Source organism: Gorilla gorilla, chromosome 4, assembly GCF_029281585.2.
Source record: "Gorilla gorilla gorilla isolate KB3781 chromosome 4, NHGRI_mGorGor1-v2.1_pri, whole genome shotgun sequence".
NCBI lineage: Eukaryota > Metazoa > Chordata > Mammalia > Primates > Hominidae > Gorilla > Gorilla gorilla.
Genome location: NC_073228.2, coordinates 125,791,875 through 125,936,053, shown reverse-complemented (window position 1 = coordinate 125,936,053; position 144,179 = coordinate 125,791,875). Strand labels below are relative to the sequence as shown.

Genomic DNA, 144,179 nt, shown 5'->3' with positions numbered 1-144,179 from the left:
CAGACCAAAGGCAGAAAACGGTATGCAGTCTGATTTTATTTTTTTAAATAATGGAAGGCAAAGGAGAATGTACTAAGGTTTTTAGTTTTCAGGAGAAGCTTAGTTTTCAGAAGAAGACATAAACAGACCACAGTGTTTACCCAGAAGGCATTTGTGAAGGCCCAATATATCAAATTGCTCAATATGTAGAGTGGGTGAGCTTGTAGAAGCCCCAGTAGTTGCTTCTTGGCCCCTTCCTCGCAGCCCCTGAAAGAATTGCTAGGGTTCTTCAAAGTACATTTTGAAAACCACTGCCATAAAGTAAGCAACTGAAGAGTTCAGCCCCCTCTGGTCTGTACAAATCAAGATGTCATATATTTGAGTTCTAGAACCATTGATACTAGGAAAATACTCTGCAAAAGATTGAGGTGTGTGGAGGTTTCTTCATAATATTCCTACTCCTGAGACTCTTCTTTGAATGAAATACTGGAAGATATCTATTCACAGGGAGGTGCTCTGATGAAAATAATGAAAGAAAGTTGGGTAGGTTTGACTGCATGCCTGTCTGTCCTGCCCCATCTCCTTAAGCACTACCTCCCCAAGTGTTGCTGGGTGCTAGATTATAATTACATATGCCACTTGAGTTATGCCTTCCCAACAATGAGAATACTATTTCCATTGGAATGATATTCAACACTCATCAGCTTTGCTTTGTCACTGGAGAACCACCAGTGCCACTGGATCATACAGAGAGGTATAGCAGAGCTATACTAGAAACTCATAATTAATAGAAATTTCTGCCTGATACAAAAACCCAGGACTTTATACATAAAGAAGCAGAGACTGTGCTTTACAAGTGTTGTCACAACATTAGAGATAGATGAAGCCTGTGATAGCAAAAGGATAGCACTGAAAAAATAGAGTCACATACATTCTTCTGAACATGCCCACAGCACAGAAAACCTGGCAGGTTTTATGGCCCATATTGTGTGGAGTTGGTTATAGTAGAACCAACCCCCGACCCCCACCGCCAGGACACCATTATAATTTAAGCTAAAATAATTTGCACTTAAATAAACAGATTAGTTAATTTTTTCTTAATTTTTATAATTCCTTAATTTATTCATCCATTCTCCATTTATTCATTTGCACTCTCATTTTTGTACTGTTTGTTGATGCCCTGAGCTAGATATTACTGAATAATGCAAACATAAATAGGACTACTAATCTCTATACTGCTGTAGCCTTATTACATTATTTTCAGTTAATTACTTACAAATTTCTTTGTTTAATGTCTGTCTCCTGCTCTACTCAGTGATGGCTGGATTTAGTCTCTTGTCCACTGTTGTATACCCATTGTCAGGTACGGGTCTGCCACCTTGCAGCCTCTCACTCACTGCTTAATGAATTTCTTTCTCAAATAATTTGAGTAAAGGCATTTTGAGTAGGGGAAGTGAGAGAATTACACATATAACTGTAATAGAGATACACTATGAGAAGTTTCATGAGGGGTAAAATAAAATGTGGTGAGATCAGAAGGACCTTTGCTATAAGTTTGGTAACTCCCAACTATGTCTTACTGACTTCCCACTAGAAATAGGTCTGGAGAGGTCTGTTGCATAGAATATCTCTTGCTTTTAATCAGTAGAATCCATTGAATTGGGTATTGCTAGATACTTAGAAGAAATAAAAATTGTTGTATTGCTCCAGCAATATGACTGTACAAGAGGGATTCCTGATGTGGTCACTCATATAGAGTTGAATTTTTTTTTTTTTTTAACTAGTTATTACTGACTGTAACAAACTTCAAGAGTGGTTGAAGCTGGAATGTTTATAACTAATATAAATCAGATGAAAATATGGAAAAGTGAAATTACTCATAATTAGTGATCATAATAAAATATCATACTTATTCTGAGTGGAAATATTTGGGAAAGTATAGAATATTTGAGAAAAAAACTCCACACCTTCAGGATAGTAATACTTGCTTCTTATATTTTGACTTTCACATCAGGCCTTCCTTCCTAGGAATCAGAGTTCAGAGAGAGGAGAGTTCTCTTTGGGTTGAGTTTCAGGAGTGACTTTAGGATACATTTGAATTGAGCCTTGAAGTCTGGGGAATGCACCGGGGAGCATTAAGGAAAGGAAGCCCAGGGCAAGTCAACGTCACAGGCAACTTGCATGGCAGGAGGAAACTGCAGGGCATGTTTGGAAAAACAAGTCTTCTAGTTTGGCTAAAGCATAAATTTTGTGGAGTTACGAGTTGGACAAAAAGGATGGAAAAGTAAGTTGGGGCCAGATGGAAGACAGCCCTGAAGAGCAGGCTAAAATTTATTCTGGAGGCAGTGGGAGGCTGAAGCTTTTTGAGCAGGAAGTGTAACTTGCCTAAGGCCATCAGGTCAGTCTGGTGGCTGTGTAAGCAGCAGTGAGTGTGACTCTGAAGACATATCATTTATCAGTTCACTGATTGCTTTTCCTGCCAGATATTTAAGAGCATTCTGTTGATGTGTAAAAGCCACCCAGTAAATAGGTGAATAGGTGTGTGCTGTTAATGTACCCTCTCTCCTTCATTTTCCTCATTGAAACAAAATGTACGGACCAGGTGACTCTGAGGCTCCTTTCAGTTATAAGATACTATGTAAGTTTTTTTTTTTTCTCCTCACAGAATTTACTGTTTGGAAATTGGTAGTTTATGATTTGAATAAGTGAATTTTTACTTCCTTACATGAAGATCTGTGGTCACATTTAAAGACAGTAATATTTGATTGATTAGCTTTGGTCCAGTTTCTGCCTATTAATGTATTATTCTACATCCAAAGCCATGCTGGAGAAGGACTAATTCAAGATGGAGCAGAGGCCTTGACTCTACTTCTTGGTGGACATGCCACCCTTGTTCCATGGAATGAATTCCCGTGGTCAGGGATGCTGGTCCCAGAAGTCCTGTTGTACTCTTGAGTGTTTCATAAGTGGTTTCTTTGCCTCTAAATGTGAAGAGTGTAGGCATCAGGCATCTCTGCTGTTGACATAGTCACTTTCTTCAAACCATTATTAAAATGACATACTACTGCATAATTTCACAACATGATTGCTGCTTAGGTGGAGGGAAACTGTTGCATAAAGTTTTTAAAAGGGTGACTTTAAATTTGTCTGTTGTACTCATTCATTATATTATCAGGTTAATAATTTGTCTTATTTTGTCTTCTTAATCTAGGTATTAGAAGGCAAAGCAAAACTCCCAATGGATAAATCAGTGCCTGGTGTTCTGAAGTGGGAAAAAATAGACTAACTTCAGTAGGATTTATGTATTTTGAAAAAGAGAACAGAAAACAACAAAAGAATTTTTGTTTGGACTGTTTTCAATAACAAAGCACATAACTGGATTTTGAACGCTTAAGTCATCATTACTTGGGAAATTTTTAATGTTTATTATTTACATCACTTTGTGAATTACCGCAGTGTTTCAATTCTGTAATTACATATTTGACTCTTTCAAAGAAATCCAAATTTCTCATGTTCCTTTTGAAATTATAGTGCAAAATGGTCAGTATTATCTAAATGAATGAGCCAAAATGACTTTGAACTGAAACTTTTCTAAAGTGCTGGAACTTTAGTGAAACATAATAATAATGGGTTTATATATGTCATAGCATAGATGAATTTAGAAACAATGCTCCTACTGTTTAAATACATATGGACACATCTGGTGCTGAGAAAGAAACAAATACATTACCATTGGTGTCAAGAAATATTACTATATAGCAGAGAAATGGCAATACATGTACTCAGATAGTTACATCCCTATATAAAAAGTATGTTTACATTTAAAAAATTAGTAGATAACTTTCTTTCTTTCAAGTGCACAATTTCATTTTGACTTGAGTCAACTTTTGTTTTGGAACAAATTAAGTAAGGGAGCTGCCCAATCCTGTCTGATATTTCTTGAGGCTGCCCTCTATCATTTTATCTTTCCCATGGGCAGAGATGTTGTAAGTGGGATTCTTAATATCACCATTCTTGGGACTGGTATACGTAAGGCAGCCGTGAAACTGGGAAGTCATTTTGATGACTGATGTGATACATCCAGAGGTAAAATGCATTTAAACATATTAAAGTATTTGCCAAAGATACAATTTTCTTGCTGACATAAAAATCATACAAACAAGTCCCCCACAAACCACAACTGTCTCTCAAATAACTTAAAAAAATTGAAAAACATTTTAGGATTTTTCAAGTTTTCTAGATTTTAAAAAGATGTTCAGCTATTAGAGGAATGTTAAAAATTTTATATTATCTAGAACACAGGAACATCTGGGTTATTCAGGAATCAGTCACACATGTGTGTGTGTCTGAGATATAGTCTAAATTAGCAAAGCACATAGTATTACATACTTGAGGGGTTGGTGAACAAAGGAAAAATATACTTTCTGCAAAACCAAGGACTGTGCTGCGTAATGAGACAGCTGTGATTTCATTTGAAACTGTGAAACCATGTGCCATAATAGAATTTTGAGAATTTTGCTTTTACCTAAATTCAAGAAAATGAAATTACACTTTTAAGTTAGTGGTGCTTAAGCAGAATTTTTCCTACATTAACCAGTATTAAAATCTCAAGTAAGATTTTCCAGTGCCAGAACATGTTAGGTGGAATTTTAAAAGTGCCTCGGCATCCTGTATTACATGTCATAGAATTGTAAAGTCAACATCAATTACTAGTAATCATTCTGCACTCACTGGGTGCACAGCATGGTTAGAGGGGCTAGAGATGGACAGTCATCAACTGGCGGATATAGCGGTACATATGATCCTTAGCTACCAGGGCACAAGCTTACCAGTAGACAATACAGACAGAGCTTTTGTTGAGCTGTAACTGAGCTATGGAATAGCTTCTTTGATGTACCTCTTTGCCTTAAATTTCTTTTTAGTTCTAAGATTGTAGAATGATCCTTTCAAATTGTAATCTTTTCTAACAGAGATATTTTAATATACTTGCTTTCTTAAAAAACAAAAAAACTACTGTCAGTATTAATACTGAGCCAGACTGGCATCTACAGATTTCAGATCTATCATTTTATTGATTCTTAAGCTTGTATTAAAAACTAGGCAATATCATCATGGATACATAGGAGAAGACACATTCACAATCATTCATTGGGCCTTTTATCTGTCTATCCATCCATCATCATTTGAAGGCCTAATATATGCCAAGTACTCACACGATATGCATTGAGACATAAAAAAGACTGTCTATAACCTCAATAAGTATTAAAAATCCCATTATTACCCATAAGGTTCATCTTATTTCATTTTTAGGGAATAAAATTACATGTCTATGAAATTTCAATTTTAAGCACTATTGTTTTTCATGACCATAATTTATTTTTAAAAATAAATTAAAGGTTAATTATATGCATGTATGTATTTCTAATAATTAAAAATGTGTTCAATCCCTGAAATGTCTGCCTTTTAAATATAACACCTACTATTTGGTTAATTTTGACGATTTTTTTTTTCAATTAGGAAGCTAAAAATACTACTTTATTCCTTATATGAACATTCATCCCCCTCCTGGCACCTCTAAACACACCCAAATAACTCACAAGTACTGATTTAACACTCAGTATTACTGAACTTCTTTGAACTATTTTGAACTTTGAATCTCTTCTCTGAATAACTGCCAAAACTCAAAGATAATAATTAGTTGATGAAGGTTATCAATTAATAAAATAACACAGACCAGTCTTACCAAACTCTAAATACATTTTAAAAAATAGGAACTGGCAATGATAAAAAGAATGTTGAGTACTGACAGGAGATTGGCTTTTACACTAAAAAAGACAGAAAATGGACTAAATAGGAACATAATTTCGGAGTTTATGAGTCAGTTCACAATATGCCATATTAGTGATCTCATAATGATTCAGACCACAGTCTGGGTTAAAGATGTCTTGACCTCTGAGGCTAGCATAACATATATGAGTATACAACTTGCCTATTTCCAGAAAATCTGTATATTTTTATAGAATAACTTTATTTACAATTTCTATCATCCAATTACTCACTAGGCATTATTTGTAGTACTTTTTTTCTCTTTGAAATCTCATAGGATAGTCACACTTATAAACATTCCCAATATTTGGATTCTAGAAGAAATGCAATTCACTAAAATTTTCCTGGCACTGAGAGTTAATCTTTAGCAGATTGCATGAAAATACTGAATTCCTGGTAAGGAGATATTTTAAAAATAATGTGTTTTGATACTAATCAGTGTATTAACTGATAACTAAAAAGTACTCTTTTTTCTATATATATTTTTTCTTTTGAACTCATATTCACAATCAACATATTCAATCAGTGAGTTAAGTCTCATTCATAGCTACCAAAATTCCTGGGCCACTTTCAAACACTAAACATTTCATTTATCCTCTAAGCTAAAATGGTGCTGAGTTATTTAAATCTGAATGTAAAATGCATTAAATCTTAGCTTGTGGTATATAAACATTTAATTAATATAAAACTGCTTGCTATAAACTAAGTAACATGTCATTTGGTGTTAGGTTTTTAATGAAGTTTTAGCTTCTCCCAAATTTTTCAGGAATGTTATTTGTAAGATGTGTAACTTTTTTGAAGAACTCTTATTTTAAATGCTCAGACATTGGCTTTATATTCTTCTTTGCATTCTCATATTCTTTTATTATACATTTATACTATGATTGCAAGATTATATAAAAATGCCTTGAATAAATGATTTCAAGTGTCTATAGTAGTCATTTGTTGTTATATAAATAAATCATCTGATTTTCATTTTAGTTGAAATGTTATAAGCCATGGATATGGTTGGTAGTTTCTCTTAATTGCCTTTTGTACTAACAAATTGTTTAATTAGGTCACACTGGAAATTTGTCTATGATGGATAAAAATCTAGCTGATGTTTTAAGTAGACACTGTCATACATAAACTTTTATCACCAGTACCAGCTACTTATAAGGACACAGAGCAGGCATTGCAAGAATAATCACACTGCTTTAATTAAGGTTTACAAGAAATATATCTGACTATAGATATAAACACACACATATACACACACACATCTAATTCTAGCTACAAATTATTTATATAAAGAGACACATTGCTATCATAGTAATCCTTATTTAAATATGCACCAGATTAGCCTGAAATCTGGTAACATGAGAGGGCAAACAGGCCCAAACTTTGGGCAAGTGTTTTGGGGGAACAACTCACAAAATTAACCCACAAAAACAATTCATCCTTAAGGAGTCTTGCAGGTAAAACAGATGTAGACTTGTGGCTGGCAATTTGCAGATTTGAGTTGTAGAATATCAGTGATACTTGAAACCACAAATGTCCTGCTTCTATCTCCTGCTCAAGGCAAAGCATCTGAATATGCTTTTGTTAATTCAAAGATGATTTCCTTTGTCTCATCAGCGTACAGTGTTTCAAGCACTGTTCATTAATTAGCTCAGTAACCAAAGAAAGGGGTGTGTAGATCTTTCCTTTTTGTCTGAAAACTTGTCTACCTTTATGTGACTCATTTGTTAATACTTCTACTCCTTACCACAGATATTAGTAGAGGATTAACACACAGGTTGAATAAATCACTTTCATCATAGTAATTTGTAGCTTAAAATCAGAGACCTTTCCCCATACTCCTTTTTAATTTGGAGAGCAAATAATATTTATATAGAATTAGGACAATATTGATTTCCTAAAGCATGTACTAAAGAGTTCCAGTTTCACAAGATACTCAAAAAGAATCCAATATTAAGTAAGTATGGGAAATGTTATCTTTCCCATACTTTGGGAGATTCACAATACTTTTTAGCATATATAAGTGTCTGAGAAATCCTGCAGTAAAGAAACCACTTTGTTATCTAGTGTTTCTTAAATTTGTTTTGTCACGAGTCTTTTTTTAAATAGCACTTATTATCCTAGTATACAATTTTTGCTTGGAAAACTCTGGGATACACCATCTTAAGTAATTTTAAATTTGTAGAAATGAGATCATTTGGAATGTATTTAAAATAAATGTGGCAGCATTTGAGCTATAGGACATAAGGATACTGGATATCCAAAACTCACTAATTTACTGCCTGCTTCACTTTCTAAAAAACTACAGAACATGGTGAAATAGGACCTTTTCGGTGGAAAGGATTATTTAACTCTCTAAACCATGTTCTACTTTAGAAAAAAATATGTCTTTCCTATTTGTTAGATAACTTGAATGCTTTTAGGTACCGCTTATTAAAATCTCTTCCCTCACAAATCTTAGTTGTTTATAACACTAGGGTGAAACAATCATTTTCTTCATGGTTCATTCATTTTGTATACTTAAAATTATGTTATGCATAATTGCATAACTTAAGTAATTTTCAGTTAAAGTTTTGTACTTCCCATTGTGGGCAGAGAAAAATGAGAGTGGAAATAAATGACTTGGAAGGATGTATTCATATATTTACAATTTGCTACAAATAATTTGTTTGTTTCTTAATTATGGGAAGTAGGCACAAAATTTGGAGAAAAAAATAGAGCTATATAACCAAAAAGAGAACCATTAAAACAATTACCAAGAATATGCCTGTGTCACTGTTAGAAACAACATTGCCAGTTCTCAATTTACATACCAAGTCGAACCAGAGCTCCTAACACAATTGTATAAGTAGGGGCTAAAGACAAATTTAAAGATAGAGTCTGATAAGAGATCGTTTGTTTGAAAAAAAATGAATCAAATAATGTTGGGTCTTCATATATATGTCTTTAGTGAATTAATGCATGAATCTTGAGTCTGACAATTTGGAGCCAATATTACCAGCTAGTCATCTGCAAACTGATGAGCTAAACCATTGCCATACAGCTAATATTGGAGGCAAGAATTTTCAATTATTTTTGACATTATTTTTTAGAATGATGATATTAGAAAAAACCCTTTTAAACTGATTTATAGTTGGGTTGGTGCTGGGGCTAAGATTCGTGAATGAAAAACAACCTGGTAGCTGTGATCACTTCACGTTTGTTTTAGGATTCTGGTTTCTGCCGACAGGCATATATCTTAAGCTTGCCTGGTCAAAAGAGCAATTTTGGGTTCATGTAACCAAATGACAAGGGTGGAGTTTGCTGCAGGAGCAGATGGAACCAGGAAATCAAACACCAGCAAGATCACATTCTTGCTGTCTATTCTCTGTTTCTTTGTGAATCAACTTTATTTTCTTGGTTTCATTGAGGTTTCATGAAGATGCAACCCTGGTTGCCTGCAGACCAGGTTACATATGTACACAGCTTATTGACCAGAAAAAAGCGGCATTAACCTGTGCTCCAATTTGAAAAGCTCAGGGGAAGGTATTTCATAAGCTCAGTTTGTGTCATATACCAATCCTTGACCCAGTCGTTGTAGATACTACAGCTGATACAAATCGAGTCAATTGCTCTTATTAATCACTGAAGTAAAAAAGGTAAGGTCAAGTAAGAGAATGCTTCAATCCAAACCACATGACTCATTTTGGCTTATGTGTGGGTGTGATGGGAAAGTGGAGGAAAGGAAAATGATTCCCCAGATGAGGGTGAGTTATTATGGATATTGCCAATGAGAAAATTACCAGGACCATCAAGCCACCATGTTTATGTCCAGCAAAAAGATTAATAAAATCAACATCTACACAATCCAACTCAAAATATTTCCTTCCAGGCTGCTCACCTACCTGATTTCTGTTAAGAACCCCCTTATTCATAGTATCTAAGGCCTGACTTTCTCTCCAGAAAGAACTAATGCCACCATCTTCTCTACTTCCATATTACTTTCCTCCCCGTTTGCAGATCTAACTAGTCTGCTCGTTCCCACCTTGTCTTCTGTGTTTCATGAAGTCTTAGTAGGGCATTTTAGGAGGAAAGCCCATTCTTAACAAGTGAGAGAAGATCCAAGTTCCTTCTTATTCAACATGTCACACTGGAGTTCCAAAAAGGAGGGTCAAGGCAAACAGAAAAAGAATAAGAGCAAGAGAGAACCATTCTTTCAAGCTTTTGCTTCTACAATTGCTACTCTTTCCCACTGACCACCTTCACCATCCCTCTATCCTGTTCTTGGTCTTTGACCATTAGTGCGAGTCTCCCTCTGGAAGGAGCACATTAGGGTACATTGCACTCTTTACTTCTGTTAGTTATAGTGTACTTTTAACACAGTTACAGACACTATAGAATGAGTACAGTCCAAAGACCAGGTAGAGGGGAAGGGAAAACTTCAGAGAATAGTGCAGCAAAATACCCATGTTCTTAAAGAACTGCAGAGAAGTTGAATGAGAGTAACATGGGAAGCTTGAATGAGAGTAACGAGTAGTCAGCTATATCCATCCCTCTCCCAATATTACCTCTTGCTACTCTCACCATTCCTTTTAATTAGGGGTATAGAAAAATTTACACATAGATTTTGCTGGGGTAAGGTGGGAGATGTGTGCAGGAGTGACAGCTCATCCCAGGGGTTCCTAAACCTGAGTCCAAGAATGTCTGTGACTACATTAAATTTGCATTGCAGATCAGAGATGTAAGGGGATGAGGTCAGAGGGATGGGATAAAAAACACATACATGGTACAGTTTCCTCACTAATTTAGGCAACCTGCTCTCTGGGAAATAACAGACCTCCAACCTCAAGAAACTAACTTTCCCCAAGGTCTAGACTGACCAGAGATGCCTTTTAGTCCACAGGGAGTTACCCTGTTATTCTTTCAGAGTTTGAGAAGGCTTGTCAGGAGTGAGTCTCACAAAGCCTTGTTGCCCCATCTCCTACCATTTTCTCTGGGGGAATACTTCTGAGTAAAAGAGACTTGGAAAAAAACGACATACTCTTCTTTTCTCTGTCCTCATGTTTAGCGTTTCACAATTTAACTACAGGGGATCCTCTGGCATTCTTTCTCTTTCAATGACCTGACAACATGAGGCCAGTGGGAACGCTTTAACCTCAATGTTGGTCTATTTGAATTTTCTAGAAAAATCTAAGAATTGGATTTTCCCCATCAGAATATTTCAGATCTTCATCCTGGTTTCACTGAAATAATTTTGGTTGGTTGGCATAAATAAATAATGCTCATTTCACTGAGGTACCATGCTACCAGTGCTTCACAAACACAGTCAGTTCACAGAATCACAAATTTACCACTGTTTTGGGGCTTATCTACAAAATATTAAATCAAATGCCCCAACAACATGAGAGGCCAAATTTCTACATTGCAGTCCCATATAAAATAACAATGACAACATTTTTAGAAGCTAGTTAAGGGGAAGTGTGTTAGCTTTTGTGAGAAAGCCCAGATACATAACGATAGGTATTAAATATTTAATGAGTTGTTGCTATGTTCTAGACATAGGGCTTTATACACACACACACACACACACACACACACACACACACACACACTATCTCATTGTCTTCTCACAGCTATGAAGTAGGATCTATTATTTTCTTCATTCTACAGATGACTAGGAGGCTTCAAGAAGCTAAGCCATTGCCCAAGTTATGACAATTCCAAAGAAAACCCAAGGAAATCAATCAAATATCTTAGAATGAATATAAATCCAAAAAACTAATTATGTAAAAGATACAAACATTTTCTTAAGCCAGTAATAACCAATTAAAAACTGTACTTTTCAAAAGATTTTGTTTATAACTAGAAATAATCTTGACATGGTGCTCATGTGAAGAAAACCCCAAATATTTGTTGAATAGAGAAGTGTACTATGTCATTCTATAGGAAGACTGAACATTGCAAATAAATCATGATTTAAATAATATTACCCTATAATGCTATCAAGAAAGTGAGAGAATAACACTTTAATAAACTGCTTGAGGTTAAATGGACATCATTTTTTATGTAAATAATTTGACAATATATATCAAGAACCTTAAATAATTCCTCTTGGGCAATAGTTACACTTTGAGGAACTTCTCTTAAGAATATAATCAAGGCCAGCAGACATGGTGGTTCATACTTGTAATCTTAGCACTTGGGGGAGGCTGAGGAGAGAGAATTGCTTGAGTTGAGGAGTTAGAGACCAGCATGGGCAACTCTGAAAAGACTCTGTCTCTACAAAAATTTAAAAATTAGTCAGGAGTAGTGGTGCATGCCTGTAGTCCCAGCTGCTCAGGAGGCTGAGGTGGGAGGATTGCTTGAGTCCAGGAGTTGGAGGCTGCAGTGAACTGTGATTGTGCCACTGCACTCCAGCCTGGGTGACAGAGCAAGATCTTGTCTCAAAAAATTTTTTATATGTATACATATAACATTTTATAATATAATCAAATATACAGATAATCTTTATTTCTATACAGATAAAGATTTATGAAGCATAATCAAACCAGTTTAATCATTAGAAACAACCCATGTAAATAATTGTTAATTTTCAATCCTATCATAAGAATTACGGTGCAGCCTCTAAAAACTCTGTTTTAAATTTGGTGTTATGAGAAAATGCTCTGCTGTAATATAAAAATAGTATTGGCTTACATTTTTCTACATGTGTGTTTTGAATGCATTCATATCAAAAAAGAGACTCACAGACAATGCAACAAAAGTTTAGTAGTGTTTAAGTTTGAAGCCTTGGATAATGAAAGATTTTATTTTCTCCTTCATATTTTTTCTGCATATTATGAATTTTCTCTGGATAGCATGCATTATTTTCTAATGGAAATTTTCAAACATATAAACATTATAATAATCTGTTGAAACTTCATGTACATATCACTCAGCATCAGCAGTTAATCATCAGTAGTTATCAGCTGATTATTCCTTATCCACTACTTCTCAAGCCCCATGCTCATTCTGTTATTTTAAAGCAAATCCAAGATATCATGTAATTTTATCTAAATTCCTTGGTCAGTATCTCTAAAAGAGGAGGAATCTTTGTAACAGAAACCCCATATCCTTATCTCACCTAAAAAAAGTCATAATTCCTTGATATCATCAAATTTCTGGTTAGTATTTAAATTTCACTAATTGTTTCAAAATCATTTTCTTTTTAAAAAAAGGTGGTTTGCTTGAATCAGGCTCAAACAAGTTCTACACATTGAATTTGGTTATTATGTATATTAAGACTCTTTAAAACATATAAACAGATGTTTTCCTTTTATGATTTTTTTCCTTCCTATTAATGTGTGGGGAAAAAATAGGCATTATATCTTATAGAATTCTCCACATTCTGGATTTTGCTGTTATATCCTGTGATGTCATTTAACACATTCTTCTATTCTCTGTGTTTACTAGTTTAAAAAGTCATATTTAGAGGCTTGACCAGATGTAGATTAGGTTTGATTTTAGGAAGCAATGAGACTTGGTGGTGTGGTGTTGTGCCCTCATAATTATATCACATGAGGAAGCCCATGATGTCTCTGGCTATCTTTTTGTGACGTTAAGAATGACCAGTAGGTTCAATGTTGTCAGTCCGATCCATCTACTATAAAATTCTCCATCAGAGTTTCACTTAATCATTTTAGCAGCCATTAACGAACATTGCTAGATTCATTATCAAAATCAGTATTTTTTTTTTTTTAAAGAACTGAGAGCAGTCCAGGAGTGGTGGCACACACCAGCAATCTCAACACTTTGGGAGACTGAGGAGAGAGGATCACTTGAGGACAGGAGTTTGAGACCAGCCTGGGCAAAATAGCGAGACCCTCATTTGTACACACACACACACACACACACACACACACACAGAACTGAGAACAATCCAAATGGCATATATGTTTTTTCATTTGAGCTGGACTATTTGTTTCTCTCATTAATGAGCTTCATTAAACAATAACCTGAAAACTTGATAATAAACCTTTCCTTTTCTTCTGATAGTAATTCGAGATAGTTTTGGAATCTCATGAAAGATATTCAAGGTGCTGTGCTCTTTCATGAGAAAAGCCAAAACATTGTTTTTGGAGCTGTTTTTGTCATGTGCATGTGTATTTTTCTCCCATTATGGTCAAGTGTAATTTTAACCTTATACAAATGATCTGTTGACTTGAAATATCATGGGAAAACTTTGACCTAGAACATTTTCAAAGAGGTTACTGGAAAGACAAGAAAGCTAAGGACACTTGGCAAGGTGGTTATATTACATGCTTTACATAACATTCTTCTTCCTCAGATTTTTCAATTTTAAATTTGGTTTCTCAATTTCCTGTAACTAAATTTCAAGCACCCTAACTGACATTTAAGGCCTTCCTTTATCTGGTCCCAATTGTCCTCTTCACTGGTTTCATATCCCATCGATTTTCATGTATTCTTTCCTCTGGCTATTCTAGACAACTGACTATTTCCCTTAGACCTCTTATTTCCCCAGGAGTAAAGTACATGCCCTGTGGACACAGAGGGACTTTACCTTTCTATCTCTGAAGGTGCTTGATTCCTTTTTATAGATTCACATTGATGCATCTTCTCTTATTTGACTTGTAAGGGACAGCTACAAGTCTAACAAGACGAAGTGTTACTTGGCTAACACCTTGTCTTCTTACTTTTTAAACAAAATTAGGACCTTAATTTCCTTTTGGGAAGACATATCCCACACATGGAATTGTTAATCATGATGTTCCACACCAAGCAATAAATAGCTCCAGGTTCAAAACTAGAAAAATTGAATAGTGCTTTCTCCCTAAACTTTTAATTCTATGTAAGTGACTAAAAGATTGATAATGGTTAGGAATGTTTATTGGCAGCCAGATGCGTTTCTCAAGAATTAGTGGCTGATATTTACTGAGTGCTTGTCAAATTGCTCTAACCATAAAATTCTACTTGCAAATGTATCAGGGCTACATTTTAGTATTTATTTGATTGTTTTCTAGCTGTTTCCCATCCTCTCTTCTTCCTTATTTATATTCAGCTGGTCATTCTTCTACCCTAAGTAAGTTCACAACCACTCAAGAACAAAGATTCAAAAAAGATCAGCCCCAAATTGCCAGACAAGTTCTTATGACATACTTGTAGGGCTGTTTTTTCTGTCTCTAAAACTAAAACTGGGAAAAAGAGAGAGAAGATAGAACGGGCAGTCAAATGAGAGAGGGAGAATGGACAGAAAGAAAACGGACAAGAACGTTCAGAGGTTTGGGGACCGGAGTGAAAGGTTCTCTAATTTTTTCACCTATGAGAAACCTGTTATTCAACACTCTTGGGCAGTTTGAGTCCTGAAGAAAGTGGTTAGGGAATTTGGATACCTTAAATAAAGATGAAGGCATAAACAAAACAAAACTCTTACTCCTTGACCAAACAGGAAACAAATAAAATTAGTGGGAAGTTCCCCTACAAATAAAGAGAGGTAACTTCAATGTTAATTTTATTTCTTCCTTTCACTGGTTTCAACTTTCACAACACCATTAAGTGAAAATGGTAATAGCAACCATCCTCATTGTGTTTTTAATTTCCAACATGTCGCCATTAAATACAATATTTGCTATTTGTCTAAGACATCCATTTTCATGTTGAGAAATCATCCTTCTTTCCCTAGATTTTTAATGCTTTTCTTAGAAATAAAAACAGATTTTACTAAATATGTCTTGTTTTTTTATTGGGATGAAAAAATATCTTTTATCAGTTTTACTGGAATGATATATTTAATCAAATTTACTTTCTAAAATGTAACTAACATGACAATGCTGGACAACTTTTAAAATTGTATAGAATTTGGTTTGCTGTATTATTTACATCTACATTTACAAATGATTGGGCTCCTCCCACCCCCACAATCTTTGTTAGGTTTTAGTATTGGGATTATCCTAGCTTCAGAAAAGTGTAGTTGCTATGGTCTGAATGTGTTTCTCTCCTCAAGCTTATATGCTGAAATCCTCACTCCCAAGGTGATGATATTAAGAGATCGTTGGGAGGTGATTAGATGACAAGGGTGGAGTGCTCATGAGTGGGATAAGTGCCTTTATAAATGAGGTCCAAGGGAGCCTGTTTGCCCCTTCCACCATGTGAGGACTCAGCAAGAAGGCATCATGAGTGAGGACTGGGCCCTTACCAGACACTAAATCTGCCAGAAACTTGGTCTTGTACTTCCCAGCCTCCAGAACTGTGAAAAAGAAATGTATGTCATTTACAAGCCACTCAGTCTATGGTATTTTGATACAGCAGCCTGAACAGGCTAAGACAATAACAATCGTCAACAGCAAAGTTTATTCAAGTTTATATCCTAGCTTCATCACTTACTGGCTGTGTGATCTTCAATAAGTCACCTGACCCACAACGATTTGGGTGGTATTACAGAATGTAAATGTCATAAGCCTTCATAAGGTAGAAATGACATAACTAACAAATTTGAGGGGAAAAAATGAAAAGGTGTGTTCTATTTCTTCATATTTTTGTAGCTGGGGTCAAAATATGCAATTTAAAGCAAATAAATATATCCATTTGCCTATTCTTACAATTATGAATATAAAAATAAAATCTAAGAAACATAATGCTGCCAACTAATAGTAGTGGAGGAAAGGAAGCTGAGAGAAAGATAAATATATTAATTTAATCATTACTCAGAAAAGGCAGTAAAAGGTACTATCTACAGCAGGCATCAATAAATATGAACCATGAGCCAAATCAGGCTTACCACCTGATTTTGTAGATAAAGTTCATTGAAACACAGTTACAGTGTCTTTCAAGCCAAGATGGCAAACTACAAACAGCTCATGTATGCCACACTCATGGACAGGAAACAAAAGAGCTAGTGAACACGGACCCTGCAAGCTGATGATCTGAGAAACCACAATGGGGACCCAGCAAGTCAGCAGGGGAACACAAACAGCAGAGAAGAGCGAAGCTGGGCACCAGCCTGTCTGGGCTTAGCTCGGAGCCAGGAGAACCTCTCCAATACAGGAAAGGTGAGAGAATGAGAGCCCCTAGGGGGATTCATGCTCTCCACAGGAACTGTGCAAGATGGATCAGGAGAATCCCCCTGGACCTCCCAGAAACCCCTACCACACTTCCAGACTGAGGCAGGGAGCCACTCAGATGTTTTGTGGGGGCAACAGTCAAGTCCAAAGGGACCTCTACAAACTTTGGGCCCTGGAGCAGATCAGTATCAGCTTAATAGCCCCAACAGAGGCTGCAGTTGTGGTGTCTGGAAGCAGTAAGATTGCTCCATCTCACACTGCTGGATGGGGCTTGCTGCCAGCTTCTGGCCCAGCAGTTCTGATACAGCCTGAACTTGGCTGGCCACTCCAACTACCCCGCCACTTGAAGTCAAGTGGGCAATGCTTGCTAGAGCTTCCAGCCCAGTGGTCCTGTTTTTGTGTGAACTCAGCTGGAGGATACAGCTTCCTGATGTACCAGGAAACACTTGGGTGGCAGGGCATGTGACTCCACCTACCCCCACCACTGATAGCCAGGAGGACAATGCTTGCTAGAGTTTCTGGCCCAGGGGTCCTGCTTCTGTGTGAACTCAACTGGAGGATACAGCTTCCTGTTGTTCTGGAAACACTTGGACAGCAGGGTGCATGACACTCCACCCATCCTCACCACTGGTAGTCAGGTGGGCAACACCTGCTAGAGCTTCCAGCCCAGCGGCCCCACTTCTGTGTGAACTCAGCTGGTGGGTGCAGCCTCCTATTGCCCCAGGAAGCACCCACATGTCAGGGCAGGCCAGCCCACCCACCCCTGCCACTGATAGCCAGGTAGGCAATGCCTGCTAGAGCTTCTGGCCCAGTGGACCCACTTCTGCATGAACTCAGTTGGAAGGTGCAGCTTCCTGTTGTCCTGGGAAACACCCCAATGGCAGAGCACAGGAACCCACTCACTTCCACCACTGGCAGCCAGGCAGGCAACACCTGCTAAAGCTTCCGGCTCAGAAGTCCTACTTCTGCATGAGTTTACCAAGGGGTGAAGCTTCTTCTTACCCTGGAAACATCCAGAGGGCAAGGCAGGCAACTCCATCCAGCCCTGCCTCCTATAGCCAGACAGGACACACCTGCTAAAGCTTCCAACTCAATGGTCCTGCTTCCACCTGAACTCTGTGACCAGGCGCAACCTTGTGTTTTCCCAGGAAGCACAGGAACAACATATGAGGGCTGACTGGGCAAGGACATAGCTTGTCTGCCAACTGTGGGCCCTGCCTAAGCAGCCCCATGGAGCAGGATACCCAACAAAAGAAACATGGGCATGGAGACAGCAATTGGAGGGGGCTCCTCCAAGGCCCAGGAGCTGACTAGAATCAAAGCAAGCCAGCCAAACCCACCTTATACCACAATCAAATCCCCAAGGGAATCAAAGAAAAAAAAAAGCAAAAAATCCATCGAAAGGACAGCAGCTTCAAAGACTAAAGGAACATCAGCCCATACAAATGAGAAATAACCAGCACAAGACCTCTGAGCACTCAAAAAGCCCCTTTTCTCCAAATGACTGCACTGTTTGCCCAGCAAGGTTCTTAACCGAGTCGAAATTACTGAAATGGCAGAAATTGAATTAAGAATATGGATAGTAATGAAGATCATTGAGGTTAAGGAGAATGTTGAAACTCAATCCAAGGAAGCTAAGAATCACTGTAAAATGATACAGGAGCTGACAGATGAAATCGCCATTATAAAAAAGAACTAAACTGACCTGATAGAGCTGAAAAACACACTGCAAGAATTGCATAATGCAAACACAGTGTTAACAGCAGAATAGACCAAGCTGAGGGAGGAATCTCAGGGCTTGAAGACTGGCACTCTGCAATAATTCAGTCAGACAAAAATAAAGAAAAAAGAATAAAAAAGTAAAAAGCAAAACCTCCAAGAAATATAGGATTTTGTGAAGACACATAATCTACAACTCATTGGCATCCCTGAAAGAGATGGGGAGAATGCAAACAACTTGAAAAACATATTTCAGAATATCATGCATGAAAACTTCCCCCACCTCTCTAGAGAGGTAAACATTCAAATCCAGGAAATGCAGAGAACCTCTGTGAGAGATTACACAAGACCATCTCCAAAACACCATTATAATCAGATTCTACAAGGTCCAAATGAAAGAAAAAATGTTAAAGCCAACTAGAGAGAAGAGGCAGGTCATCTACAAAGGGAATCCCATCAAGCTAACAGTGGACCTTTCAGCAGAAACCCTACAACTCAGAAGAGACTGGTAGTCTAATTCGGCATTCTTAAAGAAAAAAATTTCCAACCAAAAATTTGATATGTGGCCAAACTAGGTTTCATGAGTGGAAGAGTAAGATCCTTTTCAGACAACCAAATGCTGAAGGAATTCATTATCATCAGACCTGCCTTACAAGAGCTTATAAAAGGAGTGCTTGATACGGAAAGGACTGTTACCAGCTACTACAAAATCACACTTAAGTATACATACCAGTGACACTACAAAGCAACCACACAAAAAGTCTGCATAATAACCAGCTAACAACATGATGACAGGATCAAATCCACACATATCAATATTCACCTTGAATGTAAATGTGCTAAATGCCCCAATTAAAAGGCATGGAGTGGCAAGCTAGATAATGAAGCAAGACCCAAGAAGGGTTTTCAAGAAACCAATCTCACATGCAATGATATCCACAGGCTCAAAACAAAGGGATGGAAAAAAACCTACCAAGTAAATGGAAAACAGAAAAAGCAGGGGTTGCAATCCTAATTTCAGACAAAACAGACTTTAAACCAACAATGATTAAAAAAAAAAAAAGATAAAGAAGGGTACTGCATAATGATAAAGCGTTTAATTCAACAAGAAGACCTAACTATCCTAAATATATAGGGAGCCAAACAGGACCACACAGACTCATAAAGCAAGTTCTTAGAGGCCTACAAAGACTTAGATTCCCACACAATAGTAGTGGGAGACTTCAACACTCCACTGACAGTATTAGACAGATTATTGAGGCAGAAAAATAACAAAGATATTCAGGGCCTGAACTTAACACTTGACCAAATGGACCTAACAGACAGAACTCTACACCCCAAAACAACAGAATATACATTCTTCTCATTGCCACATGGCACATTCTTCTCATTCTGAAATCAACCATACAATCAAACATAAAACACAATACTCAGCAAATTAAAAAAGACTAGAATCATACTAACCATACTCTCAGAATAACAGTGCAATAAAAATAGGAATCAATACGAAGAAAATCACTTAAAATCATACAATTACCTAGAAATAAATAACCTGCTCCTGAACAATGTTTGGGGAAACAATGAAATTAAGGCAGCAACCAAGAAATTCTTAGAAACTAATGTGAACGAAGATACAACATACTAGAATCTCTAGGACACAGCTAAGACAGTGTTAACAGGGAAGTTTATAGTACTAAATGCCCACATTAAAAAGTAAGAAAGATCTCAAATTAACAACCTAACATTACAACTGGAAGAACTAGAGAAACAAGAGCATGCCAATCCCAAAGCTTATGGAAGACAAGAAACAACCAAAATCAGAGGTGAGCTGAAGGAAATTGAGACATTAAAAAATCATACAAAAAGATCAATGAATCCAAGTTTTGGTTCTTTGATAAAATTAATAAGAGAAATAGACCACTGGCTGGACTAATAAACAAAAAAGATCCAAATAAACACAATTAGAAACAACAAAGAGGACTTTACCACTGACCCCACAGAAATACAAACAAACAAACAAATAAAACCCAACAGAGACTACTATGAACACCTCTATGCACCCAAACTAGAAAATATAGAAGAAATGGATAAATTCCTGGACACATACAACCTCCTGAAATTGTATCAGGAGAAGCTGAATCCCTGAATAGACCAATAATAAGTTCTGAAATTAAATCAGTAATAAAAACCAACCAACCAAATAAATCCCAAGACCAGATGGATCCACAGCCAGATTCTACCAGATGTATAAAGAAGAGCTGGTGCATTCCTGCTGAAAATATTCCAAAAAATTGAGCATGAGGAACTCCTCCTCAGCTCATTATATGAGGCCAAGATCATCCTGATATCAAAATGTGGCAGAGAAAAAACAAAGAAAGAAAACTTCAGGCTAATATCCTTGATGAACATAGATGGAAAAATCCTCAAGAAAATACTAGCAAACTGAATCCAGAAGCACAGCAAAAAGCTAATCCAGCCCAATGAAGTGGGTTTCATCCCTGGGATGCAAGATTGGTTCAACATATGCAAATCAATAAATATGATTAATCACATAAGCAGAACTACAAATAATAACCACGTGCTTATCTAAATAGATGCAGAAAAGGCTTTCAACTAAATTCAACACTCCTTCATGTTAAAAACCCTCAACAGATCTTTCCTGCTTTCTCTTGTGAGCATTTAGTGCTATAAATTTCCCTCTACACACTGCTTTGAATGTGTCCCAGAGATTCTGGTATGTTGTGTCTTTGTTCTCATTGGTTTCAAAGAACATCTTTATTTCTGCCTTCATTTCATTATGTACCCAGGAGCAGGTTGTTCAGTTTCCATGTAGTTGGAGGTTTTCAGTGAGTTTCTTAATCCTGAGTTCTAGTTTGAGTGCACTGTGGTCTGAGAGACAGTTTGTTATAATTTCTGTTCTTTTACATTTGCTGGAGAGTGCTTTACTTCCAACTGTGTGATCAATATTGGTATAAGTGCGGTGTGGTGCTGAGAAGAATGTATATTCTGTTGATTTGGGGTGGAGAGTTGTGTAGATGTCTATTAGGTCCGCTTGGTGCAGAGCTGAGTTCAATTCCTGGATATCCTTGTCAACTTTCTGTCTCGTTGATCTGTCTAATATTGACAGTGGGGTGTTAAAGTCTCCTACTATTATTGTGTGGGAGTCTAAGTTACTTTCTAGGTCTCTAAGGACTTGCTTTATGAATCTGGGTACTCCTGTATTGGGTGCATATATATTTAGGATACTTAGCTCTTCTTGTTGAATTGATCCCTTTACCATTATGTAATGGCTTTCTTTGTCTCTTTTGATCTTTGTTGGTTTAATGTCTGTTTTATCAGAGACTAGGATTGCAACCCCTGCATTTTTTTGTTTTCCATTTGCTTGGTAGATCTTCCTCCATCACTTTATTTTGAGCCCATGTATTGACACCCTAACATCACAATTAAAAGAACTAATAGCAAGAGCAAACACATTCAAAAGCTAGCAGAAGACAAGAAACAACTAAGATCAGAGCAGAACTGAAGGAAATAGAGACACAAAAAAACCCTTCAAAAAATCAATGAATCCAGGAGCTCATTTTTTGAAAAGATCAACAAAATTGATAGACCGCTAGGAAGACTAATAAAGAAGAAAAGAGAGAAGAATCAAATAGATGCAATAAAAAACGATGAAGGGGATATCATCACCGATCCCACAGAAAGACAAACTACCATCAGAGAATACTATAAACACCTCTACGCAAATAAACTAGAAAATCTAGAAGAAATGGATAAATTCCTCGACACATATACCCTCCCAAGACTAAACAAGGAAGAAGTTGAATCTCTGAATAAACCAGTAACAGGCTCTGAAATTGAGGCAATAATTAACAGCTTACCAATCAAAAAAAGTTCAGGACCAGATGGATTCACAGCCGAATTCTACAATAGGTACAAAGCGGAGCTGGTACCATTCCTTCTGAAACTATTCCAATCAATAGAAAAAGAGGGAATCCTCCCTAACTCATTTTATGAGGCCAGCATCATCCTGGTACCAAAGCCTGGCACAGACACAACAAAAAAAGAGAATTTTAGATCAATATCCTTGATGAACATTGATGCCAAAATCCTCAATAAAATACTGGCAAACCGAATCCAGTAGCACATCAAAAAGCTTATCCACCATGATCAAGTGGGCTTCATCCCTGGGATGCAAGGCTGGTTCAACATACACAAATCAATAAACGGAATCCAGCATATAAACAGAACCAACGACAAAAACCATATGATTATCTCAACAGATGCAGAAAAGGCCTTTGAGAAAATTCAACAACCTTCACGCGAAAAACTCTCAATAAATTAGGTATTGATAGGATGTATCTCAAAATAATAAGAGCTAACTACAACAAACCCACAGCCAATATCATACTGAATGGGCAAAAACTGGAAGCATTCCCTTTGAAAACTGGCACAAGACAGGGATGCCCTCTCTCACCACTCCTATTCAATATAGTGTTGGAAGTTCCGGGCAGGGCAATCAGGCAGGAGAAGGAAATAAAGGGTACTCAGTTAGGAAAAGAGAAAGTCAAATTGTCCCTGTTTGCAGATGACATGATTGTATATCTAGAAAACCCCATTGTCTCAGCCCAAAATCTCCTTAAGCTGATAGGCAACTTCAGCAAAGTCTCAGGATACACAATCGATGTGCAAAAATCACAAGCATTCTTATACACCAATAACAGACAAACAGAGCCAAATCATGAGTGAACTCCCATTCACAATTGCTTCAAAGAGAATAAAATACCTAGGAATCCAACTTACGAGGGATGTGAAGGACCTCTTCAAGGAGAACTACAAACCACTGCTCAATGAAATAAAAGTCAATACAAACAAATGGAAGAACATTCCATGCTCATGGATAGGAAGAATCAATATCATGAAAGTGGCCATACTGCCCAAGGTAATTTATAGATTCAATGCCATCCCCATCAAGCTACCAATGACTTTCTTCACAGAATTGGAAAAAACTACTTTAAAGTTCATATGGAACCAAAAAAGAGCCCGCATTGCCAAGTCAATCCTAAGCCAAAAGAACAAAGCTGGAGGCATCACGCCACCTGACTTCAAACTATACTACAAGGCTACAGTAACCAAAACAGCATGGTACTGGTACCACAACAGAGATATAGACCAATGGAACAGAACAGAGCCCTCAGAAATAATGCCACATATCTACAACCATCTGATCTTTGAAAAACCTGACAAAAACAAGCAATGGGGAAACGATTCCCTATTTAATAAATGGTGCTGGGAAAACTGGCTAGCCATATGTAGAAAGCTGAAACTGGATCCCTTCCTTACACCTTATACAAAAATTAATTCAAGATGGATTAAAGACTTAAATGTTAGACCTAAAACCATAAAAACCCTAGAAGAGAACCTAGGCAATACCATTCAGGACATAGGCATGGGCAAGGACTTCATGTCTAAAACATCAAAAGCAATGGCAACAAAAGCCAAAATTGACAAATGGGATCTAATTAAACTAAAGAGCTTCTGCACAGCAAAAGAAACTACCATCAGAGTGAACAGGCAACCTACAGAATGGGAGAAAATGTTTGCAACCTACTCATCTGACAAAGGGCTAATATCCAGAATCTACAATGAACTCAAACAAATTTACAAGAAAAAAACAAACAGCCCCATCAAAAAGTGGGCAAAGGAATGAACAGACAGTTCTCAAAAGAAGACATTTATGCAGCCAAAAGACACATGAAAAAATGCTCATCATCACTGGCCATCAGAGAAGTGCAAATCCAAACCACAATGAGATACCATCTCACGCCAGTTAGAATGGCGAACATTAAAAAGTCAGGAAACAACAGGTGCTGGAGAGGATGTGGAGAAATTGGAACACTTTTACACTGTTGGTGGGACTGTAAACTAGTTCAACCATTGTGGAAGTCAGTGTGGCTATTCCTCAGGGATCTAGAACTAGAAATACCATTTGACCCAGCCACCCCATTACTGGGTATATACCCAAAGGATTATAAATCATGTTGCTATAAAGACACATGCACACGTATGTTTATTGCGGCACTATTCACAATAGCAAAGACTTGGAACCAACCCAAACGTCCAACAATGATAACTGGATTAAGAAAATGTGGCACATATACACCATGGAATACTATGCAGCCATAAAAACTGATGAGTTCATGTCCTTTGTAGGGACACGGATGAAGCTGGAAACCATCATTCTCAGCAAACTATCGCAAGGACAAAAAACCAAACACTGCCTGTTCTCACTCATAGGTGGGAATTGAACAATGAGAACGCATGGACACAGGAAGGGGAACATCACACATCGGGGCCTGTTGTGGGGTGAGGGGGGGCGGAGGGATAGCATTAGGAGATATACCTAATATTAAATAACGAGTGAACGGGTGCAGCACACCTACATGGCACATGTATACATATGTAACTAACCTGCATGTTGTGCACATGTACCCTAAAACTTAAAGTATAATTAAAAAAATCCTCAATAAACTAGGCATTGAAGGATCATATTTTTAAATAATAAGAGCCATCTATGACAAACCCACAGCCAACATCATACTGAATAAGCAAAAGCTGGAAGCATTCCCCTTGAAAGCAGGCAAAGACAAGGATGTCCTCTCTCACCACTCCTATTCAACATAGTATTGGAAGTCATAGCCAGTGCAATCAGGCAAGAATAAGAAATAAAAGGCCTCCAAATAGGAAGAGAGAAAGTTAAAATATTTCTGTTTGCAGATGACATGATTCTATATCTAGAAAACCCCAGCATCTCTGCCCAAAAGCTCCTCAATATGATAAAGAGCTTCAGGAAAGTTTCAAGATACAAAATCAATGTATAAAAATCAGTAGCATTCCTATACACCAGTGACATACAAGCCAAGAGCCAATAGGAACAGAATCCCATTCACAATTACCACAAAAAGAATAAAATACCTAGGAATACAGCTAACTATTGAGGTGAAAGATCTCTACAATGAGAATTATAAAACATTTCTCAATGAAATCAGAGATGACACAAACACATGGAAAAACATTCCATGCTCATGGATAGAAAGAATCAATATTGTTAAAATGGCCATACTGCCTGAAGCAATTTACAGATTCAGTACTATTCTTATGAAACTACCAATGACATTTTTGGCAGGATTAGAAAAATCTATTTTAAAATTCATATGAAACCAAAAAAGAGCCCAAATAGCCAAGGCAATCTTAAACAAAAAGAACAAAGATGGAGGCATCACACTACCTGACTTCAAACTATACTACAGATCTACAGTAACCAAAACAGCATGGTCCTGGTACAAAAACAGACACATAGACCAAAACAGAATAGAGAGTCTGGAAATAGTGCCACAAATGTACAACCATCTGGTCTTTGACAAAGTTGACAAAAACAAGCAATGTGGATAGGACTCTCTGTTCATAAATGGTGCTAGGATAATGGGCTAGCCATATGCAGAAGATTGAAATTGGACCCCTACCTTACACCAGATACAAAAATTAACTCAAGATGGATTAAAGACTTATATGTAAAAACTAAAACTATAAAAACCCTGAAAGACAACCCAGAAAATACCATTCTGAACACAGGACTTGGCAAAGGTTTCATGACGAAGATACTGAAAGTAATTGCAAGAAAAACAAAAATTGACAAGTAGGACCTAGTTAAATTAAAGAGCTTTTGCACAGCAAAAGAAACTATCAACAGAATAAAGAGAAAACCTATGGAATGGGAGAAAATATTTAACAAACAATGCATCCAACAAAGATCTAATATCCAGAATCTATAAGGAATTTAAACAAAGTTACAAGAAAAAAACTAAAAACCTCCATTAGAAAATGGGTAAGAGACATGAACAGACACTTTTCAAAAGAAGACATACATGCAGCCAACAAGCATATGAAAAAATGCTCAACATCACTAATCATTTGAGAAATGTCAATCAAAACCACAATGCAATACCATCTCACACCAGTGAGAATGGCTATTATTAAAAAGTAAAAAAAAAAATAACAGATGCTGGCAAGGTTGTGGAGAAAAGGGAATACTTACACTACTGGTTGAAGTGTAAATTAGTTCAGCCATTGTGGAAAGTAGTTGTGACAATTCCTCAAAGAACTTGAAAGAGAATTATTATTTGACTCAGCAATCTCATTATTGGGTATATATCCAAAGGAATATTAATTGTTCTACCATAAACACTCATGCACATGTATGTTCACTGCAGCCCTATTCACAATAGCAAAGACATAGAATCAATCTAAATGATCACCAATGTTAGACTCGATAAAGAAAATGTGGTACATATGCCCCATATGATGCCATTAAAAAGAAAATGAGATCAAGTCCTTTGAAGCAATGTGGATGGAGCTGGAGGCCATTACCCTAAGCAAACTAACACAGGAACAGAAAATCCAATACTGCACATTCTCACCTGCAAGTGGGAACTAAACAATGAGAACACGTGGCTACTAGGAGAGGAACAGCAGACACTGGGTCCTACTTAAGGGTGGAGGGTGGGTGGAGGGAGAGGATCAGAAAAACTGCCTATGAGGTATCATGCTCATTACCAGGGAGACAAGACTATCGGTACACCAACCTCCTGTGACAAGGAGATTAACTATATAACAAACCTGCACATCCACCCTTAAAACTTAAAAGTTAAAAAAAAATTTCATGAATAATTTGTTTCCATATTATCCATAGCTGCTTTTGTGCTACAATACCAGAGTTGAGTAGCTGCCACAGAGACCTTATGGCCTGCAAAGTCTAGAATATTTACAACCTCATCTGTTACAAAAAAAGTTTGCTGACCCTTATTCTAAAGCCATGGAGTATTATTAAGTATAGTATACAAAATTACAACTGTAAAGAGAGCCTCTGTTAAGAAATGCAAGTATTTCATATTGTAAAAGAATCAGTGACACACACAAAAGTTGCCTATAAAATGACAATGTGACTGAGAGCTGACTTGACAGAAACAAAAGAAAGTCAGAAAACAGTGACAGGCTGGGCATGGTGGCTCACGCCTGTAATCCTAGCACTTTGGGATGCTGAAGTGGGCAGATCACTTGAGGTGAGTTTGAGACCAGCCTGGCCAACAGAGTGAAACCTCGTCTCTGCTAAAAATACAAAACCTAGCCGGGTGTAGCAAGGCATGCTTGTGATCCCAGCTACTCAGGAGGCTGAGGCAGGAGAATTGCTTGAAGCCAGGAAGCAGAGGTTGCAGTGAGCCAAAATCGCACCACTGCACTCCAGCTTGGGCGACAGAGGGAGACTCTGTCTCGAAAAAGAAAAAAAAAAAAAAAAAAGAAAAGAAAATAGTGAGACAGATATTTTCATAGTAACAGAAGGAAATAAGTATTATGACCCTATTAGACTATTATTTAAGAATGAGACTATCACTATACAATGCTGGAAACATATGTACTTAAGAAAGTAGAAAAATAATATTAGAAAGAAGGATGGAGACAAGGAAAAATTGATGAACACAGAAACTGGTAAACGTGGGTAAATCTACATGAACATTGTTTTAAGCAATAATCTATAGTAATTAAAATATTTGACAAAAATGCATGCAAGATAAGAGTGGTGAAAGACTTCTGAGGCCTATATATTATTTGGTAGGCCTATAGAGTGAGATTCATTTAGATTTTAAGAAAATACATACCTTTAACTTTAAAGGTTAATACCAAAAGAAATTCTAAAATAGCAGAGAAGGAAAATCGAGAAAACAGTTGAAATGAAATTTTGAAAAGGTAGAAAAGAGAAAAACAGTATCTTAAAACTCACAATGCATTGGAACCTATGGGATATGGCTAAAAGAGCACACAAAGAAAAAATGCTCATCATCACTGGGCATCAGAGAAATGCAAATCAAAACCACTATGAGATATCATCTCACACCAGTTAGAATGGCAATCATTAAAAAGTCAGGAAACAACAGGTGCTGGAGAGGATGTGGAGAAATAGGAACACTTTTACACTGTTGGTGGGACTGTAAACTAGTTCAACCATTGTGGAAGTCAGTGTGGCGATTCCTCAGGGATCTAGAACTAGAAATACCATTTGACCCAGCCATCCCATTACTGGGTATATACCCAAAGGACTATAAATCATGCTGCTATAAAGACACATGCACACGTATGTTTATTGCGGCATTATTCACAATAGCAAAGACTTGGAACCAACCCAAATGTCCAACAATAATAGACTGGATTAAGAAAATGTGGCACATATACACCATGGAATACTATGCAGCCATAAAAAATGATGAGTTCATGTCCTTTGTAGGGACATGGATGAAATTGGAAACCATCATTCTCAGTAAACTATCGCAAGAACAAAAAACCAAACACTGCATATTCTCACTCATAGGTGGGAATTGAACAATGAGATCACATGGACACAGGAAGGGGAATATCACACTCTGGGGAATGTTGTGGGGTTGGGGGAGGGGGGAGGGATAGCATGGGGAGATATACCTAATGCTAGATGACGAGTTAGTGGGTGCAGTGCACCAGAATGGCACATGTATACATATGTAACTAACCTGCACAATGTGCACATGTACCCTAAAACTTAAAGTATAATAAAAAAAAAAATGTAAAAAAAAAAAAAAAATAAATAAATAAATAAAAAAAAAAAAAAAAAAAAACAAACAAACAAAAAAAAAAAAAACAAAAAAAAAAAAAAAAAAAAAAAAAAAAAAAAAAAAAAGAAAAAATACATACCTTCGTTAGGAAAATTGTTAACTAACTAATGTAGAAAAGAAGTATAAAACACAAATATGCAAAATAAGAAAAAGGGCAAAATAGTTCAAACTAGCAGAAGTTATTTTAAAAATCAAGAGGTGCCAAGTGTGGTGGTTCATGCCTGTAATTCCAGCACTTTGGGAAGCCAAGGCAAGAGGATCAGTTGAGCTCAGGAGTTCAAGAATAGCCTGGGCAACATAGCAAGATGTTGTCTCTACAAAGCCAGGTGTGGTGGCATGTATCTGTAGTCACAGCTACTTAGGAGGCTGAGGTAGGAGGATCGCTTGAGCCCTGGAGCTCAAGGCTGCAGTGAGCCATGATTGTGTTATAGCACTCACCTGGGCGACACAGTGAGACCCTGTCTCAAAAAATAAAAAATAAAATTTAAAAAAATCAAGAGGTTACATTGTTTAGTTCTGCAAATAACATATAAAACAGGGACAAAAATGGTTACTTTTAAAGAAAAATTTAAATTGAGTTCAGATTAAAATAGAAACAGATAACTTAATACAGAAAAAACAGAGTTGTCAAAATGCACCAGGCACAAATATTCTTTCAGAGTTATTCCAAGAAATGTTTAAAGAACAACAAAAAATCATATCTTCATTTTCATAAATGTTTAAAAGGTATCTGATAAAGCTCAATGTCTATTCTTGAACTGAAAAAAAATACATTTCAGTAAGAGGAATAGATCTTAACACCATATCTGTCTAAATTTAAAAGTGAATTTCATGCTAAAAGCAAACACTAGAATTATTCCCATTAAAGTCAGAAATTAACAAGGTGGTCTAATATCATTGCTATTATTGTATGTTTTACTGGAGGTACTAGCAATTCTAATTAGGCAAGATAAAAGAATTATGAAAATTAGAAAGGAATAAGTAAAACTATTAATATCTTTAGATGATATAATTCTGAACCTGGAAAAATACAAGAGAAACAACAGAGAAACTATTAAAAATAGTGAGAGTTTTGTAAGGTGGCTGAGAAAATTATCAGTATATAGGAGTTCATAACCTTCACATATACCACCAACAGCCAATTAGAATGTAAAAGATCAGATCACATTTATAACATGAATAAAATGAAATATTCTGTTTGAAAAAAATTAAAGCTAAAAGGCAAATGAGAAAATGAAAATTCTTTGCAAGTCATGGTAGGCAAAGGGCTAATTCCTTTAACATATGAGGAGCTCCCACAAACCAGTAATGAAAAAGACCAAGAGCCCAAAATAGATATGGTTAAAAAAAAAGCATATCACAGAAATAAAAATACAAATGCCTATACTGATTGCTTTCACTTTAAATCAATTATGGTAAAGTTCAAATGGGCCCCAAATGCTGCCCAGTAATCATACTGTTTCTTATTTCAATTACTCTACCATACTTTCCTTAGGGGATTGATTCATTCCTTTCTATATAATCAAATATCCATCACTCTCTCTCCCATTCTCATTCTCCACTGCTACTACTCAAGCCCAAGCCACCCTATCTCTCATTTGGATTATTCTAATAGCCTCCTAACTGGTGACTACAGCTATTCAACCATATGAGTCATTGATAAACTGAAAAACTTATGCATATTTTCGAAAAGCAAATATTTAACTGAGCAGTTACTATGTATCAACCACTGTTCAAAATTGTCCCTAATCCACAAATCTATATTCTAGATGGAGGAGGCTGAAAACTATATAAACTTATATATGTTAGGTGATGAATGTCATAGAAGAAAAAGCAAAAAGGAGGAAATAACCAGTTGATACTTTCTAAGTGAAGTCAGAGAAGTTCACTCTAACAAGATGACCTTTGAACAGAGATCTGAAAAATTGAGGGAGGGAGGCTTGCAGGTATTTAAGTGCAGAACATAAATTCAAGCACTCAAGAACATACACTTTAGGTATATTAATTGTGCAATTTTAGTGCTTGTAAATCTTTAAAAATTTGATAGGGCCTGACAACCTCTCCTTTATCACAGCTGGTGCCTACGATATCAACTAATTCACACCTATTTCAAATACGAGCTAAATTGCTTGTTTGTTGGTGTATGTGAAGGCTGTGAACTTCTGTCCAGATAGAGATGGCAAAGCTAAGCATTGAGTATTCATACCGTAGTCAGTTGAAAAATAAACACATATACCCTCCTCCCTTTATTGACCCTCTAAGCTTTGGCTGTCTTTACTGAAAAACATCCTTTTAATTTTTTCCTGAAAACAACATGGAGAATGACTTTCTTTCAAAACAAGTTTTCCCTTGAAGAGAAACACATGTTCAAAGTACAAACAACATTCCACTATTCAGCTTAAGGCTACTTAGTTTTTGCAGGATGGTATCATACTTAGGCTACTGAACATGTTCCTGTACATATAATTTGTTCTACAATTCTATAGTATAGGCCCAATTCACACAGGCAAATCCATGATTTTATGCAACTAATTAGAGAATAACAGAAAGAGATGTTTGAAATACAAATACTTCCCAGGTTACAAATAATTCCTAAAATTAATCAAAAGTAATAACCCAACATAATTAAAAAAATAAAATTTCACAAACTGATTAAAAAATTATTTGTAAAGGAAAGGTATAAGAATAGCTAAGGAAATTTGGGGGAAAAGATTTATGGATAAACCAAGCTACTGGTTATCTGAATAAAATATAAAGGTATAATAGTTTAAAATGTAATACTGGATCAGATAAAGAGATAAGCTAAAAGAGTCTCCAGGAACATTTACATGATTATATGGTGACATTTCAAATAAGGATAACCCAATTACTCAAATATAGCATTAGAACATTATTCATTTTGGACAAAATAGAATAGTTAGATCCCAACCATATATCATATATGTGTAAGGATAATCCTAACTACAGTAACAGATAAACTCCCTAAATCTCAGTCACTTCAATACTCATTCATTTTTTGCTTGTGTAAAGACTGGATGGACTTGGGAGGATCTGCTCAATGCAATTATTCAGAGAACCCAGCAAACAGAAACTTCACCATCTTGAAACTCTATCTTGAATACTGCCCAGTATATCAATGTCTGTCTGGGAAATAATGGAAGAAGTGTGGAAGATTACCTGGAAAGTTTTGTGGGGAAGGTGAAAATCATGTAATCATTTTACCTGTATTCCACTGGCCAGAATTTGCCTAACTTTACGGAGGCTGGGAAATATTATTTGCCCAGGTGCCTAAGGAAAGAAGAAATAGATTCAGTGAGCACTTAGCCAGTTTTCAACATACTATGTCCTTCTGGTTACCAAATATACTACCACACCCAGAACATACACCCTCCTTCCTCAACAGAGGCAATTCAAAGTTCCATCCAGTTACTATAACCAGCTCAAAGTCCAAGATCTCTGAATGAAGCATGGTTCTTTCCAACAATTCTGGATATACCTTCTTAAACACCAGTTATAGAAATTTCTCCCCTGCCATCAGGCCCAGCATACTAGGATGAGTAAGGACAAATTTATAATAGAAGCTGCCATTCCCATTACGGAATATGAGAGATACAGAGGACACACAGTTCTGTTATAGTTACGATATCTCACTAGCAAGCATTTTGAAGTCCTCTGATCCAGGAGTGAGGGCATTTCTTTGATTTTAATTTTGCTATCTGGAAGGAAGTACCTGTTCATTGTTTTTCAAAGCACTAGAGCCATCCTCTTGGAGATTTTTTTTTTCATGATTACCATATGCCACATTTGAAATAAATGATGGAGAGTGTACCCTCCTTGGGGGTTTTTATAGTTTTTGCATCCCACCTCTTCCCTGAGAAAGTTTGGGAGCCCCAAAGTACGTTTAATGATAGAACATTCAAAGGCTGATGGAGTCCAGTCTTGCAATTACTTTGGCACCAAAAACAGGCAAATGACTATAGTTTTTGAGAGGAGGGTGTCTATTCTATTACATACATTGGTAGCATCTCTTAAAGTTCTTCCCTAAATAAAGTTTTCAAGCCTGCCTTGCATTTTCCTTCCTTTGTCCTTATGCCTTAAAGGCTATCATGTTTGGAAGGAAATTGCACACCCTTACTCAGGTCTATGCTGGAGCCAGGAGTCTCAGTGGATCTTTGTACACAATCTCTTATCACTTGGGACTGGAAGCAGTGATTTTCCATCCTTTGCTTTTCATTTTTGTTTTGCTTGCAAACTAGTAAATGATTCCCACAGCCCAACACTCACTAATAACATTTCCAGTCTTTTTTCCTAGAGCTATAGGGTTAGGAATCATGTGGCCCACCTTCTAAAAAATTGCAGATGATCATTTTAATAACTGTTTCGTCACTGTATGACATGAATCTCGTTTTTTAGCCCTGGCTAGTCATTTTCCTCCCGACCCTGTGCCAGACCCTATATTTTGGGCTTTTGGGCTTCTTCCCTGTCCCCCACCCCTATAGGAGTATCATTTTTCTAGCACCAATTTCTGTATCAGAATAGTGCTACCTGTACTATAACAAAAAATTCCACTCTCATTGGTTTAACAAAACGGGATGTTTATTTGGTGATCACTTAAGTCCAAATGGCGTTATTTAGGCTGATAATTGTGATAATTATTCCTTCATCTTAAAAAGGTAGGCATCCATCTAAGACATAAAAAATGAGTGGGAGATATGAGATTTTATGGGCCACACCTGGAAATGGCTCAGATAGTTTTCGTCCACATTCCACTTAAGGATTAAGCAATTCCTAAGTCACATGACCCAAACCTAACTTGAAGAGGGGTTGGAAAATGTAGATCAGCTGTATACTAATTGGTTTGATCAAGTAGTTTGCCAATCTCTGCCAGAACACACAGGGGTAAATCCAGATGGATTAAGAGCTACATTCAGGCCAAGCACTGTGGCTCATGCGTATAATCCCAGTACCTTGGGAAATCAAGGTGGAAGGATCGCTTGAAGCCAGGCGTTTGAGATCAGCCTGGGCAACGTGGCAACGTGGTGAGGCTCCATCTCTACCAAAAAAAAAAAAAAGAATACAAAATAAAAACTGAATAGCCAGGTGTGTTAGCATGTGGCTGTAATCCCGGCTACTTAGGAGGATTCCTTGAGTCCCGGAGTCCAAGGCTGCAGTGAGCTATGATTACGCCACTGCTCTTCAACATAGCGACAGAGTAAGACTCTAAAAAATGAAAAAAATAAAATAAAAAGAGCTACATTTAAACATATAGCTATAAAAATACAAGAGGAAAACATGGAATAATTTGAAGATGGTAAGAATTCTATGAGGAATGGGAGTTTACCCTACCTGCAAGCTACTAAGTTAGCCTGCGACAATTTTAGGGATGCCGGCAGAAAACATGTGGTCCTGGATTAGAGACAAATAATTTTATTAGTCATGGCAAAAACAAGAGGCAGAGTGTGAGCATGATGTTTGTGTCAGTCTCCCCATTGGGTTGGGGGTCCCTAAGACCACCCTGAGGCTCAATGATTCACTAGACTCACAGGAGGCTGGGCACAGTGGCTCACGCCTATAATCCCAGCACTTTGGGAGGCCAAGGCGGGCGGATCACCTGAGGTCGGCAGTTGGAGACCAGCCTGATCAATATGGAGAAACCCCGTTTCTACTAAAAATACAAAATTAGCCAGGCATGGTGGTGCATGCCTGTAATCCCAGCTACTCGGGAGGCTGAGGCAGGAGAATTGCTTGAACCCGGGAGGGAGGCAGAGGTTGCAGTGAGCTGAGATCACGCCATTGCACTCCAGCCTGGGCAACAAGAGTGAAACTCCGTCTCTTAAAAAAAAAAAAAAAACTCACAGGAGTCAGAAAATGCTGCTATACTCATAGTCATCGTTTATCACAGATTAAAGGATATAGATTACAATCAGCAAAGGGAAAAGGTATATGGGGCAAAACCTAGGACAAAACAGGGGCGGGGCAAGCTTCCAGGTGTCCTCTCCCAGTTGGGTCATATGGACACACTCCAAAAATGATGTGTGAAAACATGTACTAATGTTGTCAACCAGGGAAGCTCACATTGAGCCTTGGTGCTCAAGGTTTTTACACAGTGTCAATCACATAGGCGTAAATCACTTACAGGACTGAACTCAGCTACTCCATCTCTAGCCTCCCAGAGAAAGAAATGTTCACCATAAATCACATTGTTAACATAAACTGTCTGATCAAATCGGTACCACGTTCGCAAAAGGCTCAGAGGTCATCTTCCAGGAGCTGTCCAGAAGCCAGTCCCAAAGACAGGCTTTTCTCAGAATGTACTTATTTCTCCCAGCACAATGTGTGACAACTTGTGCAAAGTGTTGCCAACTAGGATGCTCACCTGATCCTTGGGGTCTATGGTTTTTAATGGGGGGGGTCAGTCACATAGATATAAATCACCTGTATGATTGACCTCAGCTACTCAGACTCCAGTCTCCCAGAGCACAGATCAGTACTCACCATAAATCACTTAGATAAAACTAGCTGATCAAAGTGGTATTAGAAGGTCCAAGGCCTTATGCATACAAAAATGCTCTTATCAGAAAGAATTGTTAGTTCAGAGCTCATCTCCCAGGAGCTGACCAAGAACCAGTCTGGAAGACAAGCGTATCTTGGGAATGTGCAGAGTTTGAGCAACCCTGGCCAGCTGAGTTAACCCCTTCCTGTATACTTGTATTCTCCCAAGTCCTATGGGGAAAACACAAAGGACCATCGTTTGTTTGATATCTGTAGATTCACTGTAGGAGAGGAGTATTGAACTTGACTGATTTTTGTCCTGGAGGAGATGTTACTCATTCCTCAAGCTTGCTCAGTGCAAATAAAATCCTGAAAAATGACCCAGGTAAAAGGTGAACAGGGCTTTGAGCTCTTGGTATACTTAGCGAGAACCTGTGGAAGCTCAAGGCTTATGGTAGATTGCATTGTCCAACAAGGGTAGGCTCTCTTACATAATATAAAACACAGATGGCAAATTGAAGTGATTGATAAATTTGGTTACATAAAAACACTTATACAGCACAAAAGATACCATAAAAATGAAACTGGGGCATAGAATATAGTAAGCTGGAATGATCATTATTTCCACTCTAAAAATTCTAATAGAAAAAATTACAAAATCATAACTTTTCTTGAATCCAACAAAGAGATGTGGTAGTCGGAAAACCAAGCAGCCAGAGATGTAGGAAAGTACAAGCACCTCCTAGGAACAAGATTTAAGAGCACTGGCTCACTTGTGACAGAGCACAGAAGGAAGATGGGGTTGCCGTAAAGGTAAGAAGTATTTGATTAAAGTTTTTGATGAATTGCTGCAGCTGAATGTGGGCTAACTTGAGACTATGAAGCCCTGAGAGCTGCTGACATAAGGGGAATTTGCATCTAATCTTAGGCTCATAGATATGAGCCTACACTGGACACTCAGGAGAAAGATGGGAGACAGGGCAGATAAAACTGTTGAGGATGTAGGCCTGAAAGAGGAGGGGCTGCCGCTGTAGGAAAGATACAAATCTCCACTAGGACCCTTTTTCCCTACTGGAACAAACAAACAAACAAACAACAACAAAAACTTAAGCCACTGGAAGGAAGGACATCAAACACTGTCACTCAGGACACAGGTGAAGACTCACTGCGACTTGTGAAAGGGTAATAGAAACAACAACAACAACAACAAAAAACCCTGTATCCCTGGAAAGGGACAGAAAGCTATCCTGTGCCCAGACAAATAGATACATCTCCGAATTGGGAAAGGGGCAAGAGACACTCCTGGAAAAGATTTATCAAAGATACAGTGAAGAGTTTTGCTGTCACAAGGAAGAGTGGCAGGATCACTAAGAGTAACAATCCCAAGATTTAGCCATGGTTCTTTAAGTATCAAAACTACAGAAAAACTTTTAAACATCAAGAGCTCAAAAAATTCTTTCCATGAGTCTTTTTTTTTAAGAAATCTGCTAGAAAATAAACTTTATTCAAACAAAAAAATGACTAGAGAAACTTCAGCAATTTAGCATTAAATATACTTAATTGCAAATCTAAGATCAAAATTAAGGTGAGAACAGGGTATAATAATAATAGGTTATATGATAATGCTACTTGTTTTGTGCTATATGTTCTGATGAATAAAAAATGATGCAACTAAAAATAGGAAGAGAAGGTAGATGAAAAAAGGAAAGTAGGAAAACTCAATAACTGGTATTTAAGCAACATGTGAAAGTTAAAGAATGTCATTAAAGATGGACAATACAGATTCTAAATAAAAAATGGGGGGGCGCTAAGGGCATTAAAAAAAGTATAAGCAAGAGGACAACAGAAACATAAACCTTCCTAAATACCAAATTTAAGATTTTGTTTTTAAAGGAGAGCACAGTAAACACATTATAACGAAAAACAGACTAAATGTAATAAATATAATAATTACAGCATAAAATAATCTGGCAGGGTTGACAGCAAACATATTCATCTTAACACATGTGAAAGGGCTTACTTCACTTATTAAATGGAAAAGATCTTCATTTGGCTTCATAAAGAACCAACTATATGCTCTATTCAAGAGAAACACCTAAAACAATTACTTAGAAAGGCTAAAAATAGGCCGGGCGCGGTGGTTCACACCTGTAATCCCAGCACCATGGGAGGCTGAGGCGGGTGGATCACCTGAGGTCAGGAGTTCGAGACCAGCCTGGCCCACATGGCAAAACACCATCTCTACTAAAAACACAAAAATTAGCTGGGCATGGTGGCGTGCACCTGTAATCCCAGCTACCCAGGAGGCTGAGGCAGGAGAATTGCTGGAACCCAGGAGGCAGAGGCTGCAGTGAGCCGAGATCGTGCCACTGCACTCCAGCCTGGGCAATGAAGCAAGACTCTGTCTCAAAAAAAAAAAAAAAAAAAAAAAAAAGACTGAAAATAAAAGAATATCTAAGGTCTTCCAGGCAAATGGAAACAAGAAAGCAGAAGCACCGGCTGGGCGTGGGGGCTCACACATGTAATCCCAGCGCTCTGGAAGGCTGAGGCAGGTAGATCACCTGAGGTCAGGATTTCGAGACCAGCCTGGCCAACACGGTGAAACGCCATCTCTACTAAAACTATAAAAAACCAGGCATGGTGACAGGTGCCTGTAATCCCAGCTAACGGGGAGGCTGAGGCAGGGAGAACTGCTTGAACCGGAGAGGCAGAGGTTGCAGTGAGCCAAGATGGCACCAGTGCACTCCAGTGAGACTTTACCTCAAAAAAAAAAAAAAGCAGAAGCACAATACTGATACAATACTGATACTGGATGAAGCAGCAAGCAAAGCAAGCAAACCGCTGTAAGGAAAGATTTTTGAACTATTTTTCTCAATACATTTGTAAAAATGGAATAAAAGGAAATTAAAAGAGAAACTGATGCATCTGATTATATGGCAGAAATAAATGGCAGAAAAAGAAATAACATGATAGAAAAACAACATAAAATCAAGACAATTGACAAATTGGGAAAAATATTTGCAGTACATAAAACAGGTAAAGGGCTACTATCCCTAATATATAATAAATAAGCCTTAAAAATTAGGGGGAAAAAGGAAAAAAAAAAAACCCTCACCAGTGGAAAAATGGGCAAAAAAAAAATTGATACAAAAGTGGTCCTTAAACATTAAAAAGTATTCAACTATCCTCCCAAAGAGTAAGCAATACATAGCCAAATTACACAGAGGTAATATTTCTTACCCATCTTACTGTCACAAAGAGGTCAAGGGAGGCAACAGAGCCAGACTCCATCTCAAAACAAACAAACAAAAGAAAAACAAAAACAAAAACAAAAAAAACAAATAAAAAAAACAAAGAGGTCATGGGAAAATAGGCCTCTGTCATACACTGCAGTGGGCATACATACCTTCATGGAGGGGAACTTAGCAATTTTCAACAAAACTACATATGCATTTACATTCTGACACAACATTCCCACTTCCAGAAATTTACCCTGAAGACAGACCTGCAACAACATGAAATACATACTGTTTTTTCATATATTTCCTTTGCAACTTTGTTTGTAATTGCACAGTGTGAAAATAATCCACATACCCATAGATAGAAGAGTGGTTTAGTAAATTCTTATACATTTACCCAGTGGAGTACTATAAGACAATTTTTTAAATGAGGAAGATCTCTATGAACAAATCTGCAGTGATTGCCAGGATATATTTTAAATGAAAAAGGCAAAGTTCACGTAATCATCTAGAGACTGCTAATTTTTGCATAAGAAAGAATATGAGGTAAGAAAAATAGACATATATTTGTTCATCTGTGCAAACAGGAACACAGGAAGAATTTACCAGGGATTAATGAGATTTATTGTTTACAGGGGATGGGCGGGAACGGGGTGGAAAGAACAAACAATGGGAAAGGGGAGAGTTGCCACTCCTCCAATTATAGTATTTTGTGTAGCTCTGACTTCGCGAACAGTGTTGCTGTTTCATATACATAAAGGAAAAAAAAAACAAAACTACCAAGGATGGAGGAAAAATCATTAAAATAAAATACTGTCAGAACCATAAAAATTTCACTACATTTCAAATGAAGTACTACATATACTTAAGGGAGGAGGGAAACCAGTATTCACCCAGGGAACTTTATATATATTTCTTTAAATTGAGATATGATTCACACAATATTCACCCTTTTAAAGTGCAGTTCAGTGGATCTTGTATATTCACAAGGTCGTATAATCAGTGCTATCCAATTCCAGAATACATTCATCTTTCTAAAAATAAATGTCAGACTCATTAGCATGCACTCACTATTCTTCCCTCTCCCAGCTCCTAGCAATCACTGATCTATTTTCAGTCTCTATGGATTTACTTATTTTGGACATTGCATACAAGTGGAACCATATTGTGTGTTTAGCTTCTTTGTTAGCATGATATTCTTAAGGCTCATCCATTCACGTTGTAGTCTGTATCAATACTTCATTCCTTTTTATGCCTGAATCCAGTCCACTGTAGGTATAAACCACATTGTTTACTCATCATCAGATGATGGATATTTGGGTTCTTTTTTTTTTAGCTATTATGCCACTATGAACATTCACATTCAAGTATTACATGTTTTCAATTCTCTTGGGCATGTATGGCTATGGGTGAAAATTCTGGTTGACATGAGACTTTCATCATGCCTATGTTGGTACATTTGACCGTGTCCACAGGTCTCTGAGAATCTGTTCATTCCTTTTTGGCTTTTCTTCATAATTTCTATCTCATTATTGATTTTCTCTATTTGGTGAGATGTTGTTTACTTTGGTTCTTTGAACATATTTAAAATAGTGTTTTCAATATCTTTTTTGAGTAAGTCTGAAGTCTGGGCTTCCTCAGGGAATTTCTATTGCTTTTTTCCCCATCAGTGCATGGACCATTCTTGCTTGTTTTTGTGCATGTCTCATAATTTTTTGGTGAAAATTGGACATTTTAAATAACATGTTACAACTCTGTAAATCAGACTCCCTTTCCTCACCAGGTTTTGCTGTTGTTGCTATATTTTGCTTTTTACTGACCTTTCTGAACTATATATTTGTAAAGTCTATATTCTTTGTTGTGTATGAAATATCTGATTCATATGCTTAGTAGTGTGCTAATAATTGGACAGATTTCCTTAAATGCCTGGAATCAATACTTCTCTTTGTATTGGGGACTCTGTGTGTTGGGGCACACCTTTAATACTTAGCCACAAGTTAACAGCTTCTCCTTAGCCTTCACCTACTTATGCAGTGCCTCAAGGTCAGCCATTGGTGAGAGTTTAGGGCCTTCTCACCTTTTTCCTGAGTATGCACACAGCTTTATGCATGTACATAATCTCCTTGATTCCAAAAAAATATGTCATAACTTATCAAAGTCCCTATCTTTTAGTTGTTCAACCTTTCTGAACTATTTATGTGTAAGGTCTATATTCTTTGTTGTGTATGGTCGTTGAAATCTCTGATTCATTAAGCTTAGTAGTGTGGTTACTTTTGGTTAAAAAGAGTAATAGAAAAAAAGCAATAGAAATTCCCTGAGGAAGCCCAGACTTCAGACTTACTCAAAAAAGACATTAAAGACGCTATTTTAACTTACCTAGTTTTTGGTTAATTTACTGTTTACCCCAACTGTTACTCACTGCCTAAGGCAGTCTTGATGTTAAAAAAAAAAAAAAAAAAGCCTCTAATTGTTTTTGAAAAACAATCTCTGGGAAAAAGCTTATCTCATTGGGCAAGCTCTAACTCAGATGAAACAAATATAGCATTGCAAGTTAAGCCTTCCAGTTAACCATCGGTCAGGTCAAATAATGACAATACTCAGGGAATGTGTCTGAAGAAACTCCAACCCTGTTCTGAACTCCCTCCAGTGGCTGCCAGGCTGCTGGTTTGCACTATGATCATGGGCTGTTAGTTTTCATAGCTACCATGAATCTGGGAAGCAGATTAGAAGAAGGCAAGGTTTCACAATGATCCCTGTTCTTATCAAGATTTAGATTCAAGATTCAGATATTTTTTCTTTAGTAAATACTTCTTGGATTGCTGTAAGCCTTTGGTTAATTCTAGAGTTCTGAAAGGTTGATTCTGATAGTTTGGACAGTTTTCTTATTGCTTTCACAGAGAGAAACATTTTTTGGATGTTCTTACTCTGCCATTTTAGCTGTTATTACCCCAGGTAACTTTTAAAGAGCTCTAAACAAATATTGAACCCTTTGGCTAGTAGGCTTCTGTTTTGCAGAGCTATCACTTAGCAATTCTGAAACTACCTTGTGTATGTATTCTAAGGTTGAACTTTCAAATATGTAAATATATCCTCGATAATGGTAATCAATTTTCTCACTATTAAAGAACTTACATGTTAAAAGGACATAACAGATAGCTTGTGGAGGCTCCCACTGGCCAAATTAAGTAGAATTTGAGCACTAAAATAATGAAGGACTTAATTTAAAATCCATGGACTGGATTTGCCCTTCTGTATTAAACTACTAGGAAATTGCACAAAGTACACCAAACAACAGTTTTCAGACAATGGAGAACAGGTGACAAAGGATAACCATAACTGACAGAAGAAAAACAAATGAGTTTGAGTGCTACAAGTATACCAGCTCACTGCCTGAAGTTTCCAAACCATAGTGCAGACAGAAGAACCCCAAAAGAGCTCAGTGGCCTTACTGAAATTAGAGACAGACTTCAGAGTTCAGAAAAGTCAATGTGATTAGAATTTGTGAGGCAAAATACTAGAGGAAGGAAATACACAGAAAAAGTGCTCCAAAGCTCTGTAGAAGGGTTCTTTCAAGTCTTTAGTGGAAGATCAACCTGCATGAGGTGTATAAAGAATATAACTAAGACCAGGAAAAAAACTAAACACTACAAAGGAGTAAGTGGAACTATGCCTTCCACAAGCCCAGGTATAGTTTGTGTTCTGAGCAGCCATTGCAGAAAAATTTCCTGATAGACACAGTATCGGGTAGAGTTCCTAAAATGGTAATGCCTCGTAGTGGAGTCAGATGAACCCTAGACCAGGGTTTCTCAACCTTAGCACTGTTAACATTTGGGGCTATAAAATTCTTTTTTTGTGTGTGTATATATTACAGACAGCTTAGCAGCATCCCAGGCCTATATCTGCTAGATGTAGCCCCCTCCCACCCCCAACCCTTGACTATGCAAAATATCTCCAGATGATGTTGCCAAATGTTCCCTGGGGGGAAAATCACTCCAAGTTGAGAACCAATGCCCTAGACTAATGGCTCCTGTAGACCCATTCTAACAAAGCACAAACCTCAAAATGACCATCTGATTCTAAGTAACTTCACTGCATCCCAGAAAAAGTCCAACAGTACTTGTAACAAAATCTAATAGCTAACAGCTAACAAATTTAAAACTCTTCCCTCTTAACTTTTTACTTCGACCATAACTCCTTCCAGTTGAGGTAAAAATTCTTGGACAGACTCAGCAGTGTGGAGGATAGTGACCCCAACTTCACAGTCTGGCAAACTCTGGGTAGGTACAGAGACATTTTCCTTTTACTTTTTTGTCAGTCTGAAATTATATCAAAATAAAATTTAAAAGAAAGAAGTACAAAAACAATGTATGCATCTGACACAGCAAAAATAATTTTCTCTCTGCATAATCTCTTGAATTCCATTATTCTGTTTATCAATTTTTTTTTTTTTTTGAGACAGTCATACTCTGTCACCCAGGCTGGAGTGCAGTGGTGCAATCTTGGCTCACTGCAACCTCTACCTCCCAGGTTCAAGCAATTCTCATGCCTCAGCCTTCCGAGCAGCTGGAATTACAGATGCCAGCCACCACGCCTGGATAATTTTTTGTATTTTTAGTAGAAACAGGGTTTCACCATGTTGCACAGGCTGGTCTTGAACTCCTTGCCTCTAGCGATCTACCCGCCTCAGCCTCCCAAAGTGCTGGGATTATAGGCATGAGTCATCACGCCCGGCTGAGTTATCTAAATTCTTAAGCTCCTGAAATAAGTAGAAACTCTTGAGAGTTTGTGAATACAGGTTAACCAGATGGCCTTCCCTGCCATTAAAGGAACTAATGTGCAGGAAACATGGATTAGCATTATTCAGTTTACCAAGAACTTCAAAATTTTTCCCAGCATAGCAAAAGTGAAACATTTGAAGGGATTTAAAAATTTCTGTTTTCCTTTTAAATAGCAGTACTGTGATGTATAAAGCAGTCCTTTCCTCAGTGAGTCATCTTACAACTTCTTTGCTTAGCATCAGTGGAAATATTCTTTTAATCCCACCACCTTCAGAATTTGTTCTTAAATATTAGAATCTATGATTCCTCAAAAATTTTAAAATAAGTATAGTAAAAACTAGATAATATACATTCTTGATTTAATGGAAATATTTATATGCAGTGAAACATAAAAACAAATTATTGGTTGTATTGCTATATTTAAACAATTTTCTTAACTAAAATATAATTAAGAATCCCAAAATTGTCCTAGACAACTATTTTAGAATCAAAAAGTACATGATCACAAGTACTTAAAACTATAATAAAATTAATATTTATCTGTACATCCATAAAAAAGTTACTATTTTAGTTTGCTAACAAGAATGATTTTTAACAAGGGTGATCTGGTTTAAATAGCTGATTTCCTATGTTTCCATTATTATTTTAAATATATATTGACATTTATGTTTAAGGAAACAACAGAGCTGAACCAGTGAAGCACATTTCATGATAAGCACTAAAGAGAAAATATGAGATCACTAAAATCCCCAAATTACTTCATAAGGGAAACAGTCTGAGGGATATTATTAAAAATCAATTTAAGTACATATTGGATTTGTGAAAGGCTTATATAAGCGTAAGTTGAATTTACTTAAAAAAAAAAAAAAAAGAAACACAAAAACAAACATTCTAGAATTCTCCCCAAGAGACTTATTCAAATACGAGTTTAAGTAATAGCTGCAGGGCCTGGGGTGAGAAAGCTGGGCATGGTAGTGCATGCACCTGCAGTCCCAGCTCTTTGGGAGGCAGACGTGGGAGGATCACTTGAGCCCAGGAGTTCGAGGCTGCAGTGAGCTGTGATCGCAATATTGTACTCTAGTCTGGGCAACAGAATGAGATCCTGTCTTAAAAAAAACATTTTTTTTTTTTTTAGATGGAAAAGTTTGCAGAAAGAGGCACTAATCAATCATCAAACGTAATTTTTTTCCCCTGAAACACAGCAATATTAGATTGCTGTTCTTTTCGCCTTCTGCTTGCTTCCCATGAAGGATGAAGAGGCAGCTGCAATTGTTGTTTTGTATTTTCAAGTCTTCTTGATAGCTTCTTATTAAACTGATTCTTGATCTGAGGCTCATTCTGTGGAAAATCTAGGAAGAGAAAGCAAAAATAATAATAACTATATACCTAAAGAGCATATAGGAGAAGTAAATTTCATCTTTTTCAAACCAATGTTAAAAAAAGAAATTTTGTTTTCTTAAATGGAATATTTCACAATTTAAAACTGAAGTCTAACAGGGAATAGTTTGAAGTTGAAAATTTATATACAAGTCGTCAATTTTGACATACATGCTTTCTAACACTTATAAGTAGATGTTTATTGAGTGCCTCTTAATTTATGCTGTGCTGTCTTATTTACAATAACATAAAGAAAGGAATCACTCTGTTGTACTAGCATGGAAGGCAAAAAAGAAGGGCATCATGTATTTTCTAAGGAACATCATTAGCTTATGATATCTGTGTACATGAAGCAGATGTAGCCAGAAAGTTCACATCTTAGCTAAGACACTCCACTGAGTCTGACAATACTGATAGTGCTTACTCATTTTTAAAGGCTATAAGTTGATTCCACTCCCGTCTGTTATTGAACCAAAAGTGGTTATTACAAGGCAAATAGTACTAAGTCTACTCAAGAATATAAGACAAAGTTCTTTTTTAGTTGTAACGTTAATCTCCAGATATGAAGGAGGCAACTTGTATTCTAGTCCATACAGTATCTTAACATTTTACATGATTTTGAACCAAGTCTTATTTGGCGAAGATATACTAGTATGAAAAGATATGCATCAATGCACATTTTAGTTGCTTACAGAACTTAGGAGACGGAATCAGAAAGAAAAAGAGAGACAAAAAAACTTAATATAGACTTATTAATCAGTCCTATGACTATGTAATTTCTCCATTGCAAGTTAGGAATCATTGTCAAAAGACTTCTTTTTTTTTAAGACGGAGTCTTGCTCTGTTGCCCAGGATGGAGTGCAGTGGCGTGATCTTGGCTCACTGCAACCTCCGCCTCCCAGGTTCAAGCAATTCTCCTGCCTCAGCCTCCTACGTAGCTGGGATTACAGGCGTGTGCCACTACGCCTGGCTAATTTATGTATTTTTAGTAGAGACATATTGGTCAGGCTGATCTTGAACTCCTGACCTCAGACGATCCACCCGCCTCAGCCTCCCAAAGTGCTGGGATTACAGGCATGAGCCACCGTGCTCGGCCTGTCAGAAGCCTTTTAAAGACCTCTTTAAGAAAACAAATGTAAAAATGTTATATAAACCAGTGCACAGTTTGAGATAATATTTACAAAACATTATCTAGACAGAAATCAAAACAACCCTTATCTTATACAAATCACATGCGCTCTAGAAATCTGTTACAATATTCAAAGAGTGGCTGTAGTGATGAAAAGTTTAAAAAAATACTGTAGAGGATGTGGAGAAATAGGAATACTTTTACACTGTTGGTGGGACTGTAAACTAGTTCAACCATCATGGAAGTCAGTGTGGCGATTCCTCAGGGATCTAGAACTAGAAATACCATTTGACCCAGCCATCCTATTATTGGGTATATACCCAAAGGATTATAAATCATGCTACTATAAAGACACATGCACACGTATGTTTATTGCGGCGCTATTCACAATAGCAAAGACTTGGAACCAACCCAAATGTCCAACAATGATAGAGTGGATTAAGAAAATGTGGCACATATACACCATGGAATACTATGCAGCCATAAAAACTGATGAGTTCATGTCCTTTGTAGGGACATGGATGAAACTGGAAACCATCATTCTCAGCAAACTATCGCAAGGACAAAAAACCAAACACCACATGTCCTCACTCATAGGTGGGAATTGAACAATGAGAACACACGGACACAGGAAGGGGAACATCACACACCGGGGACTGTTGTGGGGTGGGGGGAGGGGGGAGGGATAGCATTAGGAGATATACCTAATGGTAAATGACGAGTTAATGGGTGCAGCACACCAACATGGCACATGTATACATATGTAACAAATCTGCACGTTGTGCACATGTACTCTAAAACTTAAAGTGTAATAATAATAAAAATAAAAAAACAAAACAAAACAAAACAAAAACCTGTTTCATAAAAACTAAGATTTGAATAAGGCAGTATTTCTAAATGAATGTATTATTTTATATACTACATAGAGCTGTATATGTAAATAAACTGGTAAATATTTTAAGCATACAAGCTACGCACAAAAAACCCTTTATTTGGATAGTCTCATTGTGAAAATGTAGGTATGTCTTATATTTACAGTTATCCTATGTTTGTGAATATATGGTATAAATGGGGCATACTGACATGTTTCTGCCAAATCCTGTATTATCTTCCTTTTAGGCATACAATCAGAATATAGTTTCCATTCCTGCTGCAGTTAGGTGAGGTCATATGGCTAATTGAGTTATGGCCAATAAAATGTGAGTAAAAGGCCTGGACCATAAAAACCTCACATTCAATCTTCCATTACTTCTCTATTGCTGATGAATGAAGAGAACTCCTAGGATCCAGAGGAGGCAAGAGGCACAAGACAGAATAAAATTCCTAGAAGCAGACAGACTGATAGATGACAAACCACTGAGATTTAGCAGGTAGTCTACTATGAATAATACTAAAATTGGTACTCTGAAGTACCATTACAATAACATAAAAATTTGGCATTGGCTTAGCTGTTCGGTGGTGGGTAGCAAGGAAACAGATAACTGAGAATGAGAAGTAAGCAACCTATGTGCCAAAGAAATAGGTAAAACTGTTGTCAGTGATAACTTGGCAAGCACGCCACAAGCCTATGGAGTTTGCTGTACAAAGGTAACTGGCTGGAAAGAATAAAAAGATCAGTGTATTACTGGCTGTCCTTGACAATGCACTACACAAAAGAGAACAGAGAGAACAAAAGAATCTAGATATTTGGGAACTTAAGGTTTAGAAAAGCCTTTGACTCCCAAACAGTAACCTGTAAGTCTAAGAAAAGTTTTAAGCAATAAAAGGCCCACAGCAACTCAGCCCTAGAGCAGAGATAAGACTAAATGTATGACATTCCCATCCAAATCCGATAATTTTCAATGCAGTAGATGCTGAATGAGAGTGGGAAGTGGGAAAAACAAAACAAACACAAACAAATAAGACAAGTTTGAGAACTAGCTCTAAGAAAGAATTTTCAGTATGGTAACTAGCCCACAGACGGACTGAAGGAAACAGAGGTCAGAAATCCACTGAGTTTTTGAGGAGGTGTATAGTGAAAGAAATCACAAGCCTGGGATGGAAAAAACCTCTGCTGAACTTTGTACAATCTTCATCATTTTATATTTGTACCAGTGACTTGGGGCAAACTCCAAAGAGATCATGTTAAATACCCACATCAGATGTGGCCATGAAACAAAGACCCTCCCTAGACACGGACCATGAAGAACAATGGATAAAGAAGTTCCTCTCAGAGCCTTCATAATCTTTGCTCAGCAGAATTTCAGATAGTAGACCTGTTGTGTGCCTTCCATTTTTTCCTTAAGCAATCAAGAGTTTTTATTGTCATTACTTTGTCCCTGTTCTGCTACTCGATACATGGTATATCATGGTATGAATTTCTTTTTGGTACAAAGGTCACCAGACTTTGAAGAATCTCATACATGAGATTTGATGGAAAATACTCCATGACCAGTGATCCTGGACTTTGAGCTAGATGCAGTGACTGGATGTGACTTTGGGTTGGCTACCTTGGGAAGGAGGTAAGTGTGCTGTGTAGGAGGAAAAGTGAAATGGCCATCTGGTGATAGAAAGTCTGGTCACTGGCAGAAAAAGTTATGTGTTCACGAAATTCCACTTCCTCTTTTCTCCTAGATATATAGTAAGACCGCATTTCTTAGCTCCCCTGTGGCTAGATGGGGTCATGTGACTGAATTCTGGCTAATGATATGTGAGCAGAACTGGTTTCTGCTACTTTCAGGCCTTGCTCACAAACACCTGCAAAATTCTCCATGTACTCCATTCCCTTCTATTGGCAAATGGAGAATATTTGGAACCTGGAGAAGGAAAACGCCAAAAGATAGAAGAAGCCTGATCCTTGAATGGCTATGTGGAACACAGCCTCTCTGCTAATTCATCACAGTGGACTGTGATGTGAATGAGAAATGAATTTTTGCTATGTTAAGTTAGTGAAAGTCTAGGATTGTGTGAGAAGTCACTCTACCCAAATACATGAAACTTAGATTTGTTATGAATTAATCTGAAAATATTCTGATTATACTCATGCTCAAGAAAGTAATATACTTGTTATTCAATGTTTAATGGCATGGCATTAGTGTTTAGGATCACTAATAATTAAGATATAACTTACATAATTTACTTAAAAAAAAGTGTTGGTTTAATTCAAGATAAGTTAAATAGACATAATATTTCCTGATAAATTTTGTCTATATCTTTCCCTCTGGCAGGAAACAGAAAAAAAGAAAACCAACAACAAAAAATTATATTGATAATTATAAGATGCTCTGTTAACATTTCTGTGGGTACATAATTCATTCAGGCTATATTAAGCAACAACAATTTCTCGTTCTTTTACTCTGGTAAAACATAGCTTAATTGCATATGAAGGTCAGGCAACTGTGAATACATACCTAGGGATCTTGTTTTTGGAGCCTGTTCTTTGAAATTTCTAAAAGAAGAAAAACACCATTATGACTTTTTAAAGATAAATCCTCTGATCTTAAGAAAATAACATAACAAAATTGATGATAAAACTAATTCAAAGGGCCACTATACTCCTTAGTCACACCAGCAAACAATAAAATAATTATGAAAGTCTCAGGTTGTAGCTGTATCAAACAAAGGTTTGTTAGAATCCAATGTTACTACAGACACATGAGGACCTATTTCCCTCACCACCTTTATTTTGTTTGTAATGGGAAATATCTTGTCTTGGTTACCTTGCCTTTACACTTCGGGATTATCTAGATAAAGAATTTCTAAAGTCTTCTCACAGCAAGAATGACTCTCATATAACAAAAATTAAGATTTACATTTTGGCGGGGCACAGTGGCTCACGCCTGTAATCCCAGCACTTTGGGAGGCTGAGCAGGGTGGATCACAAGGTCAGGCGTTCGACACTAACCGGGCCAATATGGTGAAACCCGTCTCTACTAGAAAAAACAACAACAACAACAAAAAAAAAACAAAAATTAGCCGGGCGTGGTGGCACGCGCCTATAATCCCAGCTACTCAGGAGGCTGAGGCAGGAGAGTTGCTTGAACCTGGGAGGCAGAGGTTACAGTGAGCCAAAATTGCACCACTGCACTCCAGCCTGGGTGATAGAGTGAGACTCCGTCTCAAAAAAAAAAAAAAAAAAAAAAAAAAAAAAAAGATTTATATTTTGTGGTAAAGGGATAGTGGTGTGCCATTTTCAAATGAGGAAAAAAGTGTAGCTTTTTGAGGCAAGTTTGGAAAATATAAGTAAATATTTTAATTATTTCAACACTCCACACGTTTTTATGTCTTTGCCATACTGTGACATTTTTGAAAAATTTTTACATCACATTTTTCTATTTCATTAAAGACTATCCCTGACTTGTAAATATATGCAAAAACAGTTTATAGCTGTTACTGAAGAAATTAGCTAACCATAACCTTCACTCTAAAATGTGAAGATATCCTTTATCAAATTGGAATTACAAATAAAGTTAAACTTACTGTTTTATAACAGAACAGCTATGAAAAGTGGTGAGCAACAGAGATGGAGACAGCAACATCATCAAATAAAAAGCAGTCTGGAGAAACTCAGTTTAAGGGCAAGCAGCCTTATATACTGAAATGGTACTAGACAGTAAAATGACTGATGTTTACAATAATGGTCCTGGATCATCAAGAAAAAACACCATATTCTTTTCAGAAAGTTCTGTTTGGAAAGATACATGAAACATTTTCAAAAGTTATTCATCAAAAAAGATTTCAAAGTTTCAAAACTTTGATAAGTGAAGGAATAAAATTTAAATTAGTTGGCATATTATTTGGCTATAACATCTCATTTTCTGATGAAACTAGGCAAATGTGGCATTGCCATATGTGTATCTGTACCTAATATCCCACTATAACCTTGGAGAGGGCCATGTCTAAAAACAGGATGGGTTGTACAAACTAGAATTATAGTCTCTTCATGTATGGACAAGCAGACATTTATAGCTTTTTAAAAAAGAACTAATGATTATTTCAGAATAGAAAAAGAATCTTACCTTCTAGAGCTTTTAGATCCAGATAAAGAGTGGAAAAACACTGATTCTAACTTTCTGGTTTCTGTACTTGGCTTGGTTTTGTCATTTCTTGTATCCCCATGAGTTTCACCTGTATCTTCTTTAAGAACCACTTTTTCGAGTGGTTTTTGTTCCTTAACTGAAGAATGACAACTACTTTCCTTCTTTCGTGTCCGTCTGACTTTCCCAATGAAGAAGTCGTCACCACTATCACTATCTTCAGACATGGAAGACTGCTTGTAAAACCTTTCTTCTGTGCTATCATCAAAATATTCCTTCTCCTCTTCACATAATTCTTCTCCGCCATCACTGTTACCAGAGAGTGAGCTATCAGATCCTTTGTTTTTTTTGGTTTGACTTAGAGTTTTCAGTTTTGGGTCAGCAGGTGTCTTTTGGGACTCAAGGGAGAGTACAGAATCCTTTTCTGAAGGCTTTGATGGAGAATTTGCAATAGTCACTGCTTTAGGTCCATGTTCCATCTTGGCTATTTTTTCCTTTGAATTATGTATTGGTTTCTTCACCAATATTTTGGTTTCTTTGACTTTTTGCTCACTGATGACAGTTCCTTCACGCTGTAAATTACTTCCATTATCATTTGAATACAAAGTATTCTCAGAATGATTGTCCTCTGAAGCATTCTTTGATGACTCAACTTCAACAACATTTTGTCTTGCTTCTTTAAAGGCTTGTACAGCAGCTGCAAGAGAAACAGTGCATCACTCATTTTAGCACTGAAACATATAAAACATGACTGTTTTAGGACAGTATTTTAAAAAATTATTTGAAAAGATTTAAGAGGGCAGTCGGAATTGATATTAAATACATATACTCGGTCTGAATTCACAAAGAAATCTTTTGACTTCTTAAAAACCAAACATAAGATATGTTCAGACGTATTCATTTTAAATTGTGAAAATGAAAAGAAAATGTTTTCTTCATGTCTTGGAGTTATGAAAAACAGTAAAAACATCACAGAATACAAATAAAAGGAAATAGCAACTTTAATTTATATAATAATAATGCATTATTATAAATTGTGCTTTCAGACATAAAATTCAGTATCATGTGACAAAAACATTTCATTTCATAAATATATTTTATAATAAACATATATAAAATTATGTTCCTAAGTGGCAAAACCAAAACTAATGAGTTATGTCAATATTTTTAAAAAAACTATTCAACTTTATCTTGTATATATTATATATAAAAGATACATATTACGTATTATATGTTCATATATTAGAATTTATTAAACAATACAGATTTGGTTTTTCTTCAGAGATCACACTTTCTGTATTTTCAGACACCTTCCACACTGGTACATATTTGAAAGAAACTTATATTTATAATAGAACCTCAAGAGTTAAAGTAAGTGAATAGCCATTATCCAAAGTCTACAAATACATTAAGTACATGGCTTAAAAGTCATTTAATTCATACCTTTTAGCACATCTATCTTTTTCTTCAGAAGAGGATGTACTGCTAGTCTGGCAACTGCTCTTTCAGTTGCAGTAGAATCTGGCTGCAAATTTAAAAATATAATAAACTTATGGGAATGAAATAAAAATGACACTATTGAAAGTGAATAAAATAAAATCTATCATAGTCTTTAAAATTAGAGTTGGAGAATAGAACTAGTTAATATTCTCCTTAGATAAGATATCTGTATAATCAATCCATGCTAAAGACAAAGATCATCCTGACAAAAATATTACTGCCTTTGAACAACTAAAATTATCACTTAATCATTAATAAATATTCTTTGGATACTTAATATTCTCAGAATTGTGATAAGCACCATGTGTAACATTAAAAAAAGAACATAGTTTTTACTATCAAAGAGCTTAAATGATCTAATTAAGAAGACTAAATTAATATCAAAGAATCAAATAACATATTAGTGCTAAACTGGGTGAGACTACTGTAATACTTGAAGTCCCATTTAACAGAGACCTAGAAATTATCTAATGCTCTATATTTCTATTTTAAATGTCTACTATCACTGACACGTTCTCAGGGCCTAGACTGAATGGGAACATTATATACAATATTCAATATATTTATAAATTCGGAAAAATCATAATGCCGGCTAATGACTTGAAATGCCGTATGAAGGCTGACAACATCTAAATTTCGACCTCCAGCTCCAACCTGAGCTCTAAGCTGATACATCAAACCACCTAACTTGACATCTATTTGACATTGTCAAAAAAGAATTCTTTGATTTTTCCTCACAAATCTGCTTCTCCTGTAGCTTTTCCATTTTATTGTATGTAATTTCCATTGTTCTGGTTGCTCAGGCCTAAAACTCTAAGGATTCTTTCCCACTATTTCTCTTTCCCTCAAAACTCACAATACACCCTGTGGTTCCAAATGTAAAATATATCCAGAACCAGTTGCTTCTCACCATTTCTATTCTTATTACCTTTGACTAAATCACCAACACCTCTCACCTGGAGCAACATAATTAAACTTATGCCTGGTCACTCTCCTTTGCAACTTGCTCTCTCAACAGTCAATTTTCCACACAGCAGCCACGGTGATTTTTAAAAATGTAATCAAATCATGCTATTTCCATATCTGTTCTTCTTTAAGCTTTATTGCTTTCTGATGCTCAGCCCATACCATTGCAATCTCTTCTTTACCTGGAATACTCTACTCCCAAATATATACACGGCTGATCATCTCACTGTATTCAGGTCTCTGCTTAAATGTCATCTCAACTAGCACAACACTTCCCATCACTATTTACTTCACATCACTTACCACTGCATGGCAGTGTAGATGTTTTCATATCTGCGAAGCAGAGACTTTGTTTGCCTCATTGCTGTAGATTCAGTGCCTAGAAGAGTGACTGGTAATAATAGTAGGCACCCAATATACATTTAATAAAGCAAGTGAATAAATTTCACTAGTGTGTGAAAGTAAAACAACCAGTTTCATATGTCTTTATCCTAAATTTACCCTTCATTGTGAACAGTCAAATATAAGACCTTCCCAACCCAGTATTATAAATGTACGAATACCAAAATAAAAACAAGATGATGGCGGTATGCAAGCTATTCTGTTTGTAGGATTTATCTAAGTAATGTCACTCAAAGAATAATTTATTTAAATTACACCTGGTGCAAATCCTGTGCCAGGACCATCTGCTATTTAATTACCTTGTGTACTAGGTTGAATCGCATCCCCTCAAAATTCACATCCACCTGGAAACTCAGAACGTGAACTTATTTGGAAACAAAGTCTTTGCAGATTAAATTATGTGGAATGACAGTGGATCAGGGTGGTCTTAAGCCCAGTAAGACTGGTTTCCTTATAAGGACAAGAAAATTTTGATATATGGGCACAGAGAGACACAGTAAAGACTACGTGAACACTAAGGGCAAAGATTGGAGTTATCCTGGCATCAGCCACCAGTAGCTGAAAGACACAGGAAAGTTTCCCCTCTGGAGCTTCCAGAGAAAGTGTGGCCTCACTGACACCTTAATTTCAAGCTTTCACCCTCCTCAACTGTGAGAAAATAAATTTACTTTTTTTTTTTGGTTGGGAGTCTCACTCTGTCACCCAGGCTGGAGTTGCAGTAGCGTGATCTTGGCTTACTGCAACCTCCGCCTCCCGGGTTCAAGCGATTCTCCTGTCTCAGCCTCCCGAGTAGCTGGGACTACAGGCACCCGCCACCACGCTCAGCTAATTTTTGTATTTTTAGTAGAGATGGGATTTCACTACGTTGGCCAGGCTGGTGTCAAACTCCTGACCTTGTGATCCGCCCGCCTCGGCCTCCCAAAGTGCTGGGATTACAGGTGTGAGCCACCGCGCCCGGCCAATTTACATAGTTTTAAACCACTCAATTTGTGATACTTTGTTATGGCAGCCTTAGGAAACTGATACGCGTCTATTCTGACTATTAGACACAGCTTCTGTTCAACCTTTTCCAAGAAATGTCGTCTACTTATGGACCATTCATTTAAGTACAGCGCAAAGTGAACCTGTTTCTTCAACCTGCTGCTGAGTTTCCTGATACAATAGAGGAAAGATAGAAAGAAGAGAATTTAGGAAGGAAGGTTATTGCTAGTATCCTGAGTCACTTAGTGACAAGCTGAGCTGCTGAAGGCATAGGTCAAACATGCTTGCTTGAGTATTAAAAGCTAGAATATAGAAACCCCAATGAAAAACATGATTTTTCAGGCTAAGAAGACTGAAAACAATATATGAAAATAGTCACATGAGTATATTGGGACCTACAAGATTTCAGATAATAAAACAAGTCACCAAATAATAAACTAAAAAGAAAAGATGCACAGATCACAATGGTTTCAGACTTTAATTCTGGAAGTCAAACTATAGAGCAGCTAATGCTTCTAAAATTATGAAGGAAAAGAATTTCCAACCTAGGGAAGAAGAAAAATACTTCCACACATGCAGTTTATTCAAAAAAATTTACATCCCTTGTACATTTCTGTCCAAGAAGCTACTGGCTCCCCTAAAATGAGGAAGGATACAAATAATAAGAATGGCATAGGAGACAAGAAACAGAAGACTCAGGCAGAAGGAACTTCCCAGGATGATGGTGACAGGAGACTTAGGTTTGGGATACTTGGTGTGCTGAATATCTGGAGAGGACATATCAATAGCAGATGGAGAGTGTGGTGTTACACTACAGATAAGACAGAAAACTAATAAAATAAACCTATCACAAACTGTAGAAAACAGAAATATTATACAGAAAAGTAGTAATAACTCAGTACATGACTCACAGTCACAATAACATAATCAATAAATGTTCATCTAATCTGATTCAAGTATATAAGGAGGATGAAGGGGGGATATCAGGAGATAAGTATATGAGGAGGATGGAGGGGATATATGACTTAGAGCCTGAAGGAGAAAAGAGATCTAAATCGTTACCTACCACAACATAAAGTTAATAGCTAGTGCTTAAAATAAAAAAGCTAATACAGTACATAAACATCTTACTGTAGGGGTAAACTCTGTGCGAACTAACTGCAATTGAAGCAGGAAAGGAATAATAGAGTACTGCCATTTTTATAAAAAAATTCTTGCAGAAGTATTTGATTTTCAAAACCAGGAATTGGCAAACTGGCCCATGGGGGCTGTTCCAGCCTGCCGCTGGAACTTTCTTTTATTTAATAAAGTTTTATGGAACAAAACCAAAGTCATTCATTTATATACTGCCTATGTCTGCACTCATGACACAATGGTAAAGCGAAGTAGTTGTGACAGAAGCTGTGTGTCTTACAAAGGTATTCATTGCAGGTCCTTTACAGAAAAAGTGTGATGCCTGCTCTAAATTACATGCAAGTAGAATCCTTGGTGGGGCAGAACTAAAAAATCAGGAAGAAAGAAAAAATTGTGTAGTAGGCCCGTGATGTTTAAAAATTTAAAATAAAAATACTACCATGACAGACTTCTGTTGCCAAATTAAAGCAACAGATTATAGCAGTAAGTGTGCTTCCAGATTGGTAACACAATTTGAGATTCTGGCTTGGTAGAAACAATTTGGTATTCAATGAAGAAGCAGTATATTTTAATCCTCAGGATTAATTACAGAAGGTTTGTATGTAAAAACAATGACAACAAAAATGACTAATCCTGAGAAATGTATTCCCCAGGAAACTGCCCTTCAGGTTATAGGAAAAAAGAAGATATTCCAGGAGCAGCTTTTTACCTTTTACTGCTTCTTTCAGCATGTTTACCTCTTATAGTTTCTAAAAATCCACTTCAAAGGTAATTCCCAATATATGAACAGATATAAAACAGACATAAGAAATTCTGGGAATCCTAACCAGATTTTGATTAAAATGTATTCAAACAATTGTTGAAAAACACATCTACTGCTGTTTCCAAATCCCTGCTTTGACAACTTGCTAAAATCTTTGCTGAACTGGGTATTTCTTTCCAGAGTTAGCTATATCTTCCCATCTTAGCTATAACAAGTTTTAGAAGAGCCGTGGTAATACTTGCATGTCTAGTGTGGACTCCGGGGTAAATGCTATTTTGTTAAGAATCATTTTATCATTAATTTTATTTAGCAAAGCTGTTTCTCTGCCCTGGAAGATATCCCAGACTAACGCTGATCTAGTAATCTGATTTCAGTGAATTTCATTTTTTTCTGAAAGGCTCTAGAAAAAGATTTACAATTCTATAATTATGTACTAATCTCATGAATGAAGATTTTTTTTAATTATTTTTTTCTAATGTCTTCTTCTATAACTGTGTTTTTATGTTGCAATCTTTGTGGAGCACTTATTTGTGGAAGAATATCAAGTTTATACAAAATGAGACTGATTCGAAAAGGGCCACCGTGTTGCATAATCCCCAGAGAGTCACTCACATTGTAGTTGTCAAATTGGAGCTCTGCAGCCATATGTAGCAGCAGTGAGTCAAAGGAGAACATAAAAGTTTGGGTCTACAGGGTATGTAGGTATATAAAATGAGTAGTTATGTAGAATTATGTATACTACAGCTTTAGGTTCTATAATTATATGCAATTTGTGTTTCTGAATAACAGTTAATGCTATCAGCTGATAAAATGTTATAAATATATAAATATTGTTATAAAACTCTAAGATGTGTTTTCTGTTTTATTTTGACAATAATTTTATATACTTATAGAGTACAAAGTGATATTGACACATGCATACATTGTAGAATCATCAAATCAGAGTAATTAGCATATCTACCACTTTAAACATTTATCATTTCTTTGTGATGAGAACATTTTAAATCCTCTCTTTTGGCTATTTTGAAATATATTGTTAACTGTAGTCACCTTGCTGTGCTACAGAGCACCAGAACTTGGTCCTTCTTTCTAACTGTAACTTTCTATCTGTTGACCGATTCTCCCTTTTCCAGTTTGTACTACTCCTGCCACCAGCCTCTGGTAACGACCATTCTACTCTCTATTTCTATGAGTTTGACATTTTTAGATTCCACATACAAGTGAGATTTACCAAATTTGACTTCCATTAGCAATATATTAAAGTACGTTTTTCTAGGCAGTTTTCCCATACAGAATGTTAGCAGACTTTTTGTTCTTTGTAATCCTGAACCAAAAACAGTAAGTCATTAAAATGTTATTTTTTATTCATTATGTTACTAAACCACTTGTACGTCCCTTTCTATAAACATCTGTTCATAAATCTTGCTTTGTTCTTTTTCTGCTGGTTTGTTCATTATAAGTAATCTTCATAGATTTAGAAAATTAGCTGTGTCCTTTCACACGTTATTTGCAATGTTAGTATTTTTTAAAATCTTTTTTTGGAAAATTTTCTGGGTGAGAAATTTAAAATTTTCATGAGTCAAAATTTCATACTTCTGAGTTGAATTTTTTAACAAAAATGTCTTTGAAGTATGTGCTGTATCTACTTTGTACCGTAATTTTATGGTGTATATACATTTGAAAATGTACTCAGTGCTTCTAATTTTTATAAATGAAATTTTGATAAAGTCGCCTACCCAATACCACAGCCAAACATCTTAGAGAATGAACTACTTGTTATACTGAAATATGAAAAACGTTAGAGTTAAGAATACCTAACAATATATATTTAAAAATTACAATACAGACATAGTGAGTGCATGACACAGTGAAGTTTTGGGGCAAAATAAATGTAAACACTGGGATGATGAGCTTTGTCATTTTTATGTGATGCCATAACAACTTTGAAGAGGGACTAAAATGCAACATCAGGACGTTTGATCTGGAAGATCTCTTTATTACAGAAATGAGAAGCAACAAGAGTCAGAGGTGGTAAGTAACCTGACTAAGGTCACAAAGCTAGGGAGAAGGCAACACTAGTTGAAATGCAAAAACTCCTAGAAATTTAAACCTCTAACTTTTGCTAAACAAGAATCTTTGCAGAGGGTGAGTTCACAACTGATAATGAGGATATTACCAATTACTTCCTAGAAGTGTATCTGAATTGTCAGCCTCAAAGAAAAAGGCACAAGTTACGTTCAAGTACTAATTAGAATACTGGTATTATAACACTATAAGAAATCATAATAATTAGAATTGAGGCTTTCATTGAATTAAAAATTATTTAATCAAGGCATTCCTAAACATCAGAATGTATTGTAGGAGAGACATATATCTCCTTGGTATATATCTGGTCCTTCACTATTCCTTATATTTAGCTGCCATCTATTTTTAACTAATTTGTATTTCGTCTTGATGACATGTTAGTAATTTGCAAATCTCAGTTGCTTGCAATTACGGGAGTAGAAAAAATATTCTAATGGGAAACAACTGTGCAAATGAAAAAATTATTAACATACACATTAGTTACATGTTTCATAAATACTAAATTTAGTTTTCCATTCTTAAAAGACCAATAAAAATATTACACTTGTACTTGAAATGTTTGTTTTAAAGAAAGTCTTTGACATACCAATTTAGTAAATCATAGCAATTATTTAAGGATTTTTATTCTTTCTAAGAGAAAGTCAAATTTAATATTTTTAGCTTTTAATTTTATTCCTAATTTTCATTTTAAATCTTTAATTTTATTCTTAAGAATTTTATTCTTAGAAAATCCTACATTTAACTTTTAAAATTCAAATTTCAACAAGATCTAAAGGGGAAATGGACCAAAGATTTTATCAATCAATTAGACTAACCTTCTAGGCTTGATTTCAAGATTACCTAGCCAATTAGGAACAAGCTAGAACTCAAAATCTGTTTTCTGAATTCGGTCTAGTATTCTCAACAAGTTTTCAACTCTGAGATAACTTTCACATTTCATGACCCAACTCCAGATGTTTTTTACACTATAAATTGCGTAAAGCTCCCTTCATGTGTTTTTGAAAATAAATGAAATATAAGCATTAAAAAAGAAAGCTGGTGAAGCAGATGGGCTCAGGTTTATTCCCTTGGCAGTGTTTTGGGTCTCTGTTGCACTGAGATAATATTTGCACCTTGCTTACTGCACTGGGTTAGTGCAGAAACTCACAAGAATGAGTAGAACAGACTCTTTCCCTCCTCATTTCTCTCTTGCCCATCTTCCTTCCTCACTTAACTTCTTCCCTCTTTATATTTACCGAACTCTTTATTATTATGTGAAGACACTGTCTTACACATGAGGACACACAGATCAACTTTTGAAGCTCACAATGTTGCTCTAATTTAAAAGGCTAAGACAAATGCACAAATAACTAATACAAGGCAGAATGTGATAGGCTTCATAGGTGAGATAGAAAATGGAGATTTATAGAGGGAATAAAAATACACTGATGCATCTTAAATAAATTTATTTTGAAGCTTAAAAGGCTACTAAGTAATCTCAATGAACAAATAGTTTTTACACCTGCATGAAAAAGTCTTCCCAATATCGGGAGGTATGAAGGAAACCACAGCTTTCCTTATTTAAAGTTGACATAATGTTTGTCATGGAAAATTCTCTGGAAACTGTGGTTTTCATGTACCTCCAGTTTCTTCCATATCAAATAAATTAAATAAAAAAGGGAAAACACCTTACCTTTTAATGGAAAATTTTTATTTGGGTATATGGGTATTTATTGTAAACAGAAAAGCATTTAGATGTATCTCAGAATGTAAATAACCCAAAAATGAAAAAGATCTCTTCTTTGAAATGCTACCTAAAATAAAGTGAGTATAAATAAACTGGTGGAGGAGCTAGTAGTAGTACTTTGAATATCAGATGGACTTAATTTCAATTATAGATTTTATCTGATGACATAAACCCACATATTCATATTTGTACTTATCAAAAACATGTAGCAAAATAACAGCAAACAGTCCATTTGGCTGCATCACGAGAATTGGGGCTAACTAAACGTGGATATTTAGGTAGGGATGAAAAAAGTCTCAATTATATTATCAAATATAAACTCAACTAAGATTTTTAAAATAAATGCTGAAAATAGACAAATGAAATCTTTTCCATAGGAAGGAAAAACAATTCTCTGGAAAAATACTCTCCAATATTCTCTCTACTGTATGTTCCTGTCTTTGAAGACATTTAATAAAAACACTGAAAACTGGTCATATATAAATACAGTTTTTTTGTGAAAATTAAATAAAATTTTATGGGAAATTTAATTTGATACACACACACACATACATACATACAGAATGTTATATGTGAAAATTACTGTGAGGGAAAGAACATAAGTGTAAGTGATAAAGCCAGTCATTTAATCATTCAAGCTAATCATTTATCAATCAATGGGAGGAAGTAATAGCTTTGTAGTAGGGGTATCTGCAGCTATTATTTCTTTTCTGCATGAAAAGTGAGAGGACATAATCACTGCTCTATTTCCCCTAAGCCACTGGGTCTGCTTTTAAGTGACAGTGATGTTAATCTTCAATTAAAACTTACATTAAATACCAATTACAGCCTTCCTTGGTTCCTATTTCCAGCAGTGGATCAATTTCTAAATGTATTTGGTCCCAGAGCACCATATGTATATGTCCTATAGTCAACTAAGGAAGAAGAAACATAAAAATAGGACAAAACAACAAGAACAAAAAGGAAAACTATGTAGAACTCCATGTACTTATAACGAATTCTAGGCAAGCAGAGGCCAAAAAATGAACCTTCCTCTAATTTGCCCTTTTAACACTGGAAAGCCATAGGGAGTTAATAATACGACAGAAGGAAATGAATGTTGGAGAAAATCAAAAGTGTAGAAATTAATTAAAAAAAATTTTCAGTAGTGATGTGACACAACTGAATCAAACAGTGCTTATACTTATCACTATTTTATGGGTCTTTCGATCTTACAGTTTGGTACTGGTGGCAGAGTTAGTGGGAAGGGAAGGTTAAAGGGGAGGATGCAGTTGAGTGCCAGAAAAGAAGCATAGAACAGCTGAACAGATCAGGATGGGATGTTCTACTATGGCACTAGCTTCTAAAAGAAAAATGGAAAAGATTGACGACATACAGAAAGCAAAAATTCCAAAGACAAACTTGGCCCAGAATATTTTCCCTTGAGAAATTATGGGAATTATCCTTGCCATTATTGCAGAACATGAACCACTTTCATCAACTTGACTTGCTTGCAAGAATAGTAGATAGACAAGAAATAGGTAAGGTAATCCTTTCAGGACCATGCTCATCTACATACTACAAAGAGATACACATACACAGGACAGTCATTTTAACTATTTGTGGTCACCCTACTGGGAAAACTTACCAAGAACTATGCATGAATCTATCCTTCTACTCATCTGAAGAATGGAATACTTCCTGTGAGCTTTAAAATATCACATCTTTATCTGTTTATTTTCCACCTCCCAGTTTCAAAAAGAACTTAAAAGATCACAGATATAACATATAGTAAGAAAATACCAAATAAAAGTAGGCAGAAAACATGAAAAGGGGGGAAAAGAAAGAGAAAATATTATCATAATGGAAGAGACTAATTAAAATGAGGAAATTGTATCCATCAAAAGACACTATTAAAGTAAAAGGAAGCCAAATAATAAAGGCAGCTATTTCCAACCTGACAAAGAGCTCACTCCAAAATATCTAAAGAACTCGTATAAATCATTAAGAAAACAAACCAATTAAATATTTTAAAAAAGATAAAACCAGGCGCTACATAAAAGTGATATGCAAATGACCAAACAAAATGATGACATGTCAATGGAAAAATGCAAATTAAATTTAGGTATTATACATGCACTAGGATGTCTAAAATGAAAAAGACTAGCAATACAACTTTAACTAGAACTCTCATATACTGAAGGTGGGAGTATACATTAGTGCATCTACTTTGGAAAACCAGCATATCTCCTAAATTGAACATATGTGTGATACTGTTATAGAATAAGAAATATATATTTGGTCTTTATCTTGGTTCCTAGCCAGAGCCCCCAAAACTCATGTTATTTCATAAGCAATAAGAAAATAAAGGTGAAAGGAACAAATTTTATTATAATATTTTATTTTTGGTCCTAGTTTCTGAAATATGCCATATTCCATAACCAAGTAACTCCACTTTCAGGTATGTGCCCTAAAAGAAATATGTAACAATGTTCATAGGGGTAGATGTCAGCAAGATGGCAGAACAGGACTCTCTAGGGCTCATACCTGCACAGAAACATCAATTTGAATGACTATCTACACACAAAAAAATACCTTTATAAGAGCTAATGAAACCAGATGAGAGATTACAGCACCTAGGTATAGCACAGAAATAAGAAAAAAAGAAAAACAACACCAACAACAAAAACACATTGAAGAGAGTAGGAAGGACAGTTTTATACTACTCAAGTTACCCCTTCCCCAACCCCAGGCAGTAAACCATGGAGAGAAATACTTTCCATGTGGTGATGGGAGGGAGAGGTGAGCACTATACTTTGCCTGGGAACCCAAAACACAACCTACTCCAGTAAAACCAGCACCAAGAAGGCTGTCACAGGCCCCGACTCCAGGCTGGTAACCAAGGACTGAGACTCTAGGCCCACCCCAGTGCTAGGTTGAATGCCGCAGTCCCAGGCTCCAGGCCTACACAGCAAATTGTGTCTCTCGGTTGTCCCAAGACAGGCCAACATCAGTGGCTCCAGGTTCTGAACTGTCCTCAGCTGAGGATGATCCCCATGGCCCCAGGCTTCGGGCCAGCCCTAGGCTTCAGGGCAGCCCAGTATCAGGTCAGCACTTGTGGTCTCAGCATTTAGATCAGCCCCTGTCAGACCTGTCAGGTCCCAGGCTCCAGGCTGGTACATTCAGACTAAGCCTCCAAGCCTGTCTTGGCACCAGGAAGGATCCTACAAACCCCAGGGTCCAGGTCTGCCTCAGTGGCTTCAGGATATATACCGACCCCGGTACCGAAGTGGTTCTTATAACTCTAGGCTTCAAGCCCACCCAAGCACCAGGCCAGGCCCTGTGACTGAGGATACAGGCCTATGCAGCACTAAGTCTGCCCCTGTGGCCCCGGGTTTCAGACCTGCCCCATGAACAGGTTGGCACCCTTGGACACAAACACCAGGCAGGCACGTGCAGAGACAGGCTCCAAACCTGCCCAGTGCGAGGCTGAGTCCCCAAGGCCCCATGCTCCAGGTTGGCCTCTGATGCTCCATTCTCCAGCAGACCCAACGTCCAGGTCTGTCCCAGAAAACTCCCACTGGACCAGCCAACACAGACCCAGGGTACAGGACCACTCCTGTCTACACAGGTCCCGGGCCTGCCCCTGAGGCTGTAGGATACAGGCCAGCTTTTGTGGACCTAGCCTCTAAACCAGCACTTGCACACCAGCTTCTAGGCTGGCACCAACAGACAGAGGCTCCAGGCTGGTCCCCATGGCCCCAGGATCCAGACCAGTCCCAGTGGCTCCAGACACCATGCCAGCACCAGCAATATTAAGTTTAGACCAGCACCGTGGACCTAGGCTCCATGCTGGCCTTGATACCCAGCCAGCCCCCATGGTCCCAGGCTCTAGAGGATCCAGAGCCCAGGCCTACTCCAGCAGACCCAGGGTCCAGGTCCATCTCAGCATTCACCAGTGCCAGGCTGAATGCCATGGACTGAGGCCCCAAGACCACCCGTGTAGACTGTGTCTCCAGCCCAGCCCTTATTGATCCAGTCTTCAGGCCCCATCACATGAACCCAGATGCCAGGCCAGCCCATATGGTGACCTGGTCACCAGGCCGGCATGCCCAAAGATTCCAGCAGCAAGCCTGCCCTCAAATCACGCCAGACACTCTGCCCAAAATCTCTGGATGCACTGACTGGAGAACGGTTCTCCCAGACAAAGCAACTATGCAAACACTAGAATAAGTCTCTACTTCTGCAAATATGCAAAAATCAACATAAGGCAACAAGAGACAGAAAAAACCTAAGAGATACAACACGACAAAAATAACGGGATAATATCCTAGTAGCTGACCCCTAATAAATGAAGATATAGAACAGAATGACAAAGAATTCAAATATTCAAATAATTATTTTCAGAAAGCTTAAGGAATTTCAAAATACATTCAGAAACAAGTTAATAATATAAACAATAAAATACCAAAATGAGAAAATTAACAGAATGACTAAAATTACATATATGAAAAATTTAAATTCTAGAGGTGAAAAATACACTGAAATAAAAATTTAATGGAGAACACCAACAGCAGAACTGATCAAACAGAAGAATCTGTGAACATGAAAATAGGTTATGTGAAAATATATAGTCAGAAGAGAAATTAGAAAAAAGAATGAAAAGGAATGAATTAAATTTATGAGATTTACAGAACAGCATCAAACGAACAAATGTTTGAATTACAGGAGTTTGTGAAGGGGAAGAGAAAAACAAAGGGGCAGAATGCTTACATAAAGAAATAATATTAGAAAAAATTTCAAATTTGAGGAAAGACATAAATACCCAGGTACAGGAAGGTCAAAGGTCTCCAGTGAGATTCAATCCAAAGAAGACTACACTCAGACACATAATCAAACTGTCAAAAATCAAGGACAAAGACAGCATCTTGAAAGTAGCAAGAGAAAAGAAGCAAATAACATGTAAGAGAGTTCCAATAAGACTAGCAGCAAATTCTCAGTAAAGGCCTTCCTTATAAGCCAGGAAAGAGTGGGATGATATATTCAAAGTGTTGATGAAAAAAAAAATGCCAATGAAGAATACTGTACTTGGCAAAGTTGTCATTCAGAAAAGAAGAGAAATAAAAACATTCCCAGACAAAAGCTGAGAGAGCTCATTACCACCAGACCTGTCTTACAAGAAGAAATGATAAAGGGAGTTCTTTGAGTTGAAAGAAAAGAACACTAATTTTAACACTAAAATAAATGATAAAACTCTCTGCTAAAAGTAAGTACACAGTCAAATTTAGAATCTCCTAATACTCTAAATGGGGGTGTGCAAATCACCTGTATCTTTAATATGAAGATCAGAAGACAAAATTATTAAAATATTGTTAGCTACAACAGTTTGTTAAAGAATATTCATGTAAATTATAACACCTAAATGCAGGAGAAGGAGGAATAAAAGTATACAGTTTTTAAATATGATCAAAGTAGCCACTAGGGAAACTCATTTAATGAGAAACACAGCAAGAGAGAAAGAAAGGAACAAAGGAGCTACAAAACAGCCAGAAAACAATTAGCAAAATGGCAGTAGTAAGTCCATATGCAGAAATAATTATCTTGAATGTCAACAGATTAAATTCTCCAATCATAACACATAGTGGCTGAATGAATTTAAAAAACAAAAAACAAAAACAAAAATAAGACCCAACCATATGCTGCCTATAAGAGACTTATTTTATCTGTAAGGACTCATAGACTACAAGCGAAGAAATGAAGTAAGATATTCCATGCAAATGGAAATAAAAAGACAGTAGGAGTAACTATACTCAGTTAAAAAAGACAAAATCAAAAACTGTACAATGAGACAAGAGTCATTATATAGATAAAGGGGTCAATTCATCAGACGGATATAACACTTGTAAATATATAAGCATCCCGTATCAGAGCACCCAAATATATAAAGCAAATGTTAACGGAGCTGAAGGAAGAGACAGATTGTAATACAATAATAATAGAGGACTTCAATACTCCACTTTCAGCAATGCACAAGTCAACGAGGCAGAAAATCAATAAGGAAATATCAGGTTAATAGTATACCTTAGACTGTATAGACCTAATAGACATCTACAGAACATTTCATCCAACAGCAACAGAATACTTCCTCTCAAGAACACAAGGAACATTCTCCCAAACAGATGATATGCTGGGCCACAAAATTAGGCCTAACACATTTAAGAAAACAGAAAACATATTAAGTAACTTTTATGACCACAATGATATTAAACTAAAAATCAATAACAGAAGGAATTTTTGAAAAATTCACACATCCATGAAAATTAAACATCATGCTCCTGTACAACTAATGAGTCAAAGAAGAAATTGAAGAGAAAATTAAAAAGTATCTTGAGACAAATGAAAATGCAAACACAACATACCAAAACTTATGGGACACAGCAAAAACAGTTCTAAGAGAGAAGTTCATAGCAATAAATGCCTACGTCAAAAGAGATCTCAAATAAATAACTTCAAGTTACACCTCAAAGAATTAGAAAAATCAGAACAAACTAAACCCAAAGTGAGCAGAAGAAAATAAAGATTAGAGCAGAAACAGATGAGAGAGACATGAGAAAAACAAGAGGAGATCAACAAAACCAAGAGTTGGTTTTTGAAGATATAAAACTATAAACCTATATAGCTAGACTACAAAAATGAGAAGACTCAAATAAATAAAATGAGAAATGAAAGAGGAAATATTACAACTGATAACCACAGAAACACCAATCATACTGACCAAAAGAACAGAATAGAGACACCTGAAATAAATCCACGCATTTATGGCCAACTGATTTTCATCAAAGCTGCCAAGAACATACAATAAGGAAAGGACAGTCTGTTCAATAAACAGTACTGGGACAACTGGATATCCACATGAAAAAAAAAATTAGACCACTATGTCACACCATACACAAACCTCAACTCAAAATGGATTAAAGGCCAAAACGGAAGGCTGGAAACTGTAAAACTGCTAGATGAAAACATAAGATACATGCAAACCATACATCTGGTAAGAGTCTAATATCAATCTTATTAAAGGAACCCAAGAAACTCACTAGCAAATTAGCCGGGCATGGCGGCGCATGACTGTAGTCCCAGCTACACTTGCTACACGAGAACTTGCACACCAGCCTCTAGGCTGGCACCTCCCACCTTCGGAGGCTGAGGTGGGAGGATCGCTTGAACTCGGGAGGTAGAGATGGCAGTGAGCCGAAATCCTGCCACTGCACTCCAGTGTGGGTGACAGAGCGAGACCCCGTCTCAAATAAAACATAGAAACAAACAAAAGGAAAATCACTAGCAAGTAACCCAATTAAAAATAGGCAAAGGACCTAAACAGACGTTTCCCAAAAGGACACATTCAAATGGCCAACAGATATATAAAAAATGTTCAATATCACTAATCATTAGGGAAATGCAAATTAAAACCGTAACGAGATATCACCTCTAACCCATAAGAATGGCTATTACAAAAAAGCCTAAAGATAACAAGTGATGGAGAGGATATGGAGAAAAGGGAACTCTTGTACATTGTTGGATGGCAATGTAAATTAACACCACCATTATGAGGAATAGTATGGAGGTTCTAAAACAAAATGAAAAATAGAACTACCATAAGATTCAGCAATTCCATTACTGGGTATGGGTATATATCCAAAGGAAAGGAAATCAGTATGCTAATGACATATATGGCAAAAAACCAATTATTATATTTTGACATCTCAAAAAATAAAAACAAATATATTGTGCCATATTTTGATTTAATTAGCACTATTCTGTTCAACGTGTCATTATTTTGTCTCAGTAAGACCTGAGCACAAATTTAAAACCATTTTAGGGATAACATTTTTCTTTTTTTTTTTCTCTGAGACAGGGTCTCACTCTTTCCATGCTGGAGTGCAGTGGCATGATCACAGCTCACTACAACCTCCACCTTCCAGGCTCATGTGGTTCTCCCAGTGTAGCCTCCTGAGTAGTTGAGACTACAGCTGTGTGTCACCATGCCCAGCTTATTTTTTGGATGTTTTTGTAGAGATGGGGTTTCACCAAGTTGCCCAGGCTAGTCTTGAACTCCTGGGCTCAAGTGATTCACCTGTCTTGGCCTCCCAAAGCACTGGGACTACAGGGTGAGCTGCCATGCCCAGCCTTTCTTCTCTTTATGAATGAATTATATAGAATAAAAATACTCACTGCAAAACTGCACTCATAACTTTGGTGTTGCTTTTCTGACAAGGACAGCTTTTCTAGCCATAAAATGCCTTAAAATTTAATATGACTAACATCAATTAATTGTAGAGAAATGAGAGAGAGTCTACATAAATGTAGCATCAGAGTGCTTTTTTTCTTAAGGCTGGGAAAAAACCTTAACATCATCCAGTTCAAAGAACTTTTTAATCTTCGGATTTTCCCTGAAAAATATTCTCAACACTTTGAGACTCTAATATTCAACAATTTCTCACATCTCACATAATTACAACAATTTCTCACATAATTCTCAATATTCTCAATATTCACAATATTCTCAACACTTTGAAACTCTAATATTCAACAATTTCTCACATCTCACATAATTACTGCCATGAACTACTAATGATGCCAGTGGACTGATGATTCCTCCTTAGGAATGATGGAGAGGAAGAAAAGTAAAAACTATGCAGTATCTGTTCCAAACATCCTTTCACAATACGTAATTCTAAATCTAAATCTAATCAGGACCTCAAATAAAAGTCATTGGTAAGAATTTAGTTTTTGAAGTTATACTATATTTAAAAATTCAAAAAGAGTAAGCCCATTACATGGATTCCACAGCAATCCTGAAGAAAAGTAAACATAGGAAAATCCAGTATTTGTCATAATTAATGATGAAAATCAGATTATGCAGAAGAATGAATAAGAATGAAGTACAGATCAAAACCCTGCTATGTTAATGAAACCTTCAGAAGACATGGATTTACATTCTTGTTTAGTTAACTTGCTGATTGTGTTAATCTGGACAAACTAATCTCCATGAGCTCTAGTTTCCTACTTTATACAATGGGGATGTAATTCTCTCCCAAACAAAACTCCTCCACTAGAGTTGCGAATATTAAAAATTAAATGTGATTGTATCTAACATACTTTAGTGAAAACTATAAGCACTGAATATAGGTTGTATTTAATAAATAATTCAATTTTAAAGACAAATCAATAGTAATATAAGAATGAGTATTTTTAAATCTTTTTCTTACACACACCTTATAGTTAGTTACAAGTATAAATTCTCTTTTAGAAATAAACTCTGTGGTTAAGATTATCTCTTATATTTTCTTGTACTGTCCTTAGCAATGCTTTTAAGATACCAAAGGATGACTTGGCTTCTTAACTGCCAGCCCCAATCCCCACAGTAGCTGTTTTCATTTATTTAATATACAACACTTAGTGTGGGGTAAAATTTGTAACAAAAGGTTCTGAGAAAAATAAGTTTTGGAAATCATGGCCCTAAATCATCTAGCATGCTGATTTGCACATAAACATCGACTGAATGAGTATTTAGCTACCAATCTGTTATAGCAAAATTTCCAACAATTTGAGAGATCTTAACATTACACAAACTTTTATTTATTTTACTCAAGTAGTTATGATTAGAAACTTTTATATAATTATCATAGTATATTTTAAAGTATGCTCTGGTTTATTACATTTGAATTATCCCATCACTTTTTGAGAATAGTGATTCTCAAAAGCAAAACTTTATGGAGGTTTAGAAAAAAGAGAAAAACTTAAGAGCTTGGAGAAGGGATCTTTAATGGTGATCTCATTGAAGTATTTTATTGATTAAAAACATGACATCCAGAGTCAGTGTATGTCAAATTTTTCTACTCAAGTCCCCTGAAGGCAGAAAGAATGATAATGTATCCTCTGGGAACACACAGTTCAAGGTTACACTCTAGATAACCCAAAATTTGGTAGTCTTATAGTTTATCATAAAAATTAATGCAAAATTTAGATTTCTGGTTTCTTTTCTTCTAAAATTCAGATGTTGAGACTTTTTTTTTTTTTTTTTGAGACGGAGTCTCGCTCTGTCACCCAGCCTGGAGACTTGTGAATTTCTGGTTCCTATCTGGAGAGTTAAGAGAACCAGAAAGAGCAAAAAACAAAAAAGATGGACAAATAGCAAATTTACACTGAACCAGTCAGAGTGAACATCTTATAGTCAATTTGGAGTGGGATGAGATGGGGCATTATATACAGAGGACCAAAGATAAGAATTATGGCAGACTTTTACAAAATTAAAGAAGCTAGATGACAAAGTGCAGAAAGACAAGAGCTATCAACACAGAATTCTATACTTAGTAAAAATATTTTTTAAAATAAAGGACAAACAAAAAACTTTCTTGCCAAAAAAATTGTAGAAACTTACTGCCAGCAGATCTACTCTTCAAGATATTTTAAGAGTCTTCAGGAAAAACAAATACACCAGCAGAAAACTTGGATTTAAACAAGGAAATAAAGAGCAATCAAAACTGAATAAGTGAAAGTATAAAAATGATTTATTTTTATGTTTAATTATGTCAAAACTGAACTGAATGCTCAAATGTTCAAAACAAAAACAGAAAAATCTATTATATGCTTATAGCATATGTAAAATGTTTTGCAACAATGGCACAATAGAAGGCATAAAGCAATTGGCATTTACTGTTCTTAGATCATTACACTGCATATAAAACAGCATAAAATTATGTGAAAGCAGATTTTGGTTAATTAAAGGTGTATATTATGAACTGTAGAGTGAACACTAAAAAACAATAATAAAATATGTACATGTAATGAATAGGTCAATAGAAGAGATAAGATGCTCAATTAACTCACAGGAGACCAAAAAAGAAGAAAAACAAAGCAAAAAAGATATGAAGCAAATAGAAAACAACTGCTAACTGGTAGATTTTAATTCAACCACATCAATAATCACATTGAATAGAAATGGCTTAAACATACCGCTTAAAAGAGAGATTATCAGATTGGATAAAAAGCATGATCCAAGTATATGCTATTGATTTTTTAAAAATCACCTTAAGTACACAGACATATGCAGGTTAAAAGTAAAATGATAGAGAAAGATATTGAATGTAAACACTAACCAAAAGAAAGCTAAAGCAGTGATATAAATTTCAGACAAGATAGACTTCAGCACAATAAATATTATCGGGGTTAAGGAGGGCCATTACATAATTATAAAGGATCAGCGCCCCAAGAACATAAATCCTAAAAGTTTACATATCTAACATACATGTTTCAAAATGCATATGGCAAAAAGTGACAAAACTGAAAGATCAAATAGGCAAACTGACATTCATAGATGGAGGTTCCAACACACCTCTTAATAAAGTAGGCAGAAAACAAAACAGTAAAAATATGGATAATCTGAATACCATCAACCAATTTGACTTAACATTTACAGATATTCCAACATAATATATGTTGTCTTCAAGTGCACATGAAATATTTACAAAGATATGCTATACTCTGGACTATAACAAATAGTACAACATACAAAAGAATAGAAATCACAAAGTTTATGTTCATGGATCATAAAGGAATTAAATAAAAAAAACTGCAAAAAGATACTGGAAAACCCCTAACTGTCTGGAAATTAAGCAACACATTTCGAATTAAACCATGAATCAAAGAGGGTTCAAAGGAAATTTAAAACATTTTAAACTAAGAAAAGAAAATACAGCATAACAAAATTTATGAGATGCAGCTAAAGTACTGCTTACAGATAAATGCATAGCATTAAATGCTTTTATTAGAAAAGGTCTAAAACCAGTAATTTAAGCTTCCACATTAAGAAACCAGAAAAAAACACAAATCAAGAAGATGGAAAGAATGTAGAATGGAGCAAAAATCAATGAAAGTAAAAACAAACGCAATACAGAAAAATCAATTAATACAAAATCTGTTCTCAAGTGGAGCAACATGGGTACAAATTATAAAAGGGAATTAGCAAGGAAGAAGCAGGAGTAGAAAATCCAAAGAGTGGAAGATGTAGAAAAATGTAATGATGATGCCACCTAACAGTGGTGTGTTCTTAATCACCTAATTTAATTCTTTTTGGGTTCCAATTTCCTCATTTGTAAAAAGAGGGTGAAAAAACATCTTTCAAAGAGTAAATGTACACATTAAATGAGATATTCATAAAAAATATTTGGAAAAGTAATAAAGCATCTTACTTTTAAGTAGTATTATCAGCAGACTAATTTTTATATAATACATGAAATGTCATATTAAGTTCAACATACCTTTAAGGACCTCGAAGGTATGATATTACAGCAAAACAAAATGTATAAATTAGTATAAATTTTTTTTGTGGTGGCAGTAATGGAGTTCAGTTAGGAAAAGTAATTACAAACTAATAGCATGACTTCTTGGTAAGTTTTCTCTTCAAGAAAAAAGTAAGCAATATAAATGAGAAACTTTTCATAAGACAAATATAATCTATTGCAGATATACCTTTTTGCAGATTTTTTCAAAGTTGATATCATCACCAAGAGCAGATTTAGTTACTATGTCAGGTTTCAATTCCTGTGAAAGAATAAAACAAATTAATTTTAGTTATGTGTCTATTTTTATCACTATTATTAAGTTCCTTTCCATATCTTAAGAAACTTAATATTAAATAACATCTTAATTTTGAGAAAAGAATTAACTCCCACCCCAGTAAGATATTATCATGCTACTAAAATAGCCACAGCAAAATGACTTTAAGAGCAAATCCTTCTAAGAACAACATACAAGGCAAGTAAGAAGCAATATCAAGGAACTCAATACAAACAACTCTAACCTTAGGATTTTATACCCAGTCAAGCAGCTCTTCAAATATCTAATATATAGAAAAACAGTTTTGAACTGCAAGAATTCAGGAAATATTGTATATATGTGCCTCTCCTGAGGAATCTTCTAGAAGCCAGCAAGAGATAACTTCGATAAAATAATTGATGTTGAGTACTGTATCTATTTGTAGAGCTATGACTAAAATAAGTGTGGGGGTATAGGAGAAAGAACAGTAGGTAGGCTTTATATGTTTTGATTAAGCAAGAAAAACTACAACTAGAAAAAGTAGAGGAGACGGGGAAAGAATAAGATTACCGACTACCATTTAGGTCAGGTAAACAGGAGTTAAAGGATACTGTTCAAAATGAACAGAGTAGAAAATAAAAGATTACATAAGAAAATGGAAAAGTATAGGCAATATGAGAGATATAATACAATGGCATCCATGGAAAGAAAATACAGATTTTTCTAAATACCAAAATAATTTTTTTTAAATCGCAAATAAGACACATTAAAGTGGAGAAATGAACAGTAAATACAACATACAATATTCAGTAATTAGAATATAAAATATGACAGAGTTGAAAGGAAACATCAGGAATATAACAGAATGTGAATTAGTGTAATGTGCCTATTAAAAGAAAAATATTTTCAAATGGAATCAAAGCAAAACCTAACTCTATACTGTATACAATAAAGACTCACAAAGAACACAGTTATTTAAAAAGGTTCAAAGATATACCAGGCAAACAGGAAAAATCAGAAAGCAGGTGCTGAGACTGTGTTTCAGACAAAGCTGAGGCAAAGAAAACAAAATGAAGACAAAGAAGATAACATTTATGACTATGCGTCAAATAAAACACAACTATTACATAAAGCAGAAACTTCATGAAATAAAGGAAATAGAAATACTATTTATTAGCTCAAGACTCTGACACACAACTTCCAGTCAAGAAAGAACAAAATCGGGAAATAAAATTACAAGATCTTAACAACAATTGTATCTTCTTCTCAAGTACACATGCAATATTGATAAAAATGATCACATATTAAGTCAAAGACAGTACAGTAACAGTAAGCTCCATCAAGTAAAATATTATTAGCAACACTCTCCAGTCACAACGAAAAAGTAGAAATGAAAGAAAATCAACTAATCAATAAAATAAAAATTAAAAAAGGCCCTTCCACCTGGAATTAAAACAATAAATAAATAAAACCACCTCAACTAAACAAGTCTTGAGAAAGGGGAAAGATAAACAGATATGTCAGTCTAACAATAAGAAAATGCTACATATCAAAATTTATAAAAAGCATTTAAAGTGGTTATTAGCCTTAAAACAACTATTGGTAAATAACATTAATGAAAGTAAGTGAATTAAATTACTCAACTAAAAGTAACCGAAATTACCTCTGTCAATTCTTCATTTAACAAGTGAAAAGTAAGACTCAAATCGTGATTTGTCCAAGGTCCTATAACTGGGTGGTAGAAAGGCTGACCTTAACTAGTACCTTTATTAGATCATCATCTTTCTGGCCTACTGCCTCTATGATAAATTCAAAAAATCTCTACCACGGTTAAGAGCATTCATGAAAAACTAACACAAAATCAATTTATATTTCATGGTTTGTGATGATGTCATATGACCATTTAAACAAGACCATCAGAATCTTCTAGGTATGAGAAACACAGGTTTTAAAATGAAGCATGATTTATATGAGCTGAGTGTTATTATAACCCTTTCAGCAGAAAGGAATATATACATATGTCTTTTCATAAATGTGAGGGACTGAGCAACCCAGGCAGGTAATTTTGGCAACTTTTGTGGTCTTTCAGAAATATTACAGGGAGAATGATGTGAAGGTTCAAAATCAACAAAATATATTTAAAAGATATATAGAAAGTGAAGTTGATATGAATTTAATCAGGTTGGGTATATTTAAAGAAATATGTTTGCCACTAAGGCTGTGAATTTGTTGGACTAATTATTAGCAATACCCGATGTCAAGATTTGCAAGCTAACAAGTTAGCCAAATACAGTATTACAGATGTCGGTAGAAGACACGAGGCTCCTGGGTCGGAGACAAAGGGCAATTTATTACTCATAGCAATAGCAGGAGCCAGAGTATCAAAATTTTTAAAAAGCTCATTCACTGTTTTACTTTTTTTGCCCCAGAAACCCAAAGCCCCAGATACATGGTAGATATTAAACTTAAGACATTAAAAAATCCATGTAATAAAAACTAAAGGGAATAATTTAGGAATATAATACCTCTAAAATGGGCTAATAAGTGGAAAACATGTTATTTGATTGAGAAAGGGAAAACCATTTGCAGCTCTAGTAGTATGATACGCAAACACAAAGCATGATTACAATATCCTCTACTTTTAGAACCTAAGTAGCGATTAATTACACATTGTGTGCTAGGCTGAATAGCTCCTGCAAGACGTCCATGAGCCTATGAACATGTTATTTTACATGGCAGAAGGGACTTTGCTGACGTAATTAAGTTAAGAAATTTTTAAGATGGGGTTATTATCCTGGATTATCCAGGTAAGCCAAATGTAATCACAATCTTCCTTACAAGAGGGTAGCAGAAAGGTCAGAGAAGGAGATGCAGAGAAAAAAAACAAAACAAAACAAACAAACAAAAAAAAAAACACGAAAGTGTGGGAAATGGTGGAGGTGGAGGGGGGAGAAGAGAAAGAGAGAGGGAAGAGAAGATGCTATGCTGCTTGCCTTGAAGATGGAGAAAGACACCATGAATCAAGGAATGCAGGTGGCCTACAGAAGCTGAAAAGGCAGGAAAAATTCTCCCCTAGAGCCTACAGAGAGAATATGGCCCCACTGAAAGTCTACAGAAATAATACAGTCCTGTTACTGTTACGACTTCTAACCTTCAGCACTGTAAGACAATACATTTGTGTTGTTTTATGCCACTAAATTTGTCGTAATTTGATACAGAAGCACTAGGAAACTAATGTATTTTCCATCTCCTACCAGTCTTCATATTATAAAATAATTCATTATACCATATTATTCGGACAAACACTACGTGCCATAAATAATGCCAATAATTAAACATTTACCTTAAAACTAAGTAAAATATAGATGCATTTGGATGGCTTAAACTCTTTGTATTATACCATTTATACTTTGGTATTTTGGACCAACTCGTTTATTACCTTAGTTTTAAATACAGCTATATGTGTCATTAAAAGGGAATACTGTCTCCTAAAACATGGTTCATATAAAATGTAAAAATTGTGTTTAGCAAATATGGATGGATAGGAAAGCTGTGCCATAACTGGAATTGTCAGGTACTATTTTAAGTAAACAACGAGAAACTAAGACTTTTTTTAGACAACACAAAAACTGCAATAAATGATATATTATGAAGTTATTCTTATCTTCCTATACTTCCTATTCAGAAGAAATCAGGTACTGACTTTCAGAATAAGGCTCCTTTTGATGTACTATTACAATTGCACAGATAGCACCTTAAATATTAGTGTTCCTATTAAAAGATTACAGAAAATTTCACACATAGCTTTTCTGAATCCTCCTAAGAGTCTGCTGTGAAGTCTGCTTGGGAAGTTCATGCTAAATTGTCAGGACTCGCAAATTATTTCTCTAACTGCTCTGAAACCTAGATTTACATATATTTTAACTCAAAATATCTATTTTTTAAGGGAGAATTTTAAACAACTTTTTTTTTTATCACTGCAGGACTGAATTTAATAGTGTCAATAATACATTATAATTTGGCCACAAAATTTACTTATGTTTTAAGAACATATAAATTACATATCAAATTGATTATGGAAGCCAGTCATAGCAAAACTCAGTAGAATCCAGAAGATCAGTAATTAAAACTGAAGGAGACATGCAGAATTGAGTTTTCAAGATCTGAAGTAATTCATTATTTACAAAGAATGCCTGGGATGATGGACAACTTCCCTGGATTTGAGGCTGGGGTCCCTTACCTGACAATACATCAACTCTCTTCATTATAAATTGCTTTCTGCAAGTGCACTGGAAAGCAGGTAAGCCCTAATTTGGCTAAAAAGTAGCAAACTCTGAAAGACAAATGGTATGCAGAGGCTTGGGCACTAAAGAATCATTATAGCTTTCTGGCTAACTATTCAGAAGTGTACATACGTTCTAACCAGCTTGTTGGGAACAATTCTGCTTCAAGTGAGAACGCGGTCAGGCAATAAGACATGTAGTCGAAAGAAAATGTGTTGAGGACATACATAAAACAAACAACTTATGCTTACAATAACCTTTGTTCTCCATATTCTTGACAGAAAAATGGAACGAAGAGCCTAGAGTGTAAGCTCTTCAAGGGTAAGAATGGTGTCTTATTCACCTTTGACTATGAGACTCAAGCACAATGACACATGTTGAACAGAATTGGACCAGAGTAGAAACATTTTAAATGTCTATTTCCTTTTTTTCCCAACTTTTATTTTAGATACAAGGGTACATGTACAGATTTGTTACACGGGAATATTGTGTGATGCTGAGGTTTGGAGTAAAGATCCCGTCATGCTGATAGTGAGGATAGTACCCCAATGGAATTTTTTAACCCAGACTTCTCCCCACTCCACCCTCTAGTAGTCCATGGTGTCTCCTGCTCCCATTTTAAGTCCATAGGTACTCAATGATTAGCTCCTACTTGTAAGTGAAAATGAGAACATGCAGTATTTGCTTTTCTCTTCCTCTGTTAATTTGCTTTAGAATATAGCCTGCAGCTCCAACCATGTTGCTGCAAATGACACGATTTCATTCTTTTTTTATGGCTGCACAGTATTCCATAGTATATATGGACCACATTTTCTTTATTCAATCTACCATTGATGGGCACCTGCACTGATTCCATGTCTTTGCTATTGTAAATAGTGCAGCCGTGAATTCAGACATCCATGTGTCTTTGGTAGAATGACTTAATTTTTCGGGTATATACTCAGTAGTGGTATTCCTGGGTTGAATGGTAGCTCCATTTTAAGTCTATTTCTTAGTGAGAGAGGAAAAAAAAAAATCAGTAAAGTCTCTTATTAGCAAAAAATTCAAATCCAAGATTTGCCAAAAAATTTTCAGTTGCCAATCTAGGCTTTTTCTTTAGAGAAACAAAGTTGAAAGAGAACAAATACTGGGAAAAAAAATCAGCCAAGAGGACTACTAGAGTGTTGCAAAGAAGAGTACTTACTGCTCATAAGTATTTTAAATTACTCTGTTTTACTTATAATGGGAGAAGGTAAAGCACTACTTAAAAGACTCACTGAAATATACAGATTTATAACTGTGAATGGCTGAGAAACTACATTAGGTATTTAGCCAGGCAGGTGCCAGATACAACCTTGTTCTTTCTGAGGAAAGGTTTCATGCCAAATGGAAAACTAAGATCCATTTCTAGACCCAGTAATAGACATTTTAGACAGGAGTTATATACCTATTCCAAGGGCATTTTATATGTATTCAGTGTTTAAAGATCACCTAGTCCCTCATGCACCACACTTAATCGTGGTTAATATCACTTAAAATTGTGAAAGAAACTAGTTTGTGCTTATATGATACTGTTACACCATGCTCTTCCTAGTGTATATTGTTAATGCTAAATAAAATGATTAACCAGACAGCGACACTTAGCTTTCCTTCATCTAAAACTAATTCCAGGCAGGGCGCGGTGGCTCACACCTGTAATCCCAGCACTTTGGGAGGCTGAGGTGGGCAGATCACGATGTCAGGACATCGAGACCATCCTGGACAACATGGTGAAACCCCGTCTCTACTAAAAAAAAAACACAAAAATTAGCTGGGTGTAGTGGCACATGCCTGTAATCCCAGCTACTCAGGAGGCTGAGGTAGGAGAATCGCTTGAACCTGGGAGGTGGAGGTTGCAGTGAGCCGAGATCGTGCCACTGCACTCCAGCCTGGCAACAGAGCTAGACTCCGTCTCAAACAAATAAACAAATTCCAATGTCTTTTTTTTTTCAGATAAATGTAGTTCTCTTGAATTTAGATTTTTCTCTAAATTGAATATAATTGCAAATACTCTAAATATTCTACAATTTCGAATGCAGAATATAATGCATTTTTCTACATAGTAATACGCAAATTTTATGTAAAAGTTATACATTATGAACTTAGGAGAAAAAAAATACCTAGATACATTTCAATTTGGAAAAAGAAAATTTAGGTTGCTCAACTCTGTACATACTTGAGAAAGGCCTGTCATCAGGACTGGACCTTGGCCAGCTCCTAGATGACCTCTGAGCCTGTGGGCCACAAGGTACCAATCTGATCAGAGAGTTTATGTTAACAATGTGATTTACGGTGAATGTGTTTTCACTTTGGGTGGCTTCAGTCTGAATAGCTGAGGTCAGCCATGCAGGCAATTCATGCTTACGTGACTAACAGCCAATAAAAACCCTCAACACCTAGGCTCAGGTGAGCTTTCCTGGTTGACAACACTTTGAACATGTTGTTACATTATGATGGGAATGTGGCCATATGACTCCACTGAGAGATGCCACCTAGAATTATGCCTATTTTTTCCTGGACTTCACCCCACGTGCTCTTCCTTTTGCTGATTTTAATCAGTATCCTTGAAGAGTAATAAACTTTTTGTGAGTATAACAGCCTTTTATGAGTCCTGTGAATCTTTCTAGAGAATCATCAAGGCTCAGAGTGGTCTTGGGGACTCCTGACCCACTCATTTTATAGAAGAGGAAATCATGACCCAAGAAACTTTAAGAAACTCATTCAAAGAATCAAAGCAGGGCTAGGACTAGAATCCTTGTATTCTGCTTTGTGGCTATATTCTGTTGTCAGTGATGGTCAATTAAAAATTGTTTGAATCCCTTCCTAATTATGTTAAACTAATATTATTCATGTTTTCTACATTAAAGACATCATCCCCTAATAGCCAGATCCATCAGAATTATTCTAGTTCTCTTATTCCACACAGTGCTAGATGCCACTTTTTGCTTTTACACAGAATATCAAATTAAGTCAAAATTAGGTAATCCCAATTTTGGTTATTTGGCTACAACCTTGTCTTTCTTCTTTCCAGGGACTTTGTTTGAACAATCTAATATAGTGACTCGTAAGTGTATAAGCAGTGCAGTGTTGCCTCTGGTTAAGTAGGGAAAGTAAACATTTGTAACCAAACTATTCTGTATTGTGCTGTGGGAAGGGAGATTGGGTAAATACAAAAAGCAACTTGGAGGCAATAACCATGTTGACATTTTTAATTTCAAGAGAATCTTATCAGAGTCAGGCTTTTAACTTAATAAAATATAAAACATGTTTGTATTTTCCAAAGTGTGATCAAAATTGGAATAGTATATTTAGGTTATAAGGGATTATGTACCAATACAAAAAATTAGAAGGTGCCAAGAAATGTCTGGGTTCTAAATTTTTGGTCTATTTGAAAATGAGTCATTTCTCTGAAATAAAGAATCTGAAATAACTTGTAAGAGTGAGAGACATCAAAATCTTCATACTTTTCTACAGTTGAGAATTTCATTATGATTACCTTTCAGTGACAACAAAAACTTTATTTCCTAAATACTGTTCTGCTTTTTAAATACAGTTCTAGATGAAACTTCAATAAAGTTATACTCTATCATCATATTGCCAATAGATTTTTTTTCCAAATAAAATATCAGATCTTCTTCCTACACCTATTCCTGTGTTCTCTATAGAAACCAATTGCATCTCAATCCTCTGCTGCTAGGATTAGACAGCTCAGAGTCATGTGATACTGGGAGTCCCTTCACTATGCTTCTGTTATGCTCCTATCACCCTTTCTGCTTTGTCTTTGGTACTGTCAGTTGTATCTGTTCCCTCCATTGTATTACCATTATCCTACTCCTAGGTTCAAGACTTCTTTATGGATTGCGCGGATTATAATAGCCTAATTGGTTTTCCAGACTCGAGGATGAGTAACTCCAAGGCCCATTATATCACCATCCGGAATACAGAATGAAGTCAAACTTTCAGTTTGGTATTTAAATTCTTTCAGTACTCGGCCTTAATGTATCTTTCTGCTCTAACTGCTCTAATTTAATAATGCACTTCCATGTTTAACATTCAGTTCTACATAGAATCACCTGAATAAATTTTCTACCTCAATATCTTTGTAATATGTTTGCTTTTTAAAATTCTGTCATTCTAAAAACTTTCTCACTCCGTTTCCTTCCAATCAAAAACTATCCATGTTTTGGATTTTGGTTTTTAAATACCACTAATAATGAAGCAGGACTTCTTAGAGAAATGGCTGATTACGGATATGAGGCAGAAAAAGTATAAACCCTGTGATAATTTCTTATGCCAGAAAAGGACAAATGGGATTCAAATTAGGGTCTCAAACAAGTTATGTAGGCTGGCTTAAAGGGGCTACCACTGGCTAAATTTGGGTGTCAAAAAGAATACTGACAGCAATGAATCACAACCACATTGATCATGTATTTGTTGTTCAGACTAGGGCCCATTTGAGAATAAAATAAGGCCCTATTAATAAACATGCTGGGCCACATGGTGAATGAATACCAGGACAATCCCAGGGAAATTTGGTTACATGATCAACCTAATTATAACACTTGTCAACACTTGCCATCTCCAAATGCTCTTTATTTTCTCTCCAACTCACTTCATTGGCTTTTGTCCCAATTACATCAATCCCATTATTTTAAGCCCGTAATGATCTCCACGCTGCTAAATCTAATGAATAAACCTCAGTACTCCTCTTACTCAACGTTATCAGCAGCATTGTCCCCTTCTTGGCCTATCAATTTTTGTTAGGTTAATTCTTCCTTTCTTCTTGATACTCTATCTTCATTTGACTTAGGTTGGACCCATATTCTTGGTTATTTTTTCTTTGTCTCCTTTGCTAGTTCTTTCTCTTCTAACTTAAGAATGGACCAGGACTCTGTCCTTGGTACTCTTCCTTTTACTATTATCTAATAATACCTCACTGATTTCATCCAGTTTCATTATTTTAAATATCATATATATGTGAACATCTCCCCAAAATCTCCATCTGTAGCCAAGATAATTTCTCTGAACTGCAGCCTTACATATCCAAGTACCTACTTTATATCATCATTCCTAATCCTTCCCACTCTGCTCTATTTCTTCCACAGTACATAATCTACTAACATGATATACAATTAACTTAAATTTATTATGTTGTCTACCCTAATCCCACAACCCCCCACAAAAATAAATTACAAAAGATCAGGAACCTTTGTCTACTCTTCTCAGGTATACCATAAGTGTCTAGAAAAGTACATGGCATTTGGTAAATGCTCAGTAAGTGCTTGTTGAAAGAATGGATACTGAAGTTATTTTTACTTGTTAGGTATTATAAATTGTCACACTAAATATCTCAGTTATCGCAGTATTAGATATAACATAAACCAGACATGTCAGTAAACACTGCCCCTGTGCAGGAACCATGGCAGAGAGTGTATTTAATAACTATGTCTTTCATTCAAGTTTATTATTTTCTATTACCTAGATTAAAAAAACACACCAGTTAATCTCTCTTGACCATATTGAGATCTGAGTTTAAACCACTATCTTCCTTTACACAGACTTCATGAATAGAAACTAACAAAATAATCTAAAAGCTTTGTATTTCTTGATTCTACACATACTTCCTTTACAATGTAAAAAAGAAAAAACAAAACAAAACCCAACACCAAAACAAAACAATGAAGCAATACAAATTAAAGTTTTTCACCCTATAATTTGTAAAGTTTCATTCAACTTTTAAGACTCACTGTTACAGAAAGACTTCCTTGAATCCTCAAGCAGTGCTAAGTGTCCCTCCTCCAATGTGCCTATCAGCATCTTTCAATACATCACAGTGAAGCTCTCTCCATTTTTCTCATTAGACTTTAAGCTTCTCAAAGGCAGACACCATATTAATTTCTATATTTTTATAAACTAGCCAAACATGGCGCACACAAAGTATAGACATATATTTTTGTTGAGCCAAAATAAAGTGTTTTGGTCATGAGGATGGTTCTGAGATGACATTATAAATAAGTATTTGAACTTTTCTGGCAAAGTACCAGACTAAAAAATATCAGGTAAAACTTCTGTCTTTTGAATCCTACAGCGCTAACTGAAATAAAGACAGCTACTTTAGCTTCTGGTCTAAAGTCACAATGCAATCTGGACAACGATAATGGATTGTGTGGTATAGCTGATCTGGAAAATATCTCTGTTCTGGATCCCTCTGTCATTATTAGTTTTAGCGTAACTTTTCAAAATCGTGTTGAAGGCAATGGTCACCTTAAATAACATTTCATTCATGCCATTTATATGCATTAAAAGACTATAGAAATTCAAATTCTTAAAAATTAAAGTGTACTATGGCTAGGAATGTTGATGTTGTATATGTTATTTACTCACCACAGCAAATAAGTCAAACAAAAATTATATACTGCTATAACCTCTTAAAAATCTATTTATAGATGTGCCCATTTATATTTGAAACATGTCACGGAAATTTCACAGAAAGCCTTCTATGTGCTGAACATTGCGTAAAAAGGCAATCCAAACAGAGTTTCATGTTTGAAATAACATGCCAATAACCTGTCATAGTAACAAAAAGAAAGATGTGTTAATAATAGATTTCTAAAAACTGATTACCTAAGTACTGTATGTATGAAGATGAAGTAAGCAGGGTAATTTTAAGTAAGTGGGGTAATTTCTGTTTAGCGCAGTTGGTGGGAACAATAAAAATATAACCAAATTACTAGAGGAGCTTTCTCCAATCACACAAAACTCCCATCCATTATGACATATGCCCTAAGGCAGGAAGCCTTATGCATACATCCTCCATCTTTCCCAATAAAATCACTGCTTTAGAGGTTGGTGAAAGCTGTGAAAATGATGCATTCTGATTTTGCAAAAGTATGTGTGATGTGGTGGAAAATCCTGCCTTGTTATGAGACAAAACCATAGATAAGAATGAGCAATGTATAGGGAATATAATGTTGACTGTAGTATTAGATACAAATGAGGTTAATACAGTTATGCATGATGACAGGGGTCAACTGATGAAAATGCTTTTAATACTCATGAGAAATTAGATCCCATCTGGCAGACAATAGGAAGCTAATTTTAGGGTCTTGAACAGGAGAACAATATAATAAAACAAAGTTTACTACTAAGAAATTTTACCAGTGTCAGGTTTTTGCTGGCAGCCAGTTAAAGAATTACTAAATGTCTACAAACAGTACTGTCTCACTTTAGTTCCAAGCTGAATTTCATGTCAAAAGTTGCATCTTCATATTCTAAAAATTAAGCTGAATGCATTTTTTGCCTATAAATTATTTTCATCAATATATAAAAATAATTGTTTCAGTGAACAAAAGCTTAAAAAACTTGTATAATTCAATTGTACAATGATCTGCATCTTACCAAAAAATATTAATTAAACATAAACATTACCAGATAAAGCAGTCAAATGAAGCTCCAAAAACTTCTGTTTTACCATACAGTCCTATCTCTCACAGTGAAATACTTTTTAGAAAATAAGGCAAAATAGCTTGTTTAATGTAAGTGATTAAACATGATCACATTTTTTAGGCCAAATAAAAACATCAAAATTGTTCCTGGCATATAAAATTACTCACTTCTGTCAGGTACAAAGAGGTAGACAGAGAAAATGACACCCAGCAATTACATTAGTCTGAAGATTCTACATAGAACACTTCTGTATTCTAAGAAATAAATCGAACAGACAGACTTTTTCATTCTGGACATTCTCTTCTAACAAAATGGATGGCCTTGTGAAGAAAAGCTTTTTGTTTGAAAATAATTTGTCTCCATTTAACCCCAAATTGAGGTGATATCCAGTTGAAAAAAAACAAAAAGAACATCCCATTTTGTAAGACCAGTTACTTACTGATCTTATTGCTGCTTTTCTCTAGGGCCCTTTGTCTCCTATTATGTGTTTCCAACAAAATATGTTGTAATATTTAACTCTTTTCTCAAGCACCATATTATTTCAGACTGGAATTATGATAGTAGTATTGGTTGTCCAAAATTTTTGAATTAATAATTTAAAAGTGCTTTGGATACTTTCACAGTTATTAGGAAATGTTTGGCTAAGGTTTAGGTTCAAATTTCCAGAATTACAAAACAAAAAAATCTAATCAAAACAAAACAAAAATAAATGGGAAACATTAAAAAAAAAAGCCATGTTATACTGCTTTCTCCCTTCATACTGCTGAATCTTGTTTATACACTCAGTAGCCTCTGAAGTAGGCTTATCTAGGTGAAGAATTCCAGAATCAGGTCTTTAGAATCAGTTCCTTATTTAAAACTTAGGTGTATACTATGACTCAGTAAATAGTAATAGCATTTTCATCTCTTTTGCCAACAAAGGCCTGCAACTTGCTCTTTGTTTTCAAACAGAAGCAAGCGGTTCAAAAACAGATAATACATACTATCGTTATTTTTCACATATGTTCTTATTTAGAAGACAAAAATATTTTAAGGCAATCATAGACTTTATATAAACATGGCCTCCAATGAAAATAATGACTCCTATATATTAAAAATGCAACAGTGTTAAGAATTTCAGGAATATGACCTATACAAAACAGTAACTTAAAGCTGTAGAAACTACATGCCAGAAAGCAAACTGGGATTTCAGTATGATGATCTGTTACTAAATGCTGTTTCATGAGTGTGAGGAGAGCATTATATACTGATCTTTTAAAACAGCACTATGATTTCCTGTTTATAATTTCAAAGGTCACAGTTAAGTACAGAAGGCTAATAAACCAGGACATCTTGCTTGCTCTTTTAGAAACAAAAGTTCTACCTTTTAAAACATTAAATTTGAAGTTGTATGGTCTCAGGGCATTGGCTAAGGTGACTGTATAAAATGAAGAACCTTTTTCCTCCTGTTTCTGATACTTAATAAGCAAAAAGAAAAGCTTCTGATTACAGATTCTTCTTAGTAACAGTTCCATAGTATTCCATTTATCTTTAGAGACTCAGAACAACCTCAACACTGTAAATGTGCCAACATGTAAAAAAAAAAAAAAAAATTGCAGTATAAGTCACTCAGTCAGGTAGCCAAGCAGCGTTCACTATATATCAGACATATTACTAGGTGTTAGGAACAATTAATTGAGTAAAATAACCCATTTTCTTAAGAAGTTCTGTCTAAGCAGCAGGAATGGCATGAAAGCAGACTGCTATACCATATGATAGCAGAAATACACACAAAGTAAAAGGGCCTACATAGAGTAGGTAAGTACTTCTTCTGTGATTAGAGCAGAAGTGCCAGGGAAAGTTTCCTAGAGCAAGTAACATAAGAATTAGGTGTTGATGGAAGAGTAAATGTTTATTCAGGCGGGAGAGATGTGCTATGTTTAAAAACTCTGACGTAGGCAAGGGGGCCTGAAACTGCTAAGTTTGGGATTCAGTTTAGCTGCTTAAAAAAAAAAAAAAAAAAAAGGTACAGGGTAAGTGGAAGATACAGAAGCAACAGAGAGGTAGCTAGAGTACAGATCACAAAGGGTCTTGTATATCATTCAGGGAAGAAGTCCCATTAGATATGCATTTCAGAAAGGTCACTGGTTAGAGTGCAGAACGTGATTTGAAGGCGAGACCAGAGGGAGGAAGTCTATTATGATTTGAATGTGTTTTTAAACTTGCTCATTTTAAAAACACCTAATTCATCATTCCCTTCTTGAAAGAGTTTCTTCACAGTTTCCTAGATACTCTTGGTTCTTTTTCTCCTTCACTGGCTACATTTTTCAGTCTCTTTTACTTATTCTTCTTCATCTTCCTAAACTCAAAATTTTAGTGTGTCTTGAGGACCTCAGAATAAGATAACATGATTAATCATCCCCAACCCCCAACCCTGAAAACAACCATAACACCTGGACATACTACCAAAAAGCCCTATCTGAAGATATTAGAGAGTAAATGGAAACAGACTCTGATAGAGGGTCCACCAAGCTTACTTGGAAGAAAGAAGATGGAAAGCTATACAGCACAAGTAGTTATCATTTCTTCAAAGTTTAGCCTAAGGCCAACTGCAATCAGCATGGTTTAGAAACAGTGGCAGAGCTACCCCTGAAAAAATGAATTCAGGATACTTTATCCACTGAGAGAGCAGGGTAAGCCCAGAAGGGAGAGAGAAGAAATCTCTAAACATCTTAAGTGTTCAGACAAGTAGCAGATTCAAAGCATCTTGCTGAAAGACAAAAGATGTAAACTGAGACTGGAACTGCTAAGAAACATAGTTTAAAGTTAAAACCTAGCCAAGAAAATTCATTCAAACAACCACTTATTTGAAAAAAATAACCAAATCCAGGATCTCTGCAACTTCATAATGTCCAGGGTACAGTCCAAAATTACCCAGCATATGAACAGGAAAGGAAACAGAACATTTTTCTTCTCCATAAGCAAAAATGGTTATTATCACTATCCTTGATGGTGTTCAAACAAATTGCTCTCAAAAAATGAAAATATTATCAGAGAAATAAATTATTGCAGCAGAGAAATAGAAACAATAAAAACGTTTTAACGGATGTAGCCACAGAACATTAATCGCTGGGTGAAAGACTACAGGATATTCACATAGTCTCACAGTATCATTTCAAAGATTACTTAGTAACAGCAAACAGAAAAGATACCTTTACAATGGAGAAATCTGGCATATGGCACTTAAATCAAGTGCCAGAACTCAGCACTGATAGTAAAGGTACAAACATGGATGTGATACAACACACTATTATTATATTGTAGTATCACAATTTTCTATAGGTTTGAAGTGTTTTCCAAAAAGTTGGAAGGAAAAGTATAAATACAGTATTATTAGAGATTATGAAACACAAAAGAAAGGCTAAAAGGAAGATTATTACACATCAGGGAGGGAAGAATTAAAGTAGCTATCTTGGGATCTATTCACTTCCTTTACCAGGAGGAAACTCTAGCAAAGGGAGGTGATGCTGTTTAGTCTTCATGTTAACATGCTGGTAAGCAATCCCTCTGGTAGATAGGATAATGAGTTTTTGTTAGGAGGAGGGTCCTTATCTGAAGAATGCTCTTAGTAGGCTGTCCCTTGTTAAGGATGCTTACAATAAACAAACCCAGAATTTATGGGTTTATGAGGCCTGGCACACTGGAGAACATCATGTAAGCTATATAACCTTAGGATATTACATGGAGAAGTTTCAAAACGTAAACGCTCTCTGATATGAGGTAATAACCAGACTTCCTCATTTGGAGACTCTGGGCTGGAAAGTACACGTCTGATGTGGAAAGGAAGGACCCTGTGGAATTACAAAGTGTCCCAGATCTCTCTCCTTGCTTCTCCTGTCCCCTTTGACTACTTGCACCCTTACAATTATTACTAAAGCTGATTCTAGGTGAGATCTCTAACACGTTGAGTCTGATTTGATAACACGATTATTTGTATTGGCTCACAAATAAAACTCTCAGAAATAATTATAGTGTAAGATTAACGATACTTTTAATACAATTACTTTCATAGAATAAATGAACAAAATGTTAAGTTGACATAGCTAATTAACACAGTACAGTGTACTTACAGACTTCAATAAGGTATCTTTTACCCTACGGAGAAACTTGTTTAAGCATTCATAGGAAAAAAAACTTACCAAAATCACAGTATGTGAAACTATAGAAAAAACTCAGTAACTTTTAAAAAAGCATATATAACCAGAAATATCACAAAATTCTAAACAGTATATGAATACATACAATGATAAACCTCCAATCTAAGGGGTATACACAGCCTAGAATACTTCTGAGCATGTCCTCTGAAATGGGATTCTCCCTAGAGTTGTGGTGAGGTTCAAGTGGTATGATATAGTTATTATATTATTTTGATGATGTATCATTTTACTTAACTTTTATGCCTTTACAGATTATAATCTATACTATTTTTTTTCTATTTGTGATCTCCTAATGACAACCACTTAGGAGCAAGCTGTGCAGAAGCCTGAGACAAAGTGATCCTAACTGCTGATTGTAAGCTCAAAGGATGATTTTAATAATAGATTTCAGAATGTAAAACTAGGGGAAGAATAGAACAAAAGGAGAAAGAGTTTTAAACTAGAGGAGAAGTAAGAGGTAGCAGGCAGAACAAGGTCTCAAAGAAGAATACATAAATTCTCATCTTAAAGAATATTCAGGATAGGAAGAAGTAACAGCCTTAAGAGAGGAAGAGGTTAAAAAAGAATACAGATAGGCCAGGAGTGGTTGCTCACGCCTGTAATCCCAGTACTATGGGAGGCCGAGGTGGGCGGATCACCTGAGGTCAGGCGTTCGAGACCAGCCTGGCCAACATGGCAAAACCTTGTCTCTACTAAAAATACAAAAGTTAGCCAGGCGTGAGGGCAGGCAACTGTAGTCCCAGTTACTCAGGAGACTGTGGCAGGAGAATCATTTGAACCCAGGAGGCAGAGATTACAGTGAGCAGAGATCGGGTCACTGCACTCCAGCATGGGCGACAGAGAGAGACTCCATCTCAAGTAAAAAAAAAAGAAATACAGATACAGGCTACTGTGTATATTTACCTGTGAGGAATTAAAGGATCTGAAAACACATTGCACATCTTTCAGTCTTTTTTTTCCTAGATGGCAAGTTTCATGTTTATTAAATTATCTCCTCCAATATCTAGGAAAGTGAGTCTGGATATATCATAGGATGTTCTCAACTTACTGAAGCAGTATACTACAGTGGATAACATAATTAGCTTTATAATCAGTTATAAGTTGCTCAGTTTCTCTAAGCTTGAGTTTCTTGTTCCGTAAGACAGGGATAAAAATGATATCTACCTAGTGAGACAGTAAATATAAAACACATAATATTCTGCCTGGCACATAGTAAATGCTCAGTAAAAGATAGTTGTTACTTTTATTATTGAGTAAGAGACTTGTTGCACATTTTGAGTAATTTCAGTATATGCTTGAATTTTACCATCTCCTTCTCCAGTTAAGTAACTTACTGATCTATAAATGTTGATAGCCTAATTTAACTAACTTTCAAAGAAAAAGAAACTGTTTTAGAAGGCAATATTTCTACTGATATCAAAGTTAAAAGTATGGACACTATTATAGAAAAGGCAGCAAAGACTTGGGTTTCATACACCATAGTCTATAAAATTAGAACCTATGATTTTATAGTGTAAAGATCAAGCCAATTTTTTTTCTTAGTTGGCCAGAAAAAGCAAACTCTCATTTCTAAAAATACTCATGATTTCTTCACAAAGAAGTCATCCTGCAACAAAATACCCTATTATTATAGAAAGCAAGAATAGGATAGTATGTCATCAATAAGACTATAAAAATGAAGCAGTGTCTGAGCCAAGGAAAAAATTTCTCTGGAAAAATAAATGAGCAGAGGTCTTTTCTCCAAATTTAATTGAGATTGAGAGTTTGTTTTGTCACCATTTATTTGATACTCCCAAGCAGGTAATAACCATTTCCTAAGAAAATTACAAATGACCTTTTAATTAAGAAAAATGCTTTATTTGCTTTGTTTAGAAAAGACAACAAAATTTGTAAAAGAACCATAAATAAGGAATAAAATTTGACACGTAAGAACAGCAAATATATAGTCTTTCTAGTATTCATTTTATATTTAAATTCATTCCAGTTTTTAAAAAACATTACAAAAGAAGTTGAAGTCAGAGTAGCCAACCCAGCCTGCCCTAACTCCTGCCACAAACTCAAGACATATATATATACTATGAAATTATGAATTTTATGAATTCAAGGAATACATAGGCTATGAATTTGGCTATGATGCAACCATTCCATTGCATAATCACAGGGAAAAATAGAACACAAATCAAACCAAATCAAACCAAACCAAACCAAACCACGGTAGTGATGTGGTAATCTTGTAAACCTACAAACTTTATCACTGAATCAGATTTCCCTTTGCTGATGAGATTCAAAACAAGAAAGAGAAAACAGGCTTTACATTTGGATCAAAAAGGACAACTTTTCTTTCTAATTAATCAAATGTATCACTGAAATTTACAAAAGGGAAGTATTCTAAAGATTGAGTATCTTTTGTTCTCAAACTCTTCATACACCACATACAAGTTATTATATATAACAAACCATGGAAAGAATGTAGTGTGTGTGTATGTATATATTTTTTATATATATAAAAAATTTTACAAATTCCAGTTTATTCCAGTTTTTAAACAGTATTACAAAAGAAGTTAAAGTCAGAGTAGCCAACTATACACTGTATGTGTGTATGTATCTATACATATATATATATACACACACATGCATACACACACACACTGCATTCTTTCCATGGTAAAATAAAATCAGCAATTATATAGTAGCTCAAAGCCTCTGAATAATTTAAGACGACAAAAATGACTATTCAGAAGAAATTACAGGGAAAAATTTAGGTAGGCAATGTAATTTAGTAAGAACCTTGGTTAAGAGAAAGTGAAAGAGATAAATTGTAACTTCCTATTTTATTGCTATTCTCAAGACAAAATCTCTAAAGATTTTATTTCTCATAGGAATATCATTTTAAAAAGGTATATGAAAAAGACTAAATAATCTGCAAACCACAGAGACACAAATGATCACTGACAGTCAAATACAGAAGACTTTTTTTTCCTGAAGGACTGAATAAAAAGGGGATTATCACTTTGAGAAATAAAAGTTATAACAGATGGATTCCATGAATTTTATAATAGTGTGCAGCAGGGGGAAGGAAGAACACAAGAAACAAATATACTTCATATCAAAGAGTCGTTTCCTAGATGTTTTTATTCAGATTAACTGGGATAACTTTGTCCTATTAAACACTTTACTATCCCTTTAAAAGGAAGAAAGGCTGAGAATCTTTGATAACCTAACTCAATTAAAATATTGTTAGAGAGTTTTCTTTCTCTTTTACTTAATTCAAAACTTGAAAGTTATACCAAAATATAATAGGCAAACATGCATGCAAAATGACCCTGCAATTAAGAAAATTGCTGGGACCAAATGTTGTTTTTAAGTTCTACAGTAAAACAGTCTCCCAGACATTTAATGTCATGTCATTTGGTAAATGAAAGTTTCCTCAAAGTAAGAGCAGCAAGAAGACCTAAAAATTATGCTAGTGAAGAGTCTGACTGAAAAAAAAAAACAAAAATATGGGATCACATTGGTCTAACACTAATTTTATTTGAAGTTACTACAGAACTGAATAAAATGCTGATACCAATACATAAAAATTTATTGAGCTGGCAACAAGGAAAGCATGATGTCAGCCACCAACATCACCATCCACATTCCCAAACAGCATGAAGACTTTAATTCTTGAACTGACTTCGTGCTAAAGTTACAGTAAAAATAAAAACCTGAGGCATGAGGCATTATTAAACATAGATGAATTTAGTTTGGCACAATTTTGACTCAAATTAGCCTAGCACTTCAACAAATTCAGTCAAAAACAGAAAAATGCAAGCTTAAATGTTACAATTTTCTAAATGTGCTACATTCTTCACCAAACAGACTGATACAAGATGTCTTAGGCAACTCTCGGGAATATTCAAATAAGCAATACCACACACAAACAAAATGCAGGATAACAGGATACTCAGAAACATACACACATACACACCCACACAAGTCCTTACCTTCATGGCATGGATTTCTTCAAGCAATCGTTGCGCCCGTCTTTGGTTTTTTAACAGTGCATCTTCAGTACCCCTGCAAAAAATACATTACGATATGTAGCCAGGCAAAGCATTAATTTCAGACTCATAGTGTAATGGATAATCACTTCATTTCTTTTTAGAAAAGCGTAATAAATCTCTAAATAACAAACACGCCACTATCCTACACTGTCCATTTCCCCCACTCCCAAAACACACCTCAATTTACTAACCAAACCCATATGCTGGAAAATGGCAAAAATAAGTACTGTCTTGGCATTGTATTAATGACAATTAATTTTGATAGTTTGCCTTCTCTAGTTCCTTAATAACACTTTTTTAAATCAACCAATCGTACATTGTATTTAATGTAATATAAATGTCATAATTTACAATTAGAGTTTGACTATAATTTTATCAAATGAAAATTTGCTATCTGTCATTTAAGAAAAAAATAAAGAAGGGCTATATTCTGACATATTTATGAAAGAATACGAAATTAATCAGGGACAAAACATACTTGAAGGCTAAGTATTCATGCTTACATCATAAGAAGAACTATAAATAAAATACTTTTTCACTAACACTAGTGATACTGAAAATACAAAATATTGTATTTTTCCAAAAAATTACATGGAACACAATATTCTAATAAGTACTGAAGATTTCAAATTACTTAGCAATTCAAGAAAAAATGTGATATAAAATCTTCAAAACTGATTCTTAAGGTATTACTAGATTTGTTAAGCTGTATCAGTATCTTAAAATAACTTCTGATAACATAAAACACACAAGCCCAAGGGAATTTCATTCTAAAAAGACCAAAAGAGAGTTTTGCAAAAGCAGCAAAAAAATTCACCCTGTATCTTGAGCAATGATGGTCCAAACCATAGCAGGGCATGCTGACACAGCACATTCTATCTCACTCACATCATCTCCGCATACAAAACAAAAATGGTGTATAAGTAAGACATGTAATTACTTCTCTATATCCCACCCTAAACATTTTAAAGTATCAAATAAAAACAACTTTTGACATTTTATTAGTCACAAGATCATTACTTTAAATGACTAACTTTTTTGACTTCAGTCGGCCAACACTCCTGACAAGTTTTCGGATAACTAAAACTCGAATTCTCTTCACTTCTTTTCTCATCTTCACAACCTTTGAAGAATAAAGTAATAATTAGAAGAAAGACACTTACTTCAGGAACAAACACACTTTATTTTAAGTCTTAGTATTTGAGACTTAGTCTACCACTTTAACTACTTTTTTTGTCTAACTATATTCGTAGCTTGATGAAATCTAACCTCTTCCATAAATAGTGAAGGAATAAATCAACAGTCTAAAAATGTGTCTGAGAGCTTAAGAAAAACAAGTTATAATTTTTTAAAAAGTCACAGTATTACCCGAGATAAGTATTTTAATGTTACACTTATATCTTGCTGGGCTTGGAATATAATAAACAGTGAGTTCCCTGAAATCACAGCCTGTCATATTCATCTTTGTATTCCCACGGTTAAAACAAAGCCTCACTCATAATGGTAGGAATTTAATTTGTTGAATGACTATTTTAATTAGCAAATTAGCTTTTAATTAGCAATTTATTTTACTTATTTATAAAACAAATCTTTCATTATTTTTAGTAACAAATTATTTCAAGTATAATTTTAAAAGAAGATCCACAAACACAAGGGCATTGTGTGCAAGCATATGTGCATGTAAACATAAATGCCCCCCAACACAAACACATGCACACACATACAAATACATAATTTAAATCACCCTACTAGAGAACAATGTTTAACTCTAAGAACAAAAAGCAGAGCTATAGGCCAAGAAATGGAAATTATAGTTATAAAAAAAATACACATTATAACAGCTTTCAGTGCAATGGCATGTAATTACGGAGTTTATATTTCATCTATCAGTTAGGAGGCATACATCTTAAAAATTACTCCTGGAATGTCCTTCTTCCCCTTCTTCACTTTAGGAACTACATAAAATTCAGGTTCAGATATAGTAATTCCAGTGAAACCTTCAATGACTTCTTCAGTTAAGGATAACCACTCCATCCCTGGGGTCCCCACTATACAGATTCTGTCATTAAAGCATCTACCTCACTGCACTGTTACTAATGGCTCATGTGGCTGTCTTTTTCTATAGACAGCAAACTCCTAGAAAACAGGAGTCTTGTAATATTTATATAGTGTTTTCTTTGTCCTGCAAGAGTGCCTGGCACACAAAATTCCTCAAATTCTTCTTGCCAAAATAACATTATTAACATCATCCTGTTTCTTTAAGGCTCTTCCATTTAATTAATATCTTCTCTTACCCTTCATGTCATTCACTCCCTTATTCACTGAAGATATTAGCAACCAACTTACGATTTCTTTACACCCTAAGTTCTGCCATCATTCTGTGTAACTTACATGTCCACTTGAATAGCCCATCTGATAATTATATCTTCACTTCTTTACTTATTTTCTAAAGACCTAATCTATTCTATCTCAGCCATCCACTTCCATGGCCACACTGTCAACCTTGTCATCATTCATAATATTCAATTTCTAAAACCATTAATTCAAATATTCCACACTGTGATCACAACCTCTATCAGCTTGCTTGTTCAACTCCACCCACCACAACCATCTTTGACTTCATTAGGACCACCAATCCACTGACTCCTACACTTAATGTTCCTCTTTTTATGCAGTTTAGATACATGATAACATCTGCCAATTTCTTAAACTCCTGTTCCTCTGGTGAGGAAACCGTAGTCCTGAATGAAAAAAACACTCTGAGTTCTTCATTGTCATATGCCAACAGCAAATACTTGTAACATTCTGTCTACTATAAATTCATCATAATTAACCTCAAGTGGACCCCCATTCTTCCTAGCCATCCTATATTTTTCTGTTCAGTTCACTCTACAATGCCTGTTTTAAGCTTTTGCCTACTCTCCTAAATCCTCTAGTCTCCGTCCTCCTTTCTCTCTTTCAATCGTGTAGAGAAAATAATTATCAGTTGGGAACCATCACTTTTCTACTACCATGAATGCAAATGTACTTCCATGACCCATCTTCCTTTACGAATAAAGTTACAATATAAGAAACACCACTACACATATCTGAGTTTATCTTTTAACTGTCTTTTAGAGCCCATTCTCTTCTGCCTTCCTAGAACCTCTACTATGGATTATCCCTTTACCATAGCATTGTCATTCTCTTCCTTTTAATGCATTTGTTTCCCACTGATTTTTAAACATGATTGAGTCATTTTCATTAGAGACTAAATAAACATCCTCATTACATAGTTCACTAGGACCACTCCCTCTTCAGTTGTGTGGAGAACTAAGCTTTTAGAAAGAGACGTCCGAACTCAGTATCTCTATTTCTGCATGCCACACAAATCCAGTTTGATTTTCATCCTCATCAGTCTACTAAAAGATGTCACTAAGGACACCAATGAATTCCAAAAAAGCCCCTGAAATCCAATGGAAATTTGACATTTTTGACCACTTTCTCTTTCTTCAAACATTCTTCCCTTGGTTTTCCAAGATAGTTTTCTTCTTTCCTTTCTACTCACTCTAGTTTTCTTCTTTCCTTTCTACTCACTCTATTTTGATCTTCTTTGAAAATTCATCCACCTCTACCCAGTCATAAAATGTTAAGAGTTGAAGGGGCAGTCCCAAGCCAGTGTTTCTTTTCACAATACATTATTTAGCCTTAAGAGATCTTATGTGTGCATATTTAATCTGCCACCTAAACAAAGAGGAGTCAAACATTTTACCTTCAGCTGAGATCACTCCTTTTAGCTTCAAGCCCAAATATGCAACTTCCTGCTTGACATTTCTTTCTGAGTGCGCTCAAAATCACCTCAAATTCACACCTAAATTCATGTTCTTCACCTCCAATAAAACCCTTCCCTTCTTTTGTGGGGAGGGGGGGTTTCATATTTCAGAGAATGGAACAATCCTTTTAGTTATACACCTAAAGGTCTTTAGAGGTAGCTCTCTTAATCCTTCACAATGAATCTCCAAGTCCTATTAATCTTAAATCCTAATTATCTTTCAAATTGTACCACTTTTTTCCCTATCTTGACTTTTTTCCAATCTTGGCTGAGTTACTGTTAACCGGTTTCTCCACACCTGTGCTTCTTGCCTGTCTCCAATCAGTTATCCGCAATGCCATCACAATAAAAATTTTTAAAGTATATATCCAATGTGGCACCTTTATGTAACTCTCTTTAACGGTCTCCAATTGCTCTCAGAAGAATCACATTGGCCTTTCAGTACCCTGTCCTCACCATGCTCATGTCTACTACAAAGCCTTTACACCTACCATTTCCACTGGTCAGAATGTTCTTTTTTCCCATGTCAACTTGTTAACATCTATTCATCCTGATTTTGGACCAATTGTCATTTCTGTGAAGTCTTTTCTGGCTTCCCTGAGAGGGTCACAAGTACCTTTAATTGGTAACTTAATACTTTACCTTTAATCTGATTATTTTTAATGTGTCTTTCCCCAGTAGGTTATAAATTCTGTGAAGTTGATCAAGTATCTGGTTTTATTCAACACTGCATCTTAACACCTAACATAGTGCATGGCACACAGTATGTGTCCAATAAATATTGGTTAAATAAATGACCAGAAATGTAGCAATACACACTGTCTATTCACTGTTTCAAATGCATAATATATTTTAAAAATGCACAGTAATCAGGTTTCTTTCCCGCTAGATAAGTTAACCTCTTAGGAATTTGTTTCAAAGACCCATTTAGAAAAAAAAATCATACTTTGCATAAATGAAAAGGCACACAGACAAGGCTTAAGGAAAAAAAAAAAGAACTGCCACGTTGCATAAACAGAATTATACAGTGTCATGACACATTTTTTAAAGTTGTTATTCATAAAATAAACTAATAGCAAGCGATGAACTGTACATTAAAATATATTAACAAATGTTTCTAATTGCTGAACTTTGCAGGTGCATGAGATGATAATATACCATTTGCTAACCACTGTTAACTAAACTAATAAACTGCAGTGGGCAGAGTTGGGCCTTGGTTACATTCCAATCATAACAAAGCTCGTCTCCAATTTTAAAATTCCAATTTAAGAAATACTATGTTTGTCATTAATGGATAAGGGAATTCTAAAAGCAAAAGGAATACCTCATATACTTAAGACTTAGGTTTCCCCAAGCACTTAGATTTTTACAAAACTGATGACAAATATAGCCTTTAAGTTAGGATTTAAAAGGCTGCCAATTTATTTGTCACCCAGGAATTGTAAAGTTGGCTGACAACCCAGAAGTCAATGAACAGGCCTAACACACCAATACTGCCAGAAGTCCAAGTGCACTGCTTAATGGCAGTACATTTTGGCAAAACTCTAACCAAAAGCAAGAACTATCATTGTTAGAATTGTAAAAACAGTATGATTATTGTTTGGGATGGAAAGAACAGAGGAATAGTGTGAGCACAGAGAAAACAGAGGCATAGAAATGTAAATAAAATATGCTGACACAGAAGAAAGAAAATGAAAGAGAAGTAGAAGGAAGGGGTCTGAAGACAGAAATTGAAGGGAAAATCTGAGGCCATCACCAACAAGACTGATTAAGCCAAGCCGAGGGTCTTCCAAACAGCAAGAGAACGCATTTAAGACAATCTATAAGATCTGAAGAAAAAGAATTAAGACTTACATACACAGTGAATATATATGTACTGACAGTGAAGTATCGCCTAGAGATTAGACATACAGAAGTCTTTAAAGTTAACCTGGCAAAATCTAAACATAGGGCATCTCTTGCATAGACAGTATAAAAATACTATAAATAAAGTGGAAGTCTAATATAGCTATTTGAGAAAAGACCATGTGAGATGACTCAGAAGAGTCAACATAAACACAGGAAAGGAAACCACAGAGAGGCAAAAGTTGGCAGTGTCCAACTCAAGGAAATTCCAAAGAAAGGGTTCCCCAGCTCAGAGACTCGAGAAATCTAATCTGTTCTGGAATAACTCAATTATGGGAACAGATGCATCACAGCTCAACATGAATCATGCAACTAAAACCCCTTTCTGTATTTCTACATACCAAGCAGCTGATGGTCAGTATACAGGAAAAGAATGTGTTTTACAATGTGAGCATTTATTATGTATATTAGACACGTTTTTTTATAAACTAGCTTTCTCATTCACACAATCTCTTATATACTTAGGTTTAACATGAATTTGCTTTTTAGAGAATGAGCTCTATTTCTGGCGTGACAATGACAGCAAGTTTCTGATATACAAAGCAGACAGGAGACTTTGGTCCAAAGACAAAATTAAATGCTACTTGAATTGACTTTTGGCTGGCTATGTGATAGTTGGCCAACCAGTTAGCCTCTGATAATTCACCAACTTTACCATGTTTTTGAGCTGGCCTGTAACAAAAATCTATAGTTATTAGAAAATAGTTATTCTAAGAGCTAGTATTGTTCCAGGGGAACTTGCAGTGTTAAGAAAAATCTAAGTATATCTGTGTTTCTAAGAACACTAATACTTCTGCTTATTCATTAATTACCTATCAGATTAGTAAATACAAAAAAACTATGACAAAACATTCTTTGTATGAAGTTGTGAGGAAACAGACAAATACACTGCTGGTAGAAATGCAAACTGATTTACTCCTTTGGGGGAAACCATGCTGTACTTTAACAAAAGTCCTACTTCTAGGAATCTATTCGGAAGACACATTCTCAACAATAGGAAAAGGTTACACACAAGATTATTCATTGCATCATTTTAACAAAATGTAGCATGAGAGAGAAAATAACGTATATAAATAAAGCATATAGCAATGTAGTATTTTAAATCAATGCAAAAGATCTGTAGGTATTACATGGATAAAACCTGAAAAGTAACATTTGGTGAATAAAATACAGTAGCCCCCCTTACCAACAATTTTGTTGTCAGCAGTTTCACTTACCTGCGGTTAGCCAAAATTCCAAATATAAATAACTCATAAATTTTAAATTGTGCACCACTCTGAGTAGCATAATGAAATCTCTCACTGTACTACTCCATCCCACACGGGATGTAAATCATACATCCATGGTATTTCTGCTGCATCCGTTACCTGCCCATTACTGTACAGAAAATAATAATAACAATAATAATGACAGAGTTTGGTACTATCTGAGGTTTTAAGCATACACTGGGGGTCTTGGAACATAACCCCCATGGATAAAGGGAGACTACTACAATTTATAATTTGTAAAACAATATGCAGTTTAAAAGTATACAACACAATACTATACACTGGGTATAGATACGTATGTTACTAAAATTGTGAAAAATACAGAAGAGAAAAACACACACCAAGAGGAATAATTACCTCTGAGGTAGAAAAGAAGATGGGTGGAATTAAACATTAAGATATAGCAAAACACTGACATTTCCTAAACATAGGAAGTAGATTATAAGAAGATCTGTTACATTATTTTCCATACGTTTGAAGTAATACATAGTTAACAAAATTATTGGGTTTCTTGTCTTTTTTCGAAACAAGGTCTGGCTCTATTGCCCAGGCTGGAGAGCAGTTGTGTGATCTCGACTCATCACAACCTCCGTCCCCGTCCCGGGCTCAAGCCATCTTCCCACCTTAGCCTCCCAAGTAGCTGGGACTACAGGCACGTACTACCATGTTTGGCTAATTTTTCTGTATTTTTTGTAGAGACAGGGTTTCACCACATCGCCCAGGCTGGTCTCAAACTCGTGAGCTCAAGTGATCTGCCGACCTCAGCCTCCCAAAGTGCTGGGATTATAGAGTGAGGCACTGCACCTGGCCAAAATTATTTTTGTATAAAGAGGACCCTAATTTTATCATATGGATGATAACTTATTGTTGATTTTACTTTTTATTTCTGATGAGCAACAATTTTTTAAAATACCTAGAGTGCTTAGTGATTATCTACGATTTAACCATTATTGGGCATATGCTGCCACCTAGCAAAACTTCCCAGAATAGTTTAATAACTAAACACAAATTGGTTCTCACGGAAAGGCCCTAATTTAATATTTCAGAAAAAAATTATTAAAAAGTACTATGCACCTAATCATGACACAAGCGTTTTGTAACTTCATAAGCACATACAAACGTGGTTCTTGACATTCTTATGTTTTACAATATGTGGAGGAAACTCATTTTGTTCTTTGGCACTTTAGTTTCTACCTTTACTGTCTTACATGAAATGAAAAGCAATTTTCTAATGGGCTTAATGGTAATTTGCTATCAAACAATAAAATAGGCCAGGCGTGGTGGCTCACGCCTGCAATCCCAGCACTCTGGGAGGCTGAGGCAGGCGGATCACGAGGTCAGGAGATCGAGATCATCCTGGCTAACACGGTGAAACCCTGTCTTTACTAAAAATACAAAAAAAAAATTAGCTGGGCGTGATGGTGGGCGCCTGTAGTCCCAGCTAGTCGGGAGGCTGAGGCAGAAGAATGGCGTGAACCCAGGAGGTGGAGCTTTCAGTGAGCCAAGATCCTGCCACTGCACTCCAGCCTGGGTGACAGAGCGAGACTCCATCTCAAAAAAAAAAAAAAAAAAAAAAAATGTCAGTTGTACATATAGGCCTTTGGCCTTCCTATGAAATTAAAGCACTCCATCAGATTGCTACACCTCCTAAATCTGATTTTTACATATCACTGCTGCCTAAATTTTAGAAAACAGATGACTTGAGAAAATCTAGCTCTAGTTTTGCAAATTATTTACGCACTAAATGCTATGTACGGCACTGTTGCTTTCAATTGTGCATTTCTCCTCTAGTTCTAATGGAAAGGGAGGAAAAAAAGCATTTAGGAGATTTTCTCTCTCATTTGAACATTAGTTGACAGTTATGCTATCCATGCTTTCATCTGCCCATTATATACCTACTTCTTATTACCTGTAGACAAGGTACTGTGCTGGAGGTTAGGGAAGCTGCTATAAAAGCAATTAAAAATTCTCTCTTCAAAGTACCAAAAATATGCAATAAATAATCATCAAGATAGAGTAAAAAGTGATGGTTTATTTTTTAGAAGAGTAAAGATAAATTTTTACTTTACTTCGCAAGAATAACAACAAACTTTAATCTTAATCTCTTTACAACATACTTAGTATTGGAAGTTCTGGCCAGGGTAATCAGGCAAGAGAAAGAAATAAAGCATATTCAAATAGGAAGAGAGGAAGTCAAACTGTCTCTATTTGCAGATGACATGACTGTATATCTAGAAAACCCCATTGTTTCAGCCCCAAATCTCCTTAAGCTGATAAGCAACTTCAGCAAAGTCTCAGGATACAAAATCAACGTGCAAAAATCACAAGCATTCCCATACACCAATAATAGACAAACAGAGAGCCAAATCATGAGTGAACTCCCGATTCACAATCGCACAAAGAGAATAAAATGCCTAGAAATACAACTTACAGGGATGTGAAGGACCTCTTCAAGAACTACAAACCACTGCTCAAGGAAATAAGAGAGGACACATACAAATGGAAAAACATTCCATGCTCATAGATAGGAAGAATCAATATCGTGAAAACAGCCATACTGCCCAAAGTAATTTACAGATTTAAAGCTATCCCCATCAAGCTACCATTGACTTTCTTCACAGAATTGGAAAAAACTACTTTAAAGTTCATATGGAATCAAAAAAGAGCCTGCATAGCCAAGACAATCTTAAGTAAAAGGGACAAAGCTGGAGGCATCATGCTACCTGACTTCAAACTATAATACAAGGCTATAGTAACCAAAACAGCATGGTACTGGTACCAAAACAGATATATAGACCAATGGAACAGAACAGAGGCCTCAGAAACAACACCACACATCTACAAACATCTGATCTTTGACAAACCTGACAAAAACAAGCAATGGGGAAATGATTCACTATTTAATAGATGGTGTTGGGAAAACTGGGTAGCCATATGCAGAAAACTGAAACTGGACCCCTTCCTTACACCTTATACAAAAATTAACTCAAGATGGATTAAAGACTTAAACGTCAGACCTAAAACCATAAAAACCCTAGAAGAAAACCTAGGCAATAACATTCAGGACATAGGCATGGACAAAGACTACATGACTAAAACACCAAAAGCAATGGCAACAAAAGCCAAAAATGACAAATGGGATCTAATTAAACTAAAGAGCTTCTTCACAGCAAAAGCAACTATCATCAGAGTGAACATGCAACCTACAGAATGGGAGAAAATTTTTGCAATCTATCCATCGGACAAAGGGTTAATATCCAAAACCTACAAAGAACTTAAACAAATTTACAAGAAAAAAACAACCCCATCAAAAAGTGGGCGAAGGATATGAACAGACATTTCTCAAAAGAAGTCATTTATGCAGCCAACAAATATATGAAAAAATGCTCATCATCACTGGTCATTAGAGATATGCAAATCCAAACCACAATGAGATACCATCTCACGCCAGTTAGAATGGCAATCATTAAAAAGTCAGGAAACAACAGATGCTGGAGAGGATGTGAAGAAACAGGAACGCTTTTACACTGTTGATGGGAGTGTAAATTAGTTCAACCATAGTGGAAGACAGTGTGGTGATTCCTCAAGAATCTAGCAATAGAAATACCATTTGACCCAGCAATCCCATTATTGGCTATATACCCAAGGATTATAAATCATTCTACTACAAAGGCACATGCACATGTATGTTTATTGTGGCACTGTTTACAACAGCAAAGACTTTGAACCAACCCAAATGCCCATCAATGATAGACTGGATGATGAAAATGTGGCACATATACACCATGGAATACTATGCAGCCATAAAAAATGATGAGTTCATGTCCTTTGCAGGGACATGGATGATGCTGGAAACCATCATTCTCTGCAAAGCAACACAAGAACAGAAAACCAAACACTGCATGTTCTCACTCATAAGTTGGGAGTTGAACAATGAGAACACATGGACACAGGGAAGGGAACATCACACACCAAGGCCTGTCGGGTGGGGGGAAAGGGGGAGGGATAGCATTAGGAGAAATACCTAATGTAGACGACAGGTTAATGGGTGCAGTAAACCACAATGGCACATGTATACCTATGTAACAAACTTGCATGTTCTGCACATGTACCCCAGAACTTAAAGTATACATATAAAAAAAAAAGATTAAAGTTTGAGAAGAGTCAATGTAAGTAGTTGGGAAGCTAGTACAGTAGCTGTACCAGGATTCTAGTGGTGATGGAAAAGAAGTGAAAAGATTGAAAGCGAATTCAAATTATTTTTCAGATACATTTCCTCCTTGAAGAAATTAATTCATTTCTTCTGCCTATTTTCTGAGATGGTTTCTTTTAATTTCTATGAGGTATTTCCTATTAAGGGCATTAGCCCTTTGTCATATTTGCTGTATTTTTTTTTTCTAGTTGGTTGTCATTTTTCTTTTCTTTGGTAGGTTATTCAATTTTTATGTAGATAAATCTCTCTTTCCTTTTGTGGATTTTTTTTTCCCACTAATTTCAAATTATAATATCCTCCATCATCTCCACTTTTTTCTGTCCTTTTTATCTCCTTCACATTAGAACACACTAGACTTCAGTGGTGGATGTGTGTAGTTCCTGCTTTCATAAATTCATTTAATCACCTAGTAAACATATGTGCTACACATGATAGACACATAAACACAGGAAGACAGAAACAGTTACGTAAGTGTTTCCAGAGGAGAAAGCAATCTGAGTGCACAAAGAATAGACACCTAACCCAGACCGAGAGGAGTTAATGAAGGTTTCCTACAGGTCAAATTTTAACTGTTTTGAAGAAGAACAAAAGTTAGCTAAGTGTTAAAAGAGTCTTTAATGACTCATCCCCTGTCATTTCCATCATCAAAGTCATTACAAAATTTGATATGAAGCTCCCTGGGGTTGAAATCCCAGGGACATTACTCTGATCTTTCACACATCACAGGTAACTTAATGCAAAATAGACCACCAAACGCTTTCTGGCACAAAGCATAAGCTTAATGTATGTTTATGAGTAAATAGTAACTGCTTTCAGCTTCCCTCTTCAGCATATCCTGTACTCCACTGTCAACTGAAATCCTGACTCGTTAATCTGGCAGCAGAGAATATATTTCAGTTTTATTTCCTTCTTCATCTCACAAGTTCCCATCAGTGAAGAGTTACCGATCCCTGTATTACCCATGGGTTCTTCTGCTACTAGCCCTTTCCTGCTTATACCAGTCCCTCTGCTTGGAATGACTTCTTCCCCTTTCCTGAATCACTGACTGCAATTCCTGTGCAAGATCCTTAAAGACCAAGGACAAATATCACCCACTTCATTTTGCCGCCTTTGGAAACTTTTCTGCATTACTAGGTTTTGGGGGCATTCTTCACACATTGTTCTGTAACACAGGTGAGTGTTGCTTAGCTCTCTTACTTGAGTATAGGTTACTAGAAAATATGAAATATCCCTTACACTACTGTGTGTAATCTAAACAGTGACTTGCTCATAAACGGGATAAAGAATTTCCTTTCTGTATCTAACTGTGAGGTCCTTACTCGATCCTTATGTTTCCAGCTTACTTTAAGACTTTGGATGACATTACTTTGTTGAATAGAAGCAGAAACCAGAGGGGGATAAGTGGTAGAAATGGTATTTTGTCGACACCGCACACTATGGAAGTGACGGTGGTGAGAACAAATGTCTAATGAGAATGGACTGAAAAAGCAGAAAAAAGAATTGGGGATAGCAAGTATAAACAGCTCTTTATTGAAGTTCTGCTGTAAACGGAAGCAAAGAAATAGGACACTAACTGGAAGAGGAAACGAAGTACTGAGTATACAGTCTCATTCAAGACCACCAATTTCTTAGAAGCTACAGCTCTTACTTTCTCTCTTTCATTTCGACAGGCTATAAAGAGCAGGTAATGTGTACTGAAAGTTTATTAAGGGTCAGGCACTTGCAAATACTTTACGTATCTCAGTTAATCTCACAACCCTGGGACGAACTATCTTGAGTTCCGTTTTACAGACGAGAATACTGAACATACAGGCTAAAGGGTCTTCCCAAAGTCCCACAGACATAAATTCGTGGGGCCTGACACATGTCTCTCACTTCAGTCACCTGGAGACCGAAAAGGGAAATTACCGGTTGCCAAACTCCAAGTTGCGGGAAACCCGCCTGGGCCCACCACGAAAGTTCCTCCAACCGCACCCTCTATGCCCGCCTCCGACCACGCGTCTCAAAAGAGCTGGTTTTGAGGACCCTTAAAGTCAGCCCCATAGGTTCCTCAGCGCTCACCTCGTTATTGAGGTTCAGAGTTCCCGGCTGAGCCATGGTAGATGAAGGAATATGATCCGCCGCTGCCTGCACGTGAACCGGCTGTCTCAGACCGCGGCTGCGTCGCCACGCCCCTCAACGGAAGCCTCTTCTGTCCAAAACTCATCCGCCTTCTGCTCTAGGGGCCGCCTGGGAACAAGAAACATTGACGCTTGGAAGGGAAAACCGGAACTGAGATAGAACAACTACCGGCGCAGAGGGCTACGCAACGGAATTGCGCGTTCCTATGGAAACCAGACGGGGGCTGGTAGCTGGGCAACGTCTAGTATTTCACGATTCGGTTTTTGTTTGTGTGTGTGTGTGTGTGTGTTCCCTTGGTACACTGCGCTGGCATTGTACCGGCCTTGGTTTTTCTCTCTAATGGCTAGGGGGGCGCTGAACGGCGGTGAAAGAGCTCTTCTGAAATGATCACTTGAATGAACGATTTTTTGCTTCCATTTTTTTTAAATCTAGTGTTTGTGAAGATTTCTGCTTTTCTAACAAGCACACGTTTTTAAATCCTCGCAGTTTTTTGTTCCAACCTCACATTATAGCTGAGGTGCGGACATTTTTTTCTTGCACACTATAGAAGGGTTTAAATTTAGGGAATGAACATTTGAAGCAAAACCAGGATACACATTTGGTACTGCCTGTGGGAATGGCTGTTTATTAGCCGGCAGGCATAGGAGACATAAGGGAGTGTGTTTGAATTAGGTAATGTATAATTGTCAACACCTTCTAGTATTGACCATTAAAATGTGTCAAATGGTGGTCCAAGAGCTTTACATAAATTAGCTCCAAATCTCCACAGAAATCCAACAAGATAGAAATTATTATCCTTTTATTAATATTATTTTGTTAGAGACCCAGTCTCTCTTTGTCACCCAGGCTGGTGTGCAGTGGCACAGTCATAGCTCACTGCAGCCTCAAACTCCTGGGCTCAAGCCATCCTCTCACCTCAGCCTTCCAAATAACTAGGACTACAGGAGTGAGCCACCCTACTCTGCTCTGCCTGGGACTGTCCACTGCTACAGGACTTCAAGTCCAGCTACATAATACCTGGGGTACAGTGCAAAATGAAAATCCAGGCCCCTTTATTCAAAATGCAGGAAAAACGTTTCTTCCAGCGGAGGGTGGTGGCTCACGCCTGTAATCCCAGCACTTTGGGAAGCCTAGGTGGGCGGATCACCTGAGGTCGGGAGTTCGAGACCAGGCTGACCAACATGGAGAAACCCCGTCTCTACTAAAAATACAAAATTAGCCGAGCATGGTGACGCATGCTTGTAATCCCAGCTACTCGGGAGGCTGAGGCAGGAGAATCACTTGAACCTGGGAGGCGCAGGTTGCCGTTAGCCAAGATCACTCCAGACTGGGCAACAAGAGTGAAACTTCGTCTCAAAAAAAAAAAAAAAAAGTTTCTTCCATAGCGTCTCTTGACTCTTCGTGGTGTTTGTTAATTTGCTATTTAATACGATGCTCCCTAAAGCACAGAGACATTAGGTTGTCAGGGCAGACCCTCAAAGGTGCCTGAGACCCCTGCCCCAAGACTCAGGTAGGAGTGTATACACTGGAGCAAGGTGGCAGCAGTTGCTGGATGGAGACAGGAGAGCAGGAAACCAGAGAATCCACCTGAGGAGCTGTTGGGGACAGGACCACACATGACCTGAGACAACAAGGCCTTGGCACATGTTCCATTATCCCACTAGACTTCACTTACAAAACTCAAATTCCAAAATGAAATCACTAATAATTTCAAGACTGTGCCCAAAGCTTAGTTAACCAAGGCCCACTTCTGAGCCTTTGCCCAAGAAACCAGCCTTGTCCAGAACCCATGCTGTTATCTCATAAAACTGAACTCCACTTAGAATAGCTCTGACTTGGTAAAAGAAATTGGTATTCTTTTAGTTTGGTGCATTATTTGGACACAGATGGATTTAACAGATGACTTCCTGTTGGACCAGTGTTACATGAAGGTAGATTTGCCACTACTAAATAGTACGCTGAATTGTAATTGTTTCCTTTGTCTACCTTCTGTCATTAAAGCTGAACTCCTGGAGTGTAGGAGCTTTTTCAGCTCCAGGTGGGTAGTGTACACTTTGCATATAAATACATACGAAGGAATGTCAAATAATCAAGATAAATAGAGAGCTTTATTGAAAATCTGTCTTCGAATTTGGGAGAAAGGAGTTATTATGATCCCACAATGCTTCAGAAAATGTATTACTAATACAAAATTTGCCTGTAACTCTGAACAGCTTTGCAGTGTTTTCTCTTGACTACTTCTTTTGCTCCCTAAAATGTCAGTTCTTAAACCACCAGTCTCCTCAGGATCAGCACTTGCTTAGTTGTTTTCCTCCTTAGCCCATGCTGTCTCCCTTAGCTATGATGCTTCCTCTGCTACATCTGCTTGCTCAAGTGCTATTTCTCAAGACCAGGTCAAATTCCATCCATCTCTTTTAATAATTATTTCCACATCCCCAAAGATAAGTTTAATTTTGCTCACCAGTGGGTCATATTTATAGTATTTATGATAGTCTACCAGTGGGTCATACTTATAGTATTTATGATAGTCTACTTTAATTTGAAATTATTGGTGTACTGGTTATTCTTTTATATTAAAAGCTCTCAACAACCTTAGATACTCTTGTTTTTAAAGAGACTAGTATTGTTCCATTTTCACAATATTAATGTGAAATCATTTGTTCCAGATATATCACCTCCAAGTCAATCTTCCTACCTCTTTTGATGCCACAATCTCAAAAATTATTTTGTTTGATAACAAAGGTAGTTCTATTAACTGGCTTTCATTAAGCAATGCCCAATTTATCCAGTAATAATAATGTATTTGTGATAATTAGGTTGAAAGTTTCTCTAGAAAGCAAACTGTCTCCCTATTTTATTCATGGAGGGCTGACCTGGATCAATTACATGCTGTCAGATGTAGGAAATGACAAAGCTATAATAATCAAAAGCAACTAGTTTGAGACTTTTTTCTTTTTATTACAGTGCTCCAATTAGTGGAACTAAGGGTCCACAAACATATTCAATAGAGACTCAAGTTTTTCAGTGTCAAGTTCCTCAAGAGGAACTTGTGTTAGTCCCACTGTGTTAGTTGGTTTGGGGTGCCATAATAAAATACTGCAATCTGGATAACTTACACAACACAAATTTATTTAGGATACTTGAAGTCCAAGATCAAGGTACCATCAGGATTAGTTTCTGGTAAGAGCTCTCTTCTTTGTTTGCAGATAGCCACCTTTTTGTGGCCACAACCCCATGTAACCTTTCTGCTGTGCACATGTGGAGAGAGAGCTCTCTGGTGTTTTCCTCTTCTTATAGTGGCACCAATCCTATTGGATTAGAGTCCTACCATTATGACCTTATTTAAACTTAATTACATCCCTACAGATTTTTATCTCTGAATAGCATCATATTGGGGGTTAGGTCTTCAACATATGAATTTGAAGGGCAGGGAAAACAATTAATTTCACAACACCCACTTTCCTTGAGAAATCTTCTGTGATTATGTCAAAGTAATCTCTTATCTAACATGCTGGATTACTGCCATTATTCTCATTTTGCACTTTTCTTAAGTTTTATTCATACAATTCTAGATTACAACTAAATATGGATGTTTAGCAAACAGAATTAAGAAACGCATACTCACACATATATGAACAAATGATTTTTGAGAAAGTTTCAAAGGCAATTCTGTGAGGAAAAGTTAGTTTTCTCAACAAATTGTGCCTGAATTATTGGATATCTATATGGAACACACACACGTTCACACACACCACTTTCACCCACATGTAACACCACCTAGAAAAACAACTCAAAATGGTTGAGTTTATATCTAAATGTAAAACCTATAAAACTTCAAGAAGAAATCACAGGACAAAAACTTTGTACTGTGAGCAACTACATGCTAACAAATTGGAAAACTTTGAAGAAAGGATAAATTCCTAGACACATACAATGTACCAAGATTGAACCATGAAGAAACCCAAAACCTGAATAAACCAATAAGTGATAAAATAGAAGCCTTAATAAAAAGTTTTCCAGCAAAGAAAAGCCTGGGGCTTGACGGCTTCACTGCTGAATTTTACTGTGCACTTAAAGAACTAAGAACAGCCCAGCTGAAACTATTCTGAGAAATAAAGAAGAGAATACTTCCAAAGTCATTCTAGGAAGCCAGTATTACCCTAATACTAAAGGCAAAGACACATCTAGAAAAGAAAACTACACACCAATATCTCTGATGAACATTGATGCAAAAATTCTCAACAAAACACTAGTAAACTGAATTCAACAACACATTAAAACATCATCCATCGTGACAAAGTGAGATTTATCCCTGGGATGCAAGGATGGTTCACCATATGCAAATCAATTGATATGACACATCATATCAACAGAATAAATGACAAAAATATGATAATTTTAACTGATGCTGAGGAAACATTTGATAAAATTTAACATTCCTTCACAAGAAAAACTCAACAGAGTATACAAAGAACATATCTCAACATAATTAAAGCCGCATATGACAGAAACAGTATCATGATTGGTGAAAACCTGAAAGCCTTTCTGCTAAGATCTAGAACAAGACAAGGATGCTCACTTTAACCACTGTTATTAAACATAGTGATGAAAGTCTTAGCTAGAGCAATCAGACAAGAGAAAGAAATAAAGAGCATCTAAATTGGAAAGAAAGTAAAATTATCCTAGTTTTGCAGATTATATGATCTTATATTTGAAAAAACAACATCTCCACCAAAAAGCTATTAGAACTGATAAATTGATTAAAGTTGCAGGATACAAAATCAGCATACAAAAATCAGCAGCATTTCTGTGTTCAGTGAACCATGTGAAAAATCAAGAAAGTAATCCCACTTATAATAGCTACAAATAAAATTAAATACCTAGGTATAAACTTAACCAAAGAAGTGAAAGATCTCTACAGTGAAAACTATAATGCAAAAAAAACTATGATGCAAGAAATTGAAGAGGACACACACAAAAATGGAAAGATATTCCATGTTTATGAATTGGAAGTATCAATATTTTTTAAATGTCCATACTACCCAAAGCAACCTACAGATCCAATGCAATCCTACCAAATATCAATGACATTTTTCACAGAAATGGAAAAAACATCCTAAAATTTATATGGAACCACAAAAGACCCAGAATAGCCATAGCTAGCCTAAGCAAAAGACCAAAACTGGAGGAATCACATTATCTGGCTTCAAATTATTCTACAGAGCGATAGAAAGCAAAATAACACGGTACTGCCACAGAAATAGACACACAGACCAATGGAATAGAGTAGAGAACCCAGAAGTAATTCACACATTTACAGTGAACTCAATTTTTACAAAGGTGCCAAGCACATGCATTAGGAAAAGGACATTTTCTTGAATAAATGTGCTGGGAAACTGGATATTTATATGCAGAATAATGAAACTAGACCCCCCTCTCTCACCATATATAAAAATCAAATAAAAATGGATTAAAGACTTAAATCTAAGACCTGAATCTATGAAACTATTAAAAGAAAACTTTGGGAAAGCTCTCCAGGACATTGGTCTGAACGATTTATTGAGTAATAGTCAACAAGCACAGTCAACCAAAGCAAAAGCGGACAAATGGGATCACATCAAGTTAAAACGCTTCCACACAACAAAGGAAACAATCAACACAGTGAAAAGAAAACTCACAGAATGGGAGAAAATATTTGGGAACTATTCATCTGACAAAGGATTAATAATCAGACTATATAAGAAGCCCCAACAACTTAGTAGAAAAAATCTAATAATCTGATTTAAAAATGAGCAAAATATCTGAACAGATATTTCTCAAAAAAGACATAAAAATGGCAAACAAGTATAAGATGCTCAATATCTTGATCGTCAGAGAAATGCAAATGAAAACTACAATGAGATGTCTTCTCATTCCAGTTACAATGATTTTTATCCAGAAGACAGGCAATACCTAATGCTGGTGAGAATGGGAAGAAAAGGAAACCCCTGCACACTGTTGGTGGGAATGTAAATTAGTACATCAACTATGGAGAACAGTATGGAGGTTCCTCAAAAAACTAACAATAGAACTACCATATGTTACAGCAATCACACTGCTAGGTATATACTCAAAAGAAAGGAAATCAGACTATCAGAGAGATGCCTGCACTTCCCTATTTATTGTAGCGCTATTCACAATAGCCAAGATTTGGAATCAACCTAATGTTCATCAACAGATAAATGGATAAAGAAAATGTGATGCATACATGCAATGAAATACATTCAGCCATAAAAATGAGATCCTGTTACCTTCAGTAACATGGAAGGAAATGTAGGACATGATGTTAAGTGAAATAAGCCAGGCATAGAAAAAACAAAGTTCACATGTCCTCAGTTACTTGTGGGAGCTAAAAATTAAAACAATTGAACTCATGAAGATAGAGAATAGAATGATGGTTACCAGAGGCTGAGAAGGGTAGTGGATGGGGGAAGTGGGGTGGTTAATGGGTACAAAAATATAGGTAGATAGAATGAATGTGATCTAGTATATGATAGCACAACAGGGTGACTACGGTCAAGAATAATTTATTGTGCATTTAAAAATAACTAAAAGAGTATAATTGGAACATTCATAAAACAAAGAAATAATAAATGCTGGAGGTGATGGATACCCCATTTACCCTGATGTGATTATTACACATTGTATACCTGCATCAAGATATCTCATGTACCCCATCAATATATACACCTACTATGTATCCATAAAAATTAACAATACAAAAAATTAAGAAAAAAATCTTTTCAATTGAAAAAAATATTGTGACCCTGGGTTAGGCGAAAGTTTCTAGGATATTAGACAAAAAGCAGAATCCATCTAAAAATACATTAAAAATTGGACTGAATCAACAATAGAACTTCTACTCTTCAAAAGACACTGGGAGGATAGCCAAAAGAGAAACCACACATGGAGAGAAAAATTTTGAAAATTACATATTTTATAAAGCACTTTAACCTTGACTATATAAAGAACTCTCCAAACACAAAAGTTAAGAAAACAGGCAAAATATTTGAACAGATATTTCACTCTTAAAAGATATGTGAATAGCAAATAAGCACATGAAAATATGTTCAGCATCTTTATGAGAGGTGACAACGTGCTGGCAGCCCTCGCTCGGCCTCCGCGCTCACTCTGGCCGCACTTGAGGAGGTCTTCAGCCCAGCCGCTGCACTGTGGGAGTCCCTCTCTGGGCTGCCGGAGGCCGGAGCAGGCTTCCTCTGCTTGCGTGGAGGTGTGGAAGGAGAGGCGCGGGCGGGAACCGAGGCTGCGCACAGCGCTCGCGGCCCAGCGCTAGTTCCGGGTGGGCGCAGGCTTGGCGGGCCTCACACTTGGAGCGGCCGGCCGGCGCCCGCGCTGGCGCCGCTGGTCCCGGGCAGCCAAGGGCTTAGCACCCGGGCCAGCAGCTGCGGAGGGTGCGCCCCGGTGCCCCAGCACTGCCGGCCCGCCCGCGCGGCGCTGGAATTCTCGCCAGGCCTCAGCCTCCTCCCTGCGGGTCAGGGCGCAGTGGCTCACTCCTGTAATCCCAGCACTTTGGGAGGCCGAGGCGGACGGATCACGAGGTAAGGAGATAGAGACCATCCTGGCTAACACGGTGAAACCCCATCTCTACTAAAAATACAAAAAATTCCGGACACAGTTAGACATCAGGGAAATGCAAATTAAAACCACAATATGATTTCTTTCTATACCTATTAGAATGGCTAAAATAAAAAGTCTGATCATACCAAGTACGATGTCGAGTACCTGGAACTCTCAAACATCACTAGTGGGAATGTAACGTGGTACAATTTAGAGTTTCTTAAGAAGTTTCTAGTATATGACCTAGGCCTTCTCTTCTAGATTAATAGAGAAATGGAAGTACGTGTACATACAGAATCTTGTGCTTAAATGTTCACAGAAGTTTTAATTTTAATAGCCAAATGATAAAAACAATACAAAACTTTATTCAACAGGCAAATGAATAAACTATGATACATATACACATACACACACATGCACACACACGAACATCATTCAGTGAAAGAAAGCAATGGCACACACTATAACATGGATGAATTTTAAAATAATTATGCTGGGTGGCAGAATCAAGACAAAAAGAGTACATACTGTATTATTTCATTCATATAAAATTCTAGGAAATGCAAACTAATGTATAGTTACAAAAATAGATCAATGGTTGCCTGCAGAAGTGAGAGAGAGGGGATAGAAGGATGCCAGAAAAAAAATTGCAGATGGTCATGAGGAAGTTTTGGACGGTAATTGATATGTTCATCATATCAATTTGTGATGGTGTAACAGTTGATACGTATGTCAAAACTTATCAAAGTGTATACTTTGTATATATATACATATATGCAGTAAATTGTGTGTCAATTAAAGCTCAATAAAGCTCTTAAATAAATACATTTACCCTTGGACTAGCAATTCTACTTCTAGAAAAATATAGTAACATTACATTGGTACAAATTATTGATGCATGTAAAAAGCTATTCAGTATATAAGTGTTTGTAATAATAGAAGATTGGAGGGAACTTGTCCATCAACCTGTAACTGACTAATAATCCATTAAAAAGAATAATCAGCTCTTTATTGGAATGAAAGGCTTTTCATGATATATTGCATAATGAATAAATCAAGTATCACTACACAATAGTATGCTATTGTTTGTGTGTGTTAGGAGGGAGATATGTGTACACACACACACACACACAAACCACAATTACTTGTTTGTATAGTATCTTTGTTCTTCATAGGGGAAGTCAGGAGCTGGGTAAATGTAGGTAAATTCTACCATGTTTCCTTTTGTATCTTATAAATTTTGCACCATGTGTTATTCACTTTTAAACTGAATAAAATTTAAAACATAGTCTCATAGTTGTTGTTGCAATTGTGAAAGGAATATGTTCTCTCATTTCCATATACTTTAGCTGGTTATTGCCAATATAGATACAAACTATAAATCATGAATTTTTTTGTGTATGTTATCCAATCACTTTTCAAGTATTTTTTGGAAGTGAGAAGGATTTTTAAGTTTGCAATCATATTATTAGAAAGATAGTTACCTCTTTCAGTATTTATAACAATTATTTTGTTTTGGATGATTATATTTATTAGAATTTCCAAACAAATATATTAACAGTGTAAGTAATAACAGTGATAGTGAATATCCCTTACTTTTTCCTGACTTTAATGGGAAGAGCTTTAACATTTCACAACTTAAAATGATATTTGGTGTTTTTCATGGTGAATAATTTAATCAAATTCAGGTATTTTTTTCTACTTTACTAGAGGCCTTAATTGCTTTGATATGTTGTTTTTCTTTTTAAGGCATTTTCCCCATATGTGTTCTAATTGTATCGCAGCTGTCAGAAACTTATGGGCCATTGCTAAGAAAGTAGATGTAGCTCTATATTTTTTTCTTTTACTTAAATGAATAGATAAAAGAGAAGTTATTATTGAGAATCCTATCTTTTTTATAGCATATTGTTTACAACCTTTAGCATGTGAACTAGTGTTGGTAATTCAGCTCACAACAGATTGCAACACAACTGAGTGTTTGATCCACAATCCAGTACCACTGCTCTAAAATTTTATTTTGACTCTGCACTTTCAGTCCTCTATCCCCTGGGTGGCAGTGTTGTTCTCCAAATTGCACATTGTAATCCAAATTGCAGATGTTGAGGAAAGCAATCTAAATACGATATGTGATAGCATTTTCTGAATTAGAAAGAAAATAGATGGATATACCAGGTCTTGTATTTATTTAATGCTTAGTATTAACACCTTAAGGTTTCAAACTTTGATTTTAAGCAAGTCACTAAACAATAATAAAGTGTCTAAGTGAAACATTAATGGATTCATTTAAGATTCTGTTTTTAAAAAATATATAACAAACTGAAGAGTGTAAACAGCTACTGTATAAGAGGCAGGTAGTTCAGAAGTCACTGAGCTAATAGCTTTACTAAATCAATCTTCTAACATATTTCTGGCATAAATTGCATTTTAATTTTTATGGAGCATTTTGATTAGATTTGTTACTTTATGTCTCTAGGAAATCTAAGAAAGTTTTATTCTAGAAATTTTATATCTTAAAAATTTCAGTAGCTAGTTAATGTCATGAAGCCAAGTTTTATAAAATTCAAAGTGATAGAGCTAACATGTACTTAGCAATTTAACATTTTGGCTAAGAGCTTTGGCTCTGGAATCAGACTATCTGATATTAAATTCTAATTCTACCTCTTAATAGCTATATGATCTTGGGGAAATTATGTAAGATCTCTGTGCCAAGGCGTCTTTATTTGTGAAAATAGGAGTGATAATCTATCTCACAGGATTGTTGTGATGTTTAAATGAAAACACAGTATAGAGTTCTTGATGAATATTTACCTCTAAATAATTTACTGTTATTTTTATTATTTCATTTGATCTTAACAGTAACTTTGTGAGATAGGCATGGTACATATGAGGGATTCATGTCTTATGAATAACAAATATACCTAAGGTCATAGAGGTAATAAGGAGGCAGTCCAAGTCTTTTGACATAAAATCACTGGTAGCAATTTTATAACAGCTCTATGATATGAATGTAAAATTACATTAATAGTTTGTAGCCATGTCATTAATTCCCATTCATCTAATTATTTATTAATTAATATCAATAATTAATGAGGTAATATGATTTATAAACTATACATTCCTTCACATATACAATTTACTTCTTTTAATTATTTGCCAATTAGCCCAAGATAGGCTCAAGATTATTGCAACAAAGCCTGTAATAATTTAAAGTTAAGTTCAGAAAACATTATTAAAACCCAGTTCAGATTCTTTTCAACATAGTGATTGGCTTTGATTCATTTTAATAAACGTTTTTGAGTGTCTGTTTTGCAAAGTATTGTACTAGGTTCAGTAGGAGATACAAAAATGATGAAGACATTGTCTATGTCCACCATGGACTTACAGAGTAGTAACTTAAATGATTCTAATACCAAGATAGACTACATTAAGTACTGTAGTAAGAGTGTGAGGCACTACTGGAGTCTAACAGGGCAGTGAACAAGCAGTTTGACGAGAATGCTTCCTACAAGAGGTGGAATTTGAGTTTCGTTTTCAAGGAAGGAAGCACTTTAATAGGAAGCTGAAGAATAGGAAGAGAAAGTTTCCACTGGAGGAAATTAGTTAGATAAAAGTAGGTAGTAGAAGACACACTATTTCACAAATAGAGTAAAGCTTCCAAAGGATTTTTCATAAACCCCTAAAATCTCCAAAAACATTGTTAGGCCTAGCAATGAAAACCTTTTTAATTTCTTAAATAGATTTTCTACACACGTCCCTCCTAAAAAATGATAGTTTTCTTAAGTTATTAAACATTTGAAAAAACTGAAGTAAGGTGTTTTAAGGCAAAAAACAAAATACGTGAATCTTAATAGACTGATAGAAGTAGGTTTCAGAATACCTGGAAATTTATGGATCTGTAAATGATTGAGTAATCTCTAAAGGAAATTTTGCTGCATTATACTTAAAGATAGAAGTTTGAAAGAAAGTAAAGTGAATGATATTGTGAAAGTTAATTATTCAAAATGGAGACATTCCTGTCATACCCAACTAAAATGGAATTGGGAAGCCATGGGGAAGGACACCCAAATCCCTTCCGGGAACTATTTTTGCAATTCAAGAGAAAAATCATCATTTTAAGATTACATCTTACATAGTAACTGCTGCCACTTACTGCTTAGAGCTCAGAAGCTCCTACGCTTACTCAGCTCAACACTGCTAGTGCCAATGAACTTTCTTTCAAAACAACGTACATAACTTTTCTCTTTTTCTCAATAAAATTCCAGCCTTTCTTTTTGTTTTTCTGACACATCTAAGAGCTACTCTGGATTGTGTGCATTGAATTGCATTTTTAATCCTTGTATATTATTCCCAAATAACTTGTTTATTTGGAAATTCAACTATAAATAGTTTTACTTAAGGTTTATAATGTAAGTCTGTTCAGAGAAAACATTTTTAATTTGTCCATCAAGGAATAAAGGATTTGTAACAAATTTATTGGTCCACTTCTCCATCAAGACCAAGAGAGAGGCAAGATATATGGCCTGGAGAGGTAAAATTAGCAGTTCACCTAGCCTCTCCTTGAAGAAATCAAATGCTGTTTCTCTAGTAAGAAGAAGAGTAAGAGAGGGAAGCTCTGTTATTTTGCCCAATTCATAGTCAAGCATGATATCTCTGCTTCATTATTTTACAGAGATTCCTCAATGTGCTCACTGAACTTTGGTAACTACTTGTTACCACTCTACTGCAAGTTTACTTCTCAATGTCACTAGTGACCTCCTAGGCACTAAGCTGGATTTCAGAGCGCATTAGTATAAGATCATCATCCCAGTCTTTTGCCATTGATTGACAGACTTGACTGTGTTGGCTGAGCCAGTGACCGCTTCCTCTCTTGCCTCCCAACATGTATCACTATCTAAGCTATGAGCCTCATCAGGTAGTGGTTGCTTCACACCAGACTTTTTCATACCTGACCTAGCCACATGGACACTATTAATTCAACAAAAAATTATCCAGCCCAAATGTCAATAGTGCTGAGGTTGAAAACCCCTGATCTATGTTTATGTCCATAACAACCAACTGTATAGTGCAATGAAGTACCAAGGGCTGGGCTGTGGGAGAGGATAAAATCTGCAGAAGTTTGGACTTAAAAACAAAGACAATAATGGTGTTAGGGAGTTATGTGACACACCAATATATAGGAATGTCTCTACTTTTTGTGTTTGATTAATAATTTATTAAATATACTTGAAAATCAACATAATCTGTAGGGAGCCTTTAAAATGATGCTTTCATAGTTTTTTTTTTTTTTTTTTTTACAATCACAGAAAGCAGATGGTTCTCTAAAACTTCCAGGTAACTAAAGGCTTCTTAAACTCACAGCATACAAATATTTCAACATTTGAATAGAAGCTCATTTTCTTCTAAAGTAATTTCCTTGTACATTCTTATTAAAGTATAAAAAGGACAACATTAATAGTTTTAAAAACCTATATTTAACCTAAATCAAGATTTTTCTACAAATTATCGCTGTTCCCAAAAAGTTTAAAAGATATCAGAGAGTAATGTGATACTAAACCAAATAATCTCATCACAATGGAGCATTTTACTTTTAAGAAATATTGGGCAAAATTTCCTATTTAACCTTTCATGCTAGATTTTAACTGTATATATGCTACATGACATACCAGATTAATCCAAGTCATTCTATTTATGCAGTAGATTGTTATATATGACCAGTTACCATATAATATCATACTGTGATTGCAAAAATGACAATATTTATGATAAAGCTTAGAAAATCTTTTTAATAAAAAGCAGACCTCACTGCTCCAATTTTTTATAAAAATTACTTCTTCTACTCCTATTTATTTTTTGCCTTGAATGGTACCTTTCATAGTATGTTAATATGCAAATATATTTACATTACTTTTATCTAAGTTAGCCTTTTACATGGTTGCTTTCTGTTTGGATACACAGAATTTATCAAAAGACACTGACAGTAGATTCTTAAGCAATTCTGAAATTTTTGGTCGCTTTTTAGGTTCCTCCAGAATGATTTTTCTCAGAAAAGTGTATCTCTAAGAACTTAATGAACCAAAAGAAAATGAATGACACAACACAGCAACTGTATTTCCATGGTATCTTATGCCCCAAGAAACACTTCAAGATTACATTGTCTAATATTAGGTCTATTGCCATGCAATGACCTTGAGCCAAAGACCACCAGAAGCACAGCTGTAGTTAAATGAGTTAGATTTATTACTTGTTTCAATGAGGGAGAATGCACACTATAGGGTCTCGGTAAGAAGGTGTTTGAAAGCATCTGTAGAATTAGGGGTAATTTTGAGTAATTTTGGAGAGGATCTGATGAAGCAGGGGTTATATCTAAATTAGGTGCTTTCAGAAAGCAGAAGGAAAATCCATGAATATCTCAATAAATCTTATGTATAGGGGAAGGCTGACTACAGTGAAGATAAAGTTGAAATTGGTTTATAAAACCGTCACTCATTTTAGCTGGGGAAAGGAATATTTGGTATTTTGTGGTTGAACAATGACCATTTTTTAGTTTCACTTAGTCATGGTCTCAGAGTTATCTCATTTGATGTTGATATTGTGTGAGACTGTTTATGTTCAAGAGCAGAACAATATGGCCTAGTTTAGAGCATCAAACCAACTTGTAACAACACTGTTTTAGATCAGTTCTCCAGTATCAGGAGCAGCTGTTTTTCCTCCTCAGCTCTATTTACAAGACTTATTCTTTGTTCTGTCTTATTTACGGATGTAATCTTAGTCATCTAAACCAGAAATGTTTGATTAATTTTAATATCTCATTTATCTTACCCCTGACACCTTAAAGGATTATTTGTCACCAATTTCTGTCATAAGTATCCATGAAATGTCTTTTAAATTCATTCCTCATCCTCTATCTCACTGCCTTTGTTCAGTCTCTCATTATCTCTTACCTAAACTGTCAAAATTGCCAGCAAACTGGTCTCCATGTTTCTTGTTTTACACACTACAATGCCATTCTCTAATTAATATCAAAACCTTCTTCCCAAAACATAAAAGGATCATTTTGTTTCTTCATTTTATAACCTTTAATGACTCTCTTTATCCATACATTTTATTGCACAAGGTCTAAAGTCCTATCCTGCCATTCAAAGCCCTTAACAATTTGGTGCATCTTAACATTACCATCTCACTTCAGATCAGTCTACCATTTCCCATGTATGGTCAGTGTCCAATAATTCATTCAACAAATATTTGTTGAAGGTCTTTATTATGTGCTTTTATTGGGCCATGTTATTTTCTGTAATTTTTAAAATTATGTGACCACTACTGTGCTTGTTAAATGTCTGTCTCCCCACTAAACTCTAAGCCCAGTATTAGTTGGAACCATGTCTGATTTTGCTCACCATCTTATTCCCCGCATCTAGCCGAATATCTGTGCTATTAACAGGGACTACTACATGTATTTTGCGCTTGGTGGGGTTGAGTACTTTGTTAAATTGAGAATATTATTAATAAAAATAGCAAAGTCAGATTTTCTTAATATTCAAGACTACTAGTAGTCACTAAGATGAATAAAAAGCTACATCAGTATGAACATAAAGGCAGGCTAAGCAATGGATTAAATGAATCCTCATAAAAATGCAGAATTTAGATAACTGTAAAGGGTCTCTGAGTTAAACTGGTTTTTTGACTCCATGTTACAAAGATCTGAAAATAATTCTGCATTGACATTCTGATACCTTTCCAAGATTGAGAATTTGATGAATAGCTAGATGCTGCCAAGAAAATTTTAAAGAGATTTAAGAGCCATGGACTATGAATCAGAATGCTTCTGTGTCTAGTGCCAATATGAAAACTTATTACTGCTGTGGCCCTGGGAGAGTCACTTCATCTTCCTGAACTTCAGGATCGTCACCTGTAAAACTAGGGTGGTAGATAGATCTCTACATAGACTATCTTAATTCCACAAGACAAAAGGTACAGCAGCACTCCCTGCCCCAAAGGCTTCATAAATTTACTTCTGATTTTTTTTGACAAATTGAAGTTATGCTTTCTCTGTCCAATTCCCAATGTGAGGAAATGGCAAATTACCACTTACCATCATTATCTTCTAATTAATCAAAAAGAAATATTCTTCAAGGATAATTCAAGGTGTTTCCTACTTTGCATTTCTGCTTATTCTGTTTCAGACCAAATCTAGTGCAATGAAACACCAATATGTCCTTGAGGATTCAGCATACATTGAATTGGCTCCTGGGCCACTAAACTCTACTGTCTCCCTCTATATTTTACTTCTAGTTGGTTTCATTTTTTAAATTCTTTGAAATATTGATTACAGGACTCTCAAGTTCTCTATTTTATTATATATTATTCTAGATTGATAATTCTATAACTGTGATTGATAGTTTTTTCTACTCCTTGTTCTCCTTATGTGATATTTTAAGAGAATCATTGATTTTTTTAAAAAGCTGGGACAACTAAAAATATATTCACCTGCCCAGAATATAGACTACAGGTTAGCCTCCTGTACAGAAAGGTTGGCATGCTTACTCATTTTGAATCCTTTAGAGGAATATAAGTGAATTGGTAGGTACAACTTATGTTGAAGTGAATGTGCCTCCAAGTCTTCCTCCTTCCTGCTGACAGGAATGTTGATACAATGGTATGAACTTCAGCAATATTTGCAAACATACAGATGAGTCCACATATAAAAATTGCAAAGTAAAGTTTCGAAGGAGCTTGGGACCTTGATTACTTTGTCAAACTATCATACCAACTTTTGGCTTTTCCTTGAAGAAGACAATAACCAACCAACCAAATAAACAAAAAAATTTATGTGTTTAAGCCATTGTTGATTTTGATTTTCTGTAACAGTTGGGTCAACCTAAATTTCTCTGATATAATGATAATGGTAACCATCTTTTTAAAAAGTTTCTGCTGATTTGCCTACCAACTGGTCACTTTTCCTCCCAGACAATTACCTATCTACTCAAAGGCACTCAATGCAGTTTGGTGAGATAATATTATGAAATAGCAAATTTACATAAAAATAAAAAGAATATCTGCCTCCTTTTCACATCCCATGTAATACTTACACCTGGACGCTGAGAGTCTCTTCTCTTCCCCAGCCAAAAGGCCAAAAATCAAAGAACACGGATAAAGGCTACATAAAGTATTAAACATACACACACACACACACACACACACGCACATGCGGCAAGAAAAACAAAAGGCCACTGGTCAAAGCAGAATTCAGAAGTCCTAGAATACACATGGAAATGTTAATCTTCTTGCTTGGACAAACTGTATAAATAGAGTGCAGAACCAGATAAAAGAAGGAATTCAGAATACCGTGAGGCAAGGGCAAATGTGCTAGAGGAACTAAGAGACTTTGCCAAAGCTTCAGTGATATGGTTTGGCTCTGTGTCCCCACCCAAATCTCATCTTGTAACTCCCATAATTCCCATGTGTTGTGGGAGGGACACAGTGGGAGATGTTTGAATCATGGGGCTGGGTCTTTCCCATGCTATTCTCTTGACAGTGAATGGGTCTCATGAGATCTGATGGTTTTAAAAACGGGAGTTTCTTTGCAAAAGCTCTCTCTCTTTGCCTGTTGCCATCCATGTAAGACATAACTTGATCCTCCTTGCCTTCTGCCATAATTGTGAGGCCTCCCTTATGTGGAACTATAAGTCCATTAAACCTCTGTTTCTTCCCAGTCTCATGTATGTCTTTATCAGCAGCATGAAAACGGACTAATACATTCAGCAAACTGTTTCTTGATTCCATTTACCGTATTTTTCACTCTCAAACATCTGATCACTATCAGCCATCCTACTTTCTTTTCCTTTCTAGCATTTTATTATGAAAAAATTTTCAAACATACCAAAAAGTTGAGAGTAAATACATGTAACCCACCACCTGGATTCTATCATTAACATGTACTATATTTGCTTTATAACATTATCTATCTCTCTGTCTATCTATCTATCATCTATCTATTTATCTCTCCACCATTAATCCATCTTACTTTAGGTAGGTTTTAAAGTAAATTTCAGATGTCCATAAACTTCCCCTTTACTACCTCAGAATGAATATCATTAACCAAAGTTTAATATTATTGTAATATTATTACAATAATAGTAATTCTCTCTGATACGTGTAATTATTTTTATATTTTAAAATTATTATATTAAAACATAATTATTGTACATAATAATTGTGTAATTATAGAACATATACGTGCAATATGTTATTCTCTCTGAAATACATATTTCTGAATACATACATATACATGTGATTACTTGCATGCCTATTTTACCACTGGACTATGATCCCCTTGAGGGCACGTGCAATGATCTACATATATCTGCATTCCCAATGGCTAGCCTAGGACAATTTAGCAGGTGATAAATAAATGCTAGAATGAATGAAGTCACCTTCTCACAGTAGCACTAATCTAGTCAGTTTAGGTAATAGGATCATTCCCACTGGATCATTCAGATCCAAAATTAGGTTACTTACACAAGTCAGGCAGGGAACAATGACAGGATGTCAGGACACAGACTGAGTTTATAGCCAATGCAAGCTTTTTTCTGAAATGCTTTTCTTACATTTAACTATATCCTAAAAAAGTGAGAAAATCAAAATTTAGCACATGACAAAGGGCATAATACTTAATTGCTTTCTTCACTAGGGCACGCCTATTACTATAATCATGTTTATTCTCTATCATGGTTAACTAAAGCCTAATATTTTTATTATTAGTTGAGTATGCCAAGAATAATCACAGTTATAGTCTCTTAATACAGAATTACTTTCAGAGTATGTTGTACCTTTGAGCTTAGTTAAATAAAACTCTATTGTACATAGCAGAAAGATATCACCAAGGAGTGAAATGTCACATCAAATCTAACTGGACACAACTCAAGTTGGCTTTTAGGCATCCATGTTGATTTTCCATGGTTGCCTATCATATAAGTTTTACTGATATTATCATGTTAATAAGAAAATTAGGACTGTATAATATACCATTCTTCCAACAATGTAATGAGATAATTTATACCCCCTGCTAAGAGAATCAGTCTGCATACTTAGTGAACAGATGCAAGGAAGAGAAATGTGTGATAAGCTCTGGTGGGATGACACCATCCATGATATTAAACAAGAAGCATGTGTCGTAAATGTGAACCTTATATAATAGAATAACACCTTTTAAAACACAAATGTGATCATAAAACCATCTGCTTCATAATCATCTTGCAAAGTACATCTGGTATTGCTATATTGGTTCTCTAAATTGTTCCTAGATGAATTTTAAAAACATAAAATCAATACAGATAGTCTATGGGCTGAAAGACTAAATGTCCAGATGTCCTCTTTTAGTACCTTTGCTAATTTCATCATTGTATTTCTTAATTAAGCCCTGTGAGTAAGCATGTAACTGTTAGCATTAAAAACACATATTGATTAAATGAGTGTTTGAAGGACTCAGGTAAGTGGTGGTCTTAAATTTAATTTTGTAAGTTGAATATAATTTTATTTCTAGTTAATCACTCCTTTACATTAAATTTAAAGAAAATACAACATCCCTAGAGTCCTTATTTCAATCATTATATCATATGATATTTTGTTTGAAAAAACTGGAAAACTTAAATTGGCAAATTAATGAACACTAGTCAGTGGATTCTAAATTTAAACATATTAAGAAAGGCACACAAAAGCTTAGTCTATACTCAGAAGACATTGTTAATTTTTACTATCACAGACATCAGATAACTTATTATATTTTTAATAAGACTAATATTTGAGTTGGAAATTATTTTCTGATCTGGCACAATTTTTGTCTAAAGTGAGGAAAAGTTCATCTTTGGACTAGTTGGAGAAAACCTACAAAGAATTTATGCATAATAGAATATTATTTTAATTATTATGTGGTCTACATTTTTCGCAATAACCCTTCTCCTGTGAGAGTTTGAACTGTTTTCTTAGTTGGGGTTTACATTTGCATGTATGTCTTCTCTCTTGTTGGCCTTGTTATAGAAATAATCCTTTCACTTTTGCTCTACTGGAGAGCGAGGAAAAAGTGCTTCCATTGGAATGTTTTAACAACACTTAAAATCAACGTTCAAAAATATTTATTGGGTTACTGAAAATATGAGCAGAGGGCCACTGCTCTAGTAGGTGTGTAATACTCTAGTATTCTAATAATTTTTAGAGAAATTTTGTGAAATATATTAAAATGTAAAATGTTTTTACCTTTTATTTCAGCAATTTTATTCCTAAAACTATAGGTAAACTTCGCAAATGTACATAGACATATATATAGTCATATATGTTCCAAGTTATTTATTGTACTCTAATCTTATTTGCAAATTGTGAAAAATTGAAAATAAAAAATAATTATTGTACCATAAAAAAAAGTTGAAAAAAGGTCCCATTTATGCTTATCTTTTTGTTGAAAGGAACCTGAGACTATCAAACGGTTATAAATGCCTAAAAACAAACAAAACAAGGAAAAACAAACACAGAAAATCTCAAAACACTGTTAACAATGGGTCTGTATGCTTTCAAAAATTTGATATTTTTTTATTTTTGGCTTGCTTACATATTTTACAACCAACACTCGTAAATTGACAAATAATAAAATGAATCCTTTCAGTGGTTGCATGGATACTTGAAGTGATTTTAATTTCTTCATCTCCCTTACTCCTACATGCAACAATTGTTAACTTTTGAATATCCTACTACTTTTGAAATCTTCCCTACATTTCACTCTTTGCAAATCCAATCCTTCTCATAATATAGCTGTTACTTAATCTTTCAGTGCCAAAACAACATTTTACCTAATTGCATTATGATTTTCCTGTTATTTATTATTACCCTGATATTCATTGTACATATTTCCGAAAATTTATTTTTGTTTCAGAATAATTTATTTCCTGTATAGAATCAATGTCCATAGTTTTGGTGGTCTCATTTTTAGTTATTTCTGCAATGTAGTTATTTCAGTCAAATCCCTAGGTATTTTCCCCCCTTATCATAGAAGCCCCTGCTAAGAAAACTGTAGAATTTATTTGTCATGCAAACTGGAATGTATGAGTACTATAATTATGTGAATGTAGAACTACAAATGCTAGCAGGCCATTCTAGCAGGAGTTCAGTAAGTAGAAATAATATTATTTACATAAAGTCTAAATAAGTACCTTCTAGCTGCAGAGCAATAGAAAGATTTAGTAGAAAAAGCAGAGTCATAGTATATGAACCATGTGCTATTCAAGTTTAGGAAAATTTCCCTGCACTGGTTTTGCTCTCTAAGGCTAAAGGTCCATGTTGAGACTCCCAGTTAATGGTTAAAAGTTTGCGCTTTTATTATATGCTTGCCCCCTGATATTAGAACCTTGGTTTACTTAAAAAAAAACCCAAATCCCCATCAATGATAGACTGGATAAAGAAAATGTGGAACGTATACACTATAGAATACTACGCAGCCATAAAAAGGAGTGAGAACATATTTTTGCCAGGATATGGATGAAGCTGGAAGCCATCATCCTCAGCAAACTAACACAGGAACAGAAAAGCAAACACCGCATGTTTGCTTAAGTGGAAGTCGAACAGTGAGAACACATGGACACAGGTAGGAGAACAACACACACCAGGGCCTGTTGCGGTGTGGGGGATGAGGGGAAGGAACTTAAAGTACAGATCAATAGGTGCAGCAAATCACCATGGCACACATATACCTGTGTAACAAACCTGCACATTCTACACATGTATTCCAGAACTTAAAATAAAATAAAATAAATTTCAACTTTTATTTTAGATTAAGGGTATATGTGTGGGTTTGTCACATGGGAATATTTTGTGACGCTGAAGTTTGGAATATAGATGATCCCAGTACCCCAGTAGTGAGCATAGTACTCAATTAGCTAATAAGTAGTTTTCTAGCCCCTTTCCCCTTTTTATCTCTCCCTTGTAGTCCCAGTTTCTATCATCCTCATCTGTATGTCCATGTGTACTTAATGCTTAGCTCCCACTTATCAGTGAGAGCATGTGGTATTTGGTTTTCTATTTCTGCGTTAATTTGCTTAGGGTAATGGCTTCCAGCTGCATCTTGGTTTACTTTTGATACAGCCTATTTGATTTATACGCAGCACAAGTTGGATCCTTATGCATGCCAGTATTCTTGACCTCACACCCAAACTCACATTCCAGTTTCAAATAGTTCATTCAGAGGAATTTACTTTTTCATTGTGTTCAAGCCACTTACTCTTTTAGAAATTCTGACAGGAGATATTGTTACTACTCTCAAAGAACTAAAAAATTAAAATTCTTTAATAGTGATATTAGGAGGCTTAGTTAAGAAGGGGAAAGGTGAGTTGGGTAAGAAGGATAGATAAGACTTTTGACAGTTGGAAGACATCTAAAATACAGAGCATAATTAAGGGGAAAAAAGTGAGACTTCAAAAGAAAAGAAGCAGAAAAAGAAATTAAGGTTAATTGAGTAATTTTTTTAAACTGAACATTATACTAGGAACTATTCAAATATGTTTTATTTACCCACCACAGCATTAAGTTAGCTCAGCCTGTATGGTTCCCAAGTTCATACTCTTTTCTCATATTTCTGAATTCAGGTTTCTGGGTGGGACTTGGAGATGGTAGAGTAAGCCTTTGCAAAGGTCCTTAGAACAAAGAAGTGGGAGAAAAAATGAACATCTTTATTACAATGAATTTCTGACAATTTTATCATCAGCTAAAGAACTTAAATTTTAGTCTAGAGACTCTGTAGTCGTATCAGTAACATCATCTATTGTTGCCAAAGTAATAAGCAACTGGAGTCTACGAGAAAAGGTAATAGAGCAGAGGAAGGGAGAATAAAAGAATCTCATTAAGGTATTAAAATGCCTAGTGGTAATATTTCCTTGACATTTCATATGTATCCTTAGGAACTAATCAAATATGTCCTGTGAAGCTGTCTGGATCAAGGACATCGCTCCATTTTTTCAGAAAATAAAGGACAGTGATGAATTACATGGAAGATAATTTGACAATCTTTTTCTGCTAAAGGTTAGTTGTGAAATATTTACTATATGCTTTATTTATTCATTATGTATATCTTTTTTTTTTTACTTTCAAAAACAAGAGACTTTAACTTGTTATAGGCTCCAGGGGTAGAAAGTGAGAAAGAATACATTATTTCAGAATCAGCAAGTTGTGTAGTTATGCCACAGTTATAACAACCTCAAATTGTTAATATTTCTATCTCCCAGGAAGGACAAAAAGGGAGAAAAGTTAAGGATTAAGAACAATGTTAATAGTAATAAAAAATAATAATGAATTCTAGCATTCACAATAATAAAACAGCAAAATTTGTTTTCTAAGTGCCATATGTCTCTAAGAACTTGAGGTGCTTTATTTTACCCTCAAAATGACCCTTTAAGTGTGGTACCATTATTAAGAAAAAAAGTTTCCCAATTGTTTCAACAACTGAAGCACAGTGAGCAAATTAATTCATCAGAGCATGTCACACAGTGAGGAAATGTTGAAGCCACTATTTGAACAGGGATAATCTGGGTCAAGCCATACCCTTAACCACCAAATTCTATTATATCAAAATAATTCCAACACAAATACATAGGGAATGCAAGAGATTGCTTAATTCTGGTTTTCTATGGTACCTAGAGAATAGAAGATGATGACAATGATGGGATATTCATTATACTATACTTAGAACAATCGACATCTGTAATACATTCGTATTACTTTGGATCCATGCTTCTACCTGTCATTTTTAAAAAATTTTAAAATTTACAAGTTAGTTTATCAAAGGGTTGGTGCTTATATTGTGTGGTATGGTCAGTGACAATTTTCAGTGTCTCTTATTTAAGTGCTTGATGCTTCCTTGACTGGGACAAAAAGGAAGAATATGTGTTTATATCCTCAAACAGAAGTTGGCTTTCAAAATCTGTTGTATTGAGAGAGATATCAAGCCAGATAAATAACGTCAAGATTCATCCACAGTTTTCCATTGTATAACATGATTAGTATTCAGGGTGAAGTATTTAGGCACATAATTCTTCAGTTTTCTTCTTCTTTTCCCTCTCACTATTCAGCGCTCCTTTCTCATAAATTCCCTGACACTACTTTCTTCAAATGTTTTGATTTGTTTCCACCTCAGTTGTTTCATTTTCCATGTATTGAATAAAAGTTATCTAGGAAAAGAAATCAGAGTTAAAGTTATTAGTTGGTTTCCAGAATTCTCTTGTGAGTATGAGTTTTCTATTTACTACTTCAGCAGCTATCTATTTGTTGTAGTTTTACTTTGCTTCTCATAAAATTAATCACACAATTTAATGGTCCATCTACCTGTTGTAGAACAATAAGAAAATATATTTTACTGGACGTGGTGGCTCACGCCTGTAATCCCAGCACTTTGGGAAGTGGAGAGAGAGAATTGCTTGGGTCCAGGAAATTGAGACCAGCCTGGGCAATACAGTGAGACCCGGTCTCTACAAAAAATTTAAAAATTAGCTGGGCATGGTGGTGCACATTTGTAGTCCCAACTACTCAGTAGGCAGAGGCAGAAGAAGGCTTGAGAAGAAGGCTTGAGCCCAGGAATTTGAGGATGGAATAAGCTGTGATTCTGCCATTGCACTGCAGCCCTGGCATCAGAAACAAAACAAAGAAAGAAAGAAAATATTTTAAATCCACTTATTACACAGAGACCTTAAAACTAAACACCTACTGTATTCTCATTTGATTTTTTTTGATCATGGTGAAAGCATTTTTAATCACATAATTTTGTACCTTTAGTTCTACTTATCACTGCTTATAGAATTGTTTCTATTAAGTCACATGCTTGTCAAACTAATCAATTGTGATCAATTAAGGCTAATTAGTCAATATATTATGTCATACTACCATTAGCTTTTTTTATTGTCAAGAAGAAAAACTGAGGTTAAGAAGACATTTTCGTGATTTGTGAGTGAAAGAGAGAGAGATTGAACAAGTACCAGTATGTCTGGAATAGTTAAATGATAGAAAATATACAATAGTTTCTTGACTGTTATTCTAAGGCTGGGGAAAAGGTGAGGGATGCTATCACAATAACAGTATATGAATGCGTAGTAACTTCCACGTGCCAGATACTGTGCCAACACAGGAAAAGAGAACACTGTGCTAAATCATGCCTTTGTGAATATCAGCTGGGAATTTAAAAGCTCTTCTAACAGCTAGTTTGATACTTTTTTTTTAAGAAATGGAAAAGCTATACTCTGTAGTATCTCTTTTCCCAAATTTGTATTTCTATTTAGATGAATGTTTGACTACATTCATCTAAATATATAAATTTTATAATTTATGTTTATAAATACTAATAAATTATATTAATATTTAATGTATTAAATATACAATTTTAACATATTAAATATATAAATTTATGTTTATATTTATATGAACATATAAATTTTGATAATCTTTCCTAGTTTATGAAAGAGTAAATGTTTCAGACAAGTGTGTGTCTCCTATTGAGTATTTGATATTCCTAAAAAGTTGGTATATAGTAGAGTCATATTTCATAACGAAGAACAGTAAATTGGGAATGTCAGTAAAATTTCTTTTTGCAAATATTGGCTCATTTTTTTGTCAAGCACTGTTTAAACTCCTAAACTCCCTCAAGTTTCTATCTGTCTCTCACTTGGCTTCATATTTTAGGTTTACATGTTTTCTCACAGTTCAATTAAATAATAGGCTCAGTGAAAGACAAGAAGAAAGTATTTTTTGAGGATAGTAGAATTTGGTAGCAAAACTGGATATGGTAGTAGCCAATTTCACTTACGAACATAGATGCAATAGTCTTCAATAACATATTAGCTAATTGAATCAAATAGTGTATTTAAAAATTAGCATCTAGTTTTCGAGTAACACTTATCTGAATAATGTAAAAAAGTAAAGATTACAAATAATTTCGGATAAAACAAGAGTCTAATTACTCTGGGAGATCCGTTAATTAAAAAATGCTAGATTAAACATAAAAATAAGTTTTAAAAATATATCACTGGCCTGATATGAAAGAAAATAATCTAAAGATGCTAAAAATAGAGGAAAAAATGATAAGCAAAGATGTTGAAAAATATATGGGTACATCTAAATTAGCCATGACCTTATAAAATAATAAAATAATGTCTGACTTATGGGGTTTAAGTAAAAGACGAAGCTAAAATACTGGAAAAAATAACATAAATTGGCGAAGAATGAACAGAGTTAAATCATTAAAGATCTATCTGTTGCTTGAAGGAAAGGTAAAGATCATTAAATTTATGTATTAAGTGTGTCTGTTAAGACATCTAAGGCACACTCACAAAAAATGTTTAGAGAATATATTTTATTAATTTGTAGGAGTGGAATAAAAGAAAGGATAGAACCTCTCAATCAATCTATAAATAGAAACAGAGAAAAATGAAATAGGAAGGCAAATAGTACAATATAAATGGCAGCACTACACTAAAATATGTTGTTAGTTACAATAAATGTAAAAGGATGAAAGTAACATACAAGGTTTGTCAAGTAGGATTAAGAATAGAATTTTTTTTCTAAGAGACATCTAAATTTTTCTGTTTATACACACACACAGACACAGATAATATATACATGTATATGTATATATGACAAAAATCATTAGAAAATAGTAAAAAGTTATATAGTCCAGGAAGGTGCAACAGTCCTAACCTGGTGTACACTAAATAACTTAGTCTAATAATACATAAAGCTTATATTTGCAAACTCACAAGGACTATCTACCATCATATTATAATATTTTAAAACACCTCAGTAACTACTCAACTAGGTGTATAATAAAACCAATAAAACTACAGATAATTTGAACAGCATACTTACTAAACTTGTTCAGACTGACATGCATAATATTAAATTGAAGAATTAGAGAATGTACTAGTTTCAAGCCTATGCGGAAAATTTATTAAGATAGTTCATGTTTCACATAGGGTATAAAGCAAACCTCATTAAATTTCTGAGCATTAGTAGCCCCCAGTCTATAATCTAAAACAGTGTGTTTTTAGTAGTATTTATCATTAAAATTTTGTAGGTTGCTATTAATGTCATATTTAGAAGGGTAGCTATAGTCTTAAATACCTATATTGGAGTAAAAGATTTAACATTAATAAACTAAGTATCTTAAAAAGTGAAAAAAGACTCATGGAATAAAGCCAAAATAAGTAGAAGGAAGAAAATGAGAAAGAGAAATGCAGAAACTAATGTAACAGGAAGCAAACACGAAATACAGATGATAAATACAGCCAAAAGTTAGGTCTTTGAACAACTGAAAATATAGACAGTACTGGTGAAGACACAAGTGAAAGATAACAGCTATTTAAAAAAGGGCCAAAACTCAGATTATGTAGAGCTAGAGGGAGAGAGCCAGGTTACTGAATATTAAACACAATTGGCAATGTATTAACTAGTTATTGTTGATATATGTTTTTTCTGAGACCACAAATATATTAATAGTTTTCAAAGTACTGCATCATTTAGGCTATTTAGCATTGAATTTCTTTTCTGCATTTATGAATATGTAATTTTGTTTTAAGCATTCTTTCAAAATGTAAAATAGTGTCATATTTATGGGTAGGATTTTGGTTAATAACTTCTTTATTGCTCTAACTCAAATTTGACAAGTATGATTACATAAGCACTCTTGTATTTGGCTGGAATCATTGTTAACTGCTATTATAAATATATAATATGTATTATACACATATAACATTAAAAAATTTTTTGAGACAGAGTCTCACTCTGTCGCTCAGGCTGGAGTGCAGTGGCATGATCATGGCTCACTGCAGCCTCGACCTCCCAGGCTCAGGTGAGCCTCTTGCCTTAGCCTCCTGAGTAGCTGGGACCACAGGTGCATGCCACCATGCCCAGCTAAATGCTGTATTTGCTATTATCTTTTTGAAAAGGAACTTGGTAGTATTTCTAAAGAAATTTTTGAAAACTCATATGACATGGTCTCAATAAATATGTTCCCTAGAAATCCAGGGTTTTCAAACAACAGATTTGTTTAAATAAGCATTTATGTAAAGAGCATTAACTATCAGCATTGGAAGTAACCTAAATATTTAATATAAGCAATTGTTGAAATATTTTTGATACAGGCTACACAAGTATAATGCCAGTAATGATTCTGCAAAATTTTCACAATACAATGTTAAATGGACAAAGGAGTACAAGCTTCCCAGGCCACATGTATTTCAAATTTTATCTAAAAAATATGTATATGTGTGTAAATAAGAAAAAAAAACTGGAAGGAAATATACAAATTTATTAAGACATTTTCTCTGAGTGTTGAGATTATTAGTGACTATTTTCTTTTTAAAAATTGGCTACATGTTATACATTTTCTACCATGGGAATTTGTGTTATCAGAAAAAATAATAAATATTTATATAAACTATCAATGCAATTAATCATAAAAGACTAAAAAACCTCTTTATAATCAAGTCCATAGATGAATAAAACCACAATAAAGTAAAAAAATTGTAGCTGATAGAAAGCTCTTGGAAAGCTGGGATTAGAAAGGGAAATTCTTTTATTTTTTATTTTTTAACTTTTAAGTTCAGGGGTACACGTGTAGGTTTGTTACATAGGTAAACTTGTGTCACGGGGCTTTGTTGTACAGATTATTTCATCACTCAGGTATTAAGCCTAGTACCCATTAGTTATTTTTCCTGATCGTTCCACCCTCCACCCCTCAAAAGGCAGAAAGGGAAATTCTTTAAGAAAAGCTATACACTAAAACCCTATAGCAAGCATAATAATAAATGGAGAGATTTTAGATGGGTCCTGCAAAACAACAGGAAGAAATTTTAAAAACCCACAATATTTGAGAGGAAGGGACAATTTATTTTCAAATTATATGTCATTTGATTACTTACACTGAAAAATCAAAATAATCCAAGTACTTCTTACGAAAAAATAAGATTTTTTTTTTTTCTTTTTTCGAGAGGGAGTCTCACTCTGTCGCCCAGGCTGGAGTGCAGTGGCGCGATCTTGGCTCACTGCAAGCTCCGCCTCCCGGGTTCACGCCATTCTCCTGCCTCAGCCTCCTGTAGTAGCTGGGACTATAGGAGACCTCCACCAAGCCTGGCTAATTTTTTTTGTATTTTTAGTAGAGACGGGGTTTCACCGTGTTAGCCAGGATGGTCTCGATCTCCTGACCCGGTGATCCGCCCGCGTCGGCCTCCCAAAGTGCTGGGATTACAGGTGTGAGCCACCACGACCGGCCAAAACTAAGATTTTTTTTTAAAAAAGTTCCAGTTTTAAAAATACTATATGGAGAACAGCAACATTCTTTATATCAACAAGAACCAATTAGAAAGTGCTACATAGAATAGAAAACAAGATTATATAGTATCCAGGAATTAATATAGCAAGAAACATAACTTTTATATAGGACGTTTATAAACTGATTAACTTTTATAAACTCTGCTAAAGGATATACAATTTCAATAAAAAGAGTATAGGATTACAAACTTGTGTGAAAGGATAAATTACTATAAAAGGGAAAAAGAGGGAATGTTGGCAAGCTACATGAAGAAAAATTGAGTTGGATCCCAACTTCAAACTGATACAAAAATAAATTTAAAATCAATTAAAGTTCTAAATGTAACTATGATGTTAATGAAAAAAATGTCAGGGAATATTTTGAGATTGGGAAATAATTTCTTAAATAAGACCTAAACCAATAATCAGAATTATTAACAGTATAAATATTTACAATGTAATTAAACATTTTGGTCAATCAAAGCAAAGGTTAACAGGCTCACAAAGGTGATGGAAAAGTTGATGTTCAACAAATACAATATTTATTATGTACATAGAACTACTTCACATCAGTAAATGTGAGGAAAGTCAGTTCAAAACTGGGCAAAGAATGTAAAGACACAATTTTTAGAAGGGAAAAATTAAATACTTAATGAGCATTTTAACATCAATGGTCATCAGAAAATGCTGATTAAAAAGCAGTAATATATCAGTACACATCTGTCTGTTCAGTAAAAATTAAAAATCAAGTAAAAATCAGGGACAGGTTAGGATGCAGGAAAAATAAGACTTCATGTATAACTAGTAGGAGTTTAAATTTGTACAGTTATTTGTGAGAGTGAGAGTAATATTAAGTCAAAAAAATCAGTTGATATATGTGCATATTGCAAAGCATAGTCATTTTGCTATTGGATATCTACTCCTGGGACACATTCCTGTGGTGTGCAAGGAGGCTGATATGCAGATGTTTGTTGCTGCTGGGTGTATTGGATAAGCAAATGCGCCATCTGCATGCTTTGGGATACTATGTACAGGACAGAAGGAATAGACTTAGATTGTATAGCAACATGGATATCAAGAAACATAATGTGAATGGAAAGAGTACAAAAGAGAAAATTTGTTGAACACCATTGTTTTAAATTGCAAGTTATGGTCACATATAACGCTACTATATATCATAGATAAATCTATATGCAACTTGGAAGTTTAGTTGAAGGGAATAAATGAATGGTGCTGGAAATAATTGATACAGATATAACAGATACAGAAACTAAGGAGACTCATAAGGACCAGTGATTATCATGATAGTCATGAACACTATACTATAAATAACTGAATATAGTCAGCACTAAACTGGAAAAAGAAAAGGGAGGAAAAGGCAAACTGAAAAAAACATGTGAGAAGGAGAAATAAATACTTACAAATACAAAATCAGAGTGGTGAGAGCACATGGACACATAGAGGGGAACAACAGACATCAGGGAAAATATTTAATGTGTACTAGGCTTATATCTGGGTGATGAAATAAACAGTACTACAAACTCCCATGACACAAGTTTACCTATGTAACAAATCTGCACATGTACCCCTGAACTAAAAAGCTAAAAAAAAAAAAAGAAAAAAATCAGTGTGGTAAGAATGAGTACTCAATGTAAATCCTTTCTAAATTTGGAGGCAGACAGATTTTTGTTTTTTCTCTTTTTATACAGGGTCTTACTCTGTCACCAAGGCTGGAGTGCAGTGCCATGATCATGGTTCTCTGTAGCCTCAACCTCCCCAGGCTCAGGTGATCCTTCCTCCTCAGCCTCACAAGTAACTGGAACTTGGAACTACAGGTGTGTGCCACCGCCCCTGGCTAATTTTGTGTGTGTGTGTGTGTGTGTGTGTGTGTGTGTGTGGAGATGGGGTTTCGCCATGTTGCTCAGGCTGGTCTAGAATTCCTGAGCTCAAGCAATCCACCCACCTTGGCCTCCCAAAGTGCTGGAATTACAGGTGTGAGCCACAAAACCCCCAAACGAGAGAGAATTTTTTTCTTAATTCCCGCACCCTAAACAAACACTTTCTCTTCCTCTGGGTAGATAGTGGAGAGGAAGGTCAGTCAACATGATGGATTTCTGATTATGATTATTATTTTGTGCAGATGCTGTGTATCTCTAACAATAATTCTTAGTGACTTTGCCAGTCCCTTTACTGTGTTGAAGCTGTATATATTTTAGTCTCACTGGACATATATTTGATTTCTTACAAGCTGCCTAGAGTGCTTCAGGCTCAGCTGTCTAATTTACCTCTGAGCTATTGTCTGTCATAATTTTTATGACAAAGCTTTGCATAGTATAATTTTATATCTTTGTTTTATTCCATGAAATAATTGTCAGTCAGCACTCATTATTACCAGGTGCTGGTTAATTCTGTAATTCTTTTATCAGTTTCACTACATAGGTCTTCCTATGTTTTTCCCACTAAGCTTTGTTTATTGAGATATCATTTATATACAGTAAATTATACATTAAACTTTTAATTGTGGAATTATGTATCTGTTATTTGCTTCTGGATTGTGATACTACCAACCTTTGGTATTGAACCACTTGTGTTTAGAATACTCTAGTGTAATGTATTTTATATTTATATATTTTTTAACTTTTAGTTTCATGGTGTGCATGTGCAGGTTTGTTACATGGATAAATTGTGTGTTGCTGAGGTTTAGTGTTCAAATGATCCCGTCACTCAGGTAGTAAGCACAGTACCTCATAAGTAGTTTTTCAACCCCCACCTCTTTTGTTCCCTTCTCTAGCAGTCTCCAGTGTCTGTTTTTCACATCTTTATGTCCATGTGTCTCAATGTTTAGCTCCCATTTAAATGCAAGAACATGCTGTATTTGGTTTCCTTTTCCTGCAGTGTTTATGGTATTTGTGATTTGGCATTATTCCTGAAAATAATAGCTCAAAGCGAAGCCTATGTTCAAAATAAAAGAAATAACTCAACTTTCATTTAAACTTTTTTTTAAAGCCACAAATTCACACAATTTGAGGGAGCTAAGAATGGACAAAGCTCAAACCTTCACCTAATTGAACAGAAATTCTACTGTGTTCTCGTTTACATTCAAATAAATAAAACTTGCTTATTAGGTGTGCCATTAGGAATAGAACTTACCATCAGTTTTGCTTGATTTTACGTGATTCTTAATATTTCTGTCTCAAATAAATGTCTGGAGAGCCTTATAAGAAGTACTTACAAATTTTTTCAAGCCATTGTTATTTATCGTCCTTACAGGGTAAATCACAAATTTGAGTGGGAGAAAAATCTATAAATATTACACATTATTTAAAATGCAGCATATTTTACTTCTTGGCTAGGTTTGTAAAAGTTAATGTTTATAAAGTCACATTTAATAAAACATTAGCTTTGAGAATGCCTGAAGATATTATTCATTAATATAGCAAGAAATTATTCATGTATTTTCTACTTTAAGTACAAACTATGAATTAGTTATCATACCTTAGCTTGGCCTAATTTTGATGTTCTTTTGAGAATAGTCAAGTTTCAATTATATTACAATTATATCACTGTTTTTCAAACCTCAGTAATTCCTGTGGAATTTCATAAGTTTTGCCTCGTTCATATATCACCCTTCATATTATTTACTTAATATTACAGTTTTAATATATTATTAATATGTTCTGATATATGTTCAATAAGCACACTACCACTAAAATTAAAAATGTTTTATCGGTGTACCAACTAAATTATATCAAGTACTCTGAATGTTGAGTGTTCCACATTTTGGGAATGACTGTATTATATTATACATTATTCTGTTATGAGGGCACAAGGTACTTAATATATCTACACCTCTGTGTATATTGCCGTGAAAGACTACAGTCTTGGAACCTGGCAATGGTGGGATTTCTACAATCAGATAAAAAAATTGTGGGTTGGAATCTTAGTTTTCAATGTGTGGAAGTCTTAGACAAATATAGACAAGTCACTTAAATTTTTGTTTAAAATGATGTTTTAGGTTAAAATATAAACTCAGATACTGTGGTCTGAATAAATGGGAAATTATCCCACAAAATATATATTATTTCTATGGAAATTCTGAATAAAATATAGTCCACTAACAGTAGTGTCATATTTAGCTCTTTGTGGGCAGAAATAAGAATCAGAAAAAGGGAGACAAAGTTTCTCAAAATGGGAAGAATGGTGACCTTGGATATTAATAACTAAAGAAAAGGCCATCAAAGGGTTCTTACAAACACCAGATTTTCATGGCACTTGTTAATTTTCTACTTCTGTGGATGTGAAAGTGGTGGGTAAATGGGATACAGTACAAACAACCAAGGTTATATTCTCCCCTAAGTTGTAAAAAAGTATCTAGATAAAATTTGAAGGTCCTGAGGAGGAAAACTGAAAATGCTTTTGACGTAAAGTCATCTTTAAAAAATCTGTAAGTTACACAATTCAGGGAAGCCCATGGGATGTGCTGTGTATGATTTAAGAGATTTCTAATATATTGAATATCATCAAGCTTAGAGAATACTGTGCTGAACTATGCAGGATTTGATACCTGTTAACGTTTTTGTTGAGATTTGATTATATAGGTTTAATATTCTTTTTTTCTTACTCTAAATTACATACCTATAATTTAGAAACTAATGTTTAGTGATTATTTTGTGCATCTGTTTAAATAAAACATTCTATTTTGGTAAAATAGACTGAGTTGAAGAGAAAAACTTGCTCTAGTTCTTGGTACACAATGTTATCAATCTGGCATTGCTAGTGGTAATACTATGAAGAGTCGGCAGAATTCAAGATCAAGGTTTAACAGCAGATTTGCTCAATAAAGCAAGTGTCTTCTATTTGCATTTCAAGAATTTCATTTTTTCCTGTTTTTAGTTAAGACAAAATTAAAAAATTATGAACCACATTGGTCATGAAAATGAGATTTTTGAGTGGTATGGTTTTGAATATTTCTTTACTCAAGCAGTGTAAGTTTGTGGCTAAGAATGCGGATTCAGGAATCAGACAGATCTGGGAAGCGTTCAGGTTCTGCCAATAATTAGGTCAAAAAGTCCTGTCAAAGTATCAGTTCTCTTAATTATAAAATGAAAATAATAATAGCATCTATTTAATTTGGTCACTGTAAGCATTAAATGAGATGATTTCCATAAAGTTCTTGGCATAGTGATGGGAATATAGTAAGTAGTCCATAGATAGCAACTATTATTTTAAATAATAATATAGAAATAGTAAAAACAAAACATTATATAATTCAAGAATACATAAAATTTGTATATACATAACTAATGAGGGATTCCTGGTTATTATTATCATTACCATGTTGATAAAACTATGAACAATGGATTTCAAGCATCCACTCATGATGTTAACCAGCTCTCTTATTGGGAAGCCATGAAGATAGCTATCAGAACTGTGAATCCAAATGGTGATGCTATAATTTCTGTAACTTACCAACATCCTTTGATAATTGCTTAGAAGATGTAAAATGAGCTTTTAATTTAAAAATTGATGCCATGACTTTCTTTAGGTACCAACTCCGTGATATTTTGAGCTGCACTGCTCAATTAAATTCTGCTATAAAATGATGACTCACTGTTTGCTTACTTGTTCATTCTGACTTTTTATTTTTGCATAATATGTACGATCAGATTTGCTGCCTTCATATCTCTCTTCAAACTTATAGTCACCCTGAGCTGTTCTAAATTTTAGAGAAAAGATATATTTAATTCCTAAATTACTCATTCTTAGGATAAATTTTAAGGGACAGGTATGAAGCAGTGAAAATAAATAACCACAAATATATACATATGCAAGATAGTATACAAGGCAAAGGAATAAATGGTAATTGAAAAATTATTCACATAGACTGCATTTTAGAGGTTTTCCAGATGGTAGCATCTATATTATTCAGCTGCTCCAGAAAAACTGTGGTGATTGGGAGAAATAAACTTTTTGGCTATGTATTTCCTCCCTTTTTTTTCTGCTTATGCATTGTTTTTTGGAAACTTATTGTCTACCTTACTTTTAGAACATTGTTCATCATAATGTTAACTATTTTGATAAAGAAGAAAATCATTTAGATTCTTAAATTTTCAGCTCTTTTTTTCTTCCATATATAACCATCGTCAAAAATAAAATTTTATCTTTTTGACACACTCTTAGTTTTCAGATACATATGTCTTTGAGATATTGGAAACAGTGCAATTCAGGCTTAGACTATACTTCCTAGTCTAAGCCTGAATTTCAGGCTTATCTTTCTATTGTAAAATGAAATATAGAGGGATGATAAAACCAACCAAACAAACATTAATATGAATGATATGACTTGTTTATTTGTTATGGCACAAAATCCCAACCACAACAAATATTTAAAGCCTTCTTGGTAAGTGGTTTCTTCTCAGGCTTCAAATAATATATATTTTTATTTTACTACACTGACAGTAAAGAATATTTTAAATATAATTTTATGAAAATATATTTTAAAACTAAAATTTAGTGATATTGCAAATATTGACATCTTGGTTACATAACATTTGATACCATTTTACCAATAAAACATTGAAAATTAATATATCAAGGGAAACAATGTGCCTAATAAACTACTCTTAAAGTATACTTTGTATATTGTTTGTTTATTATTCAAAACTCAGTTATAATAATTGCTGTGCTGGTAATGATGCTCATTTTTTCTTTAACTTCTGCAATCATCAAAAGAAAACATTAATGGTGAATTCAATCAAAAGAAAACATTAATAATGAATTGACTACAAATGGCATAATTGTGCTTACATGGATAACTGCATTGTAATGAAGCTAATCTAAGGGCCACGAAAACAATAAATCTTGTGTGTAATCGTATTCTGTCAGGAAGGTATGCAGCTAAATTCCTATCCTTCTTTTACATTTTAATGAGGCCAAACTATTCCAACGAATAATGAAAAGACACAAATATTATAAGAGAATCTGTTTACTTATTCATTCATCCTTCTATTAGTTAATGTACTGAGCTCCAAATATTCACAGTCACTCTTAAGTGATAAAAATAGCATTAGGAATACACATAGTCTGTACTCTCAAAGAGTTCTTAATCCGAGATTAGAGATGGATAGATCAACAAAAGCACTAACGATGTGGTGTGATCAGAGTTATCATGTGTTCAGGATGGGGAGCACAGAGAGAAGCCACTAGAGCAGTCTTGGAGGCTTCTAGGAGGAAGTGTGGATTGAGCGAGTGTTAGCTAACTAAATAAAAATTTATCCAGACAGTCTACAGGAGGCGAGCATGTTTCCAACATGTACAAATGTACAAAGGCATAAAGAGCCTTATATGTTCAAAGAAAAAAGTTCCATCTGAAAGTGGATAGATGAATAGATGGATAGATATGACAGCGAGGTTCAGACAGATTAAATAACTTAATTAAGGTAATAGAGCTAGTTAATGGTAGAGAAAGAACTAGAACAAACAAAACAGGTTTTTTAAAAAAACAAACAAAAACAAAACAGGTTTTTTGTTTTAGGGGAAATCTGATACCTCAGGACAAGGAGTCTTTAATTCAATTTCCACTCATGAATTTCAAATTCCATAGGTCTCAAACTTATAACAACATCACTGATTTCAGAAGGGCAGTGTGCTTGCCACATCTTTTTTTTTTTTAATTTATACTTTAAGTTCTGGGTTACGTGTGCAGAACGTGCAGGTTTGTTACATAGGTATGCATGTGCCATGGTGGTTCACTGCACCCATCAACCCGTCATCTACCTTAGGTATTTCTCCTAATGCTATCCCTCCACTAGGCCCCCACTCCCAACAGGCCCCAGTGTGTGATGTTCCCCTCCGTGTGTCCATGTGTTCTCATTGTTCAACTCCCACTTAAGAATGAGAACATGTGGTGTTTGGTTTTCTGTTTCTGTGTTAGTTTGCTGAGAATTATGGTTTCCAGCTTCATCCATGTCCCTGTAAAGGATATCAACTCATCTTTTTTTGTTTTTTGAGAGGGAGTCTTGCTCTGTCGCCCAGGCTGGAGTGCAGTGGCGCGATGTCGGCTCACTGCAAGCTCCGCCTCCCGGGTTCACGCCATTCTCCTGCCTCAGCCTCCCGAGTAGCTGGGACTACAGACGCCCGCCACCACGCCTGGCGAATTTTTTTGTATTTTTGGTAGAAACGGGGTTTCACCATGTTAGCCAGGTCTTGATCTCCTGACCTTGTAATCTGCCCGCCTAGGCCTCCCAAAGTGCTTGGGATTACAGGCGTGAGCCACCACCCCTAGCCGAACTCATTGTTTTTTCATGGCTGCATAGTATTCCATGGTGTATATGTGCCACATTTTCTTTATCCAGTCTATCATTGATGGGCATTTGGGTTGGTTCCCAGTCTTTGCTATTGTGAATAGCACTGCAATGAACAACGTGTGCATGTGTCTTTAGAGTAGAATGATTTATATTCCTTTGGGTATATACCCAGCAATGGGATTGCTGAGTCAAACGGTATTTCTTGTTC

General features: G+C 35.5%; 2 protein-coding genes across 2 annotated transcripts in view; one reads left to right on the top strand and one right to left on the bottom strand.

The window, feature by feature from the left end:
• LOX (lysyl oxidase) overlaps positions 1-5,432 on the top strand; it is a 14,003-nt gene extending 8,571 nt beyond the window's left edge. Inside the window, exon 7 of the mRNA XM_004042404.5 lies at positions 3,191-5,432. Coding sequence (XP_004042452.3) covers positions 3,191-3,197 — 7 coding nt within the window. The 3' untranslated portion in view covers positions 3,198-5,432. The remainder of the gene's footprint in view (positions 1-3,190) is intronic.
• A 37,831-nt stretch (positions 5,433-43,263) lies between these two features.
• SRFBP1 (serum response factor binding protein 1) lies at positions 43,264-106,905 on the bottom strand. The gene is made up of 8 exons (XM_004042403.5): positions 106,662-106,905; positions 94,438-94,526; positions 93,344-93,416; positions 73,349-73,420; positions 52,728-52,809; positions 51,267-51,981; positions 49,659-49,696; positions 43,264-45,112 (listed from the first exon to the last, which is right to left on the bottom strand). The coding sequence occupies exons 1-8, from the start codon at positions 106,695-106,697 to the stop codon at positions 44,928-44,930; spliced, it is 1,290 nt and encodes a 429-aa protein (XP_004042451.3). The 5' UTR covers positions 106,698-106,905; the 3' UTR covers positions 43,264-44,927.
• Positions 106,906-144,179: the final 37,274 nt, after the last annotated feature.

Bases quoted from the DNA above. Each gene is read 5' to 3' on its own strand.
- SRFBP1 (XM_004042403.5), bottom strand. From the start codon at position 106,697: ATGGCTCAGCCGGGAACTCTGAACCTCAATAACGAG. The intron at 93,417-94,437 runs GTTAGTCATTTA...TATTTTTTGCAG, and splicing joins GGCCGACTGAAGTCAAAAAA to GGGTACTGAAGATGCACTGT. The intron at 73,421-93,343 runs GTAAGGACTTGT...ATTCTTTCACAG, and splicing joins AAGAAATCCATGCCATGAAG to GAATTGAAACCTGACATAGT.